Source organism: Tachypleus tridentatus, chromosome 4 (assembly GCF_004210375.1).
Source record: "Tachypleus tridentatus isolate NWPU-2018 chromosome 4, ASM421037v1, whole genome shotgun sequence".
In the NCBI taxonomy this organism is placed as follows: domain Eukaryota; kingdom Metazoa; phylum Arthropoda; class Merostomata; order Xiphosura; family Limulidae; genus Tachypleus; species Tachypleus tridentatus.
Genome location: NC_134828.1, coordinates 62,558,590 through 62,702,768, shown reverse-complemented (window position 1 = coordinate 62,702,768; position 144,179 = coordinate 62,558,590).

The window sequence follows — 144,179 nt, the reverse complement described above, 5'->3', positions numbered from 1 at the left end:
ATGACAAGTTTGTATTTCTTATAGCAAAGCCATATGGACTATATGCTGTGTCCACCGAGGTGAATCGAACCCCTGATTGTAGTTTTGTAAAGACTTATCGCTATCCCAGGGGGAGACGGTGATAACAAACTGCATTTCTCTTTTAAATTAGAGACGGTTAGCGCAAATGAACCCTTGTGTAGCTTCACGCAAAATTTAAAACAAATCAAACAAAATCAATGCAAATTAATAAGTTGAAGAACGAAAGTATAATTTGCAATGAAAATTTCTAATAAATTTTGTTGATTGTTTTTAGAGAGTAACAGGGGTAACACACACACGTGTATATACAAATAAGATAGAAATATGAGTCAGTATCATTACTCTGTTTCTGCACGTTAACCCTAAGAGTTTTGTCATCAGAAATTCTCTAAAGTTGTTCATAAAACAGTAAAAAGTGAGAACAAGAATAGTACTTTTAAACTTAACTTTATATCATAAATTACCATTAAAACAGTTAACACCATGTAAAAGAGAACCGTCGTTCAATACGTGATTACTCCATAAGAACGTTATTATTTGACATCTCTAGTTTTTAAGATTATTAATAAACATAACTTTCGTAAAGAAAGTTCGTACCTTTTTGTTCTTACTTATGGCTTAATTTTTTTCCTTCGACTTTTATTACATTACTTCTTATTAGATATTACAAAAACCTTAAAGGAATTAGAATGTGATTAATCTAAGCATTCTTTTTTATGTGATGATAATTTTATGCACAAAATGCATTAATTTAAAACTTTAAAGCAACTTAGGGATGTTATGGTGCAACAGCTGTCATGGAGGTAGTTTTGGTTGTGATCGTTGTGAGTGTTTTTAATTATTACAGCTCTTCTAATGTGCTTAAAAATATTAATATGATTGACAAAATTAGAGATATGTAGAAAGACCAATGAAATAACACTAAAATTTAAAATCAGATATGACGTTATACATAAAGCAAAGTTAGTTTATTTTAATTCTGAATACGCTATGTTTTAACATCTCTGTGCAGTATAGGTATTTCATTTTCAAATAATAGTCATCTTAAGTGATTCGGTTAAACATCTCAAAAGCCTTATCCATTCATCAATAATCTTATCTTTTCTCCAGATGATATGGCAATGATTTCATCTCTTCCTCAGATGAAATCAACGATCTTATCCCTTCCCCGGATCACATGTCAATAATTTTATTCCTTCTCTAGATGAAATATTAACGATCTTATCCCTACCCTGGATGACGTATCAACGATCTTATCCCTTCTGCACATGATATATCAATGATCTTATCATTTCCCCAAATGAAATATCAACGATTATAAAAAAATAACGATTATATCTTTTTCCTGAATGACATATCATTGATTATTTCCTTTCCCTGACTCATTCAGTGGTAAGACACTTCTTGAAGTGAACAATTTTCACATCTTGCTTATTAAACCTAACTATAATATGAATCGTTTTTAAGATGTATATTTAGTTTTGTCTACTCAAAAGAGTAATAAAAACACTAGTAAAGTACTAATTGTATTTAGGATTATATGATTGTACTTTGTATTATTATGAACAATAACAATGTTTTGTTTCGTCTCTGGAAAAGCAAGATATTTTTATTAAATGGATACTAATCCACAAGAGAAAAATTTACCAACATATTGTCTAAGAGATATTTGTTTATGTTTTAAGTCTGCAATGTAAGTATGTAAAAAAAACAACACGTGAAACAGGGTTGCAATTCTTTTTTTAAAATCAGGGTATATATCTTTTACGCGTTCAAAACTGACATCGCAGAAATATATCAAAAAAGATTAACAGAAACAAATAACATATAAAAAACGCAATTCTGCTTTCTTGTTCATGCTCCACACGTATGAAAAATCGAATTCTATGATCTTTCTCACGAACCTTTTGTATTTCAAAATTTTGCTGCTATAAAGGAAGGATTTGTATTCGACTTGCTTATCTTTTCTGAAACACGGAGTTGTTCTGAAAAACAAAAGTTTCATTTGTTGGTTTGTATCTTGTTAACAAATTCAGTAAAATAAGAAAGTGAAAAATAAGTGTTCAAGTTACTATATGTATTTTCTGGAGTTCTGCCAAGTTTGAAGTTAAATACAAGATTTTACGTTGACAAGTTTAAAGTCAGCACATTTTATTTGATAAATAAGGAATGTAGACAGGTTTAAAGCTGACACTCATGCGGTAACTAACGACCGTGAAAAGAGTTGAAGGTAACGTTTTGTATGTGACAACTAAGAAATTTAGATAAGTTTAAAATAGAAACTTTTCATATGGTAACTAAGAAACATATACAGGTTTAAAGCTTACACTTTGCATGTGGTAAATATGGAATGTATTCAAGCTTAAAGCCGACATTTTTCATGTGGTAACTAACAAACAATTACAGCTTAAAGTGTATACTTTGCATATGATAACCACTGAACAGAGAAGTTTGAAACCAGCACCTTGTATGTGATAAGTAAGGAACACAGATAAAGTTAAAGTCAGTAGTTTACATGTGGTAACTAAGGAAGATAGATAAGTTTAAAGCCGGTACTTTGCATGTGGTAGCTGAGGAAGATAAAAAAGTTTAAAGTTAGTACATTACATGTGGTAAATAAGAAAGATAAATAAATTTAAGGCCAGTACTTTACATGTAGTGACTGATGGACAGCGATAAGTGATTTTTTATATTTTTAATAACCTAATAAATTATATTAATATCATTGTAAAGCCAACTGTTGACAGACTTGTGCTCACACGCTTGAAGTGGGGGTTTTCAGAGCAAAGCTGCACAACAAATTATATTCGTTTTTGTTCACTGCGTGGAACTGAAAAACTGAACCTGCGATTTTAGCGTTGTAAGTCTTGTGACTTAGAGGTGCCTCACCAGAGTACACTCAAAAGGAAAAAAATGTTTACTGTTTTTTTTTTTGCATATGAACACTTCAATTACGTTAACAGCTTTTAGACCAGTGGAAAGGTTTTAATTACGAACAATGTAATATACATAAAAATAATTTACCTTGAGAAAGAAGGTCACATGTAGCTCCATATTTAATCCAGTCATCGACCATACTAAAACAATTAGAGCTGAAACGGACTTGTACTTTTCACTTCTACGTTTTCTTTAATACCATAATTAATTTTTGTTCGTGTGAAAGAAAAAATTGATTTCGTTTTCAATCATAGGGAAACAAATACATTTTCGTAACAGAGAAACAACTTAAAATATAAAAACCTTATAACAGTTTTGAACGTTAGATATAAAGGAGAAAGTAAAGAAAGTTTTAAGGATGTAAAAATTATTTTAAATATATTTAAAAATTATAAGAAAAACAACTAAAACAAAAGTATAATAAAAATTGCAGATGAGACGATCAAGTCGTGAACAGAACAAACAATCAGATTGGATGTTAACTAGAGGAAAGAAAATTTTAAATCTAAAATAAAAGCTAAAACCTTCGAGTGGAGTGGAGTTGTTGATTATAATTAAGCACAAAGTTACACAATGGGCTATCTGTACCCTGCCCACCAAGGGTATCGAAATCATGATTCTTATGATTTAACTGTGACACGCTTAAAGCTGACATTCACGTAGTAACTAACGACTGTGAAAAGAGTTGAAGGTAACGTTTTGTATGTGACAACTAAGAAATTTAGATAAGTTTAAAATAGAAACTTTTCATATGGTAACTAAGGAAGATGGATAAGTTTAAAGCCGGTACTTTGCATGTGGTAGCTGAGGATTATATACAGTTTACCGTTGTGCCACTGGGGGGCCAAAAATGAACTGATTGATGGTTTGGTACTAAACACAAAACTACACATTGGGCTATCCGTGTTCTGCCCACCACGGGTATCGAAACCATGATTCTACCATTATAAGTCCACAGACATACCGCTGTGCTCCTGGGAAATTTGTTGAGTGTAATTCCTTTTCAATGTTTAAGAAAAACATCGTGAAAATTTAAGAAATTTAGAAATACTTGGAAAGATAAACCAAACTGTTTATAAACTTGTTTCTTCAGCCAAAGAACAAGCTTTTTATGTTTCTCTTTTTCCAACGTTTTGGCTTCACACCTCTATCATCATGTTAACTCTTGTGCTATCATCATGTTAACTCTTGTGCTATCACAGGCACAGAAGAAAACTTTGAGATGGTTTCTTCAGGGAAATGTTGTCTCAAAATATGAATGTAGTTTAAGTTAGCAGAATAACCAGTGAATCCGCTGTCTTAGAATTTTATTCTAGAAATCATTATGCTACCTGTAAGTGTGAGGTAAAAGCTTTGTTTTTCCATTATATATGTTATAACGAAAAACAACATCGAAGAACGCATAAAAGTCAAATGACCATATGAAAGACTTAAAAGTTATTTCAATTTTATTATATAGCGATGAAATATTTTAAGTTTAAAAACGTTTTTCAGCTCAACAAGCTTTTGTTTCAACGCCCCTTTCCCGTTATGGGTGAGCGGTACAATAAAAAATGTTGTGCTTTCACACTTTTAGGGGAGTGAATTATTGATGTAAAACCTACATCCAAAAAAAGTGTGAACTCACGCTCTACATTAGATTATATGCCTAAAAATCTCTTATTACGAACTATTAAATAGCAATATTTTCAAGAAGTAGTACTCCGTACAAATAAGTTTAATTGTAAAAAATATGCATTTTAAAGTTTACTGTCTTCTAAAATATATTCATAAAATTTCATGACAATAATAAACTATCTAAAAGAAGAGATTTTATTAAAAGTTGTTTTTAATATTATTTTCATTTACCTTTGACATTACCTTCCATTTGTTTATAAATTTACACAGTTACATATGGCAATAGTGTGAACTATTATTTGGTCTAAATTTATGCCTTTAACAATATAAGTTCCAATCTTGTCAGCAAATAGGAGCATATTTGTTATAATCAAAACCAATAACATCTTTTTTTTTTGTTGGAGTGTAAGTTTAAAAGCTAATAACACAAACTCGAGGGGCTCTATCCATGCACCGGGCGCAACTTATTGTGCAGATTTGCGTTTAAGCACAAATTAACAAAACATGTATTCTATTGTATGTTTGATTAATTGCTGTTTAATGTCATACTGACCCGGCATGGCCAAGCGTGTTAAGGCGTTCGACTTGTAATCTGAGGGTCGCGAGTTCGCATCCCCGTCGCGCCAAACATGCTCGCTCTTTCAGCCGTGGGGGTGATATATTGTGCGGTTAATCCCACTATTCATTGGTAAAAGAGTAGCTCAAGAGTTGGTGGTGTTGATGACTGACTACCTTCTCTCTAGTCTTACACTTCTAAATTAGGAATGGCTAGCGCAGATAGCCCTTGAGTAGCTTTGCGCGAAATTCAGAAACAAACAAACAAACAAACAACTCTCATATATAATTGTAAAAAAAACGCTCATAAAGCTGCAAATCATAAAATGTATAACCGCAAATTTGCGAGTATCTTGGCGCATACCCAATGAACCCTCCAAGCGATTTTGGTGAAGATCCATTCAGAAAAGGTGAGGTAGTGGTAAAAAACACCCATACAAGCTGCAAAATGTAAACCTTTAAATTTGTATGTATCCAATAAATCTTCTTATCAAACTTAGTGAAGAAGTTAACGTGGACATACAGCAGATAGTACTATTATAGTTATACAGATACAGAAAAATATAGAGCTTAACGTTGACCCATAACATTATGTATTCGAAATAATTGTTGAAATTTATATTTACTTTGAACAAACATGATAAAAAAGTTGCACATGACGTAATAAACAGTTTTTCCAGTATCATATAAGCAAGAGTTCCATTATAGTATGATGTATTTCTTATTTGCTGAGCTCACCGAGGGGAATCGCACCCCTGATTTTAGCGTTGTAAATCCGTAGACTTACCGCTGTACTAGTGGGAGACTACTGACAAAATAGTAGAATTGATCTTCCAAAAAATAACTTTTAAACTAAGTAGGTAAATCTAAAAACATCATTACGATTACTTGAAGTTTGCCGTGACAAAGAATGTGAAGGTTTTGAACCCAAAACAAACGTTATTTACTTTTATTATATAAGTAGAAATATGGTAACCTTCTTATACATGCAACATAATAAGAACCTAGAGTCGTAATTTTCAGCAATTCTGTAAGCATATCATAAAACAATCATCACCATGCGTGATAAATAGTTTTAACTATAAATTGTAACCTTAGTAGAATACAATAAGAACCCAGACTATTAAACAATCTTCATGTAAGCGTGAAACCTTCGTACAATACAGTAAAAACCTAGACTAATAAAACTTCATCACAGCCTGTAAGTTTAGTACGACACAATGAAAGGAACTTTCACGATATTAAAAATATACACGGTCTCAAACTTAGTGTTCGAAGGATATGTGCGTGTTTTCTTATAGCAAAGCCATATCAGGCTATCTGCTGTGTCCACCAAGTGGACTCGAACTCCTAATTTTTGCGTTGTAAGTCCTTAGACTTACCGCTGCCCCTGTTAGAGAGACAACAATCCCTATATAGTTATTTTTTTGTTGTGTATAGTTGTATAAACATATACCCGCTGATACAAGTGAAAAATGGAAAGTCAAAATAAGTTGGAACTTCAATCCTAGATTTTGGAAAAAAAAATCTCATTTGTTTATTTGTCTTTAGAAGTTTAGCACAAAGTTATGTGTGCATCGCTAATTGTAACTTTGAGCTGAGGGACAAGAGGTATGGAAGCTGCAGGTAGTCGCTAAAATCCGAACAATTTTATCATAAGATTTAACCGTCTCTCTTATAGTGCGTTTAAGATCACAAGGTGCGAAACGCTTGACTTCGGCAAGGGAACGAGAACCGGATACTCACGGACTTACAATGTTGACACACTAGTGACTTGTCCGGCCTTAAGCATTTTCCTCTTAGAATTTATTCTTTCATGAAATTAAGTTACCGATTCCTATTATTAGCAACTAATCTCAAAGCTATAAAAATAGCTGTAAGAGAGGACTAGCGAAAAGTGAATATTTTCGCTATTTCGTGTTTACTGAAAACAGACAACGATTACCTTAAAATACAAACCTCCAGAACCATTTTTTGAGCGTACTAAAGTTTGATTGCTTATTTTAAAAAATTCGTTTTAATATTGCTGTTATTTAATTTATATTTATTCGTTTGTTGTTTGGTTTGTTCTGAATTTCGCGCAAAGCTGCACGAGGGGTATCTGCTCTAGCTGTTCTTAATTTTGCAGTGTAAGACTAGAAGGAAAGCAGCTAGTCATCACCACTCACCGCCAACTCTTAGGCTACTCTTCTACCAACGAATAGTGGTATTGACCGTAACATTATCACGCTCCCAGGACTGAAAGGGCGAGAATGTTTGGTGCAACGGGAATTCGAACCCCAAACCCTCAGACTACGAGTCAAGTGCTTTAACCACCTGGTGATGCCGGGATTCTTTTGTTGTTAATCACAAAGCTACACAAGGAGATATCTGTGTTGTGTCGACCACATGTATCGAAACCCAATTTTGTGAAGTTATACTTTACCAAAATAGAGTTATAAAATTAAGTCGATTTTTATGAGGTCATATCTTATGGTCTTATGTAACACATGTCTCTTGTATTCAATAATGTTTATAACATTTTTGAAATTATGTTGAATAGCAGCTGGAGTATCTGTGCGTTTGACGGATAAAATAAAATCTAGTTTGTGAGAAAGGAAAGGAAACTGTTTTACTGCTTTTTTCTTAACATAATAAACAATTAAAACACATAAACATACCAATGCTGCAAAGAACTCTAATAATAGTGGTTGCATAGTTCATTCTAATGCTGAGGCGTATACAACATTGATTGTTTTCAGAAATTAAGCATGAAATTAGTGTGGGGTCATCTCCCTTGATCTTCCTCATTCTATGATGTATCTGTGTCAAGTTCGGTGCTGATTGAACACGAAACATGAAAACGTATAATGAGTAGATGTGCACACACATCTATTGATGTTAGTTTATATAGATACAAACCTTGTTAGAATAAATCATACTGTAAAAAAATGAAAGTGAACAAATTGATACACATAAATTAATTAAATAGAATCTTTATAAACCTTTATAAAGTATTACATAAAATACGTTATTATGGTAACATTTATCATCGAACGAACGAAACTAATCGGACTGGTATTTTTTTGATTTTAGGGATACTCCATACCTTCAGAATTTTTCAATTTTTTTTACGAGTAAACATAAACCTTAATTAACTCAAATCCTCAAGAAAAGTGAAAATCTGCTATTCATGCACACATCTTAAGCTGAAGAATTTTAAGCTCACAATATATATTCGTTCTCCAGGTCATCAATTATCATCTATACAAAACATGGCAATTTCAAATTCATCAATAGATATTATTACCATAATTTCAGCGTTTGCCAAAATGATGTCGGGTGAAACTACCGAATAAGATTACATGATAATTTATTAAACTATTTTGTAATATTCTACCAAGAAGAAACTTTAGGAGTTGAGAAGAAATATAGAATGCCTGGGTTATGATGGGCAAGAGAACAGTTACGAAAGTATTTTATGAATGTTTATAATTCTTCTAGCTGGATATCATATAGTAAATACCTAGCGTGGTCTATGTATATTTATTTAAGTAAACTATTTTATCTTACACTAAGTGGCATCTGGAAAGAGGAGTTTTAGAGTCTTCACGTGGTTGGTAGTAGACATAAACAATTTCTAAGATCTATAAAAAACATTTCAGGAATTTTATCTCTAGACTTTACATGACTCAGTTACCAAACAGTAAGCTTGAAGGATTTTAACAATTACATTTAGGGTTCAGTCACTGTACAATGTATATAGCTTTGTGTTTAATAACAAAAAAGCCTAAACTTGATAATACGAATTTTACAAGCTTATAATTTACATGGAAGAATTCTGATAGTACGTAGAATAAATACATGACCAAGACAGCAATAAAGTTACTAACGTGAACAAAAATCCAAAACGGCCTGATCTAATGATTTAGGCGTTCGACTCGCATACTGAGGATCGTGGGTTCGAATCCCTGTACCACCAAAGTGCTCTCTCTTTCAACCATGGAGAGTTACAATGTGACGGCAAATTCAATTATTCGTTCGTAAAAGAGTTAGAGGTGAGTGGTGATGACTAGCTGCTTTCCCTCTCGTCTTTCACTGTTAAATTAAGGACGGCTATCATAGATAGTCCTCGTGTTGCTTTACGGGAAATTCAAACCTTAGTCAAAGATACAAGCCAGACATCACAAGTAAACGTAAGGAGGGACTTCTTACTCTGCAAAAAATACAAAGTCCTATAAAAGTATTTATTTTTGTTGTTGTGCATCAAGTCTCACAATAAGCTATTTGTGCTGCATATTTATAAATAATGTGTGTCCGGTTTCAAATATGGTATCTTTAAGAAAGCCCCACCAGGTAACGCTGTGATATGTCTGCGGACTCACACTGCTAGAAACCGCGTTTTGATACGTGTGGTTGGCAAAGCACAGGTAGCCCATTGTGTAGCTTTGTGCTTAATTCCAAACAAAAGTAAAAACGTTCTTGAGAACAAATGATTAATTGCCAGTTTAGAATTTCTTTTTCACGAAAGAACATGAACGTTAATTATCTAATTACATAAAAGATATATAGGTTAATTATTTAATTGTATGATAATGCTCCCATAACACCTGGAAATGCTTCTATTAATAGAAAATAATGTTGCTGTTAACTTACTTTTACAGACACGCTTATGTTTATTTGTTTAGCACCAAGTTACACAAAGAGCTATCTGTGTTCTGTCCACCACGTTTATCGAAACCCAATTTTTATCGTTATAAGTCCGCAGACATGTCGCTGTTCTAATGGGGAGCAGACCCTAATAGTTTTCCTATATAGGCTCAAGTTTCTAAACACACCTTACTTAATCTCCTTGTGTCACTGTCCCTATTCTAAACCCTTTTGGCTTTTCCAAATAAACTCCTATACTCTTTTCACTAAGTCCTCCATATTCTTCTGGAAATGCTCAAATTCCACGAACCTTTCTGCTCTCTTTAAACAGGATCAACTTCCTAAACCATCATTGTTTTCCAATATAAGATGTAGTTCATAAATCCTTCTCTCTTTCTACCATTAAATTCGATGCTGAAACCATGAGGTTTTATACATCAGTGACTTTGTTTTCAGGCACAGGAAAATAATAGTTTTTAGATAAGGAATTTTCCATCGTGATTGGAAACGACAGTCTTTCAATATAACACATTTTTGGCGGGTAACTATAAAAATTAAATATTCTTAATCGAATTTCAAAGTATTTAGGAAGAATGTTTGTTATTTTCAGTCTGAACAGCACCCTATATAGATGGGCTAAAAGACCACGTTAGAGACACCGAAATTCAACCATAATTTTTTGCAATTGGAACCTGATTACCAGAATAAGTACAGCCATTCAATATTCTCCACCAGTTACTGTTTAAAGGAAACATTAATTCAGCAGTTTATTCCACAACATTTAGACATTAAGAACAAAAATTTTCTTCAGATTTAATTTTCAAAAATTTGTATAACAAATTAGATTATTTCCAGGAAGAAAAACATTAATGTTTTAAATACATCAACGAATTTTGCGCAAAGCAACTCAATATCTAGCGCAGATAGCCCTCGTGTAGCTTTGCGCGAAATTAAAAAAACAAACAAACAAACAATACTTGAGGTCCAACTACACTGACCATTCCTGATTTAGATGTAGACCAAAGTTAAGGCGGCTGTTCAATACCACCCATCTCCAATCCATCGACTGTCACATTTTTTTCAACAAAAGGAAGTGGGACAGCGGTAAGTTTACGAAGGTAAAATGCTACAATCCATGGTTCTATTCTTTCGATGAACACAGTAGATAACTCAATGTGTCTTTGCTCTAAAACAAACAAAAATTAAATTATAACACTATTCCATAACTACAAAGGCAACCAGAAGTTACGTGCCAAGCGTCCTAACTACCAGCTCTAACTTGTTTATTCGATTGCAGCTAGTAAACTATTGTCGGATGAAGCTATATTATAAATATTTTATATCGATGTACTTAAGAAAATGTATACTATAGACAATTGCAAACTCGAATAAATATCTGATTAGTAAAGAAGAAAAAACAGCACAGAAATGATTTTTTTTAATTCGAAATTTGTAACAAGTATTAACTTTTTTACTTACAGTATTTCTGTAAAACATTTTAAAAACCTGTGGGATCCATTTGCAGTCCAATTTCTTTGTGCACTATTCCCATGTTAAATTATGTTTAACTAAACTTGTAATCAGTGAGGGAGAAGATGTTGCTAAACTGTCTTTAACCAACAGTTATATTTCCTATTCAACATGAGCTATGGGATATTAAATAAAATCAAGTGTCAAAATGTCACCAATCTACTGTTGTTGTTTCTATTGTTTAACTTCGTCTAATATTTGATTGTTTTTTAATTTCGCCCAGAGCTACACGAGAGATATCTGCGCATGGGATAATGAATGAAAATAAATTGTCAAAATGTCTTTATTCACTTTTTATGGTCCATCGTGATCAGATGCTTAAAGTGCTCGACTCGCAACTTGAGGGTCACGAGTTCGAATCTCCGTTCCACCAAATACACTCACTTTACCAACTGTCTGAGCGTTATGTGACAGTCAATCCCACTGTTCGTTGATAAAAGAGTAATCCAAGAGTTGGTGATGACTAGATGCCTCTCATGTAGTCATACTGCTAAATTAGAAACGGCTAGCGCAGATAACCTTTGTATTGCTTTGCGCGAAATTCAAAACAAACCAATTATTCACTATTTCTTCTGTCATTTAAAACAAAATACGAAACGAAACAATAAATGAAAATAAACTGTTAAAATGTATTTATACACACTTTCTTTTGTTATTTAACATAAAATGTTATATAACGAATAAAAACAAGCTGTTGAAATATCTTCATCCACTACTTTTCTCAGTTGTACTTAACATGGGCTGTAGCGTACCGAATAAAATTACCTTGTTAAAATGTATGTACTACTAATGTATTTTTTGTATTATGCTAGGGGGAAAACGCAGCTGAAAAGCAAATGAGTTACAGTTAAATAATTCCAATTAACTGAGCGAATTGAACTCAAATATTTTCCTTCATCAAACTTTCCGATTTACCTAAAGATTTCTTTCATATTTCTTTAAAATTCTATCTTTTCATATTTTTTCTCTGGTATTGAACAGAAGTTTTAAGTTCGGATGTAGAAAAAATATGGGAAAAATGTTGATATTAATATCTATCCCTGCTCAACGCTGGGAGTATTCATTGTTTTAACTCTGCTCATGTTATCCCTGCTCAACGCTGGGAGTATTCATTGTTTTAACTCTGCTCATGTTATCCCTGCTCAACGCTGAGAGTATTCATTGTTTTAACTCTGCTCATGTTAACCTGCTCAACGCTGGGAGTATTCATTGTTTTAACTCTACTCATGTTATCTCTGCTCAACGCTGGGAGTGTTCATTGTTTTAACTCTGCTCATGTTTGTGTGTGTGATGAACAATGCAACTCAAAAAATTGATGAAAAGGTTGGGAGTCCCCAAAGAATTAGTTGATTAAACTTTGATGGACATGGTTCACACTGAAGTAAACCATATTGCTCGAAACTGTTTATCTGATTTCAATCACACTCCTGAGGAAGGTTAAGTGTTTCCCAAGAACTAATTGATTCAACGTTGGAAATTTAGCATACAAGTAAGGGTCACACTGAAGACTGACCACTTTTATAATAATAGTAGCAAAAAAGAACTTTTCATCTATATCTACATTTATGAGGGTGTGAAATGTTTTCGCAAATATATTTAGTTGACTATTGCAAATCCAAAGGTTTTAAAGATACATGAGCATATTTTATAACTTTATAGTTTTAAAGGTTAAATAATGAAGTAAAATTACAAAACGTTTTTTAATATTTGTTTTTTACTTCCTTGTAATTTTAATGACACATTCAATAAAAACTGGAGATAAACAACATTAAGAAATCTGATAATGGTGTTCGGAATGTATAAAGTTGTCTTGTATCCCTTGACTGTGATGTTTATAATTTTGCGTTATATGATAAATACATTTTACAACCTATTTTCATTAGTACTTAAACTTTGTATTGAATAACAAAAAATTAACAAAAAGAGATAAAACTGCGCAGATGAAACGCATCTAGTTTTTCTTTGTTTAAAAAAATTAATCATAGAACGTATTATTATTAGTCTGACACTAAAAATGTCATTAAAGAACATTTTAAAATTACGATTTATCATGGATTTTATAAGCATTACAATGAATATTTAAAAGAAATAAAGGTATTTTACTTTAACTGTATCCCAAATTGGAGATTTCAAGCCGACTGATCGTAAATACGTCGCATTTGGTTTTATCTTTCAGCCTTCACTTTTACGTTTCATGACGTATTTTCTCTTTGGGAGTTCCTTTGATCAAAGCCTAAAGGTAACAAACCAGCTACATTATGATATACTACAAAACTTCTGATTTCCCATGAGCATACCTAGCTCTTCTCAAGATGAGGACCTTACGCCGTGAAGTAAGAAAATAAATCTTCACACGGTCTGTACATTTATTTCTAAAGTTATGTTCTACATTTTAAGTCTTACGTAATCATTGAGTATTTGACTCTAAAATTTTAAATGCAATATGTATAATACATAATAAGCAGATTATTTCCTGAAATGAAATACAATCAAATGATGGATCGTAATTCGTCTTTCCTTAAACAGTGATAAAATAGTTTGTATACAGTAATTCTAACCAAGTTGTACTGTTTGGAGTTATTAACGTAACATCATGTTTTGATATTATTTTGGTTCCACTTCATGAATTTGAAACGATTAATGCACGACATCTACCGTCAAATATTTGATACGATTGAAAACACAACTTTAATTTTAAGATACTTTCTATTGATGTGGATATAAAAAACGAACGGATCTTCTTGACATTGTAATAACCAAATATAAGACTAGAACATAAATATCCACGAATTATTGAAAATTCCCATGATGATTGTATGTATAAAACATGTATAAAGATAACAAATTCTTTAGAATATTCGAACTTTATAAATAATTCGCAACCAATTTTGGTGATGTGTCCTTGTTCAACAGTGTAGAATAGTATTTAATATAGAAAATTTTCGAAACTGTACTGTCTCTAATATAGTACATAGATAAATTCTGGAAAATAAAACAATAAAACTTTCTTTCAAGATAATATTGGATATTTCACAGCAAACTGCGCTGAAATTTTAAAAAAATCAAATCAGTGATGTCGAGAAAACCCACTTGTAGAGAAAAATATATATGTAAAAACGGCTGGTTTGGGTTGAGAAAATTCTTTTACGTAGAGGAGTGAACATCGTTTTGACCTTCTTCAGTCATCGTCAGGTTCACAAAGAAAGAAAGAGGTAACTGACCGAAAGCTGACCACATGTTTGAAAGGGATTGTGGAACTGAGTGTCGGAATGTAGAGGGCGTGAAAGAAGTTTGAATATATAATTTTATATTATTTATTTTATTATTTTTAATATAGGTATCAAGATGTTCCTTTGTATTGGTTTATTTTGGGCTTGTGTTGTTGTATAAGTAAGAATTCTTTAATTTTGCGTTTGTTTATGTTTGTTTCTTTATTTAGTATTTGAGTGTTTTCTATGGTTATGTTGTGTTTATTCGACTTGCAGTGTTCGAAAACGTGTGATGGTGACTTTTTATGTTCTTTGAATCTGGTTTCCATTTTTCTACTTGTTTCTCCAACATAGAATTCGTGGCAGTTATCACATTGTATTTTATAAATAATGTTGGTGTGGTGTTTGTCAGTGTAGTTTTTACATCGTATAGACCTCAGTTTCGTGCCTGGTTTTTGAATAAATTTGGTATTAACTGGAATGTCATATTTTGTTACTAGTTTTTACCAAATGTTGGATATTTTGCTGCTGATGTCGGGAATATATGATATGCAGCAGTATATGATTTCGTGATTTTTTGATTCGTGAGATATATTTACTTTTGTTGGTTAATTTATCTTTCTGTTTAGGTGTGTGCGTATAACTCTTCTACGGTTTGTGGAGGAAACTTATTGATGTTGATGAAGTATTGTTTTATTTTGTCTAATTCATCATTAATTTTAGCTGGTGAGCATAGTTTTATGGCTGTGTTTATTCGGTTTCTTAGTATGTTGAGTTTTTGTTTTGTTTCATGTGCTGAGTCCCAAGAAATGTGTAGTCCAGTATGGGTGATGTTTTGGTGGATTTCTGTTTTAAATTGTGTGTCGGTTCTTGTAATTTTGAGGTTAAGAAATGATATTTGATTGCTTTCCTTTTGGTCACATGTGAAATTAATGTTGAGATGCATAGAGTTAATGTGATTAAAAAATTTAAGTGTGTGTTCTGTAGATGTGAATCCAGCAACCGTGTCATGTACATATCTGTACCAGTTTAGTGGTGGGTGTAATGCTGAGTTAATTGCTTGTGTTTCAACTTGTGTCATAAAAATATTGGATACAACTGGTGATACTGGGTTGCCCATGCTTAGGCCATTTGTTTGTATATAGTTGTGGTTGTTGAACATGAAGTTTGTCTTTATCGTGGTGAATTCTATGAGGGTTGCTAATTAGTTGCTGGGAATATCTATAGATGGGTTAGGGTCTCGGATATAGAGTTCCAAGGCTATCTTGCAGGCTTCAGCGGTTGGAACTTCTGTAAAGAGGTATACAACGTCAAAACTGGCCATTAAGGCTTTATGATTTAGTTGATTAAGATTAGACTTGAAATTAAAAGAGTCTTTAATGAATGAGCTGGCTGATGTTACATATTTGGAGAATGCCCATGCTAAGTATTTACCAAGATTGTAATTAAACGATTCATATGTGGAAATCACATCTACAGAACACACACTCAATCTTTTCAATCACATTAACGCTATACATCCCAACATTAACTTCACATGTGAACAGGAAGAAAGCAATCAAATATCATTTCTTAACCTCAAAATTACAAGAACCGACACACAATTTAAAACAGAAATCCACCGAAAAATCACCCATACTGGACTACACATTTCTTGCGACTCAGCACATGAAACAAAACAAAAACTCAACATAATAAGAAACCAAATAAACACAGCCATAACACTATGCTCACCAGATAAAATTAATGATGAATTAGACAAAATAAAACAATACTTCATCAACATCAATAAGTTTCCTCCACAAACCGTAGAAAAATTATTTGCACACACCTAAACAGAAAGCAAAATTAACCAACAAAAGTAAATATATCTCACGAATAAAAAAATCACGAAATCATATACTGCTGCATACCATATATTCCCGACATCAGCAGCAAAATATCCAACATTTGGTAAAAACTAGTAACAAAATATGACATTCCAGTTAATACCAAATTTATTGAAAAACCAGGCACAAAACTGAGGTCTATACGATGTAAAAACTATACTGACAAACACCACACCAACATTATTTATAAAATACAATGTGATAACTGCCACGAATTCTATGTTGAAGAAACAAGTAGAAAAATGGAAACCAGATTCAAAGAACATAAAAAGTCACCATCACACGTTTTCGAACACTGCAAGTCGAATAAACACAACATAACCATAGAAAACACTCAAATACTAAATAAAGAAACAAACATAAACAAACGCAAAATTAAAGAATTCTTACTTATACAACAACACAAGCCCAAAATAAACCAATACAAAGGAACATCTTGATACCTATATTAAAAATAATAAAATAAATAATATAAAATTATATATTCAAACTTTTTACACGCCCTCTACATTCTGACACTCAGAGCCACGACCCCTTACAAATTTTGTAAACCTGACGAAGACCGAGGAAGATCGAAACGTTGTTCGCTCCTCTACGTAAAAGAATTTTCTCAACCCAAACGAGTCGTTTTTACACATATAAAAAAATCAAATATTTTAAATCGATTATGAGTTTTAGGAAAAATCAAAAGTTTATGAGATTTCTTTAACGCTATCTGAGGGAGGTTATTTCTACCTCCATAAAAGTACCAAAACAGGGTTTGCAGTAGCACCGGCAGTACCATGTCGTGAGTACTTGTACTTGAACAACTCCAATAACGTGACTTGAGCAGTTAGAAATTCAGTTATTCTTTCTAGTGTATTCTCGTGGAAATTTTTTCACATCAAATCAAATTGTCGATTATTTGTAAGCTCATGTAGCATGACAGCTGCAACAATGAATCAGTTGAAATTTAGGCTTTCTATTGGTTATGAATTTAATGTGAAACAGCTTCAGAAAAATCTATTAAGAAATTGTAAATTACAGTTTGTTAGAGGTAGGCATAGAAATTAATTTCTGAGTTTTCATTTGTATTGCTCTTTAACCTCATATGATTGAACAATATAAAAATAAACTTCATAATATTGATTACGAAATTTTAGAAAATATTTTACATTGCATTTCGTAGTTTTCAAAGGAGTGAACAAAAATCCAGAAAAGAAGAAGGCCTCAAGAATAAATAATCAAATTTTCACGCTATAGGAATTTGAGATTTTCAAAGATTTTTTATACAATTAAACCTTATATGATATTAAAATTAGACTTAGTTCTGACCAAGAACATTTTTTTAAAATGTTTCCTTACACAATTAAAACTTATATAATATTAACATTGGATTTATTATCTTTAGTTTGATGCCAAATTCAAAATGTATTCTAGAAACGGCTACTATAGGTATTAAAAGTTTAACTAAAATAAAGTACAGAAGCGCGTTTCGACCTTTTCAGGTCAGTTTCGGGTTAACAATGAGAGTTTGCAACTAACCATTGCCGGACAAATGATGTCATGCATATTAAGGGTTAATTATGCACGCACCTACCTAACCTGCGATCAGTCACATAGGCACATTCACGTTTTCTTCCAGAGCGTGAGAGTCACTAGTTCACAACATTTCTTGTTATTGTTGATTTTTACTGTGAAATTTGCTTATCGACTAGTGAAATGCCAAACGAGGCATTCGGTCGAAATTCCGAAGATGTGGTAACATATTTACAACATATTACATACTATAAGCCAACATCAGTATTGGTATTGGTACCGACTGCAAACGCTGAACAAAACAGATTATTATTATCGTTATTTTTAGCGGAAAGTTACACAATGGTTTACCGTCACTCTGTTCACACAGAAGAATTAAACTCTGGATTTTAACGTTCTAACTGTGTAAACTTACTGCTAACCGACTATGATGAATTGTTTACAATAGCTTGTTTATAATAAAACTATAAACAAGAAAATAGTTTCTAATGAATACGAGTTATAAAAGAAAAGTTAAAAAATACAAAAATTCTTAAAGTACTATTCTAACGTTTATGCAGATTCTTGTACAGTTTCTTTACTGTCTCTACTTTGGGATAGCTAATGTCAAAAGTGAAGTTGATTGGTTTGTTTTGAATTTCGCGCAAAGCTACACGAGGGCTACCTGCGCAAGCCATCCCTAATTTAGCAGTGTAAGACTGAAGGAAAGGCAACTAGTCATCACTAGTTACCGCTAATTCTGGGGATACTCTTTTACCAACGAATAGCAAGACTGACCATCGCATTATAATGCTCCCACGGCTGAAAGGGCGAAAATGTTTTGTGCAATAGGGATTCGAACGCGCGACCTTCGGATTACGAGTCTAGTGCCTTAACCACTTAGCCATACCAGGCCAATTGACATTAGCTCTATGTGAAAGAATGTCATCTGTAGCAATACAAGACAATATCTGGTGAAATCTTAAATAACTTGTTTGTATGCTGTAAGTTAGGTACAAAGCTACACAATGAACTATGTGTGCTCTGCCCACCACGGGTATAGAAATCCTGTTTCTAGCCTTGTAAGTCTGCAATCATACCGTTATGCCACTGGGGAGGGGGAGCTTATATAACAAATATTATTTACCTTTTCATGATTATCATGGGAAGAACTGTATTTTATAAAGGCTTACATGGCGATAACTGATGTTATCTTTGCACGAAGCAGAATCAAACTTCCAAAACTGTTCAATATATATATGCGCAGAAAGTGTGTGCTAGTATAATAAGATGTGATGTCATATGTTACGTATTACATCACCGTGTAAGATACGTAGCATTTACTGAAATGAGCAACTTCTGGACGAAACTGATCGGCCGAGACTGGCCGACACCTTTTATCAGTTAACACAGGAACAATATGACCAATAGTACACCCCCAGCTAGTTATCATAGAAACATGTATGAAAAGCACTGTCACTCATAAAGAAAGAAATATCAGCGGCGTTTCTAGTGAATACCAATCGAGAGAAAGGGAAACACAAAACATATTTGTTTTTCGCATACAAAAGTCAGCAGAAAAAATATACGAATATAAACTAAATTCAGGTTTGTTTGTTTCGAATTTCGTGCACATCTATACAAGGGCTATCCGCGCTAGCCGTTCCTAATTTAGTAGTGTAAGACTAGAGGGAAGGCAACTAGTCGTCACCACCCACAGCCAACTCTTGCGCTATCTTTTTTCCCAACGAATAGTATGATTGACCGTCACATAATAAAGCCCCCACGGCTGAAAGGACGAGCATGTTTGGCATGATGGAGATTCGAACCCGCTAATCCGCAGATAACGGGTTGAGCGCCCTAACCACCTTGCTATGCCAGGTCCTGAATTTAGGGCTACAACTGACGAGCGTTGTAGAAAGAACCATATTTTCGTCGCATGAAAAGATTAACAGGAAATAATTTGGCGGTAAGAGAAATACAACTTTTTTATTCGATCTGACTGGAAGGTCAAAATATAGATACATAGAAGTAATATATTTATAGAGAATCTAAAAAGAAAACCTATGTGATTCATTTTCCGAATCTCTAATTTATTTTAGATAAAATTAGACATAGAACAAGTAGTTTTGCATCAATTCATATCCCGGGCGTGGTCTAGACAATCACTTGTAAACGAATATAATCGTACAAGAAATATGATTTTTTTATTATCCCTCTGATGTTATGTGAATAATGAACCTGATGACGATTTTGAAGGTATTTCGTAATATAATCGAATTGAGTTAAGTTAAATTTCTCTGAGGAAATGTGTTGAAAAGAGTGATTTCTATTGGAGATGCTATTGCAAATGAATTGTCGCTCAGACTGTCAAGAGTTAACCATTCTTTTGGTCTACATGTCAAGTTTAGCAAGATGTTTGATGTGAAACACCTCATCTGGGATTTTAATTAAAGCTGAAGACTGTGATATACATTTATTACAGATAGTTCCATTCTGTTAGGTTTCAGGGACGGGTTGCAACCTTCAGTTCAAGGCGCCGACTTTCATGGTGTCTTTAGTGTCACAAGTGGAGTGAAAACCAGTTTAAAAGCTAATTCAGAATTTTACCTGGGCCTCGGGCCCCAATAGCCCTTAATCCAGCCGTGATTGTAATAATCTAATTTAATAGCATTTATTCTTGTTGAAGTAAAAATCAGAATATTCTGTAGGTAAGTTCAAAGGATATTGATACAGAATTTATACATATTTTTGTACGGTAATTTTTAGTTCTTACTCGCAAATAAAGCGGTAATACGAAATATTGTAGAAGGTTAAGTTAAAACTAAGGAGTTAATAAAATAAAAGTTGTCGTCGGTTAATACAAAATATAACGACTAAGAGTTTGAAATTATACAAGGTGTTCGGAAAATCACTGTGCCGTTTTGTCTGTTAATAAATATATAAGTGCACAATGACTTTCCGAACACCCTGTAGAATATTAAAAAGTAAAGCTCTGATATGTGATTAAAGTATTAAAATATTGGAGCAGGATGAGAAACTATATCAAAACATCGAGTTTAACAAAAATTTGTTTAACCCACAAGAATACAAATGCATAGAAATCTCTCAAATAAAACAATCAAGCCGGCAATTAAATTAATTAATTAGATTTTAGTTAAATCACGAATGAACATTAGAGAATCAATTGTCACTGATACACCTTGGTGACTAAAGTCATATCGTGTATTTTGTACTTTATAGAGAAGTGTTGTGTTTGTTTTTGTTTGGTTTCTTTATAAATCTGGACAAATTCAATACCTTTATATATCTTGAATTATTCCAGTATTTAATCAAAAACGTTTTGTGAAAGTCATGAAAACAAAACGAAAAGAAAACTAGTTAACAGATATAATATATAATTCGAATATTATTATTATAACTAAATTAAAATTGAATGAAAATATCAAGCGATTTTCTTAAGAAAACACTTCATATTTACTCCATATAGGACATGGGATAAAATGGTTTATCATAAACTTTGGAAACATTGTTTTAATCAAACAAGGTGACTCGATTGACCTTACTCTTGTTTAGTTAATGATATTGGATTTTTACTTGTTGTGCAAATAAGATTAAAACATAAATGATTTATTTATGAAAAGAAAAAATTGGCACGAGCGAAACCATAATATTCCTCTGTTAGATGCTAGTTAGATGTTATTAAAGGTTTTGCACATTCATTGGTTTATTTAGCTGAACTGAACAATGCGCAAAGCCAGGACATTCTGCAGACGATACACAGGATCAGGAATTAAGTTTCGTAAAATAAACAAGTGTTTTATAGAGTCACACGGTGCGCTTTATTCTAGCACCCCTAAATCTAACAACTACTGGAATTGGGAGTAGAAGAGAATTTTACGCTTTTTGATTTCCGATAAAGTTGTTCAAATGCATGATCACAAGCTTTCTAGGAAATGATGACAAAAGTGTATTTCTAAACAGAGTGGAGAACATGCGATTACGAAAACCAAAAACAAAACGCACAAAGCCTCATGTTGAGGTTTGTTTTGCTGCTGTTCGTCTTGAGCGACCAAATCAGTCACTATGGTTAAAATAATTGCAGTTCATACGTATATATACTCAGTTAACTAAAGATGGAAGTTAATATTTACTTTTTTCAATACAAATAAGCAGCCATATAAAAATAATTTTGTTTTTGATTCACTATATTTACGTATATATATATATGAATAATCTACACCATACACAATGTATTCAAGCGTATAAATTGCATAAATACGTCTGAAAAACAATACACACAGAAGTTCTTTGGAAACAAATGTTAATATCAGCATAGCTATAGATAAATAATTTTCGTTAACCGCAATACGCTCTTTACCAAACTATCAGGACCTGTTTCACACCTTCACACCAGCTGTTTATTTCCTGAAAAGGTTATTTTCAGTGTTGGCGCTGCTGATCTGCAGTCGTTTGTTTGTTTTGAATTTCGCGCAAAGCTACTCAAAGGCTATCTGCGCTAGCCGTCCCTAATTTAGCAGTTTAAGACTAGAGGGAAGGCAGCTAGTCATCACCACCCACCGCCAATTATTGGGCTACTCTTTTACTAACAAATAGTGAATTGATTGTAACATTATAACACCCCTACGGCTGAAAGAGCGAGCATGTTTGATGTGACGGGAATTCGAACCCACGACCCTCGGATTACGAGTCGAGTGCCTTGACCACCTGACTCAATAAAAAAAAGTATTGATAAACGTAACATTATTTGAAATAAATAACGCAATATCACACACTGATGTCAAAATATATTTACTAATGTAAATATACTAATATTCTTAGCTGCACATTAATATTCATAAAATAAAGTAAAAATTTACGTTGGGCTATTGGTATTGTGCCCGCTGTAGGGATAGAACCTCGAATTTCAGTTTTATCAGCTTTTATAATTGTAGTGTTGAATAATTATTCAAATAAGGAAAAAAGAATTATCAAGTTAACACGAGACTTTTCAATTACTTTTTATAAGAACAATTGGAAAAAGATAAAGTTTCTGTAACCAAGTCAATTTCAAACTAAATTGAGGTGTAGAACGAGGAACAAGTATTAGTTTAACTTTCCGTACAATTATAATTTATAAGCTTCAAGCTCAATTTTAGAGTTGAATACCATTTTAGAAACAAAAATCACCATTATTATTTATTTTATTCTTATATTAACCCAGGTGGGTTTAGGCGTTAGACTTGTAATATGAGAGTCGCGGATTCGAATCCCCGTCGCACCAAACATGATTGCCCTTTCAGTCGTCGTGCGTTATAATGTAACGGTCGATCCCACTATTCGTTGCTAAGAGAGAAGCCCAAGAGTTGGCGGTGAGTGGTGATGACTAGCTGCCTTCCCTCTAGTCTTACACTGCAAAATTAAAGACGGCTGGCACAAATAATCCTCGTTTTGCTTCGCGCGAAATTCAAAGCAAACTATATATATATATTCTCTTTCTTATTGCGTTATTCTCTGCTCAGTACAAAAGAAACACGAATATAAAATTGTAAAGTATTAAAGACATAAAAATATGTAAGAACATATTAAACGAGATTCGAAACTTAAGATGACCGTGTAACTGATAGACTGATTGAAGTGTTGGGAATATTTACTGAATATTTACGGTTGTTAAAACCTCCTATGCTGGCGTTCAGGTTTGTCTAACATACCGTTATTCTTCTGAAAGAAAATAACAGATATTACGGAGAAAAACTGTTTTAAATATCATGAAATTGACAAAAGCGGATTTTATTTTTAGAATACGTGAATAGCTTAGGAGTCTCGGATGATGCATGGTGCCTGTTTATGGATGATTTCTTTTGAGTGTTGTTGGCTTTTTCAATTTGAGTCTTTATAGCCTCATTATATTATTGTTTATCTTGTCATTTCTTATGTGTTTTTGTAAATGTTTCTATACAAATGTTATCGATTCATAGAGCTTGACTGTAGAGCATATTTCGTTTAATGTGAGATAGTTAGGAACTCTGATAATGAATATATTTTAGGCTTTCTGTTGGTTTTCTTTATGTAATAAGTTAGTGTGTAGGAGACCGTCTTTCATGGAGTCAGGAACATCAAGACAGCTTGTAAGTGTGTGTGTGTGTGTTAGAGCAGGGAGTAATTAAACCAAAATGCAATTGTTGTGTAGAAGAAAAATTAGCATTTGGACAGATTCGCTGTCGGCGATCTGAATGAAAATGTAGTCAATACACTCCTCAAAGTGCACGTGTTTTATGGCGCTTTTCTCTAAGACATGCTTTTTAATATCACCTATAAATATATTAGCAAAATTATAAGATGTTTTGGTACTTCTCTAGATAACCACAGCCAGAAACATATGAATAGGATTTAAAACTTGAAACGATTTAAAATATTGTATGATTACAAACAAATGAAATTAGCTGAAAAAACTGAATAAAAACGCGAAAATTACTGGAAATACAAGCTCCATCACAGAATGTCTGAGAATAAAATGAAAGTTATTATATATTTTGCAATGTAATACAAAATCAGTTTTTTTTACACAATTTGTTCATTTAGCGTTTGGATTAAAATTCTTTATGATAGATTAACTTGGCTAATCCTACATATTACATGTAGATTTGTTTATATAGAAACACTCATTGCCAGGCGCGCAACTTGTTTGTTTTCGTACGAAACTTTATCACTATCCTATAGTTTGCACCTTACTTCATGTGCACCAAAAGAGATCCTACAAAGTTCTCGTTGTAATGCCATTATAATATGTATTGTTGTTCATAAAACGTTTCTCTGTGTGGTAAATCTAGTATTAATTTAATCTTATAAAACGATAATCTGTAAGGTAAATCTAGTATTAATTTAGTTTCATAAAACGTCTGAGGTAAATCTAGTATTAATTTAGTCTTATAAAACATTAATCTGTAAGGTATATCTAGTATTAATTTAGATTCATAAAACGTTAATCTGTAAGGTAAATCTAGTATTAATTTAGTTTTTTAAACATTTAGTCTGTAATTAGTACTAATTTAGCTTTAGCTTAGGTTTGTTTTGAAATTAAAAATAATTTTATTTCTTTTTAGTGCAGCGGTTGAATATCAGTGATAAAAATTAATGTAAAATCTGTATGGAAGCGTATTCCAGCTATTATTTTGTTTGTTTGGAATTAAGTCCACTACAAGTATTAAAACCTTGTTTCTAGCGTTATAAGTCTGGACGTGCCACTGTGCTAGTGAAGGGGAGCCTTCAAATTAGGAAGAATTTTTGTTAAATATTTTAAGGGGAAGCAACTGATCATTTTGTTCTCACACGCTGTTCTAAAGTAACGGCCATTTACTAGCTTGGAGTAAATGAACTCGTGTTTTAAGTACCAGTTGACCTGTTGAATAACTCTTCACCGGTCAGTAGAATATTTCTTTGCTTAAATTCTTTACTTATGTCGTATTTTAAAATAATCTAACGTTTGCAGTAGAGAAACAGAGTTATGATTGTTTTATGATCGGTTTCTGAAGAGATGGAATTAACACTCAAATTGTTTTAAATATCTACCTGTATTATCACTTCATCCTTGTTTTCCAAACACTTAGTCTTGTGGGTGTTACTAGCACACTAGAATTAACACTCAAAATGATTTAACTATCTACCTGTATTATCACTTCAACCTTGTTCTCCAAACACTTAGTCTTGTGGGTGTTACTAGCACACTAGATTTAAAACTATGTTTTAAATATCTACCTGTATTGTTACTTGTGAGCTCTACTAGACTAACTTCTAATATAGTAAAGTGTTCAATGTTTCTTCATTTCTGCTTTAAAATATTAAAAGGTGAATTCTTATTAACAAATACACAGTGTCTCGTTTGCGTATGCTAGAAGTTTTAGCTTTTAAGTCGACATTTGAAGAGATCAGCCTAATATTTTATATATAGGTATATATTATGTAATCTAAACATTTTGCTTACGAAGGATTTATGCAATGTAACTTTCAAACTTTTACAAAATACATTAACTCAATTTTCGAAACAACCAAGTTGCTAAGGCAACCAGGGTAATACTGCACGTCACTGCGTTATTTGAATGTTATCGGGAGGTCGAATCAAATGTAATACATGTTTTATTTAATATTAAACAATGCCAAGGAACGTAAGTATCGTCAAGACAGATGTACATAACTGAAAACCGTTTAATAATCGTGTTGCCTGCGTTTGGGGCTGTAATACTAACGACGCAACAAATTTAATATAAATTGTTTTTTTTTCAACCAAACAGACAACTTATGCACACATAGGCTAAACGACCATGTTTACAAAAAGTAGAATCCAGGTAAAGCCGTCCTTAACTTTGAAATTTTGAAGGGAAGGACGTCAGCCACCATTACTTGCCACAAAATAACTTTGTACAGTTCTTTGAACTGAATATAATGTGGTTGATTGTATGTACTTTTATATGACGTACGCAGCATTATGTCTCGAATCCGGGCCCTTTGATAAGAGATTCGATGCGTTGACAACTAAATCATGCCTGACCCTTAATATACCCATTCAAATAGTAGTCTTGAATGCATTCAGGCCTTTACTATTGCCGTGAAAGAATAAATTTCAAAGTTTGTATTTTGGCTCTGTTTTAAGAAGAGCAATTTCACTTTACTTTCTCCGTTTAAACAAATATTTTTTTTGAAACAAACAAAACGATAGTACAGACTTTCGTAATAGTGAGAGCCCCCTAGTATCACGGACTCACACTGGTCGAAACCAGGTTTCGATAACCCATTGTATAAATTCGTGCTTAATTCCAAACAAGCAAACATTAGTAGAGTGAAGATATTTCCATACATGTTTTACATGAATTTTTATCATTGATATTCAAAACTACACTGAAAAGAAATAAGATTATTTTCAAAATCAATTATTCTTGTACTATAGTTTTGTAATGGAATATTCCAAACCGCCTTAAACCAGATTTTACCATTTATTGTATTGCACACGTTATTATCCTTTATCAGATATATAAAAAGAAAGTTTCCTGGTGAAATATTAGTATATGTACAATATTATATGTTAATAAGTTCAAAGCAGCTTCGTAATTAGAACATGACTTGCTTACATCGTGGACAGCCACAATTTGTAACATTTTAGAACTCTACATCTACAACTAATCGTTACATAGTAATTGCTATTTTGACACCGAAATCATTTCACATACTTTGGTATAAGAACTATTTATAGAAGGGTCAAAAAATAGATAAATCACGATGCAAGCAATCGGTGTATTCGACACTTTCTAAAATAGTAAAGAAAAGGTTTACCTTTCGAAAGCACTTACGATACTTGGTTTCTTGAATTTTGGTTTAATTCCTTCACAATACCAAATTTCTCCATACCGAAGCAAAAAAATACTGAAACTTGGACACCATTGAAACGCATGACGTTATAATTCCACTTTATTATTATAGTTTATATTTTATTCAAATAGATTACAAAGCGTACGTTCATTCACGGTTTAACAGACTGACTGCCTGTTGAAAGGGCCTCAACATAGAAACCGAAATGTTATTCTCTTTTAATTTCCAGGTGGTTAGAGTGCTTGACACACAATCGTAGTGTCACGGGTTCGAATTCCCATCCCACTATACTGGCAAGAGTAACACCTAAAACCAATGAAAATGCTACCAGACCGAGAATATTGGTTGACGATACGAATTCTCCGCTGATGTCCCACTCATCTTCGGAAACTTTTTAAAGATCAAAACTCATAAATGAAGGAAGGCATATATATATGTAAAAGTAAAATCAACAACAACAAACAATCCTGGAGAGTTAATAACTGGTAACTAGCTACCTTCCCTCTAGTCATACACTGCTAAATTAGGGACGGCTAGCACAGAGAGCTACATTACACCAACACCATGTCAACAACTACATAAATACAAACCAAGCTTCATTCTCACCAGGATTTCCCGGAGAGACACTAGAAGCATACTCAAATTCAATCAATAAAAAAATAACCATATCCGAACTAAAGATTAATATCAAAAACTTGAAGAACACTTCCCCCGGACATGACCAAATACCAAATATTATTCTCAAAAAAAGTTCCACTCTCCTACTACAACACCTCACAAACATCATGAACATTTCACTAGCGACCGGATATTACCCTGACACGTGGAAAAAAGCCATCATAACAACAATCCCCAAAAAACAAACTAACAGAACAAATCCAGATAATTTTCGCCCCATCAGTCTGTTAAGCTGCCTTGGCAAACTGATGGAGAGAATTATCTCCAACCGTCTCCTCCATTTTTGCGAATCAAACAACATCCTTCCAGAATCTCAAAATGCCTCCAGAAAAAATAGACAAACAACAGATCACCTCACACGACTCACCGAATCAATCTACAAAGCTTACAACAACAATCAAGTAACCATCGGGGTATTCCTAGATGTCAAAAAAGCATTCGACAGCGTTTGGCACAACGCCATCGTATACAAACTAAATCACCTACAAATAAATCCTACGATAGTCAAATGGATTTCAAATTTTTTAACCAATAGAACAGCACAAGTAAAAGTCAATAAAACCATATCCAAATTATTTAATATAACGGCAGGAGTGCCCCAAGGATCAGTCCTCTCTCCACTTCTATACATAATTTTCGTCAGTGACATACCTTTTCCAAATCTAACACACACACACAATTCACAATACGCAGACGACATCGCAATCTGGAGCACCTCCAGAAACCCAGTAATGGCCACGTCTCGCGTACAAGAATCACTAAACAACGTCTCAACATGGAGCAACAAGTGGAGGGTCGTGTTAAATCCGACAAAAACACAAGCAATCACCTTCTATAGAAAACTAAAGAAGCAAAGAAAAAATCTAGAAAAAATAAAACTATCACTTGGAAACACAACCACTAACATGAGCAAAACATCACATTCCTTGGCGTCACTTTCGACACAAAACTAACATGGAAAAACACATAAACAATATACACTCATCAATCAGAAAAGGATTTCATATCTAAAGACTATAACTGGTAAACAATCGAAATGCGCACCGAACACCATTATACAAATGTACAAGGCTTACATCCGTCCACTAATAGAGTACGGATGTCAAGTAACATACAATATGTCAAACAACACACTCCAAAAAATCCAAGTGCAACAAAACAAAATATTAAAATCCGCATTCAGTTTACCATCTTTTACGCCAACAAATTATCTACACCAAATTAGTAATTTACCAACCATAAGAGATAGAATAACAGAACTTTCTCTCAAATATTATCTAAAAGCAGAAAATAGAAACAAACTAACGGCATCACTACACAAATTATCAAGTGCACCAACAAAATACATATCACCTTACAACATATTTCAAGAATCACAATCCACTCAACAAAGAATCTAAATAAATAAAATCTATGTTATTAACATGAATTCCTTTTTTTTCAGGTACAGGGCACACAACAGGCAAAACTTTCGGCGCCTGTTGTGTGAAAGTGGGTTTTCTCGGGGCACTCCCGTTTCCCCCCACATCAAAATCTTCAGGCATTGGATTTCTAGATCCCAGCCTAGGCAACCTTTTTGCCAGACCCAGAATCGGGCCGTTTGATTTGATCTGAATTTGAATGAATTACATTCATGTTCACATCTGCCCAACTTTTTCCTTTCGGGACAGGTCCCGGCCTTTCTTTCCACTGCTGCCTTTGCCTCCACCCAAAAGAACATTTAGTGAGATATTCTCCACCCAAAAAGTCAAGAATAATAACGATAATTAATTTATTAAAATAATAATAAAAAAAACAACCACTTAATCTTAATAACAATCCAGGAAAGGGGACGAAGAGGAACTACAAAGTTCCTGAACACCCCAGTTGGAGAGAGAACTCTTCTGATTTCTCTCTCTCTAAACTGAACCCCTGCCACGTTAGTTTAGTTTTAGTTAGCAGAGAGCCCTCGTGTAGCTTTGCGCGAAATTCAACCCTGACCAAACCCATTTTCATTGAACAGGTAGTCGAATACCATTAAAATCCTCAAACCTACTATGTTTACCATACCTAAAGTTACACTGAAACAACACTAACATGGTTAATTACAGAATATTAAACTTATCTAATACTGTTTTAATCAAAGTGTCTTACAAAGTAAAACTGTCTCACTTATAACGTTAGTAAATATATTAGAATCAATGACTGCCGGTTTTATTGTAATTCACCCCTAATATTCACCGAAACATAACATCCTGAACATAGCGCCGTATTATCTGGACAAAATACCGAAAGAAGCCTGTACAATCAATCATCCCTTCTCCTTATCAATGACGACCACGGATTTTCCTAGTGACATAAGACTCTCTTTCGGTCACTACTGGTACGAGATTAAGTGTGTGAGCAAATAGTCAAAGAACCTATTTTTAACAGTGCACTCACTATTAGGTGCACATCATTTTCATGTCCTTTTGAGGTATTTAAACAGTATCATTTTACAGTCTTCCTGCATTTCAGAGCTCAAGTCATTACAAGGTGCATCATATGATCAGTATTTTTTGCATATGTAAATAAATGGAATGTTCTACCTCAGTATGAAATACAGCTAAGGATGTTGTATATAAACGTTACCAATTAAATTGCTAAATTTAAAATAAGGCTGCAGTGCAAAGAACAACAAAATAAGGCATTCATACGTTATTAGGATCAAATGTTCAGAGTGGAACAGCACTGATTGATGATTTACAATGAATCAAAGATGTAGATTTTCAATTATTTAACAGATAAATATCCATTTTGTGACAGTAACGTAACTGTATCTTATAGCAACATTCCATTTATTGCAAGCAGCTCCTGAGACAAAAAACAAATTTATAACTATATAAATGACTCTTTGCGAGGTAGGATGAAGACTTTGATAACTGAATTTCTAGGTTTAGAAGCCTCGAAGAAATTATTGACTTAAGAGAAATAATTAATGTTTAATATATATGTGCTGTGGTTCAATCAAATCCTGTTTTCTTGAAATAATTGGTGTCTAGTATTACATGTGTTCTGGAGGAACAAATGCCTGTTTTCTTGAATTATTAGCTGTTAGAATTATTACTGGTATTAGTTTTCTGTGTAAAAAATTCCCATAGTTTTCAGGAAGTTCTTAATATTCTACCGCATTAAAATCTGTTACGTTTAAAGACCACTGATAATTCGATTTTTTCAACTTTGCATTAAGAAAATGTTTTCTTCTACGGTGTCATTTACTCTTGCAAAACAGATAACATTTTTCATTTTCATTTTAAGGGAATTTTTAGTAACGTTCAGGAAGAAATATCTAAAGTTAATGACAAACACGAGAGTAAATTCACTAGATTTTGTTTGAGTTCAATATCTACACGATTAATTTAATTTGAAATTGGATACCCGTGGCTTCTTTCAAGACAATTAAATTAAAATTTCGCAGCATTTTAAAGAGCTTACACAGACTAGTAATTAATATACTTCAAACTTTAGTAACGAAGATTATCTTTTGCATAAAAGAACGACATAAAGGATACACAAATTTAGTGTCTTCCTTTCTTCCTTGTTTACAAAGACTCAGTGTCTTCCTTTTTTCCTTGTTTACACAGACTCAGTGTCTTTTTTTTTTCCTTGTTTGCACAGACTCAGTGTCTTCCTTTCTTTCTTGTTTACACAAACTCGGTGTTTTCCTTTCTTTCTTGTTTACACAAACTCAGTGTTTTCCTTTCTACCTTGTAAACATTGTTTACACAGACTCAGTGTCTCTCTATCTTGTAAGTACCCCGCTGGAATAGCGGTAAGACTTCAAATTTACAATTCTAAAATCAGGGATTTGATTCCCCTCGGTGAACAGAGCAGGTACCCATATGTGGCTTTGCTATAAGAAAAACACACATACACTCTTCCTTGTAAGTATTCTTTACACAGACTCAGTATCTTCCTTTTTAGTAAACATTGTTTTCTTTAACCTTAACCTTATTTTAAATAACGATACTTGTTATGGTAATTACATGTCATAGGAACATGGTTTAAATGTGAATTCATCATTATAAAAAAAATTCACGCCTCTAAATACAATACATTCTATTGTTTCTTATACTACATTTTTATTTTGCACAGTTCAGCGAATTACAAATTAGCAGTTTTCTTGTCTTTAGAACTATCAATAACTTTTGAATAAAACTTTTATTAATTATCATTATTTAGCGTTTAAAAACATCAAACATAAACATCCTATGTATAGTAGTTCTAAATACTCCAAAATTTACTAACTTATTATTAATAGCAACACTAATGTGGTTAAAATGACGTTGTAAAAGTAACAGAAGTTAAACGCCAAAAGTTAACTTATAAAAAATGGTAGCAGGTGTTTTTTGAAAACAAATACCATAAGCAGCCTATGTAGTCGAAACAAAAACAGTTTCCATGTGAGCTATAAAATATATCAAAATAAAAGTAATCGCAGACTACGAGACAGATTAATACGTCATTAGTCTAAAGGTTTACGTCATTTGATGACATATTCGTGTGCACTATTAAACCAGGTTTTAAAGTGGGAGTAATGATGTTAATGTTCGGACTTTTCTGTAAATACGATGTGTTAATTTATGAATAAAAGAAGAAAATTGAGGAATCCATATGACTTCTGTTAAGAAGATAAATATATCAAGGGTTAGAAATTTAACACTGTTAAATATCTTTTCATACAGACTGCCCCACCCCTCTACAAAAAATTAAACAGAAGTTACAATCTTGTCAAACATCAAAGACAAATGGAACTGAAAACGTAGTGATCTATTTTAATTAGTATCAGAATTTAGTTACGTATAAATGTTGAGGTGTCTTTTAAGTTGAAAGTATAACACAATACCATAAAAACGGTACAGAAAAAGAAAGGTGTCTAGAGCTGATACTTAGATGCTCCCTCAATATCACACTTTATACTTTTTCTAAGCAAAATGCCGATAAAATAAATTTTGTTATTTCATTAAAAGTGATGTGATAAATGCTATTTGCTGAACAAATATTCTGAGCAAAGTCTTCATTAAGTTGAAAACCATGTTCTGAAAATGACATCTCATGTTAATATATTGCGTTAAAACACTACACTGTACGCAAAACATTTTTTTAAAGGATAGGGGAATAAAACGATCTTGGCTTTTCAGCCTGCTTACGAAGTTGATCTCTTGGTTAGATCTGCAGTTAATGTTTCATTTGCACATAGCTCTCGTCATATCCACGTACTAAACAAAAATGTTCCTCTAAATTGCTAGAGCAGTATTCAAAGGTGGAAATGACATCAAGAATTAATTGCAATAAAAAGCATGAATTGTGACAAACGTGTTGTGTAATTTTACGATTGAAAAAATTGTTTAATTTTTAATGTTTTTTTTCAACAATCAATATTAAACATTTTTTCCGATCGCAAAAGTCATGTAAATGACACCTCTGTCTTAATTCATGCTTTTTATTGCAATTAATTCTTGATGTCATTTCCAACTATAATTAAGCGATTATTGCAAGTATTTTGCCGTGGTTTGAAAGCTGTAAAATGTGCAGTGTTATCATCTCTTCTCTTGCATGTCTCACATAAGCCTAATAAATATGTATTGGCGTTTAAGTAAATTATTTTGAACTGTTAATATGTAAATTATTCAAATCTTTCTCAAAACGTGATATCCTAGTTTTTATTTTTGTTTTCTACACAGCAGGCTGACTCAACAATAAATGGAATAATAAAGTGTTTAATCCTTAATTCAGTTACAAAATATATCAGATCATTCGAATTTATAAGATTTGAGTAATCAGTAGTACAGCCTGGTTTAGGTTTTGACATCCGAAAAATGTGAAAAGAAACATATAAGTAAAGAAATCTCAGAGCTTTTTTTTTTAATAAATTGTCTAGCAATAACTAAAACTTACCCACGCTGTTATTTTGAACGATTCTCGTTTATTATGTAAATTACATTTCTGATTGAAACGGGTATTTTTCTTTATTTCATTTTGTCTATTTATTTTTATATTTGGCTCGAGAAACTAAATAGATTCCAGGTAATAGCTCACAGAAATTCATTGTAATACATGCAGCTTGGTATCATGGTTTAAACGCTATTTTATTCAAATTGTTTATTTTGTAAGAGCATACAGTTGCTTACTATTTACCTTTTTTTACTATAAGGCCCGGTATGATCAAGTGGTCAAGGCACTCGACTCGTAATCCGAGAGTCGCGGGTTCGAATCCCCTTTCACGCCCAAACATGCTCGCCCTTGCAGCCGTGGGGTGTTATAATGTTACAGCCAATCACATTATTCGGTGCTAAAAGAGTAGCCCAAGTGTTGGCGGTGGGTAGTGATGACTAGCTGCTTTTCCTCTAGCCTTACACTGCTAAATCAGGGACAGCTATCGCGGATAGCTTTTGTGTAGGTTTGCGAAAAACAAACGAACCTTTCTTTACTCTAGATAGCATATCTTTATTTAAATACTAACTTAATTTATAACAACATTTTATTGGTTCCTGCGTGTGTGTGTGAAGCTCGGAATTTTCTCAGTCCTTGCATTACATAAACAAGGTCGTAAAATCTTCCTAGACAGAAAACAAATCATGTTATTTTAAAAGGTGTTTTCACTTGAGAGAAGTAATTTATTCTTGAAATGTTGTAGTATTATTTCCAAGTGATCTAAAAAGGAAGTGAATGAGGACATTTAGGAGGTTTTCTTTTTTTATCTCGTAGTATGAGATTTCAGTATCAAAGTAATCATCTAAGTTGAGTATATATGAACACAAGTCTAACTTCATTTGATTAGTAAGAGAAAGGTCACGTATCAAAGCTTTTCAATTATTCTGCACAAAAGACATTGTAATAAACTATTGAAAACAGGTTGATTTCCAAAGTTATTTTTAATATGTATCAAGCTACATTGGTAGCTAGATAGATAAGTTCACTGTGAGTCGCTACATGTGATTCTTCCTATGGTTCAATCAACTCAGTCTCAGTACAATCAAGCAACGAGTAACCAGGTGGCCAACGCTGAAGTGAACATATGATTTTCTCATAAAAAATCATGTATCAGAGCTTATTCAGCTGGAGTCAAGTATTAAATTTTGTTTTCACATTCATAAAAAAATCAAAACAACTAGAAAAAAAAGAGTAATTTCTCAAGACGGAATAATTTATAGAAGTCGGTTTTATTATGTTCTTGATTTCTAATGAACATCCTTTTAGGCTATTTCTTTTAAAGTCCTCAGCGGGGACCAAAGTATGTATGCTTGTTTAGAATTTCTGCACAAATCTACAAAAAAGCCCTATCTCTCCCTGTGATTTGGAACTGACAGACTAAAAGGACGCAGCTAGTCAACACTGTTATTTCTAAAGTTACTCTCATCTGGCCGAACAAGAAACACAAATTCTGGAAAAATTTTTTCTGACACAAAGGAATGTGAACCATGAGTCTTTGGATTCACAGTCTAGGACCGCTAACCAGTAGGTCACTACCTGTACTGGGGCCAAGGTAATTCAACGATTCTCAAACCTGGTTAAGTCGGGAATTTATATAATTCACAGTTTGAAGTGCTTGTCAGATATAAGGTTGTGTTATGTTCGCCAATTGTCAATTAAAGGGTCCTTCTACGTAGTATAAATATATACTGAGTTGTTGGGCTTAGGATTCTTCTACAGTAGGTAGATGTCAGTGACTTGTTGGTGATAAATATATAGCATGCTTTTCACATGTTTTCAAAATAATATATATATATTCAAACTAGTTAAACGTATGCACAACAAATTCTTTACACTACAGAGATCACAGGGATATCATAAACACTATATGATTCTCTTCTTGTTGTGAAAAGTGCAATTAGGCCTATTTAATTACTTTAAAATATCAGTTGACAAGCCATACTAATTTTCGCTATTTCTATCATACTGGTATTCTGTCTAAAATTCACTTACAATGTGACGTAAATTATCGTAGTCATATACTGCTCTTCCACAAATAATTTGATCTTCTTTCTTCAAAACTCGTCATGGCCTGGTGGTTAGAGCGTTCTGAGGGTCGTGGGTTCGAATCCCCGTCACACCATATATGCTCGCCCTTTCAGCCGTGGGCGCGTTATAATATAATGGGCAATTTCACTATTCATTGGTAAAAGAGTAGCCCAAGAATGGGCGGTGGATGGTGGTGACTAGCCCTTCCCTTGAGTCTTTCACTGCTAAATTAGGGACAGCTAGCGCAGATGGTCCTCGTGCAGCTTTGCGCAAAATTCAAAACAAGAAGAAATAATCTTTCTTCAGAATATCCTCTGTTTATTTTGTCAAAGTAAACTCAGACTGATTCAGTTACTTTAGAACCACGTTTTAGCAGAAGAAATGATATGTCTTCTCCCCTCTTTAACTGTTAGTCTTACTCTAACATATTAATCGTTAGGCCTATGTTAATCGTTACGCCTATCTCTTCTACGGTATTTAACTTCATTCCGAACTTTTCTTTGACCATGACTTTACGCTCTTTTGCTATTGTCTTTGTCTGTCTGTTGTTTCCCCCTCATTTCATACTATTTATATGTTTGTTACTAAATCATTTGTTTGCTATATTATCGACATCAATGTGTTACAAACACAACTTCCTATAATCGTCTGCTTTTAACTTCTTTAAAAAAACAACAAATATTCATTCACAAAATAAACTAATGAATAACATCTACACCCAAACGTTTTTTTTATATCATGACAGCTGAATTTCTCTTATATATTTTAAGCTTAGGGCATACGACCCATTCAGCTTTGGAAGCGCTATAAAATATAGGTAAATAGGAGTCTAAGATTGGCAGTGGGTGATGTTGACTAGCTGCCCTTCCTCTAGTCTATCACTTAAAAATTAGGAATGGATAGCGCAGGTAGCCCTCGATTAGTTTTGCTCAATATTTAACAACCAAACTTATATGGTTTAACAAATAATTCCTGCAAATGAAAATTTTCTTTAAAAACAAAATTATTATAGATAATATGAACTTGTTACTGAAGATGCTGGCTATATTATAATTTGTTTCTAAAGCCTTTAAAATATTACAAATGTTCCTAATTATTTATTATAAAGTCAAATAGATTCTAGACATATAAATATTCTTGCAAGCTATAATGTTTGTTGTTCATCATAAACCTACATAATGAATTATCTGCGTTGCGACCACCTCGGGTATCGAAACTCAGTTCTTAGTGTCACAAGTTCTCAAATTTACTGCTTATCCACTGAGAAACGCTTAAATATGTAATTTAATTCCAACTCAATAAAGCTTTGACACATGTTCCTTTCATGAAAGAACTACCTCTGAAAAATAATGGATCGAAACATGTTTATTTACAACACCAAAATAAGTCAATCATTTTAATCTGAAAATAGAAAAAATCAAAATCTCACGGTTGATTTAAAATTCAGAATATAAACTGACACAAATTTGAAACATTTAACACATTTATGCTCAAGCAAATAGTCACAACATCAAATATATATATCTAAAATCACAAAACTCTGATAACATGTAATGGCGTCAATTTGTTTATAAAACTTTTTACAAGCATGAATGTCGACTTACTTTACAAAAACAAACAAATGGATGTAGGTCTATTTATTTATAAAATAAGGTAAGATAAACGTGACCCTACGGACATTACTTCAAAATTTCCAGCTTTTCTACAAATAACTCTTTTTAGTATCTTTGACATTCATCGAGCTTTTATTGAACTATGTAATCCTTTTCATCTGCCTAAACCTCTTTAACTTATCACAAACAAAGAAAACGTTTCGTTTTCTGGTCCAGAAAATCAGGATGGATAAGGTATGTATACTGGAAATATTGTTCACTGAAGGTTCAGAAACCACATATTAATATTTGTAAAGGGAAAAAAATATTTTGCACAAAATAGTATTATTTTTTTGGTTATTCAGAAACTACATGTCAAATGCAAAAGAACAAACATTTTGGCCAAAATAACATTATTTCTTGATATCTCTAGAGAGCAAACAGCTAAGAAATAAATAATAGAAAACTGTAGTAATACAAATATTTTACCGTAGAGCTAAAACACTGTGTTCACATTCCCAAGTGTCCATTGAATTACATGTAAAAAAATACCATCACTCTATGAGTAAGAGAAGGTAACAAAATGTAGTAGCGATATGTTCGTGTACAATTCGCAAGTGCTTTATTTTATGTTTAGTTTATAGTTAACTTGGGACATCAGAGCAAAACTATATAGAATGTTTTTTTCAAAACATTTTCTTGTTCACTTTCTTTCTGCTCAACGCTAGTGTCTTACATTCCCAAGGCAATTTCAGGGAAGATTTGAAAGATGCTACTACATTCAAAGCATCTGGCCACATTCTTGCGAAATTTCATAGCCGAAGGAGTAGATACTATAAACATTACTATTATTATTATTGCAAATAAATAACAAGAATATAGAATTTCTTGGAATTTATATACATCTATCGACAGTTGTCAAACAACACTAGGATGCTTCACTTTTAGGAATTCGATTTTAAAAGAACATTTTAAGCGTATATACCACAGCAGGTGTTACCTTCACGAACTGAAAATACAAGTGTATACTTGTATAATCGCAAATACATAAAACATAATCCATATTCAGATAAACAAAACGCTAGTTCATTATAATAAGTGGTGAGAAAGGGTCATTGTAATTGAAATAGTTCCTACCAAATTAAAATTCTTTTCATTTTATCATGAAATAAAATACAAAAACTCATGTTATTACAATGTACTAAAGGCACGTTGATAAGCTGTAACTATAAAAGGTAACATTAAATGTTTATTATGATTAAAAGCCAAAGAATAAATATTATCGCAATTCGTATTCCTGGTTTCAATTTCGCTCAAAGCTACACAAGGGATATCTTCGCTAGCCGTCCCTCATTTAGCAGTGTAAGATTAGAGGGAAGGCAGCTAGTCATCATCACTCACTTGGGCTACTCTTTTACCAACGAATAGTGGGATTGCCCGTCACATATAACGCCCCCATGGCTGAAAGGGCGAGCATGTTTGGTGCAACGGGAATGCGAACCCGCACCCTCAGACTACGAGTCGCACGCCTTAACGAGCTTGGCCATGCCGGTCTCCAATTTAGAAATTTTGTTTGTTTGTTTGTTTGTTTTGAATTTCGCACAAAGCTACTCGAGGGCTATCTGTGCTAGCCGTCCCTAATTTAGCAGTGTAAGACTAGAGGGAAGGCAGCTAGTCATCACCACCCACCGCCAACTCTTGGGCTACTCTTTTACCAACGAATAGTGGGATTGACCGTCACATATAACGCCCCCATGGCTGAAAGGGCGAGCATGTTTGGCCCTTTCATCTAGTCATCACTAGAAATAAACCTCGAGTAGCATCGCGCGAAATTCCAAGTATTAAACACATATTGTTTCTGTTAATACAGCTTTTACTGGAGAGGTAGTAAGTTATTCAGAGTGCTGATTTTTTCTTCTTCTCCTTGTCTTTTTTATTATTTCGGTTGAACTTAGCACTGGCTTAAAAAGTTGCTGGTTCAGTGCATCATTCGATTAGTAGGCCTTGTTAAGACTTGGATTTATAATGTTTTGTTTCTACTGCTACAATTTATAATATTCATTGTCATTGTTATCATACAAGAATTTAATTTTCTCTTTACGAATTACATATCTTTTAGTGCCAATCAATCATGGGGTAATACCTAGCAATCTTTCGGAATTGCACAAACAATTGCGCTTTAGTAATGATGGCACCCACCCTAAACACGAAGCATTGCGGCAGATGGAATTGCGGCATTAAAAAGAAAAGAATTATCTATCTATCTATATATATATATATATATCTGTATAAATTATCAATTTCAATCAGTTTAGAAGTTGCAATACACCACTGGAAGCTCATCAAATAAGATATTTTGCTGAAAAATTCTGCTGTCATAAGATGTCTTCTAAAGTGAAAATTATGCCCCATGAAAAAAATTATTTTTTCTTAAAGTCCACTTTAAACGAAATAACTTTTATTTGAGTAAAACTTCTGCTAGATACTAAATTTGTTACTTTTTTTGTTACCAGTCTGCAGACTTGTTATATGGTTTATTCTAAGGTTTACATACGTCACTTTAAAATATTCATCGGGTAAAATAAACATCTTGATTCGATCAGTGTTCTACATAGTTTCCCATAGAAATTGTAGATTTTATCCTTTATCTGTTCAGGTGAATGCTTCGAGTAACATATATTAGAATATTGTTAATTTTGTATGAAAGAGAGATAAAGAAATCTGAGTGCAGACAGTATGTGATGGCAAGGATATTGTGTATATTTTCAGGAAAGTTTAGAGGCTCCTGCTATCCGGAAATTTCATATTATTAGTGGTTATAACAGTTTTCAAATTGCTGGCCAATAAATGTTCTATACATCTTATTCTAAAATCATTTTATGCAGATAATAGTAAACTGGAACTTGCAGTATTATGAACTATACCAACCTGGATTACAAGCGTGAACTGTTTACAGTCTTTATGCTGTTGAGGTTTTCAAAAGGGGAATAATCAGTTACTTTTCAACTGTTTAGCAAAAATTTGTGCCTGTAATAAAGTACAACGACAAATAGACCAAATATTTCAGGTCAATAGTTATTAATGTAATTTCTGTCAGATGGCTTTGATAGGTCGAAATACTACTTCTGTCATGTGTTGAAATTAAACAAGAGAGTTATGAGTTCTCTCATAAAATTTAAGTTTAAAATTTTCTTAAAATTTAGAATTGAAAAAACTAATAATATAGGTGCGTGTTTTTTTTATAGCAAAGTCACATCAGGTTATGTGCTGTGTCCACTGACGGGAGACGGGAATCGAGCCCTTGATTTTAGCGTTGTAAATCCGTAGACTTACTGTTGTCCTAGCGGGGGTGGTCTAATATAGGTACAATGTCTCCGAAGGAAATTAATATATTGGAGAAATTGGAAAACCAAAAGTACAAAAAATAAAATAACAAAAAGACACTACAAGATAATTATATCCTAAAAATGTCGGCATATCTAAAAATAACTATTACCTCGACAATGTCCTCACCTTAAACCAAATAAAAATACTTAGAAGATGCAGAACGCATCTTAACAGATGCAATTAACCAAAGATTTTTTGCTTTACCAGTTCACTCCAATTAGAACATTTCAGTTTCAACACCATATCACATTTCCTCTAATCATATATAACACAACAAAACTGATGATGCAAGACTTCAGATCTAAGTAGACAAAGCTCACCAGAAGAATCCTGTTCTTCTTTCATTCTTTTTGTTTATATTTTAAAGGTTATGTGTTCTTTCGATCACAGCTTAAAGTTTAAGCTTATTCCAGTACGATATAAAGCTTAATAAATTAGAAATAACTCAACATACAATTCCGAGTTATTCTTATGGACCACCAGAGATCCAGGAAAGAGCAAGGACTACATTAATTAGGTAGCATCTACTAACAGATCTGTAGAACCAAACTGTTATATAAAATGAATGGTATAAAGTTTTCTAAGATGATTGTGTTAATTAATTTACGTACGCGTTATTCCAGGTCCAGCATGGTCTGGTGGTTAGGGCGCTCAACTCATAATATGAAGGTCTTGGGATCGAATCCCTATCCCACCAAGCATGTGTACTTTCTTAGCTGTGGGTGCGTTATAAAATGGCACTCAATCTCTCTATTCGTTGGTGAAAATGTAGCCCAACAGTTGACGGTGGGTGGTGATGACTAGTTACCTTCTCCTTAGTCTTACACTGCTAAATTGGAGACAGCTAGTGCAGATAGCCATAGTGTAGCTTTGCGCGAAATTCAAAACAAACAAAAATCGTCATTCCTGTGGTATGGACGCATCTAATAAGAACATGTATCACGGCATGATTAAAATAAAAAATTATACTTACAAAATCTTATATGTATATGATTCTGTGTGAAAGTTTTATGGTATGTTGGTTTGAAGCAGTGAAAAAGGGTGTGATTTTGTGTGTCGTAAAAATGAGCCTAAAAAAAAGAATTATTTATGAATAGTTTTTATTTCCATGAGATTAATTATCTATGAATAATGTTTTGTATCCAAGGTGATTGCATAAAAAAATGTAGTTTTCTATAATAAACTAACCAGTGAGTAAACATTTCATCTGGCATATTTCACTCTTATTGCATTTCCTTTGTTCATAACGATCTCTCTGAGAAGCAAAAACTTTAGCTTTAGTTGAATGACAATAAATTTATAAATATTATTTCGAAAGAAAGCCCAAGTAATGCTCGTAAAAATGTTTTGCATAAGAAATTCTTCCAGCTACGTCATCTGAAAGCCTGGTGTGATTTAGTGGTTAACTTTCTTCGACTGTAAATTCTAGGGTTAACGGTTTGCGGCTCCGTTGTTGTAAAAATACAATCTGCACTTTGGGGTTGCGTGTGTGCTAAGAATAACGGTCAAATCCTACCTATGGATAGTTACCATTGGGTGGTGTTGACTAGCTGTCCGCCCTATAGTCTATCCACTGAAAATCAGAGGCGGAAATACGCAGATAGTCTTTTGTGTAGTTTTGCGCGAAAATTATAAATCTAGAGCATACCAGTAAAATAGTTCTCTATAGCTGCGTATTAAGAGGATTATGAAATGCTGATACGTTATTACATGCACATTTGGGAAACCAAACATAACTTTAGTTAATACCAGATCAAACAAACTGTTATTGTTAGAATACGGTTGTTCAAATCCTGTTATCTATTTCTTTTATTTTATAATGTCTGCAGATGTGTGTAAGTTAAGCTTACAAGAATAACAACAGCAATAACAGGATAAATTTCAGACCTTTATGGCTCATTAAACTTTAATTACAATAGTTAAATATACGGTTGATTTTTCTTCCTTCGTTTCGTTTAGAGTACTGTCGCATTGAGCTAATTGCTATGTTCTGAATCTCGGATTTTAGTTTTACTGCTCTCCCACCAGGGAACGGTTGATTTCTGACTTCGTAACATGCGTCAGCATAATGCTTTGTCAATCCTCTTATTAAATGAAGTAAACACAAATATAAGTTGTTTTCTACTGCTTGTTTGTTTATTTAGAATTAAGCACAAAGCTATACAATGGGTTATCTGTGCTCTGCCCACCAAGGGTATCAAAACCTGGTTTTTAGCGGAGGGAGTCCGCAGACATGCCGCCTTGCCACTGGGGAGCTTTTTTCTTTTTTTTTTACTGATATTAAATCCTTATTTAAATCGATAGTCATTTAAATAACAAATTATTGTATGGGCGTCTTTAATTATTTCAAATATTTGAATAATAAAGTAAGAGTTCAAGTGATTTTATTTACATTTATTTCCATACTTTGTTATAAATCTATTATATAGTTAGTAAAGAACAGTCATCTGGTTACAATATGGAGTATGCTAGATCATATGACTCAACCATGACCTGTCATAACCATCTGGAAACTATGTAATTTCGAGCAATATCAAGCCTCACTTATCCTTTAGGTCGATAGTAAAGAAGTTTACTCGTTAATGTTGCAATCTATAAAGACATTTTCGCTATACATGCTACACACTATGCCACATTCTACCACAACAGCAAAAAACTGCACATTTCTGTGTTGTAAAAAGATGTGCTACTTAACATAACGATCCTAATCTTCATACGTTTTCTTTATCCTTGATAAAGGAAAATCTAGTGAGTTCATATTATTGTATTTCGTTAACTGTTTTAAGCACTCTTTGTGATTCTACGCGTTCTCCAAGCATCATTAAAGTAGAGCTGAATCATTTTCTCTTTTCACATATTTTAGTGCAATGCTTATCAAGTAGTGTGAAAACCAGCTGAAAATAGCATTAACTTCTATAATTAACTTTGTTTACAAGTACGTTTCAGCTACTGACTTCTTTAGCCGTAATTAAAATTCTCGACGTTCAGTGAAATAAGAAATTCCGAAATGTGTCTGAATAAGGCTGTCTAAAACATGTGTGAATAAATAGCTTAAAATGTGTTAAAAGAGATTTGTATGCGTCATATTAAACGATTTTGAATACACCAATCGGCAAGCCATGTGACAGTTATAGCCAAAATGATGTTCTGGTTGAATATTATGTATCGGAACTACATTTAAACTCGTATGTAGTGTGATGCTGCCGAAAACTGATCACTTTTGTGAATATTATCTGACAACGATTTCCGACATAAAGTATTTATATACCTCGATGATAAAAGTATTTTCAAATCGGGAGTTTAGAGTAACAGAGACTGTTATCCTCTGTACTTAATTGCAATGGAAAACAAGTGAATATGGATTAACTTAGGACACCGGGAACATTCAGAAAGAGACATCAACAATTAATACCGCAGACATGGTAAGCAAAATGCAGTCAGTATATTGCAAGAAGTGAAAATCCACCAACACAAAAAGTCAGTAACAAAAGTCGTTCATGTGTACCAAATACAACTATGTAATATAACTAAGGAAGACCTTCATTCGGAAAAATACAAAGATCAGGTGTACACAAATCGCTTCCACAAACCCATTCAGCAGTGGAAGATCTACATACTAATGAAGGTGTTTGAGGCAAGGCCTGTGGAAGTTTATGTGATTAGACTATTGAAATGGATGACGGATAACAATCGTCTTCGTACAATAAATGAATTACATATTGCAAACAGGGAGAACAGGCGTGCTTTAGATATGAAACTTTACAACGGAGACTTATGCAACTAAAAATATGCTGCAGGACTATTACATAAATGCATGATTGTCATGAACTGTGACGATGTGGTGAACCTTTAAAATCATTTTAATATAACGTATTCAAACTAATTAAATAAAAATAATGTAAAATATCTGTAAAGACTATGGAGTGTATAAAAATATGATATTTGAGTTAATTAGTGTCCTTATCTATTCAATATTGCTTTCGTTGTGTGAATCTGTCTGATTTCTAATGCACTTGAATAATTAACTTGATATTGTTTTCAGAGGGCCCGGCATGGCCAAACGTGTTAAGGCGTGCGACTCGTAATCTGAGGGTGACGGGTTCGCATCCCCGTCGCGCCAAACATGCTCGCCCATTCAGCCTTGGAGGCGTTATAATGTTCGGCCAATCACACTATTCGTTGATAAAAGAGTAGCCCAAGAGTTGGCGGTGGGTGGTGATGACTAACTGCCTTTCCTCTAGTCTTACACTGCTAAATTAGAGACGACTAGCGCAGAGTAGCTTTGTACGAAGTTCAAAAACAAACAAACTTTTTTCAGTTTTCTTTATTTTATTTATGTTTATTTTCCAGAATACATTTAAACATTTAGATGTTAGTATTAGACATATAAATAAATGTCATGAACCGCCATAGTAGTTCATAATAAGTTTCGCCCAGATATTTTACAAATATTCTAATAGATTGTTTTTTTTAGGTTAAGCATAAAGCTACTCAATGGACTATTCGTGCTTTGCTCACCACAGGTATCAAAACCGGTTTTTTAGCGTTAAGTTCGTAGAAATACAGCTGTGCTACTGAAGAGCAAATCCTAAAAAAACATAATGACAAAAAACATCATAAAAAGTAGACTTGTTCTTGAAACAGCACTTAAGATCTTCAATGGTTAAGGCTGGTAAAATATTGATAATATCAAAAAAGTTGATTTTCCGATTGTTAGACAAAATTCAAGATCCATCTATTTGTTCTTCATATTACTGTTGTTTCACAAACCCACAGAAAAAAAACAGCTATGATTATTTTATTTAAATCTGGACAAACCTACTAAAAACGCTTGTGCATAATTTATGGCTATTTTTATGTAGATTCTTGAGAGAAAAGGATAAACTTTATTAGTTTTTTTCTTTACTTACCAAGTTTCTCTTTCACGCCATTCAAACATCAAAACCTACAGCAAAAACGGCTAGGTATACTGCGTCAACATCTCCGCACAGCTACTGAGAAAACTCCTGCGAAGGTTGCAAAGCTATTTTTAAGGTGATTCTTGAAAAATCGAGATTTTCTTTATTCTTCTTCGCTATCAGCATAAGCTCTTAAAAGCCATTCAGGCATCGCAGAGATACAGAAGCTATTAAAGCGCTCTTATATCAGTCGAAAATGCTTCATTTATTAGAGTAAACTATGTGTATATTTATAACAATGTCTCCAAAGTTATTACTATTTATTATAGTTTTGAAACCGCTACAACAAAACAGGGGCTACGAATATTGTACTGAAACCTGGACAGTAGTGACGAAAGCAGTGACGTAGAGCAGTTTAGAAAATCAATTCAAGCGCCTCCATTTTTCGCCCTAAAGAATTTTTATCAAGTCCTTCACTTTCCGCCACTGAAAAAACTCGGCGTTTTGCTAATGCATATTAATTAAAAAATAATACGGTGCATTAACTGGAAATTGTCATGTTGAGAATTCAGTTCTCTGTTATGCTTTGTCTCTACATTGTTTTCTATTACTATTTCGGTAAATTATTCTAACAGTAGTTTATTACCATAGTATATTTCTATACTTGTGAGTTATTTATTGTACTGATTACTGTATTGGCTTTGTAGATTATGGTTGAGTGGAAAAATAGCCAATGCAGTAGTAAACTGTTGAGCATCACACGTAACATTCAAATGAAAGCATATACACATACGTAGCTTAAAATTTATTCTTCATAAATGGACATACAAACTTAGTAAACAAGATAATTAAAATTATCAACTTGAAAATAGAATAGCAAATCTCAGAAAAGTACAAAAACAAACTGAATCAAAATATAAATGTTATATATTCAAGTCTATAACAAGGAACTTTTAAAAAAGTAAACAAACTAGGCTGGAGACAGTGTCTACTTTATTTTATCACGTTACAGGTTTCTATATTGACTCCACTTACACGGATAGGTACTGCAAACATGCATGAAGTTCAAATAGTGTCTACATTATTTTCTCAACCGACAAATCCCTATATTTTTTCACTAAAATTGATAAATACTGTAGATATGGAGTCTAACTAGAGATTTCCCCCAAAATACCTTCCATGTAATTCCTATTGAATTTTCTTACGAAAATGCGAGGAAATTTGTTTAATGTATTCTGCATTTTAAGCTCCATCATAACAAAATGTACAAGCAAGTAAAAGCTGATATAAAACCATTACTTCTAACTGTACCCTTCAGAATCTTGTATTGACACGTGTTTCTGTTTAAATTCAAACAACGACAGCTTTACAAACATAAAATTTGATCTATCGCTGAAGCGATGTAAATCTTTTTAACACAGAACAAATCATTCAGGGCCGTGAGCTGATCGATTACTAAGGGCATTTTGAGTTACATGATATTTGTCAGTTCAGATCATCTAAGTGGATCAAAATGAAAAAAAAAAAAAGATTGACTGGTCTTAGATTTATCGTGTTTGAAAACTTCACTTTAGCCTACTATTCATGCTTTCTAGCAATAATATCATGAAATGTGAGGTAAAATGTATTGCAACATTCCATATGCATTGTGAATATAATATCATGAAGTGTGAGGTAAAATGTACTGCAACATTCCATATGCATTGTGAATATAATATCATGAAATGTGAGGTAAAATGTAATGCAACATTCCATATGCATTGTGAATATAATATAATGAAATGTGAGGTAAACTGTACTGCAACACCAACGAAATTGGCCATCACGTTTACATTTGAAAAGGCGAGCATCTTTATAGCGATGGGGATTCGAACCCGCGACCCTCAGATTACGAGTCTAGCGGCTTATCCCAGCTGGTCATGTCGGGTCTCCTTTTCACTTAAGTATATATATATGTGGATATTTTATACAATATTATGTAACGCTAGTGTTTAACAGTTAGTATTAACGCAACGTAATAAAAATATTTGTGGAATATGAAGAGTATTATATTCATTAAAGATACATTAAGTAACGACAACGACATTAAATAAACTGTTATGAATACCAAAGCACATGTATCAATTTAACTATACATTTGTTGAAGATCCTTAGTTTGATCATAATTTTGATTCTATTGTTGAACATTTTTTTAGTTGATATAAATGAATGTCTTTTTCAAAATGGATTAGGAATAGTTTAGTGCTTAGCGAATTGGAAAGCTCGAACTGCGTGCATAGTTGAAAAATGTCAACTATATTTGGTGACACTGTGATTTGACTATACCTGAATTCTAGGGTCTTTGAACTGGCGATTTGACTAATGTGTGCAACAGGCAGCGTTCTGGTTGAAAATACCAGTTCCTGTATTTCTATCAGATTGCTTAATAATCATACTTTTTCAAAAATTTATTTTTACTTTTATTAGACTACAAAATAACAATTCTTGCTAAGGAGCAAACCAAATATTACATATCTTGAAGTTTTTAAATAAAATACATAAACATCGAATGGACAGTTTATAAGAACTTTTATGTAATATCGGATTCAGCCAACTTTTACTCAAACTCAGACTGTTCAAAATGCCGAAAGCTGTGTTGTATGATTATAGCCCAAATATTAAAGATTATGGTCTGTAGTGTGTTCATAAATGCTGGTAAAGGATTATATAATGAATGTGACTGTCAAGTCTAAGCCAAAGTTACTCAAAAGGATTGACAAATGATAAGTGTGCTGTCCGATCAAGATAATATGACACATTTTCGTGTTCTTAGAACTTAATTCGAAAATTCCAAGTGGGGTGCATTGTTGCGCTATCATCTCTGAAAAGCTCATAACAATCAGGATGAAAATGAAGCATTGTTGGAAAGACATAGTCGTCAACATTCATGTAAAATTTCTATATGTCAAAAGTGTCCCACACTATTATTCCATCTCTAGCACATTACAATATCGGGACAAAAAAAGAAGTGTCAGTTTTTTCATTGGGTATTTTTCCCGCACGGTGTTGTTTTTTCCTTTACCACAGTGCCAGAGAGAATAAAACCGCAACTCATTGGGTAACATCACATGTTTCCAGTTCTCCAAAGCTTACAGTTTGAGCTCTCAGTCCCACTAAAATCCTACTTTCTTATTTGCATTCGGTAAGCGATGTTTGAAATTGTTGCCAGCTACCTTATAACGTTTTTAATATATTTCGATAATATAGGTGTATGTGATCAAAAAACGACTACTGTTGAAAAAACTTACGCAAATGAAACATTGTATAACATTTTTTGCATCTTACATACTTATCTAAACATTTTTAAATTGGTCTGCTATCACCACATTTTCTAAGTAACAGATGCATTCTTTTTTATTTTGCTGCTGATAGCGCCTTCAATATTAAAAATAAAGTTTTAGCAGTCGGTTATAAAAGTTTCACTTGGTAAAGAACTTTCTGTTAAACATGGCAGCAATATGGTACCCTTTTCAAAAAAGGAAAAATACATTTGCTTTTACCCATAGTCAAGCAACTAACCGTGATATGCATGTATATCTGAAATTACGAGTTTCAAACAGTCACATCACATGATTAGGCACATTTGAATCAAAAATAAACTGACTTCCGTAAATGTGAGTATTTGAGACTTAAAGTGATCAATGGATGTGTAAAGATTATTTTGGAACCTCGAACAATCCTGCCTGTTTTATCAGTTTGTTGAGAAGTTTTTTATTTGAATGTACACCGCAAAAAAGTGACACTGTCGTCACACACGAAATATCTAGAAGTAAAATTTTTACATTTGTGTGTATTTTTTTTATTGCAAAGCCACATCGGGCTATCTGCTGAGCCCACCGAAGGGAATCAAACCCCTGATTTTAGCGTTGTAAATCCGTGTATATACCCCTGTACTAGCGGGGGGTACCTTTACATTTAAAAATATCTCATGGTTTGACCTTTATTACGCGCTAAGGTCATGTTTAATAGACCACAGTCAATGAGTAAAATTGTTGCTGTTAGACTAATAACACTTTTTCCGTTACGATGAATTGAATAAAAACATTGAGTGGTAAACTTTCATTTAATTCAGGACCTAATGATGCATACAATTATTTTTATCTGAAATAACAACACATAACATAAATTACATAATTATCATGTCTTATGTTCTTTAAATTACATAAATAAGATTCCTTAAATCCGATTATTTTTCGACAGTTACTATACTATTATATCATATTTTGACAATGAATACTATCGATTCAATGATGTAGTGATGTTAGAGTTGTGTATTGCTTCCAAAATTGACAACTTGCATCAGAAACAACATAAGTGAGACATGATCCCGTTGCACAGATTACTCAGGGTTACAAAATAGAACTTTCTTTTCACTTCTGCTCTACAGATCAAACCAAACGATGATTTTGAAATTAATTTTATTGAAAACGTTCTTGGATTGTGGTTCTTCTGTTGTAGTAATGATCGCAATATATCGTTGAATATCCAAGTTACTCATGAAAACTGTGTTGAGATTTAAGCTAACCAGAATATCTGATTTGTTAGCTGTGGCATAGCGGCTCTTAGAAGAACTCTTAAGTTTTTCAAGTACAAACCTTTAGCTTATAGCTCCGTCATCTCATACCCAATATGAGATATAATTACAGTTTTGGACTCAGAAGGTCAAACCCTTTCGATTGATGAGTTTGGCCACGCTCAAGTTCTGTTAGATTAACTAACTCTAATACTACCTAATGATGGCTATTGAGAATTCCTCTTGTTTTCATATGAGTAACTATGAAAACTACTTGTTGAAGAGAAATACATTTATGTTCAAATAGATTTGCTTATAATTCCAAACATATATTGTAAATTTATGAAAATCTGTAAGTAACATGTAAACAGACTCATATATAAAGCACACTTGAACATAATAAATCCACTCATGCATACATTTATATATAAGACATGTTTGAACTCCTATATAAAGGAAAGTCATACGCAAACAGACTCAAATATAAAACACGCATAAAAATATGTAATCCACACATATATACACGAATATAAATTCGGTTGAATATGTAAGTAACATATAAACATATATATATGTAGGTTTTTGTTCAGCTAAAAACTTCTAGCTTAAACTTCTAGAAATAAACACATATGTTACAAACATACTCAAGGAGATAAACCAAGTCCGCCTACATGTGCATTCACTCAGACACCCATAAATGCATATAAGAAACTTGAGTTCGTTATATTAAAACAATTTTGGGCCCTCACCACGTCGATGCAGTAAGACTGTCATGCCGAAATTACACAATTATTTTCTGTGTACTTTCTATAATCATTGTGTATAGTATGCGAGGATAGCAGTTCTCTAGACTAGTTTCAACAGTCCGATCGCATATAAATAAATAGGCACTGTTTAACATGTTGCTTGTTTGGCATACCATCGTATTGAGTAGTAGGAATACACGTTTCATTCTCTATCAACTTTAGACATGCCGCTGTTGAACGGCACATGGACAGCTTTTGCCACTGCTCTTTGCTTCCATGGATTCTGACCTGTTACAAATGCAGCAAGTTGCTTTCCACGACTAGATACGACCTTCAGTTGATTAATATTCTTTTGTTTTCAAATGACATTCAGTACATGAGGTATCCCAGTCTTGGACATTTTAAAGCTTAAATCTGAACATATATTTATGGTCTGACTGTGTAATCATTTTACATAAGTAGGGATTGTTGCATTCCTTTCCCAAATACCATCAATTTTCGAAAAACAATGTAGTTCTGATACATTTCGTTCCTCTCAAACTTTATATTGGCTGCGATTATCACGTGACATGTTCATGTGAATATTCAAAATCGTTTTCTTATAACTAACTCGATCGTGTATTAATATAAACATTAAAACACATTCACGAAAGTACATACATAGCTTAGAAAGGCCTTCTTTAATATCAACAGTCTTCATACGCACGTGTTTAGATAGATAGTCAAGTAGGCAGGCACGCAAAGAAACAAAACAAAAATGCAACAATTTTGTAAAAAAACAAACAAAAACTAAATTCAACCCCAATGCACAATTATCTATAAGCCTTTTAAGTATTGAGGATTGTTGAAGGAGGAACATTAACCAAACTGCTGAGATCTTCAGAAAGGGAATAAGAATTCCTTTTTATCCGGAACACAAATATTAAAAACTATAGAATAGAACACGAGATAACATTAAAGTATGGAATGTTTTCAGAAACGAAGTTCTGCTTTGAAAGTGTCAATAAAGATTACGTTTCATTTATTACTATTATTATTATTCATGAAATACAGCACTAAATATTTAAACTTTTTACACGTTCTTTCTCCCTTAAACTTCAAGGTATCAGGACATCGTTCCCAACGGCCTACTTCTCCAACGTATTTAATCTTTCTTTTCCGCCATATTTGGTATTCGTTCAATGTTTTCGCGTGAAATTAATTTAAGTCTCATATATATGCATATACACAAATGTGATTATGAATATTAAATCAATAAGCAAACAAACAGGGATAGCGAAACTAACATTTTGTTGCTGAGCCTGAAAATATTTATTCTTTAGGCCTAAAAACAGACATTAAACTAACAAAAAACTAGAACAGTATATTTTAAAACTGATAATTCTGTGTGAATTTGTCATTTAATAAAATAATGTTAACGAAAACGAATACTTTTACCTTTAAGGAATTAACCAGTTTAACTTAAATAAGTAAATCATATTTAATATTTTATAACAATAAATGAAGAATGACCAGCTACACATCCTTTTAAAACTCCTTCATGACAAAAAGTTATTTTATCTCAACAAAAATTGTCAAACTGGTATAACTAATTTAGGTATCACAAATAACGAAAATTTGTGAAAAGACACTAATTCCTTGGACGTAATGGAACCACCATTGACAAAGTACCTGCAACATTATCTTCTCACACCAGATGCTTGATCATAACAATAAACTTTCGATTATCGATTTTTTGAATTATGCCTCAGTTGTAACACTGATAGCCTTTTGATATAAAAAAAAACACGGCAGATTGAAAATGATATATTTATAATGACCTTTCATGCACGGCAATTCTCTCTTTATCTCTGACTAAATATTCAAAACAAGTTATTTGTTGAAGGGATGGATTTAATATGACATGTTTAAACATAGAAACATTTGTCGTTTCATAGGATGGGTGGCATGACCGAGTGATTACAGTGTTCCAAATGTGAATCTGATATTTCCCAGTATGTGTCTCGTGAAAAATTGTGCTTTAGAGTCATTAGTGCAATATGATTGAAATTGTCAAGTTTGTTTGGTTGTGTTTTCTTATAGCAAAGATACATCGGGTATATTTGCTGAGTTCACCAAGGGGAATCGAACTCCTGATTTTAGCATTGTAAATCCGTAGACTTACCGCTGTACCAGCGGACTTAAATAGATGGCATCATGCCTTCGAGACGTATGTGTGTGTGTTTTCTTAATGCAAAGCCTCATCGGGCTGTCTGCTGTGTTAACGAAGGGGAATTGAACCCCTAATTTTAGCGTTGTAAATCCATAGACTTAATGCTTAAATGTCATCATCACCCGGTATTTCCAGAAATGGTCAAACCTCACTATTCGGCCAGAGGAAAGCAGCCCAGAACTTGACGGTGGGTACTGTTGAATATACGCTTTCCCTTTAGTTTATCAATGCAAAATGAAAGACGGCTGTGTGAGAAAGTCATTTATGTAACTATGCCTGAAAATTCTAAAATTTATCTTGAACAAATAAGAATTTCAGGATCGCACTTTTTTAAGACTTGGTGTAATAAACTTAAAATATTGATATGCAAAGAGTAAAAATTAGTTTTTACGTAGTTAAATCACATTTACATGTGATGAGAATATGGTAGAAGTTTATAATGTTTTTTTTAATAATCTAATTAAAAAGGACAGTTTATTATTTTGAATTTTATGAGGTACTAGTAAGATTAAAATAAAACACTGTAATCGGATATATTTAAATCCCACAATGTATTTTATTCACTAACTTAAAAAACATAACTACTTTAGTATATATATATCATTATAACTGCCACAATGAGGTTTGACGTATTGTTTTATTTTTCAAGATTGATTGTAATTAGTACGTTAAGACTTTCTCATGGAGTCTAATGACGAGATTTCAGAGGTGTTTTATATTCTATTATGCATTTCTGTATAGTTACACCAACTTCACTGAGGGCTCAAAATGCTTACAACACTAAAAATTGAATTTCATTACCCGTCGTGGGTAAAGCAGAGATAGCTAATTTTGTAGTTTTATGCCTATCAACAATTAGGTGGTTACACAGTGTGTACCTTTTGGTATTTATATTACATTTTAATAAAAGTATCGGAAGATTTCCATTGTCGAAACAAGTTAATAAACAATATACATGTCAATAGCTACTCAATAGCTACTGTGAGAAACTTACCGGATGAACGTTCTCAGGTCGTTCACAGGTTATCAAAGAAACTGTTCATATTACAAATATTTTCCAAATGAATTTCGAACCCTAAATATAAATATTTATTTAGATAAACGATCTTTAAATAAATTAAAAAGCTTTTGGTTTTCCTCTCCTATCTTGTGACTATAATATATGACACACTAAAGTCACATAAACATAAACATAATCAAACAAGAGTAAAAATAAACAGTTGATATATATGTATATATATATATATATATTTAATTATGTAAAACAATAATTTTGATTAACGTATTTTAAAGTATTTCAAACTAAATATATTAACCTGATATAAATTTCATTATAAATCAACAAGGGGCTCGGTATGGCCAGGTTGTTAAGGCACTCGACTTGTAATCCGAAAGTCACGGGTTCGAATCCCCGTTACACTAACCATGCTTGCCCTTTCGGCCTTATAATGTGTCGGGCAATCCCACTTTCGTTGGTAAAATTGTAGCCCAAGAGTTGCCGGTGGGTGGTGATGACTAGCTGCCTTTTCTCTAGACTTACACCGCAAAATTAGGGACGTCTAGCGCAGATAGCCCTCATGTAGCTTTGCGCGACTTTCAAAAACAAAAAACAAATCAACAAGGAAAGTAACAGCATTAGAAATAAAATAAGAGCAGAAGTTAAACAGCTAAAACAAGACAAATGTGACAACTTCTGCTCTCAACTAAACGAACAAACCAACCCTAGAAAGTTCTGGCTACATTTAAAAAGATTCACAAATGAACCCACGACAAGAAAATACCCAACACTGGAATATAGCAACACCTTAGCACAAACCAACAAAGAAAAAGCAGAAGCCTTCAAGCATCAGTTACAAAACATATTTAAAACATATAATGACACGGACATGAACAACTATTACCACAATAAAATAAACAACCACGTAACAAATAACATAGAATTATATAAACCACACTTTCCAGTCAACATTATGAACAGCAACACTAATGTTACAAATGGCTACAATACACAACTACTCACCAGAAAAATCAAACTTAATGAACTTGAACAAGCAATCAAAAAATCAAAAAACAAAGCGCCTGGAAATAATGGAATACAAACAACACTTCTCAAAAAAGACACTCCAAAATTATTTGATCACCTATTAGCAATATTTAATTTATCTCTTTAATCTGGAAACATCCCAGTTTCTTGGAAGCAAGCTGATATTTTAATGTTCCACAAAGAAGGAAAACCAGCCAATAGACCAAACAGTTATCCACCGATCAGCCTGACCAGCTGTGTAGGCAAAATTCTTGAAAGAATAAAAAGCAATAGACCCTCCACATTTTTGGAGATTAATTCAAAATTACCAAAAGAACAAAACGGATTTAGAAAATATAGACAAACAACAGATCACTTAATTAAGTTAACTGAAACAATAATAAACAGCTTTAATAAAAAAGAATGCACTGTAGCCTGCTTCCTCGATATCGAGAAAGCATTCGACACTGTATGGCACAATGGTCTTCGGTTCCGTATGTATGAAATGGGACTACCGCGAAGAATTATTCGCTGGTTATCAAACTTTTTGGAAAATAGAAAATGTAGAATAAACGTAGAGGGAACTTTCTCGGAGTTCTTCACTCCAGAAGCTGGCGTCCCTCAAGGAGAGGTGGTAAGTTCTATTCTCTTCATCATGTATGTAAATAATATGCCACTCAAAGACCCAAACCATGGATAGACGTCACAGTTCACTGATGGTGTAGCAATTTGGAAAAATGCTCCCACACCAGAAATAGCAGCCACTAACTTACAACCACAACTAAATAGATTATGTGAATATTGTGAAAAATATAAATAAAAATAAATACATAAAGACACAATTAGTAATATTTTCAAAATCAACGAAACATCAAAAAGTTCAACCTCAGATCTACATGAACGGAAAGCTTCTCCAAACTGCTACATGTGCAAAATTTTTAGGGTTAAGATATGATTCGAAACTTACATGGATAAAACATGTAAATAGCATAAAAACAAAAATTTGGCGAAGAATAAACTATGCTAGGAGAGTAACTAGTAAAAACTACGGAACAACACCAGAAAACATCATTAAAATATACAAGTCATACATTAGACCTGTAATAGACTATGCAGATCCTGCATGGATCAATGTAAGTGTAAAACAAATACAAACCAAACTCCAAACATTACAGAATACACTAATAACATCAGCATACAGAGTACCTAAAACCACTTCATCAAAGTTCATGCAAAATTACTCAAATACACAAACAATACCAGATAGACTTCTACAGAGTACAATAAAATATTTTGATAAAAATTGGCGAAAAATTTGTTGTTATGCGAACTAGACAGATATTTCATATATGATGAAGATAGACCTAAACACTTCTCCCCGTTAAATTTGTGTTACACATCATTAAGTTAAAATTATTTAAAATAATAATAATAATAGTAATAATTAAATAGAACTAAAATAAAACAAGCCACCTACGTTCTAGACTTATTAAAAATAATAATAATAAAAAAATTAAAGAACAATATAAATGGACATTGCCCTGAAAAGGACCAGACTAAAGTTATTTTATTCCACCCATTCAGTATTTACTCGTAATATATTAATCCGGCCACTCCAACAAAGTTATGGAAGGAGGAAGAGGTCTAGTGTACCTGACCCTCCTGGGTATACAAATAAATATACCCAAACACCAGAGAAAGAGAAAAGGAAAGTACATTCTTTGAAGTTTGGTTAACAGATTAATCAAAATACTTCTCTGTTTGTTTTAAGTGTAAATCTAAGCAATGAAACTACTTGCGATGTATTCTCGCGAGGAACCGAATATTGAATTTTAGCGTTATAAGCCAATAAACTTACCAATGTGCCAACTGGTAGGCATAATGAAGTCAGCTTATTTTGTTAACTAAACACAAATTTATAGAAACGAAAACGATTTATGAAGGAAATTATATAAATAAACCATAATCACGTCGCTGTTGGTGTAATGGGATCATTTAATAAACACATGCCCCCCACTGGCACAGCGGAATATCTACAGACTTACACCACTAGAAACCAGGTTTCGATATTCGTGGTGTGTAAGGCACAAATAACCCATTTTGTGGATTCATGCTTAACTCCAAAAAAATAAACAAATAATAAAACACAAGTCAAGTAGAGTGTTTTTTAGCGCAACACAACACAATGGACTACTACGAGGAATCGAGTCCTGGATTTTAGTGCTGAAAGTTCGTAAACGTACCATTGATCCATTGAAGGACATGTCAAGTAGAGTTCATAGACAAAAGAGTGAAGCAGTGCCTCTTAAGGTCTCAGCGGGAATATAGAAATAATTTGAAATTAAAGTTGGAAATATAAAATTAATAACACTTTAACCGATAAAAACAATTTACTTTCTTACAAACGTTTTAAATTGTTCGTCACATAATCAGTACGAAATATCGAATAATAACAATTCAAAGCTTTAAACAGTTTCAAATTTTTTAAAAAATGCAGTAAAAATCGAAAACATTATTTAATACAAAACAAAATTCCCTTCTTTTCAGCAACTCATTATTTTTTTGCTGTTGTTGTTCATTTGTTTGTTGTTAAGCGCATTTCTATGCAATGGGCTTTCTTTTACCGTGTCATCGCGATTATCAAAACCTAATTTTAACGTTATAAGACCTCAGAGTTACTCACCACTGAGCCACCGAAAGAAACGTAGGAGCAAATATAACTGATAAAACTTATATATCGTTTCACATATAAAAGTACCATTCACTGTCTACAGCCAGTAATGGACAGAAAGTTGCTTCTAATGAAACAGAAAGGTAATGATAAAGTTAAAAAAATAAAAACGGGTTACTAAAAACAAACCACTGTGTATAGAAAATAAAGTTATTTCGTGAACAGCAGAGTGAAATTTGAAACGTATCCCTTCAAATTCTGATAACGTTTCACACTAATTGCCCTGTTTCTGATTAATATTCTGATATAGGTGGTCTTTAGTCTTACAAATGATTTAAATGACCATGAAGACTACCTAACTCGTATGCAATAGTATTGAACGGTGAAAGTCAATAGATTTACTATAATTAAAGTAACCTAAAATAGGAAAACCAAAAAAATTACGTTTAAACGCCCAAATCGGGTAAACTATTGTAAATCAATAGATCTAAAAATTGTTACGAAATCAAATTAACTGCAGTTGTTTCTTGTCCCTCACCGTCCAGTTCAATCGATGAACTAAGTATAAAGATACACAAAACACTATTTGTGTTCTGCCCCCACAGCTATCAAATACTGTAACATTGAACGGGTTGATGTTTTGTAGCTATGTATAAAGATACACAAAACACAATTTGTGTTCTGCCCCCCACAGCTATCAAATACTGTGACATTGAACGGGTTGATGTTTTGAAGCTATGTATAAAGATACACAAAACATTATTTGTGCTCTGCTCCCCACAGCTATCAAATCCTGCGATATTAAAAGGGTTGATGTTTTGTAGTTATGTATAAAGATACACAAAACATTATTTGTGTTCTGTCACCAACTGCTGTCAAATACTGTGATACTGAATGGGAAGTTTTTTGGGCAGCAACTTGTGGGAGAGAAAAGATAGAAATCATTTTTGTCACAACTATGATTTTGAGCTGTAATGAATAGATTGAAAGAGATGTCAAAAAGGTGTGTAGCTAACTTATGATAAGAAACATGTGTAAGAGACTAAACAGTGTATAACATCTACAATGGAAAAATGTCTTAAACGTTGGTAACCTAAAATGTTTTGTATTTAATTATGGTTAATCAGTAGACTTTCTCTTATCTAGTTTCTATTCAGTATTTCACTAGGACACTCGATACGCGTGCTGGATCCTCGTTACCAAACACGCTCGCCCTCTAGGCCGTTAGGACGTTGTTATGTTACAGTCAATTTCATTATTTGTTGGTAAAAGAGTAGCCCAAGAGCTGGCGGTGCAATGTTGACTAGCTATTTTTCCTTTGGTCTATCACTGCTAAATTAGGGAAGTTAGCGCAGATAGTACTCGAGCAATTATACGCGAAATTCAAAACAAACCAAATTCCTCAATATTTATTTTGCGAGAATCCCAAATTGTTTTTCTTATTTATAAGTTAGCTAGGTACTTAGCGCATGGTTCTTAGTGTTCAAAAATAACATTAAATCCAAAGGTACACGTTCTTAATATGAAGTTGGAGCCACCTAGTAATGGATTCAATATAACTTGTAACATTTTTCCACTCATACAGAACATTCAAAGTCTTGAACGTAGATATTCTACGTATGGATATTATACTTCTGGAGAAATCTTAAAGCTGTCTTTATTAGTATATTCATTAATATTTAAACGTATCTAAAACACCATTTTGATATATATGCCAATATCTAAGATGATCTGTCTGACCTGACAATATTTTTTATAAAACACAGAAACTGCACACATGATGACTGAATACGAATGATATTTACATACAACCAACTAGTCTTATTTTTTAATGTTAATATATATGTTTGTAATTTACCATCTATATAATTTTAGTTGGACCTACGTCCAGTTTTACAAACTAAATTTCGTTATTTAGTTTCATTTTATCATATGAGTGCAGTCAGTGTTATCCAAAATGATTATATTATCTCATTTATCTTGTTTTATTATCGCTATAAAGCATAAAGAAATATCAAAATATACAGTAATAACAAACTGATCATGTCCATTGTTAGCAGAAATACTCATAAACTTCCTGACTGTCTGGTCCAGTGTTTGTAAAAGTAATGAATGTATTATTAAAGATAGCTTTGAATACAACATTAGAATTCTGGTATGAAGCTCAGTTTGTCACATTTGTCGTAAGGTGTCTCAAAACTAACATTCTATTACGCGAGGCTATAAATGCACTGAGCTATCGTATGAAGAATGTGATGAGCTTTCTCAGGTACGTGTTTCAAAAACTTATGAAGTTTACCACAAAGAAATCTCGTTTTCAGTTGGAGATCAATTTATACGGTCAAGTAGGTAACGTAACTATGGGAACAAGATTAACCCTAACACTCACTAACTTGTTTCTTTGCTACTCCATCCTTGAACCAAGATTTTCTTTTACATTCTTAACATCGTCAGGGCTATGTCGACAAGGAACCTTCCTCTCAAGGTAAACAGGCATGGGGAATTTTTCAGACAAACAGTGGCTCAAACACTTTTCCAAGTCTTCAACGGCTGATAAGGCAGAAAAAAAAAAAAAACGATATAGGATTTCAATTCTTATGAAGACGGAAGAAGACTGCATCAAGAATAGAGGTCCGATCCAAGTTGTCTTGGTCTATTTTTGACACAGAATTCAGACCTCCGACCTGCCAAGATTGTGTGACTGCTGTATGCATGCTAGCTCCCCCACGTGAAAAAGAAATAACGTGAAGGCTTCTACCATAGAAAAGTGATATTTCTTTCTAACCTAAAACTCTTATGGCGATGGAAGGATTGGTTACTCTAGCCACGAGTTTGCAAGCAGGAGGTGTTTGTTAGTCATGTAACCATTTTGCACCTAGAATGAGACAGGAGTGCTTTTGGTGGTCAATATCGCAAAAAACAATCATACTCAGGATTTTCTCTGCTCATCTTACATGAACAAGGAGCTAGAAATAGGAGCTAGATTCATAAGAAAAATAGTAAAACTGAATGTGAGATATTTTGTACAAAGTTTTTGCAAGTGTATATTCTACCTTTGCTAGTTTTATACCAGTTATATTCAAGTATTTCAGAAAAAATACTATTTCATCAAACGAGAAAAACAATAGTATATATGCATTGTTTTGTTTGTATGAATAAACATAAAATCATAAACATGAATAAACATAAAAAATCTCTTAACTAAAATATATTTTATTAAGGACCACCAGTGGTACAAGGGTATGTCTGCAGACTCCCCTCGCTAGAAATCGGGTTTCGATACCAGTGGTGGGCAGAGCACAGATAACCCATTTTGTAGCTTTTGCTTAATTCCAAATAATCAATCAATCAAATTTCAATAAATATAGTCAACAATATTATTCATGACTACTGAAATGGTATACACACCCCAGACACCCCAAATCGAGTGTTACTAAATATAAAATTGCTTAATTATTATCATATAAATATAAATTTAAAAGGTTTCAATTGACTAATTTAAATGCATTACAGAATAAAAACTTCTTCCCAGTCAATTTTACCACTGTTTGTTTCTTTTCGTTCTTTATTACTGCGCTTTCATAAATGTTTAAAGCTTAAATTTCCACCTTATCTTGGTCTTCGTAGAATTCCCTGGATTGTCTTTTCTTTATCCTGTCTAGCTCTATTTTTGTCTTTTAACAGTTAGTGAGATGTCGCTAAACTTAATCATCTTTCTGATCCAGTAATGTCTTTTTCTTATCTGTTCTGGTAATAACAGGAAAACTTCTTTTCACGTCCCTATGTGTCGCGACATTATTTTGCTCAAAGACCATGTTTTACTACCATATCTAATTGCTGGTGATTACACATTAGTTGTAAACTTGCTATATTAAACATATAAGAAAGTTGCTACTATGTATGTTATTAAACTTTCAAAATGTTTTCCGTACAGATATTTTTACTTCTTAAAAATAGTCCTAATCCATTCTAAATCCGATCTTATAAATTTCGAGATATGGTTCAGTCGTTAGAGTCTTCAGTTCTTCAGTCTCATATGAGGTTAACACAACATCACATGCAAATATAAGATGAATCATGTTCAGAAGTTTGGTTTACTCCTCACGTTGACTTTTGCTAGTTGGCAAAGGTAAAGTCTTGATCAGGTAAACAAGCAACTTCTATGAGAAATCAACAACGTTAAGTCCTGCTATCTAGTTACTTGAATTAAGATATATCATTAAAATTGGACGTACAGCATTGAAACAATTATAGAAACGATAAGATAAAAGAAACGGCATATAAAAAATGCAAATACTAAGACAATGGTACACCTTTATCGTGTGAAAAGAGCTACATCAAAATAGAGACATATGTCAATATCTTATTCTATGATTGGTGCCACACCAGTATAAAACCCATAAAGCTACAAACGTTCATACTATACCAGGTAGTAACACTATGATCCCTTCCACAGTGTCCAAGATTGAAATATAATATGACAATCGTGCAAAAATAAAAGCTATGGCTGATAAAGGTATCCCAAAAAAAAATTTGCGGGAAGACTGCAATAGAAGTTGTATTCAAGACTCCGAAGAAAGTGTATGAAGCTGTTTTGTTTTTTCAGTAATAGACATTTTTAAACAGAAAGTCGAAATTCTCCAAACGTAACTTTATTTACCTCAAGGTATGTTCTACGCCAGATATACTAATGTTGAATGTGATTTTGCTAATTAGATGGTAGGTCACTGTGATTAAAGTGTTATAGAAAAATGTCTAGTAGCATTCCGTATTAAAAGACTCACCATGGCCAAGTGGTTAAGGCACTCGACTCGTAATCTGAAGGTCACGGGTTCAAAATCCCTTTCACATCAAACATGCTCGCTCTTTCAGCCGTGGGAGCGTTATAATGCTACGCTCAATCCCACTATTCGTTGGTAAAAGAGTAGCCCAAGAATTGGCGGTGGGTGGTGATGACTAGCTGCCTTTTTTTCAGTCTTACACTACTAAATTAAGGACAGCTAGAAAAGATAGCCCTGGAATAGCTTTGCGCAAAATTCAAAACAAACCAAACAGTTTTAGAAGTAGTCAAGCATGTTGAATTTGCCCTAAGTGTTAGACAGTTAAGACTACGATGAATAACATTTCCTTTTTGGCCTTTAAGACAATTTCCAAAGTATTAAAGCTCACCTAGGATCAAGTAAGTGTAATTTGACTTTTTTGAGGATATGATATCTTTAACTGAGCATAAGCCGTATATAGTTACATGAAACGCAGAATAACTCGCAATGAAGCCGTAAATACAATAAACAGTTTAATCAATGAAAATATTCTATTGAAATACTGAAAACATAAAACAACTACGTTAACCTTCCATCTTTTTGAAATGATAGACAAAGGTAGTTAGCCAACGCTTCCCGTCCTCCACTGGCACAACGGTATGTCTGCGGTCTCACACCGCTAGAGAGAGGGTTTCGATACCAGTGGTGGGCAGAGCACAGATATCACGCTGTGTAGCTTTGTGCTTAATTCCAAACAATCAAACAACGGCTTCCATCAGCATTTTTTGAACTACTCTTATCAACTAATTGGATTTAACTTCACTCTTACAGCGTTCTCGCCGACCTAAAGTGTGGAGTGCGATTCTTTTATGGTAGTAATAGGGCGCGAACCGGCCCAACAAATAACTCACGTGTCACGTACTAACAGGAAGTGAACCGGTCTAGCAAATAACTCGCGTGTTACTAATAGTTTTAAGTACGAGAAACTGGAGAAGGTAAATTATATTACACATGTATATTTGTCATTTCAGGCAGAATATATATCTGCCACTCTTGATTATTTTAAACAGGAGACACTGAACAACTTGATAGTTTTAAATAGATAATGTTAAATGTATTTAGAGGTTTTAAGAAATTATATTACCCATGTTATAAGCATCAATGGCATTTATCAATATTAACCGAGTTAATTTAATTTGCTAATCAGTTTAATTACATGATATTTCACATACTAAATATCTCATTTACTCATGACTAAAGTCAACTGTGTTCCTTGCATGCACAAATTTAAATACATTAACATCACTTACAATAAATTTTCTGTGAACACAATGTATCAATACTGTAATGTAAATTGAGTCATAGGGTGCAAAAGCTAGAGAAGTGCATGTTTTTGTTCAAATCTTTTTAAACCTGTCAATCAAAACATGTGTTAGAAGTAATGTTAGAAAGGTTACATGAGATTTTGCTATCAATATTTTATCAAGAAAACATGTATAATACATACATTTTAGGGACAAAATTGTCGTATTTCATGACTTAGTAACTTAACTTGTTGATATGTTGTTCAGCTGCTCAACGATCTATTTGTTTTGTCAGGGTAAAAAAATATTTAAAGATGTTATAGCCAAAAGATTTTATTACGTCCTTTTTCAGATCACATAACTGTTGCACAAGCAACAACAGAAAAACAAAAACATGGCGTTTTGAAAACAGCTCTTTCAGATGTTTTTGCTGCCCCATATTTTGTTTGTTTGCAATTAAGAACAAAGCTACACGTACATCTTCATTTTATTCTATTAAGAGTTGATTTAACGTGGATTGCGTGTTTAATGAGAAACTGTAACAAAACTTTTCATCCATGATGTTGCTGGCTCACCGAACGGTTTTGTAAATAATGGTGTGAATTCCACTTAGAGAGCAGTGGCCTCAGTGGAAGTATAGCTGCTCTAAAATCGCTGCTGAAAAAAGGTAAAAAAAATAAAAGGTCGAAATGCCCAGTGGACCACAAATAGTAAAACAAACAAAGCTGGAGACATGTGCTCTTTATTTGTTAATTCAAGTTCGAATTGTTCAGGGACAATCGATGACGAGTTCTTTGGCAGTAGAGAGGAGAAAGGTACCACTTTCAATGTAAAATATTTATAATGAAGTATGGTGGGAGATCAGTACGAGTTTGGGGCTGCAACTCAACCGTATCGTTTGTGACCTACCCTGATGACACCCTAACAGGCGACAAGTTCAGGCAGATTCTGATATATAACACTTTCTCTTAGAAAAACGACTCATTGGGAGAAAATTGATTTTATAACAACATAACGATTACAGAGAAAACATCAAATATAGGAAAACGCCATCTTCAAGGCAAAATATCAATAGAACCCTTACAGCCTAGTCTTGGACAGTATGAATTCCAATATGAATATTCTTGAAATTTTTCAACATTAGACCATAGTCTATATATTGGACAGATATGGCCGTGCCGGCACCAAAGCAGACGGAATTAGCTGCGGTGTAGGTGAACATGTTCCCGTGAATACTGACATGGCCAGGTATCCAGAAAAAAAAAACTGGATGGAAACAGAACATAAAGGAAAAATGGTCAATCGTTTTTAAACATCCACCAGAACAGCTTGAGAATTAACGTTAAGCGATTCCAGGGGCAGTAGAGAGATAAGAGAGTCAGTGTAAATAATACAGTCGGTGTACCGTACAGCTTCTACATGATCCAGAGCAAGAGAAATGACATACAACTCGGCAGTGAGTACAGAAAGTGTAGAGCGGATCCTGTGAGTATTGTTTGTTTGTTTGTTTTGAATTTCGCACAAAGCTACTCGAGGGCTATCTGTGCTAGCCGTCCCTAATTTAGCAGTGTAAGACTAGAGGGAAGGCAGCTAGTCATCACCACCCACCGCCAACTCTTGGGCTACTCTTTTACCAACGAATAGTGGGATTGACGGTCACATTATAACGCCCCCACGGCTGAAAGGGCGAGTATGTTTGGCGCGACGGGGATGAAAACCCGCGACCCTCAGATTACGAGTCGTACGTCTTAACACGCTTGGCCATCCAGGGCCAGTTCCTGTTAGTAAACACAGAGCCACAGGAAACCACAGCAAAACCCACAGAATCCTCTGGTTTCAAACTACCTATATAAACAGGAATAGAAGAATGGTTTGAATGATGATCAGCAAAAATAAGACAGCACTTCCATTCGGGAGTATCCATCTTCTTAAAATGACTCAAACAAAGGTCACAAGCGAAGATAATAATTAGCCATGGTATGATGGTATCAGTGGATACAGCAACGTCGTCCAATAACACATCCAATTCAGCCAGCTTAATCTGGATACGAAAGTCAAAAGGAAACATTGCAGACCATATATTCCATAAAAGCACAGTCCATTGAGGAAAGAAGACAATCCCAGGCAGGAAGATGTGGTAGTTTAATAGTAACATACTGTAAAAAATTACAAACAGCAAAGGTTAAGAGAAATTTCATGGGATTCAGTGTACAAACTCTGGACTGGAGAAGCGAAGAAAGATCCTGTACAGATACAAAGCCAAAGAATGGGGGAATAATCATAAACCTGAGACCCATAGTTCATTTTGGATCAAATGAGGTCACAATAGATCTTGAGCAGAGAACATGGAATTGCTTCCCAATAGGTGGAGAAAATATCATCGAGGATGTTTAGTGCCATTGCACATTTAACATGCAGCTAATTTATGTGGAGAATGAAAGTAAGCTTACAATCAAAGATAAGCCTCAAGAATATTGCCTTATGGACCATCCCCGAGATGGAGCTATGAATCAGGTAGCAAGAAATGCATGGAAAGTTTTGCAAAAACAAAAGGTAAATCATTTTCTGTGGCCCACTTCAACAAGCGATTGAAAGCAGTCTGAAGCTGCCATTCATAAATCTAATGTTTTATAAGTGACACGAGATGTGGAAGTTGTTGACATAGAACCCAATTGCAACAGTAGTTGGAAACTGTGTAGTGATAGCACTGATCTTGATACTGAAAAATGTGATGCTCAAGACATACTCTGAAGGATTTCAAGTTCCTGGGGAAAGAACGGAAAAGTGTCAAGACTAAATGGACTCAGAATCGTCTGTCCAGTAAAAAGTTTAGAATAAAAATTGGTAGATGTCCATAAAATCCCCACAAGTGGAGGTCCACTTCTTCTCAAGACTGGAGAGAACAAATATAAAATATTCCTGCTTGAGGTCTCAAGTTGAATCAGATGATTCATGGCCAACCGAACCCACACTGGGTAGACAAGAGGAAATTATTTGATTTAAAGGAACAAACAAAATGAGCATTAACTATCCTTTCTACTACCTTACAGAGGCAGCTAGTCAAAGCAACTGGACGATAATTATAAAAACATTCTCCTGCCAGATCCAGTTAAAGATAACCATAAGAAGAGCAAGAGAAGCAGGAGATAAATAGTGGAGCATCTCATATTGAATCTCATCAGATCTAACTAATGTACAGCCAGACCAATAAAGAGCAAGCTTGAGATTCACCAGTGTAAAAGAACAATTACAGTCGTAGAGATGATCGGCCCAAAAGAAAGAAGGCGATCACTCTACCCAAGATTTGATGACCAAGAAAATAGGGGAAAAAGCATAAGTGTTGGAGAGGTTAGAAACTCTGTACATAAGCAGCTTTCTGGCCATTAAGAGTAAGATGGAAAGGGGATGGGCATAATCCCCATTTGCCTTCCAAACTATGTCCCATACCACTTTGGAACTGGTGGTAGAAAAGAACGAGGATATCTTGGGAAACGTGTCGAGGTTTTAGGTATAAAGCAAACAGATGTGGGAATGATGCAATCAGTTACTGTTTCTATGAACAGCAGAATCGAGTTCTGAGAGAAATGTGAAAGAGAGCCATTCAGCTTGGTTCATCTTCTACCATGTTACTTGGGTCACGTGGCATTGACCTCCTTCGAAACAAATGGAAAATTGTTACTGCTTCATAAGTCACCGTCATCCCTCCTAGAGAGAGGAGATAAGAGTAAAGAAGAAAAAATAGACAGATCAATAACAGTAAAGGTTTGATTCGGTGTATGAAGAGAGACAGGCATATGCTCCATAGAACGAACTCTTCCATTAATATTGGTTCTATCCAGAGAGGATTGTGTCCATTAAAGTTTCCCAAGATGAAGAAGAGACATCAACTGTTCTGCGAGAGCATCAAGGTCTAACTGGTTATAATTATCTCCAAGAAACAGGTAAAAAGATGAACCAGTAATGATTCAACTCCAGGAGATATGGATGGCTATGGCATCCATAGGTATATCGAGTGGCACGGACAAGGTGGACATGTATTGGTCAACCAATAGTGCCATCTCACCATGAACTTGTTTATCAATGAACCTGCAATTCTGAGAAAAGAAAACTGCCAAAATATGATAGTATTAGCAGGTTTCAGGAAAGTTTCCTTTCAGGAGAGACACATGGGATGATAGGAATCAACCAAAGCCTTATTGTCATCTAAATTATAGCAAAATCTCAACAGTTCCACTGTATAAGAGTGACCATTTTTACTTAGGTGGAGATATGAGCAGAGAACCATTTTGTTGATGACCAAAGAAGATGGATCTGGGCTGTCACTGAAAACAACAGTAGTGACAGAGACAGGAATAAATATTGACTTGTCAAGTTGTTTATTCACTAATTGCAAGAAATTCTTCATGTGGTGTGAAAAAGACTTTGGCAGAGGCACGAAAGGATCTGCCTGCACATTCACAGTAGCAGTGGAGTGGAATGTAGCAGAATACCTCTGAGATGCAGCAGGAGACAATAACCTTCAAGTATTGGGATATAAAATGTAATTGATAGTTTTCACTTAGGACAGGAATAAAAATAAGAGGATGGGAACCATTACAGTAAAGTTCTATCTGGCAATTGTAGGCATCCTGATTTTGCCACTACAATGAGAACACGTCACACTATCACAAGATCCCCTCACATGACCAAACCTCTGACACTAAAATCACCAGAGAAGATTAAGAATATGGACCATATCTTCCAATGAAGATAATTTGACTTGACAGACGTGGATATGTAAAGGATATAATAAGAACACTGGAAGCAGCATAATTCCATCATTACAAGTTGAGATACATCAAACTGCAGAAACTCCTTATGTAGAGAATCTAGCAAGAATCCCTAACTCATTGATGTTTTATAAAATCCTTCTCAATAATAAGTCCTCGTGAGGAATTCATAGTAGCATGGGGAGTAACCTTAATGGGTATATCCCCATGGCCTTTGAATTCTGGAGTAGTTTGGTGTGTGTTGGTGTGGATGATTCCCCAGAACATAACTTCTTGACTGACTTTGGAGAGCCAGCAAGCCACTCGAATCCATTCGAGTTCAAATAAAGTGATATCTGTAATAAAGATTTGTCTGTCTGACATTGAATTCAAAATCAAAAAACGAAATACCAGATCAAGATGAGTTGAAGATTGCTGGTCAGAGTCCATAAGACATGAGCTGTATTTATTTTTACTATTTTATTTATTCATTTTTGGATAAAATGATCCATAATAAAAATGTAATGATTCAGTATACACTGGCCTCACCCACTATAGAGTTATACGAGGGGACACACTACAATGCCAAACAAGGACGTTGCAGCACTACACCAAAACACCAAAATCAGATACCATGTCCACAACACCCGTTGAGAACCCCGAACACTGGTACTCAGTTGATTCCAGCTCAACTGGACCAGTTGACTGACCCTAATGGGGCCCTTCAATGCCACCTGTTTACAGGAATTCAAAGCCAATGTGGTGTGTTGCGGTGCCCCAAACACTACTCAAACACCAGGATCCTCTCCTCCCATTCATGGCAAATACGTGGGGTGTATTCAGATTCCAGCGGAGGTAAATTGAAAATACAAAACTTTCTCTGAGAGGTCTTCTCACTACGTACAATAATCCACCTCGAGGGGTTGTATATGAGTAAAAACGTCTTAAACCTTTTTTTGTTTGTTTGCTTTATTGAATCTATTATAACGTTGACTAACATGCAAGTTTGAAATCACTGACATTTTCTAGGTTCCCCTCCCTGGTAGCTGATCAGTAAGTTGTTGGGACGCGAAACATAGAATAAGAGATCCACATTAAGGCACGTTAACCACTGGGTTATGATCGGTCCAGCGTAAATTTCGAAGTGGGGTGTATCACAACCATCGTGAGCATTCCTCATCTTTGGATGTCTCTTTCACTAGAATATAGACTACCATTTTTTTTACTGTAGCTTATTTTGTGGCTTACATTTTCTGTCTTATATGCCTTGGGCTATTTTATTTTGGCATAACTATTTGGATTGTTTGTTAGTGATAGATTATTTTATAATACTATATATTCATTGCTGCGTATACTATAGAATAGTAGAAATCGAAAAGAACTAAGAAACATAAAATCTAGTTAAATACCGTGAAGAAAAAATGGATTAATACAAAATAGAATAAAAATGTCTTAGAATAATAAAATGCTGTCGCTGAAATTTTTAAACAAATATAGACATAAAATACAGTTTTATGTGTTTTAGGAGTCAGAAAAATGTAAGAAATATAAAGAAAAGAAACATAATAAAATACCGAAGCCTTACACTTTCATTCAAAAAAATTAACAAGCTATTACATCCACTTGTTTGTGCAAAAGACCTTATTCTGTAATGCCTTAGAGATTTTTAATTAACTTCTCCCAATCAAAGGTTTTAACCATTATATCAAAAGGCTTCAAGATGGTAACTAATATAATTGTCATAAAATAATAAGTTTGACACAAACATGAACATAAAATACATCCATGGTACGCGCATAAATTAAAAGAAATTTATTGTCTTTATAGCTACATCACTGTTTAAACAACCTGATAGGCTCGGCATGGCTAGGTGGTTAAGGCGCTCCACTCATAATCTGAGGGTTGTGGATTCCAATCCCCGTCATACTAAACATGCTGGCCCTTACAGCTGTGGTGGTATTATAATGTTACGATCAATCCAATTATTCGTTGATAAAAGAGTAGCCCAAGAAATGGTGTTGGATGGTGTTGACTGGCTGCCTTCCCTGTAGTCTTACACTGCTAAATTAGGGACGGCTAGCGCAGATATCCCTCTTATAGCTTTGCGCAAATTTGAAAAAAAAACTAGCAAAAACAACAGTATAAATTTTATCCTTCGCTTATTTTGGTGAAAAACTTATCAAGAAAGGGGCATATGATTTAATATAGAAAAATGTTTACTTCTAGCGTCTTTGAAACAAAAAAATTTGTATAACTATGAAATCTGCATTTGAAATAGACTAATCGTTTCAAACACCCAAACAGAGTGCATAAAAAATATGCCATAAATTCTATGTATAAAATACTTTATTTTAAATCTGGTTATAGTAACACTTTTACTAATTTTTGTTGAAAGTTATTTCCACAAATGCTTTTATGATACTGGATAAACGTTTTTATTACGCGATGTGCAATCCCAACTTCGTGAAGTTTTTATCCCGTGTGCAAGTAAAATTGAAATAGCGGTCAGGATTTTTCCGTTTCGCGTCCGTTTCTCGTCACCAAGAACTTTATTTTTCTTCCTTTCTCAGGGTGCAGATATGGCGTCATGAATACGTCACACGCGGATCTAATGCACTGGCGCTACAGGTAATCGGCTAGTATGTATAATTATTAAACACATTATTATATACAATCAACATGAAAATACTTTTTATACTAAAGTATTATTAATACTACATAAAAGCTTCTAATATTAAAATAATTATGATATAAGAAAGATTTTCCCCATTATGTCCTTCGATGTCTTCCTAGGTTTACAAAAGATGTTGATGGCTACTTTACAGCACATCAATAATCTATAAACTTAGTTTCAATTTTCACTTACTTGTCCCATCTGAATGAAATTATATAGAATGAGAGTGAACCGAGTTCGCGAGGCATTATCTTACAAATATAATTATTATATTTTTTCATCTTATTATCTTTATTTTAGATTCGTGTATATCACTAGACTTCTACAATTCAAAATTCGTGCCTAATTAAAATTACAAAATTTTGATAGCTATCTATTACAGTTCTAGTCATTTTTGCTTCTTCCATTGGCACTAAGAAAATATGACAAATATTAGATCCATAAAGTTATGAGCAGGTCTAAGCCTACATTTACTGCTATAGTCAATTATTTAACAAATTACAACAACTTTGTAAACAAATTACAATACTTCAATGTTTGTCTTAAGTGCATGTTCTGTTTTGTTCCAAAGCAGCAGGTCTATGACTCTTATATTAATAACAAAACCCGGTTTTCAGCTTTATAAGCCTTGAGACCTGTTGCTGGGCCACTGGGGGTAGGGGAAGCTATCAAGACCAAGAATCGGCTAGGAATTTTTTTAAAGTTCTCCCAGCCACAAGAACAAAGAAAATTATAAGTTCAAAATGTTCACAAAGTGTTGTCTACAAGTGTAAGGAAATTTTATCATGAAATAGAATTTTTAGTTATCTCCACATTGTAGAGAATACGATTGGTACAGTCTTCCGTGCTTGTCTACAGATGTCAAATACGTTACATGTGTACTAAAACGATTTTAAATATGCAATTCGACACGTTACGTGACAGCCACGGCAAACTTAAAATGGTCCATATCATATAAAAACTACATTTTGGCATTGTTTGGCTTTTCGTGTGATGCCAGAGAAAATATATTGCTTCGAAGAAGAATGTGTAACAATACCTTCCAGTACAAAATATTCACAGAATCAGGCAGTATAGATGTAAACAGATCATATACTTTAATTTCCAAGACACAGGTATCCATGGTACGTAAAGGAGTTGGGGAACACTGGAATATGGATAAGCTTTGGACACCAAGGACCATCTACAAAGCAACCTGCATCAAATCATACACTAATCAAAGTTCAGCACCTTCTAATGCATAAAAATTTGCGAACACAAAAATCGGTATCAAAATCTGTCATCTTCTAAGCAACAGTATGCAGCATAAACAAAGACAAACTCAGTCTAGAAAGGATTGTAACAAAAAACTCTCGCAAATTAATAACGTATTTATTCTTCTTTATAAGTACAATCAACTTATGTATGAGTAACTTAGATGTCTTGCTGTACTGGCAAACACGTGCTCACAGCTGTTTATACTACGAATTTATCCATATCCATTGAAGAATGTAGTCTTATTATGTTACTGCTTGTACAGATAATATAAACTCACTGCCTCTTGTATTTAACTACATTGAAATGAAGCATGTATAAAAACAATTGTAATTTTTCCTGGCATTTGTTTCTCAATTTTGTATTTGTAGGGTTTGCGTAATTGGTTATGTTGTGGTATATTTTCACTTAGTAACTAAATATAAAAGTGTGAAGCAAGCTCAAGCCTGGCATAAACTATTTTAGGGTACTCGACATGCAGTCTACGAATCGCGGGATCAAAGCCCACCACCGAACATGCCTGCACTTTCCACCATTGAAATGTTACGATCTAATATATCCAATAATATAAAAACTACTTCATTACGCTCATAAATCATTGTTTCACTTGTTGTACAAAAGTATGACAAAGAGTACTGTATAACAGAGTCGCTAGTATAAGGTAACTTGTAAGTTTTATAGATATAATTATGGTACATCAGTATACATGCGGGTATTTAAATTAATATATAATCTATACAACATAGCATAAATGTCAGATTTATCATTCCAACAGAGGGTTATACTTCTTTCTTTATGAAGTACTTGTTGACGAAATAGTACATTTTATCATGTCTTTCTCGATGTTTAAATTTTCGATTTCTTAAGAATTACCTACTGAATATAAATATTTTATCAGTGCGAATACAGGCACGTTCTAAAATGACATGACAGAATATATTCAGCTTGTTTTGCACAAGAGAAAGAATAGCACATCAACATGCCGCAGCTATCAAAGTAAATTCTGTGCAAACTGATACTGTCTTCTTTATTATAGATATTTATTATAAGGAAAAGGAACTCCACTTTCTCAGTCAGCACTATTTTACAATTTTCATCAAAAGGCCCAAACTATCAGCGTTCTATCTGCTTTTATTCCACTTATGTATATGAAACCTAGCCACAAGTCAGATACTTAAAATTATGAGAAAAGTAATCATATTTCATCAGGTAAAAAATATTGCTTTATTTTTACTTTTCACATGGTTATCTACATTTATACACATTTAAAACAACTATAACTGATTACACATATCCCCCCCAAAGAAAAACTCTTCGTATTGAGATTCAAAACTTATTTTTCCAGTTTGTGGTAACTAATTCTGTTAAAAATCTTTACAGATTATTCTGAAAGATTAAGGATTATCCAGAATGATTGGATTGCTAACATTAAAACTATTTACGTATTAAACACGCACTACTTTGAAATTAACCTTTATTAAATGAGTATACTTCATTATCAAGGATTTTGTTTCTAGATTTGACATTATTTACTTACCAAATTTTTTATTTGCCTTTAAATTTTGTAGCTTGTATTTTTATATTTTATGAATTTGAGATGGCCTAATGGTTAACCAATCTAACTACAGATAGAGAGTCCGAGGTTCTACAACTTGATGCCATTGAATGAACTCCGTAACTTCAGATGCAGGCGGGTTATAAATGTGACAGTCAATCCTTTGAATTGGTTCAAGGATCTGGACAAAGCCTCTATAGTGGCAGATACTGCTGGTAAGTAGATTAAGAATGAATACGCCTGTACTGAATCATAGGGGTCTCTCACCCGGCCATTTTGATCTATACTCTTCTTGTTGAAAATTCCACTTTATTCTATTTGATAAAGTAATGTATATAAAGCTACGTATGAACCTAGCTTTCAAACATTGTTCATGCAGAATAAAAACAGCTCATTAACGAAATTTAAAAGTATTTAAAAAAGACGTGTTTACACCACATTAATGTAATATTGCATCCGTATTTACTACAGCATCATACTGTCCTTAGATGCAACGATACATTAAGAAAAATAAGATAGTTGATACAAATTTACCAAAAAACTACATATGCATAGTAATAACTGGTTTCCGTCCTTCATTGTTTAAATCATAAGCTAAAAAGTGTCTGATATTAAGAACCAAATATTTAGGTGACCAGTGTCACTTTTAGACTGAATGTAAAACGCTATACTCCATCTTCAAAATTAAATACAATGACTCTCATTTAAAAATCTATAAAACAGAATAAGTTAACATCCAAACAACAAAACGGTCTTTGAGCTCCGTCACCATTTAGTTACCAAATGTACAAGAAGTTACCGAGAAGTTCTGATGTGTTTTAAACTACTATGTTAAGATCTTTTCACATTAACGTTAGAATAAGAATAAAACCAACATTTATAGCCTGTAAAGCGACCGTAGGTGTAATAAAGTATATGCAAATGAAACATAATTACACTTACGTTATAAGAAATACACCAAAGCCATCTTAGCATTATCTAGAACGTCTCAAACACTCACCAACAAAATAAATAACCAATAAAGAATACTTCTCGAAACACAAAAGAAAGTTATTTACATAGATAGAGCTCACAATAGGACGGTTAAAGGACTTAACAAAGACTGGCTCAGATATACACCATTTATAATAACTTTTTCAGTTTTTAGGTGTTTAATCAGATGTAATATATCAATATTGCATAAATCCTTTTGCTTTACACTATTTTATTTTTATTTACAACTCGTTTATACTAAAACTTTTTGTTTCTTATATGTGTAAAAACGGCTGGTATTTTTTATGTAGAAAATGAACAACGTTTCCACTTTCTTCGGTCGTCGTCAGGTTTACAAAGAAAGAAAGAGGTAACTGACCGATAGCTGACCACGTGTTTGAAGGGGGTTGTGTACCTGAGTGTAGGAATGTAGAAGGCGTGCTTAGATGTTTGATTATATTTATTAATATAGGTGTAAAGGTATTCCTTTGTATTGGTTTATTTTGGGCTTGTGTTGTTGTATAAGTAAGGCTTCTTCAATTTTGCGTTTGTTTCTTTATTTAGTATTTGGGTGTTTTTTATGGTTATGTTGTGTTTATTTGATTTGCAGTGTTCGAAAACGTGTGAAGGTGACTTTTTGTGTTCTTTGAATCTGGTTTCCATTTTTTTATTTGTTTCTCCAATATAGAAGTCGTGGCAGTTATCACATTGTATTTTATAAATAACGTTGGTGTGGCGTTTGTCAGTGTAGTGTTTACATTGTATAAACCTTAGTTTTTTGTCTGTTTTTTGAATAAATTTGGTATTAACTGGAATGTCATATTTTTATTAGTTTTTACCAAATGCTGATTATTTTTTCGGGAACATATGGTATGCACTAGCATATGGTTTCGTGATTTTTTAAGTCGTGTGGTATATTTACTTTTGTTGGTTGATTTTGCTTCTTGTCAAGATGTGTGCGTCTAATGTTTTCTATGGTTTGTGGAGGAAACTTACTGATGTTGATAAAGTATTGTTTTATTTTGTCTAATTCGTCGTTAATTTTATCGGTGAGCATAGTTTTATGGTTGTATTTATTTGGTTTCTTAGTATATTGAGTTTTTGTTTTGTTTTATGTGCTGAGTTCCAAGGAATGTATAGTCCAGTATGGGAAATTTTTCGGTGGATTTATGTTTTAAATTGTGTGTCGGTTCTTGTAATTTTGAGGTTAAGAAATGATATTTGATTGCTTTTTTCCTCTTCACATGTAAAGTTTATGTTTATACCTATATTAATAAATATAATCAGACATCTAAGCACGCCCTCTACATTCTTACACTCAATTACGCAATTCCCTTCAAACATGTGGTCAGCTATCTGTCTGCTACCTCTTTCTTTCTTTGTGAACCTGACGATGACCGAAAAAGGTCGAAACATTGTTCTCTTCTCTCCATAAACATTTTCTCAATTCATATATTTTTGGGCCCGGCATGGCCAAGTGTGATAAGGCGCCCGACTTGTAATCCGAGGGTCGTGGGTTTGAATCCCGGTTACACCATACATATCGCCCTTTCAGCCGTGGAGGCGTTATAGTGTGACGATCAATCTTACTATTCGTTGGTAAAAGAGTAGTCCAAGAGTAGGTGGTGGGCGGTGATGACCAGCTGCCTTTCTTCTTGTCTTACACTGCTAAATTAAGGAGAGCTAGCGCAGATAGTTCTCGAGTAGCTTTGCGCGAAATTCACAAAACAAACATACCTATTTTTCTCTACAAGTAGGTTTTCTCGTCATCACGGACTTTTTATTTTTTATTTAACACTTGTTTCTCTTGAACTATTTTTTATTTAATGCTCGTTTATATTAAAATATTTTTCACTTAATACTTCTTTTCACTGAAATAAGTTTTATATTTCATCACATTACATTAAACAAGTTTTTTGTTCGCTTCTGAATTTCGTACAAAGCTGCTCGAGCATTATCTGCACTCACCGTCCCTAATTTAGCAGTGTAAAATTAGAGGGAAGTGCCACCACACATCGCCAACACTTGAGCTACTCTTTTACCAACGAATTGTGGTGGGATTAACCGTCTCATTATAATACGACCAAGGTTGAAATGGCAAACATTTTTGGTGCGTCGATGATTCGAACGCGCGACCCTCGGTTTACAAGTCTAGTTCCTTAACGGCCTAGCCATGCCGGGCGTTAAACAAGAATGACTCTTCAAGATTATATAATCCTTTGCTAGGATAACGGTTTGTTTCCAGATTTACAAAACTAAAATCAGGGGCTTGATTCCCCTTTGTTGACACAGCAGACAGCCCGATATGGCTTTGCTATAAGCAAGCACATACAATATTATATGTATTATACGAATCGTGTCCACGAGAGAGCAATTTCTACCTAAAAAACTGAGCTGTGTTTCAATATATATATATATATATAATTCTTTGAAGTACACTTTAAAACAACGAATACTTTTTTCAAGTTGAGAAATTTTGAAAAATATCAACTCTTAGAACGCTGAGAAGGGTTAAGAGTTCATGCAAACGTAGGTTTCTCGAACTTTACAAGTAAGTGTAAGTAGCCCACCGTCAAAGCAAATAATTATAAGAAAGCAAGGATAGTCAATTATTCTGGTAAGTCACTGTCCGATGTTCAAACCAGTGTTCCTCAGAAAATATTACATCTTAAGATACAGTTTGTCAAGTAATCCGTCATGCACTCATTCAAACATAATACCTTTCGTTCAGAAGTTTCACGTCGTATGATTGATAGAACATTAGCTCAAGCAGTCTAATGTACGATAAAAAAAAAGATTCTGAATAAAAACCCAAAACCTCTCTGTCGACACTGAGAAAAACTGATATCAAAGCTACAGTGTGTTTTAGATCTCATTGTCTCAGTAGTTTTCGACTCGCCAACTCTGTGGCGGTTCTTTCTTATATTCACTGTTGGCACATCTTTTAACAATGACGACCAGCAGTGGTTGAAACGCCGGACAGTTTTAACTTTTAAATGACGTATATTTTAAATTGCTGACTTAGTTTTACAGTCCCAGTGTTTTATATTTTTAACATGTGAACAAATTTACAAGTGCAACATCAAAAATGGTAAGAAACTTTTAAAGATCTATTACAGTTTAAGGGTTTGAGAACATAAACCATAAAACGCTTTCCATTCTATGTACAAGTACAAAGATATGTACGGTATTCCTTTTTAATACACTTACTTTTAGCGTTATTGCCTTCTAAGCTTCGTATGTTTCGATAGATGCATAGTAAATGTGAGTATATTGCTATAGTGAATTTAGAGAAGTGATAAATATACAGTCATGTGAAAAAGTTAGGACACCCAATCAAAACCTGTGTATTTTTGCAACAAGAATTAAAACTGAAGAAAATACTTTTTAAGATCTTCTGTAAATGTAATTCTACAAAAATAGATATTCTAACTGAAGAAAACGTTAGGATACCCCCATATTTATTCTCACTTAAAATGGCTCAACTCACACACAGGTGTATCACACCAAGTGCACGTGATTAGAAGATCGTTACTCAGCATTTTGAATGAAGCTTGCTCTATTTAAACCTCAGACATTTAGTTTGGTGTGCTCCTGACTGTTGAAGTGAGAGTGAGCACCATGGTGAGAGCAAAAGAGCTGTCTGAGGCCTTCAGAAAGAAAATTGTAGCAGTTTATGAGTCTGGTAAGAGATTTAAAAAGATCTTTAAAAATTTTGAAATCAGCCATTCCACTGTCCGGAAAATAGTCAACAAGTGGAGGGCTTTCAAAACAACTGCTAACATGCCCAGGTCTGGTCGTTCAAGCAAGTTCACCCCGAGAGCAGACCGCAAGATGCTAAAAGAGGTCTCCAAATACCCTAACATGTCATCACGGGACCTACAGCAGGCTCTGGTTGCTGTTGATGTGAAAGTGCATGCCTTTAGAATCAGAAAGAGACTGCACAAGTGTAACTTGCATGGGAGGTGTGCAAGGAGGAAACCTTTGCTCTCTAAGAGAAGCATCAAGGCCAGACTAAAGTTTGCCAGAGAGAATCTAGACAAAGACCAGGACCTCTGGAATAATGTTCTTTGGACAGATGAGTCCAAAATTGAATTATTTGGATACCAAAACAAAGGACATGTTTGGCGTAAATCAAATACAGCATTCCAGGAAAAGAACTTCATACCAACTGTGAAGCATGGAGGTGGAAGTGTTATGGTTTGGGGCTGCTTTGCTGCAGCAGGACCTAGATAGCTCAAAATCATAGAATCCACCATCAATTCTACCGTGTATCAGAGGGTGGTTAAGGATCATGTGAGACCATCTGTACGAAAAATAAAGCTGAAGCGGAACTAGACCCTGCAACACGACAATGACCCAAAACATCACCAATCCACCAAAAACTGACTGAAAACTAAGAAATGGAGAGTCCTGGAATGGCCGAGTCAAAGCCCAGATCTTAATCCCATTGAGATGTTGTGGGTGATTTGAAACGGGCTGTACATGCAAGAAACCCCTCAAACATCTCATAGCTGAAAGAATTCTGCATTGAGGAGTGGGGCAAACTTTCTTCAGACCGATGTCAGAGACTGGTAGATGGCTACAAGAAGCGTCTCAGTGCATTTATTTCAGCCAAAGAGGGTAACACTAGCTATTAGGGAAGTGGGTGTCCTAACTTTTTCCTCAGTTAGAATATGCATTTTTGTAGAACTCCTTTTACAGAAGATCTTGAAAAGTCTTTTCTTCAGTTTTAATTGTTCAGTTATATTCCTATAATCTTTCAGTATTGTTAAAATTCAGATTAAATATCTATATATCCAAAAATGTTACAAAAATACACAGGCTTTCATAGGGTGTCCTAACTTTTTCACATGACTGTACTTTTACCTTATTTATTAGTCCTCCATAACTTTAAGGAATCAGTTTGAAACTCTTAATATGTTTGGTTCGATTTGTTTTGAATTTCGCGCAAAGCTACACGAGGGCTATCTGCGCTAGCCGTCTCTAATTTAGTAGTGTAAGACTATCGGGAGGGCAGCTAGTCATCATCACCAACTCTTGGGCTTCTCTTTTACTAAAGAATAGCGGGATTGACCATCACGTTATAACGCCGCCACGGCTGAATGGGCAAGTATGTTTGGTGTGTCGGGGTTTTGAACCCGCGACCCTCAGATTACCAGTCGAGTCCGTTAACCACCTGGCCAGTTTATTTTGGTGAGCAGCCAGTGATTATCACTACAATTCTTTTAGTAGAAAAAATAGCACTAATTGAACACTTTCATTAACAGCCCTAAACACTTTCAGTCATGTTATATAGGTAATTACAGAATGTAGATGAAACAAACTGATATAGGTTTAACATCACAATATATATATGAAAAACTTACAAGACTAATCATGCTATAAAATTTTTTATGTAAGTTAAAACCTGTATGACCTTTGACACTTGACATTTTGAGTTAACATAGTGACAAATGAGAAAATTTTTAAAATGCTCTCTCTCTTCTGATAATTTCTGCTTAAATTATGCGATCAATATTAATTTGCTTAATTATGTATCTACAGCTTTCTATGGAATTATACTGGTCGTTTTCAAATCATCCGATATTTCTTTAATATCCTTGGGAATAATACAAACATGACACATTTTTTTCAGTTAGTTCGATACAATTTTAGGACTATTCAAGATAAGAGTTATTAAGTCATGTCATATTAAAGAAACTAAAGAGAATCGTTTGATACAGTACTGAATGTGCTTAGCAAAGTTAGTTTTCAGTCAGAAAGCACTAATATCTGCTTACCAACCACCAAATGCTTGTTTACTAGTGAAGGGAATGGAATACTAGATCATATATGGTCTTGGACAAAATGTTTGCACAATGTTCTATATTAATGTTATTGTTTACATGCATGATGTAGTTAATGAGTAAATGCCCGAGTAGTAACAAAGAGGGTAAAATATGATCGGACAAAAGGAAAAATGTACAAAATGTTATTTTGGTCTGAGTTGTTTTGAGCATTTATTTGTCAAAACACACATACACACCTATTTTATTTAACAGTGTGTGCTTTTGGTACAACGTTTTTGAAACATTATGTTCAGGCTATTTCTCTGTACTTGGCATAGAGTCATGCCTCGTCACGTGCCAGAAGTTTAGGGCGTTCGAATGTCCAGAAACGATACAAAGAAAACTGACATTACCAGAACAGTAGAGCACACCCAGTGTACTGTATCTATAATCCTAAAAGTTCATTTGACTGCAGAAAACGTTGTTCCAAGATAGCCTACAAGTAGATGCAGAAAAAATGCGCAGATAGTTGTCGTGTAGCTTTGCACAAAAATTCATAAACAAACAAACAAAATATAAACTGAAAAACTATCACTCAAGATAACCGTGTTTTGATCAGGTTAACACTTCAAAGTCAAAAGAAGTCTTGTAACACTTTGTGACAGGAATGGTATGAACACATTCATTCTAGGTTATCCAGAAGAATAGTGAATAGGAAACTAACCAAATAAGGCTACTTGCAAGAAAGGCTATCTCGAAACCGATATTAGCCGAAACTCACAGCCTTCATTTGGGCAAGACAGTCAATTTAGAGGTACGACACTGGCGACATGTCATCTTTTTTTATGAGCCCTGTTTCCGACTTGTTAAAGCTGATGGTAGAATTCGAATTCGTCGTTAGCCTGGAGAAGAGATGAGGAAAAGCTGTCTTTCCCACAGGAGGTAGTACAGTTCATGTTGGCATCTATTCGTCATGGTGGAAAAAGTGCTCTTTATACCCTCCAGGGAAAAGTCAAAGTCTGTTCTTACAGGCAACGCATGGAGAATGTATTTCTGTCATAATTCACGATATAAAAGACTATTTATTTCGATATTATTAATTTTGTTTATTTTATGAATGAATATTTTATTATTATTTAGTTGTTTTATTTTCCTTTTTATTATGAGAGAGTTAAAAACAGACGAGTATTGGAAGTTGTGTCTGTAACTCATTGATGTAGAGAATATAGTGAGCTGACGATTAGGTCATAAATATATGAATAGAATGAGATGAGCGTGAAACAGCAAAGAGACAATAGCAGAAGACGAGAAAGTAAAATTACAAAAGAGTTCGGCCAAAGTAAAAGGAAAGGCCTAACAGTTAATACAGGTCTAAAAATTAACATGCTAGAGAAAAAAAAAAACAGTAGAAGAAAAAATATTAAAAAATAGTTTACTTTATCAAACAGAGTTCCAAAGTAATTGAACTAACCTTAGTGAACTTTAACAAATAGACAGACGATTCTCGGAAATACAAAGAAAAAAGGGCAGACCAGTTTAAAAGTATAGGATACACACGTGGTAGTTTGAAATAAAATAAGTGAACTACATCTGGATGGTTTGGCGATAGTGATAGAGAAGACAGTTCGGCTTGTCAACTGAAATTCTAAAATAATTTAATTGGCCTAAGTAAACTTTTGGAAAGTGTTAGAGAACTATATGTATAGCGAATTTGATACGCCTATAATCTCTGTAGTGTGAAAAATTAGCTGTACATACGTTTAACTTGTTCCGAATGCATATATTATTTTGAAAACAAGTGAAATGAGCGTTGTTCATTTATCGTTTAATTTATCAACAACAAGTCACAGACATTTCCTGTAGAAGAATCCTAAGCCCAACAACAACACAGCCTACAATTTCTTATGTTTCGTATTATGATTTCAAATAACCTAAAACTGAGTTAAATTTGAATTTAGAAGTTATTTAAATATTGAGCTGTATCAAATTTATGACACACACAGTTTTCTTTCTTAGTACAAATATATTTTTACATACAAAGAATAATACAATTTAAAATAAAGATTATTATAAAGAGCTGATATAAATAATGATTTACATACAAAACTTTTACAAACTTACAAAAAATCTTAACTCTTATTTCCGGTATGAAAGTTTCTTTATATGTTATTGAAGGTTCACAACTAGCGAATTAATTTCGAGTTAACGTAGATACAATTCACTTAAAGAGGTGCTAACTAACTACGTATTCTTTGATGATCACACGCCATTTACAAGCTAATTTTTCAACGTTGAATTATGTAATGTTTTCGTAAAAATATCAATGTCTAATGTGAACTCACTGAACTTGAATGTTTTGTAACGGTCGAAACCTATAAAGGTTTTTGGTCAAATATCTATAGTTTTCTGACTAATAACCGTTTATCAGAGTTACAGCTTCCGAGGTTTATGGTATAGCAACCGCAGCAAGTCAAAAATGCATACTGTCCCAGCGTGTTCCGATGTTAGGCGAGATTCTCGAAATTTCAGTTGCCAATAGCACTATCAACCAGTAGTATTTACATACACACAAAACACATTGTTAATTCTTACACTCGAGAATCTTCTACAACTTTAATGAATGGCCGGGAATTTCGAAATACACATTGAACAGTATAAGTTACATGCATTTTAATGTATATATTTAACTTAAACAAACAGATATTAAAATAATACATAATAATAAATCTGTTATATTGATATTAAAAAGTATAAGTAAAAGCCTTTTCATGCTGATATTTGGGAAAAAATAATTAAATCTTAAAATCCAACACATATGTTAGGGCACGGTTTGACAATAACTTTTTTTTGTACCAGGATGGCAATGACAGTGTGCATATTGTACAGGATTACCTTGACCAGGAGGACGTTATGAAAGTGACATTGTGCATATTGTACAGGATTACCTCGACCAGCAGAACTTTACGAAATTGACAGTATACATATTGTACAGGATTACCTTGACCAGGAGGACGTTACGAAATTGCCATGACCAGTAAAGTCTCTATATTGTGGCCTCATTAACAACTGTTGGGTATCGCTGTTCCCGGCCCGGCATGGCCAGGTGTTTAAGGCACTCGACTCGTAATCTGAGGGTCGCGGGTTCCAATCCTCGTTACACCAAACATGTTTGCCTTTTCAGTCGTGGGGGCGTTATAATGTCACGACCAATCTCACTATTCGTTAGTAAAAGAGTAGCCCAAGAGTTGGCTGTGGGTGATGATGACTAATTCCCTTCCCTCTAGTCTTACATTTTAAAATTAGGGACGGCTTTGTGCGAAATTCAAAAAACAAACAAACAATCCACCAGTTACTTTTTTGCATTTTAATGATCTATCGTAAGCTCTGAAGTACAAATGATTAACTATTTAGTGAATGAACATTTGGTAGAAGTAGTTATAATGTTCGTGATACTTACGTTGTGTTATTAAGAATCAGTGTCCTGTTGTAGTTTGTTTGTTTGTTTTTTTATTTATGACATTGTAGATCATTTTGAGCTATGAATCAAAAGGAGGACAGCCAATCACTCTTCATTACCCTACTAATCATGGTTAAGAAATTGACTGTCACTCTTGTAACTCATTTTCAGATTATATTTAATGAATATTTTGTAGTATCGCACTAGTTTGAACCCGACTCACCGGCTCCAACATCCAGAGTTCTATCACAGGGCCAACCCACGGACATCTTATAACCAGATTCTTCTGAGGTAACCCGGATAGTACTGTTTATAGGGCATTTTTTGTGTCTGGAATCACTTGAGGAAGTGTGGCGTGTCTACCATAAATATCTGATGGGGTTGAAATTCAGACAGCATAAAGACCATTTCCTTCCGACAGCTTCTTCAGTGATTGCTTAAACGAGGTTAACACTGTCGAGGAGACTAGTATTATCACACATTAACTTGAAGAGGGGATCAGTGTTATCAGCTTATGTCTTGAGTTCTGTTCCTCTACTTGTGACATTAAGGATACTATTTATATTATAGAGAAATACCACCTTCGTTGCTTATTCTTGTCTATTTTGTACTACCACCCGATCATATTCTTCAAGACCGCGTAAAAAACTTTTCAGAATTGAGCTGAGAGTGGAAAAAACAAAATAATTGTGCTATATTTTCCAAAAATATTCTTTCATTTTTAGTATTTTAAAGCTAATTCACTCATCATTTGCTGTTTTTGAGAAGAAGTGTTATAGGAGGCCTACCTTTTTATATTTTTTATTGTTATTATTGTAATTTGCAATATAATAATATATTAGCCCAAACTGTGTAAAAAAATCATGATGCCTAATTCAACTTTTTTCTTTATTTCTCTGTTACATTCGAAATTAGCGTTAGTGATTTATTCAAATTCATCTTAGTTACCACTGACATATTTGACGATCTAGCAAAAACTCAAATCGACTATTGAAGACAGTTTTACATATCTTACATTTGTATTAAATACAGTTTGTTAGTAGTATATACAATTATTAGATTTTAAGGCATCATGCTACCAGGATTTGAGAAAGCGTAAGCAAAGTATATATTGTTTAACTATTGGTTTCCTTATTATTGTCGTAACTGAATGAATAAAATTTGAATTTTAAATTTTACTTCAATCAGTCGTTATTTGAAATATTTTATTTACTTGATATTCAAATTAATTTTGTGGAAACAATTAATTATGAAATCAAAATACAGAGGGTTGCGTTCTGCATATTAAACCGAGTTTCGAGCCTCGTAGTGTCGTTACACGCCATGTCATTACGTTCCGTCACGCTCTGTCTGACAATTGTGCATCCTGACAGTATAGCTTTCATTACAACGACTTCGACATAAGATTATAATGTTAAGAGCACATAAGTTTGTTTGTTTTTTCTGGACGTTTTCCATAGCCCATCTAATTCAGGAGGACGACAGTTTTCCATCAGTTAGATCGCATATATTAATCTATATGACTTCGTATGGAATAATATGACCACTGGTTTCTTTCTCTAGTTGCATAAGGTATGCAAAAGTTGAATGGGATGTGTTGTTGGAAGTTTTCTTTTAATGACCCGTTTCAGTAGGAAGATCCTCCCTGATCATGTTATTAAATGTTGCCTGGGGCATGGGGAATAGTTTTTGTGCTTAGATTTTATGCCCATGGATTCTTGCATATTACACGACACTGCAATTAAATTAGGATGGCTGAGGTATGATTTATTGATGTTCTTTCTTCGGTTCTCCAAGTGGACTCATGTTACTTTGTTTTTATCTAAAAAGAATATCCCTATCTTTGAAATTTTAAATTCCACGATATGAACATATAATTTATTATCTAAATGTATAATTATTTTGTGTTGGAAAAACCTATTACACACCTTACTAGAAACAACCATTCTTCGGGGCAAAGAACTATTTTCATAATAGCAAAGAATGTTAAAAAGTATTTTTAACACATTCTGTCACACATTTTATACGTTGTTCCGTGACTTGCTGAAATACAAAGTTATTTTAATATATCAAACTAAACCTTTTGCTTTTCGTATACCTATATTATTACGAAATTACGTCACTAAATGGATTTTCCGAAACAAAATAAAGATTTAAAATAACGTATAACCATCTACCAATCAAATCTGGATTTCAACATATAACTAACGATATTAACAAAGACTTATGTTTTTTCATAGGAAAGGGTAATCCATTTGTGTATATCCACCATTACATTTTCAAAGATTTCTTGAACGATTTATTGTTGAGAAAATAAAATACGTAATTCAGTATCAAGTTCAAATCTAAATCGCGGTATTTTTCAATGCATTTACATATTTTTTTAGCAACGAATATATTATTATTTTTAATGACCGATAGTGTCAGAAATACATGCATGTAAATGCAATTAACTACCTTGGTTACATTCAATGAAATAAATGCGTAATTAATATAATTCCTAAAAAACAAATTACTTATGACATATGTGTTTTACCATGTCTGGTTATCACCTTCACTGTAAATTGTCTGAATAAATGTAGTTACTGTTTACTTAACTTTACTTAACTGAATAAAATCAACTTCAATATAGTGAATATTTATTTTCTTTTGACAGTGCAGAAAACAAAGTAAATCATTGAAGTATTTCGTTTCCATTTATCGCAAGACTTTTAGCTATATAGTTAGTAATTGAGGACACAGTTTTGTACCCGGTTTGACTGCGTGTTACTTTTAATCAATTTGCCACAGATTACTCATGTTATGTGCTAAACAAACATGCGTTATTAAGTTCAAAACACAATCTCAGCACATTCCTCAAACAATGGCAATAAAATTATTTGGACTTTATAAACCATTTGATTTTCTATAAGTTCATCAATCTTTCTTCTTGACAAACAATTTAGGGGTAGAGTACAACTAATGATCTTTGATCTTCTTGCTTTACTTGGTTGAAACATATACGACAAGGTACAGCTTGTTAAACTACAGTTACTTAAACGCATTTATATTCTAATAATAGTTTTAGTTCACTTTAATTTCTCCATTAAAAAATAACGTATATGATTTTCAATTTAACGATTTCTCTAGCGTAGAGTCCATTCTATTTAAACATTAAAACTCAGAAATAATGTATGATGCTTGTTTATTCGTTAATTAGAGCAAAATCACATGAAGGACTGTCAACGCTCTGCTTTCCGTGAGTGTCAAAACCCGATTTTGAGCGCTACAAATCCTCAGAGTTAGCGCTGAACCATCAAATAAATGGCCGACATATATGGCTAATGCACTATAAATTGTTTCAAAATTTACGTTGAAATCTGAGAAACTCCGGAAGTTTTATTTTTTTTATCATTAAGTTCCAAGATAAACTGTATTTGTATACATTGTTCATGAATGTTCCTTTAATTATAGCTGTCGTCTTATATCCAAATAATTAAGAATAAGTCCAGCTAACTTACAGTTTTTTCTGTAATTTGTCAGAAACTTAGAGATTTATTCTTATTTAATGAGCCACAAAGATTGAGTTGACAACTGCATTCTCATAAGTTATGATAAACACCAGCATAAAAATAGCTTTATCAACTTGTTGTTAAACTGAAACTATATAGAGCCTGGCAACAAATACTGATGGTAATACTGAACTTGTGTGCAAACTACAAATTTATTTTCCTCATCTTCTTAAAATGCGCATCTTCTTTTGGGATGTTTTTTTTTTAGATTTAGAGAAGCTGAATAATGCATTATTCTAATCAGATAGCTTATAAATCATCTCGCATTTAATAATAAGAGATCATTTCTTTTCAGGTATCATTAATCATTTCTCAGGAACATAATCTAAAGTACATTTATCGTATTTAGCAAAAAGAAGAAAATACTGTGCTTTTTCCCAAATTTTGTAGATGCATTTAAGCTTTGAAAATCGCTTTATGTTGTATTTGTATCGGTTTTTTTTCAAGCATTTCTCGAGCACATATATTGCAGCGACAAAATTGCTGTCGCTTTGAAGATTAAAAACATTTACATGTTAGTTCACGAAGTCTAGCTACCGTAGTTCCTAATTTTGCGATGTTGACCACAGCAAAGACTACCGGTCAGTAGTATCCCTTGCTAACTCTTGGGCTACTCTAATCCAACAAATACTGGGATTGACCGCCACTTCATAATCGTTAAAAGTTAGTATGTTAAATGTTCAATTTTTTATCCTGTTACCCGTACAGTGCGAGTCAATTGCCTTAACACAACACCGTTCTAGTTACCCGTACAGTGCGAGTCAATTGCCTTAACACAACACCGTTCTAGTTACCCGTACAGTGCGAGTCAATTGCCTTAACACAACACCGTTCTAGTTACCCGTACAGTGCGAGTCAATTGCCTTAACACAACACCGTTCTAGTTACCCGTACAGTGCGAGTCAATTGCCTTAACACAACACCGTTCTAGTTACCCGTACAGTGCGAGTCAATTGCCTTAACACAACACCGTTCTAGTTACCCGTACAGTGCGAGTCAATTGCCTTAACACAACGCCGTTCTAGTTACCCGTACAGTGCGAGTCAATTCCCTTAACACAACACCGTTCTAGTTACCCGTACAATGCGAGTCAATTTCCCTCATGGTAAGACCTCAAAATATAACTAATAGAGTTGATTCTATAAACCTTCCGTTAGTATTCTCATGACGCTAGTTATAAACAAAAGTATAAATTATAACACAATAGTAACAACAATGTACTTTACAAAAGTAGTAATTCTAATTTTAACAATAAATCTTAAGATTTTATGTCAGAAGATTGTGTTTATAAAGCTATTATACCATAATTATTCAATGAATGTGTATTAGGCTCGAGAAACAACCTCATAAGAAACCATTGCTTAAATAGTGACACATAGGAACTTATCATTCTGTTGCAATTACAGAAAACATGTTAGAGAATGATGTATATTTACTAACAGTTGAAATATTTATTGCAATCACTCATTTGTTGGAAAAAGTGAGGCAACACGGTTCCCTTCTTTAACACGGCCATTCCTGTATATCATCAGTTATGATGCGCTGCCATCTATACTAAATTAAATATTCCCATTATTCAAGTGATCCTGTTTTTAAACACAAGGACGGATAAGTGTGAATGATTAAACAGCAACTTCTACTTTGTTTTTGAACAACTTTGATTTGAGGTACGAACTTTGAATCTTTTTTGTTCAGACACTAAATATTTAGAAATAAAAATATTCATTTTTGTTTTCAAACGTTAATGAAGTATAAATAGTTTTTTTTTTTAATTTCGCACAAAGCTACTCGAGGGCTATCTGTGCTAGTCGTCCCTAATTTAGCAGTGTAAGACTAGAGGGAAGGCAGCTAGTCATCACCACCCACCGCCAACTCTTGGGCTACTCTTTTACTAATGAATAGTGAGATTGACCGTCACATTATAACGCCCCCACGGCTGGGAGGGCGAGCATGTTTGGCGCGACTCGGACGCGAACCCGCGACCCTCGGATTACGAGTCGCACGCCTTACGCGCTTGGCCATGCCAGGCCAGTATAAATAGTCAAATATGTCATAAAAAAACACAGTTCCAGTTTGGTGATTTTTTTTATAATGTGTAATAGTTTCATGACGTCACAGACTTCGGCCGCAATGTACGCCATTACATCAAACTAGTAGGCCCGCCATGGCCAGGTGGTTAAGGCACTCGACTCGTAATATGAGGGTCGCGAGTTCGAATCCCCGTCACACCAAACATGCTCATACTTTTAGCCGTGGGGGCGTTATAATGTTACAATTAATCCCATTATTCGTTAGTATCCCTCGTATAACTTTGCGCGAAATTCAGAACAAACCAAGTCAAACCGTACTAGGACCCTAATTAATTTACTTTGTTTTCCTAGATAATTACAAATTTCGTATAACGCCCGGCTTATCAAGCCACTGATAGAAGCATTTAAATCCAGTTGCATTTCTTGTTAATTCCAGTTATTTTGAGTTAGCTGAGGATAATTTTATCCCATTTTGAGGGTCTGTTTTATCCAGCTGAGAGTAAACCCCCTTATCAACTACAAGACTTATTTTAAAACTTTTAAAGTTTTCACAACATGATACTTAACTAATGAAACCCTCACTTAATGTTTAGGTGGTCGTCTTACCTTCTTTTTCCTTTATCACATTTCTCCGAGTTATATACAATGAATCGTCTTTTATATTGCTGTAAATACAGTGTTTGCTCGTTGGTTTTGGAATTTCTGCGAAACCCCTACAAGAGTTATACGTGATATTTAATTCTAAATTTGAGCTTATAGCTAGACTACAGAGAAATCAGCTATTCAACAGCATCTATCTCCAACTTCTATTATATATTAATCGAATAGTTTGTTTGTTTGGTTTTGGAACTCGTGCAAAAAGCTATTATCTGCGCTAGCCGTCCCAAATATAGCAGTGCAAGACTAGAGGGAAAACACTTAGTCATCACCACCCACCGCCAATTCTTGGGCTACTTTTTTACCAACGAATAGTGCAATTGACCGACACTTAATAACGCTCTCACGGCTGAAAGGGCAAGCATATTTGGTGTGAAAGGAATTCGAACGTGCGACCATCAGATTACGAGTCGAGTGTCTTAACTGCTTGGCCGTGCTGGGCCTAATATATCTTTATAGTATATTAATTGAAGTTTTAGTTATAGTTCATACCGCTTTGAATCCTTCAAAAAAGGTCCCTCTAACTTCATAACAACATATTGTCAGTTAATTTTTAATTCGTGTTACGTATTATAATTTATCTGGAACGGGTTCCCGATTTGTTATGTTATGTAAGTTAGATATTACGATTTCTAATATCCAGAAATCTTAATTTGAATTTAGAAGTTAATTAAATGTTAATATGTATAAAATTTATGATATTTTCCAACAAGATTGATACACATAATTTTCTTTTTTAACACAAATAGATTTAAAAAATACAATTTATATTAACGGTCATTACTAATAGTTATTACAAATATTGGTTTATATACAAGAGTTTTACGAACTTACATATGATACTGAGTCTTCTATCTGGTCTAGAACTGAATATCTTATCGACGATCTAGGTCGACGAAAGCAAATTAATTCTGAGATGAACTTGAGCTAGCGCTGTCTTTTCTTGGCTGGCCTCACACTCTTACAAGGTGATTTTTTATCTACGAAGATATGTTTTAATGTTTTCGTAGAAATATTAACGTTCGATGTTATTTCACGGAAGTTATGCGGCTCGTAATGTCCGAAATATGTAAACGTTCCTGGTCAAATTCTGCAGTTTCCGATTAGTAAGTGTTAAACATCATTATAGCTTCCGAGGCTTACATTATACTGACTGTAGCTGACCAATAATAATTAAAACTGTCTCTTGGCAAGAGAGTCTCGAACGTTCAACAATATTCGAAGACACGCTAATATTTTCGCAAAACTTATATTGTTGATTCTTGCTCTCGAGAATCTTCTACAAATTAATAGAACAGGCGGGAGTTGCGCGAAACATATCCAACAATATACGTCACATGCATCAGACTGAAACAAATGTAAACATTCAAATAAATGCAGACCAATAAATTCGTTACACTCGGTGTAAATTTTAAAAAGGTAAATCCGACAGCTTATAACGCTAAAAACGCCCAATATTAGCTTTGTACTTAAGAACAAACAAAATTTTAAAATGCATAACTAGTAGTTCAAAGCATTTTCAGTAAACATTCGTTTGGGATACTGGACATCTTCTACGCGTTTAGATCTAACACGAATCAACTGACTTAATCTTATTTCCTGTTAATGTAATTAGACCCTTTGCACGCTGGTCCATCAGATTAGACTTGACCTGTAATAAGCGAATAATTTGAGCATGCGCCATATTGCACTTGAAGACGAATTACAGATAAATAATAATAATTCGCTATTTTATTTATCCATGTTAAGATAATAGAATTTTGATAACATATAAATGTTATTACAAGTGCGTTAGAAATTTTCGTACTAATACGAAAATATTGTTGTATTTTTTTAATTTTGGCAAAGCTACATGAGAGCTATCTACGCTAGCCGTCTCTAGTTTAGCATTGAAAGACTGGAGCGAAGGCAACTAGTGGAATAATTTGCCCATTACGTTATGAGCCCCCACGACTGAAAGTGTGAGCATGTTTGATGGAACCGTGATTCAAACCCGCGACCCTCATATTAAGAGTAAAGCGCCCTAACAAGCTGGTCATGCTGAGCCAAATATTATAAGATTGATTTCAATCGAGAATACTGACTTTTCATAGGCAAATTATCTTAGTACTTTTTCTTACAATTTGCAGAACAAAGATAAGACTGTTCTATAATAAATTGTCAACTAGTAGCTTATATTTTTATTTATTTTAGAATTTTTGCTCACAACTACATATCCGCATATTCGTTCTTAGTTTTAAACTGATGAACTTTAGACAAGGTAAGTAACTAGTGAACACTGCTACCAACTTTTGGGCTAATCTTTTTAGAGTGAATAATTGGATTTGACCGTCAAACTTGTAGTTCTCCCATATCTCAAAGTATGAAGTAAACTTTTGCTGCAACGGGACGCGAACTTCGAATTCATCGCCTGAGCAGGCTAGGGTTAACTATTAAATCACACATGAGACTGGCGGTAATTACTTTCTTCAGTGTTGTTAAGAGCGAAGCATTTTACTATTATTTAATTACAATAGTAGTTATATATAGACACCATGTATGGCAACGTGCTCGAGATATAGCTTATTTAGCTATGCATTATTACAATATTTGGCTACCAATAAATCAACGTTGTCCGCTTAATCGCACTTATAATATTGTAGATATATACAGTTTTAATAAAGTAAATTTACCTATTTAATGTATCCTTGACTTATTCTGGAAACCAGTAATAACATATGACATGATCTGATTCAGGACCTAATTAAGGTTTGTTTTCCTTAGATAAAATCTCAGGCTTAGAAGAGTTATAGTCAGCTTCTTTTCGTAGTTGACAAGTGAGCTTAACTAACGATCAGTGTTAGTAAAAATATAAGGAAGCTTTAATAAAAGAACTCTAATCGACATGGCTATAAAATTGAAAGAACCTCTAAAGAGGCGAAGAAAAGATAGCTTGTGACGTTTGTTCGTGATAGATAATACAATGGATGTTGATACTAGTATCACTATATGAAGCTGCAAAAATATTAATGCGAAGAAGACCAGGTGGTATGGATGAAATGGATTACTGATACAACAACAAAGAGGAGGTTCGAAAAGGAAAAGTAGGAAAGCTTATGGCCTTAATAGTAGTGCATGAAGTGTGTTGCGAACAGGATAAAATGTGGCTGAATGAAGATTATAAGAAAAATGAAATATTGGTATCAAACCTACACATTTGAAAAGACGAGGAAAGAATATTAGTGACATGGAAGACTATAATAATCATTCAGAAACAAAGAAACTGTATTTAGAAATAATTTGTGATAATTTTTAAAGCAGTACTGCAAAATGAAATACAGAGAGAAAAATTCTAGATATGCAAAGGATAAAACAACAATGGTAAACGATAAACCTAAAATATTAAAAATTTCACGCAAGCCTACATGAAGGTTATCACCTCTAATCATCTCTAATTTTGAACCGGTAGATTAGACCAAAGATGGCTAGTCATAAACACTCATCAACCACTTTTGGGCTACACTAACCTAACAGTATGACTTTACTATCACCCTTATAAGGCAAACATGGCTACAAAGCATGGAACATTATTTTACAACAACGGTACTCCAGCCCTCAAACTTACAAACCGGTGTGCTAATCGCTTGGCCCCACGCTACCCCTCCCATATAATATACGGTAAACATCGATATTATGTAGTAGTTTCCACGGGTGAAACAGATTTTTATTTTATTAGAAATCTACTTTTATAACTCTGCGTGTAACTAGCATTAGTCCCTTGGAAATAAAACAAAATGTAATCAGCTCATGAAACTCTGCATTTTTGTACTTCGTGTTAAAGTTTAGTTATTGAAGAAATGAAACAATGAAGAGCGACCGTTTATGAACCTTTCTTTACAGAACATCTGGCCCAGTATGATAACACAATATATATATACATTGCGTAATACGTGTAGATTTAGTGTGTTTTTCAGCGAACAACTGCATTTCATTTGAAATATTTTATATATATATAAAAAAATTCTACGATCGTATTCCTTTGTGTATACTAAACTGAAAATGGAATAAAGTTTAGGGTTTTAAAGATACATAGATCCATCCTCACTTATTCTTCGAACTTATATTACATATTTCTTGTGACCAATAAAACATCTGCAAAATTAAGTACAACGTCTTAGAAGATAAAAAATTCAGTGTTTTGCTCCGTTATTTTTGTATTTTCTTGGAGAATGGGGAAGCTAGAATTAAATTCTGAAGGATTCATATCGTGACGTTGCTATATAAAACTGATATACTGATAATGTAACAAACCTTGGAAAACAAATAAATTTGCAAAATTATTCTCATCCAAAGTAAAGCCCGGCATGGCCAGGTGGTTAAGGCACTCGACTCGTAATGTGAAGGTCGCGGGTTCGAATCCCCCTCACACCAAACATGCTCGCCCTTTCAGTCGTGGAGACGTTATAACGTGACGGTCAATCTCCCTATTCATTTTTAAAAGAGTAGCCCAAAAGTTGGCGGTGGGTGGTGATGACCAGCTACCTTCCCTCTAGTCTTACACTGCTAAATTAGAGACAGCTGGCGCAACTAGTATACCATGTATACCATACCCTGGAATAGCTTTGTGCGATATTCAAAACAAACCAAACAAAATCATCCAAAATTATTGACCGTCAGCAGATATGAATGTTAACAGAAAGGTATTGTCAGAGCTTTATAATTTCACTTGACCCAAGATTGCGATTGACGGTTTTAAAACGATTACGTTAGTTTTAGCGTTAGAAATGCCAGCAAGTATGAAGTGGCCTCATTTACAGCGATTTGGATAATAACAAGTATGAACTGTGAACTTAAACTATATATATATATGATAAAATAATATGTAACTCAGAGCAATATATCTAGGGAACTGATAAAAACCAGAAACTTGCGTCATTGCTAGAAGTTATTTCTCCTAGTAACATTAATATGGTAAGAATCCGCCTTGCGTAATTGTGCGTTCTAGTACTTATAACTTGAAATAGATAGTAGCGCTTGGTCTTCACTGAAATTCAATTTAGCAAGTCTGGCGTTTACCTACGTATATTTGTATTGTTGAAAATAAGAGAATCTAATTACATTTGTTTAGCTTTTAGAAACAATAAAAGTAGCATACAATCTCGTGTGAATTATTAAATGTTTTTAGTCATATAAGGACTTAAGTGAGATTTTTCGTACCGGAGATTCTTTTTGTTTTGTAGCAAATAGGATCGTGGGTTTAAATTCCCTAAGGTATTCTTTTTTGTTTGCGTATTATTTTCATTTTTAGAAAGTATTGTGTTTCAATAGTGGACTGGTTACTTTCATTCTAAAAATATACTGACTTCACTGAAAATATACTGACTTCACTAAAAAATATACTGACGTCACTAAAACAAGAACAAGTTTACAGCAAAAAAAGTTTAAAGAATAAATAATTAGAATAAAAATGAGTAATGTGGTGACGAGCCAGTCCCTCGCGGGTGATAATATTACATAAACGTGTTTAATAACCCATAATAAAAAACGATCAACCCAGCAGAAAGTCTGACAGGTGTGGTCAACTGAACACGTCCTTGGTTGGCATTTGTTTGTCACTTGCAACGCTTGAGCGAATCACTTTTTTTGATAAATCATGCCCAAACCACTCATTTTTATAGAATATGTCAGCATTAGATCTAAACTAGGGTAGAATTATGAGCTAAGCTTTTATTTATTATCATGGGAATAAATAATGGAGTGTACATGTGCAAGACTAATGAAAATAGGTTATGAATGCGCACGTCAATACCTTAAAACCGAAAGATAAAACTGTAGGACATAAAAAGGTTTTCCTAAAAAAAAAGAAGAAAACAGTTCAAGCACACATGCAGGGTGGGCAAACAAAAACACCTTTGAACAGTTCTATTACCAGTGATGTCGAGAAAACCCACTTGTAGAGAAATATATATGCAAAAACGGCTCGTTTGGGTTGAGAAAATATTTTACATAGAAGAGCGAACAACGTCATGTTCACAAAGAAAGAGGTAACTGACCGGAAGCTGACCACATCTTTGAAAGGAGTTGTGTAACTGAGTGTCGGAATGTAGAGGGCGGCGTTAGATGTTTGAATATATAATTTTCTTTATTTTATTATATTAATAAAGGTATAAAGGCGTTCCTTTATATTGGTTTATTTTGGGTTTATGTTGTTGTATAAGTAAGGCTTCTTTAATTTTGCGTTTGTTTATGTTTGTTTCTTTATTTAGTATTTGAGTGTTTTCTGTGGTTATGTTGTGTTTCAGTTGAGACCCTAACCCATCTATAGACATTCCCAGCAACCAATAAGCAACCCCCATAGAATTCACCACGATAAAGACAAACTTCATGTTCAACATCCAAAACTATATACGAACAAATGGTCTAAGCATGGGCAACCCAGTATCACCAGTTCAAGCCAATATTTTTATGACACGAGTTGAAACACAAGCAATTAACACAGCATTACATCCACCACTATACTGGTACAGATATGTAGATGACACGGTTGCGGGATTCAAATCTACAGAACACATACTTAATTTTTTCAATCACATAAACTCTATACATCTCAACATTAACTTCACATGTGAACAGGAAGAAAGCAATCAAATATCATTTCTTAACCTCAAAATTACAAGAACCGACACACAATTTAAAACAGAAATCCACCGAAAAATCACCCATATTATACATTCCCTGGGACTCAGCACATGAAACAAAACAAAAACTCAGCATACTAAGAAACCAAATAAACACAGCCATAAAACTATGCTCACCAGATAAAATTAACGATGAATTAGACAAAATAAAACAATACTTCATCAACATCAGTAAGTTTCCTCCACAAACCGTAGAAAACATTATACGCACACACCTAAACAGAAATCAAAATCAACCAACAAAAGTAAATATATCTCACGAATCAAAAAATCACGAAACCATATACTGCTGTATACCATATATTCCTGACATCAGCAGACAAATAACCAACATTTGGCAAAAAGTAGTAACAAAATATGCAATTCCAGTTAATACCAAATTTATTCAAAAACCAGGCACAAAACTGAGGTCTATACAATGTAAAAACTACACTGACAAACACCACACCAACATTATTTATAAAATACAATGTGATAACTGCCACGACTTCGATATTAGAGAAACAAGTAGAAAAATGGAAACCAGATTCAAAGAACATAAAAAGTCACCTTCACACGTTTCCGAACACTGCAAGTCAAATAAACACAACATAACCACAGAAAACACTCAAATACTAAATAAAGAAACAAACATAAACAAACGCAAAATTAAAGAAGCCTTACTTACACAACAACATAAACCCAAAATAAACCAATATAAAGGAACGCCTTTATACCTATATTAATATAATAAAATAAATAAAATTATATATTCAAACATCTAACACCACCCTCTACATTTCGACACTCAGTTACACAACCCCTTTCAAACATGTGGTCAGCTTCCGGTCAGTTACCTCTTTCTTTGTGAACATGACGATGACCGAAGAAGGTCGAAACGTTGTTCGCTCTTCTATGTAAAATATTTTCTCAACCCAAACGAGCCGTTTTTTGCATATATAGTTCTGTTACCCTTCTGGATCCGAGGGTCGCGGGTTCGATTCCCCAGCACACCACACATGCTCACCCTTTCAGCCGTGGCGATGTTATAATGTGACCGTCATTCCACTATTCGTTGGTAAAATAGTAGCCTAAGAGTTAACGATGGGTGATGATAACTAGCTACTTTTCCTCCAGTCTTACACTACTAAATTAGGGACGACTAGTGCAGATAGACCTCGTGTAGCTGTGCGAAATTCAGACCAAACCCTTCTGGATGTGGATACACGGATACTCTACATATAATGTCACGCACAGAAATCTTCTCACCGAAGGCAGTGTTCTGCTTCTCTGTAGTCTCCTTCTGTAGCTTATCTTATCTCTTAAGAGAGACAATCTAACGTTTGTATTTGTTGTTCCTTTAGGTTATAGTACTCAAGAAATCCTATTCATGTACGTAGCTCTGTACAAAAACCCCCTAAACGGACATCACAGTAATACCATCTTGAACTGGTTAGACTTAACATTATTCAGTGCAACTGTAAAATTTAAGTTGGAGTAAACTATCTTATTCTACTGCAGTTAAAACAATCTAACACCGAATAAAATATAAAGTGTACGCAGCAGAGTTCAGAATAGTTCTCCTTGTTTCTAAAGTTTTAATTAGTTCTTAATGTCACAGCTTAAGTTTTTTTTAAAGGTAGGAACATTATATTTTAAAATAATCTCTGACCAAATATTATTTGTTGCTAAAAAGACTTCTATAACATTGTTTGTTGATAAAAATAGTATAATATGTAATTTTTCATTTGGTTTCTAACTGGTGATGAGAGACACAAGGAAATGATTAACTCCGAAATGCGTACAACTAATTAGCTATAACTAGTGATGAACTACTACCCTAATAATTGTTAAGCTTCATAATATACATATACATGTCATCACCTTAGGGCCATTGAGCTCTTGCTAACTTCAATCTTCAAGTTAATTCATTCTTGTAGCTTTTTACATAAGACATAATAATGATAAGTTTACTGTTTTGAAATAATGTAAAATATTTTTTAAATGTAGCAGTATTGATAATATTGTATATATAAGTTAAATAATACGCATGAATAATGGTAATATTGTGTAGAGAAGTTATATAATACAGCGGTTTTGTAACTTTAATAACCAGAGGGCCCCTTTCAATTTAAATTCTTTTTGCGGAAAAAATATGGAATTAATTTTACGAAAGATATTTTTAATCTATAAATCATGTTTTACTTTTTAAAATAAAATTTAAAACACGACTTGCAAACCATTGTTTGAGAAACGCTGATATAATTTGTAGGAATAGTAATAATACTGTGTATAAAAGATAGATATTGTATATTAATAACATTAATATTGTGTCTAAAAGTTACATTATACCTAGTAACAGTAGTTATAGTGTGTTTAGAAGCTATGTAATGTGTAAAAATAATGATACTAATGTTGCTAATATTAATAAAATTGTGTCTCAAATGTCATCTAATCTGTAATAACAGTGACAATATAGTGAATACAACTTGTAATATTGGTAATATTGTATCTATGTATTACACGTTGTGCAGCAATAATAGTAACATTCGTCTCGAAGTTGTATAATGTGTAAAGTGCTACACTGCATACATAACTATTGCTTTTATAAAAGTTTGCCTAAATTATGAGTTATAGTGTGTAATGAACAGCTTATTTGTTTTTATAACAGTTTTTTAGGCCTATTGGTTTTCAAATATTTAGTAGGCTTTCGATGATTAAACTGTAACTTTTGTAGTCATTAGTCATATTTTTCTTTTTCTAACTTATTCAATAAAGTTTTTCGTGGGTTCATTTCACAATCGTACACTAGTTATAGTTGTGTAGAGCTTTTAAGCCCTAAGACAGGCATAGAATGTTATGTGAATATGCTTAGTATGACTCGTTGAAGGGGAATACGTTTCTAGCTTTGTGAACTGATTTTGTGAAAATTATAAACACGTGTTTTCGGGCTTAAAAAATTTGTGCCTAAACTTTTTAAATATCTGGCTACATGTGTGTTTCGCGCACTTATAGTATTAGAAGAACCAATAGTACAATAGTACAACCAAAAACAACCAACAGAAAGAAGACAACTTAGATAATTTTATTGACATCCAACAGCCAACCTTCCCAGGTAAAATTACAAATTTATATTTTCCAGAAACACCTAAAAACAACATCTTAAACGATTTTTTCAAAGAATTTTCTCACAAAACCATCAACATAATTTCACAAAACAGAAAACTGAAAAACAACCTTACAAAAAGAGACATTAATTGCATAAAAAACCTAAAACAAGACAAAAACATAAAAATTCTAAAAGCAGATAAAGGTAACGCTATAGTCATAATGAACACGAATGAATACATCCAAAAAAATGAATAACATCCTATCAGACACGAACAAATTTAAACCAATACACACAAATCCAACAAAGACACACGAGACGCAACTGAACAAATTACTACTACAAATGAAAAAAGCCAACACCATTTCACAAACACTTTATTCCTACCTACGTAAAACCGACTCACGCACACCGCAAATATACGGCATCCCCAAACCTCATAAACCAGATTGTCCATTACGACCAATAATGTCCACATATGAATCGTTTAATTACAACCTTGGTAAATACATAGCATGGGCATTCTCCAAATATGTAACATCAGCCAGCTCATTTATCAAAGACTCTTTTAATTTCAAGTCTAATCTAAATCAACTTAATCATAAAGCCTTAATGGCCAGTTTCGATGTTATATCCTTCTTTACAGAAGTTCCAACCACTGAAGCCTGCAAGATAGCCTTAGAACTCTATATCCGAGACCCTAACCCAACTATAGAAATTCCCAGTAACCAGTTAGCAACCCTCATAGAATTCACCACGATAAAGACAAACTTCATGTTCAACAACCAAAACTATATACAAACAAACGGCCTAAGCATGGGCAACCCAGTATCACCAGTTCTAGCCAATATTTTTATGACACAAGTTGAAACACAAGCAATTAACACAGCATTACATCCACCACTATACTGGTATAGATATGTAGATGACACGGTTGCGGGATTCAAATCTACAGAACACATACTTAATTTTTCAATCACATTAACTCTATACATCCCAACATCAACTTCACATGTGAACAGGAAGAAAACAATCAAATATCATTTCTTAACCTCAAAATTACAAGAACTGATACACAATTTCAAACAGAAATCCACCGAAAAATCACCCATACTGGACTATACATTCCTTGGGACTCAGCACATGAAACAACACAAAAACTCAACATACTAAGAAACCAAATAAACACAGCCATAAAACTATGCTCACCAGATAAAATTAACGATGAATTAGACAAAATAAAACAATACTTCACCAACATCAATAAGTTTCCTCCACAAACCGTAGAAAACATTATACGCACACACCTAGACAGAAAGCAAAATCAACCAACTAAAGTAAATACAGCTCACGAATCAAAAACCACGAAACCATATACTGCTGTATACCATATATTCCCGACATCAGCAAACAAATAACCAACATTTGGCAAAATTAGTAACAAAATATGACATTCCAATTAATACCAAATTTATTCAAAACCCGGCACAAAACTGAGGTCTATACTATGTAAAACTACACTGACAAACACCACACCAACATTATTTATAAAATACAATGTGATAACTGCCACGACTTCTATATTGGAGAAACAAGTAGAAAAATGGAAACCAGATTCAAAGAACATAAAAAGTCACCTTCACACGTTTTCGAACACTGCAAGTCAAATAAACACAACATAACCATAGAAAACACTCAAATATTAAATAAAGAAACAAACATAAACAAACGTAAAATTATAGAAGCCTTACTTATACAACAACTTAAACCCAAAATAAACCAATATAAAGGAACGCCTTTATACCTATATTAATATAATAAATTATATATTCAAACATCTAATACCGCCCTCTACATTTCGACACACAGTTACACAACCCCTTTCAAACATGTGGTCAGCTTCCGGTCAGTTACCTCTTTCTTTGTGAACCTGACGATGACCGAAGAAGGTCGAAACGTTGTTCGCTCTTCTATGTAAAGTGTTTTCTCAGCCCAAACGAGCCGTTTTTGCATATAGAAGAACCAATGATCAAAAATAGATATTAATATGTAAAGAATTTTGTAACCGCGGCTTCATTATTTGTATTATAAAATGAAAACCTATTTTTAACGAAGTAATAAGTACATCTACAGTTCTAACAATCACCTAGTAAGGTGGGCACTTTACTTATTATGATATTAAACACATTTCGTTTTACACAATTCTCATCATTCTGCTTTGCACGTTTATTACTTATATGTTTCTCAGTGAGTGTTTAACCCTAAGTGCACATAGTTTTATGACTACGATGAACCGAGTGTTTAACCTGGCATGCATCTTGTTTGACTGATGCAACGAACTGAGTCTGTCATTCCTGTTCAGTTATTTCTTGAAAATCATTATGTTTTAATAAATCATACATCGCATATTGGATGAAGTGAATTTCTGTTTATTTAATTGTTCTACCAATATAAACTGTACCTGTAGTTAGTTATAGCTTAAATATACGAGGAATACCGTTTACCACTCATAAAGCACACTTACGTCATCAAAGTGTGGAACGAGATTCTGTGGTGACGACACACGAGCCATAAACCCTCGAAGTTCCAATATAGGTACGCTAATCACTCGACCACAGTTGGCCCACAATTAAATAAAGCCATTGATAAAGCGGTAAATGGAACTGAAGATAAGATTAGCTGACAAACCAGTGCTACATACTATTAGGGTGATACCTGAAAAGTTGTGCAATAAATCATGTAAAACTCAGTTCACTTGTGCATTCAAAACTACGATGGTTATTTTAAACTGAACAATAAAACATTATTGTGTCGCTCTTTATCAATGTGTATTACTTTATTTCTCATACGAACTGCATATTTTGCGTCATAGTAAATTCTTAATTTTAGACATCCGTGGAAATAATTTCTTTTTATGTGTTATTTGATCCTCAGAATAACATAAGTAGAGACAAAATGGAGATAAGCTCCTTTATACTTTAGGTATCATTCAATATACTTGTCGGGTAGGGCTAGAATAGTAAAATACTCGAATCTAAATCGTAAAATAGTCTCTTCGAATATTAAATTTAAAAATACTATCAGTGTTTTTTTAGTTTTTAAACTATTGTCATAGTTTACTTCAATGGCAATAAATCATACAGTTATCCTCTTCATGTTTTAAATGTATACTCAATATTACATGGCCCGGCATGGCCAGGTGGGTTAAAGCGTTCGACTCGTAATCTGAGGTCGCCGGTTCGAATTCCGGTCGCACCAAACATGGTCGCCCTTTCAACCGTAGGGGCGTTATAATGTTACGATCAATCCCACTATTCGTTGGTAAAAGAGCAGCTCAAGAGTTGGCGGTGAGTGGTGATGACTAGCTGCCTTCCCTCTCGTCTTTGCTAAATTAAGGACGGCTAGCAAAGATAGTCTTCGAGTAGCTTTGTGCGAAATTCAAAAACAAACAAACAGTATTACATATATAGTAATTTAAAACTACGTTTTTCTCTATTTTTTCCGGCGGATTAAAATGTTTCTTAAATAAGTCGCCAATTACAAATACTTCTTACTATGAAGCTGGAATCAGCAGATAGCCTGATGTTGCTTTGTTATAAGAAAACACACACATACCATGAGGTCACTTTCGCATTTTTACCTTCGCAATTGTACATAGACAAACAGACTTAAAAATATCAATAAAATATTCGTCGTTTTTGCAGATAGTTTGTCTAAATGTAATAAAAGGTTTGTTCAATGAAACAAAAAACGCCAGAACTGTACTGACAAAGGAATGGAAATCAAAGGTTCGGTTTTTCACTGAACTAGACTTCCCAGGAAATTATTAAAACTTTGTACTTTTAACTAAGAGTTACATATTTGACATCATTACTTATTTGGTTTTCTATGAAAATATTTTAAAGAAGTTTAATGCTGGCAAAAAGCAACATTTGATCATTAATATTTGAGAAAGACAACAACTGAAGTTTATCCTCTCCAGAAAATGATTAGTACTACACAGAATTGATCATAAAGACGAATTTGGTTTAGAAAACATTATAAATGTTCAAAATCTATCCATATGGATGGTTCTCTTAATGGAACATGTTGTCCAAATTTCACTGTTATGTGCTATGAGTTAGTCTAAAACTTTTAAAAGGTGTTCAAAAATAACTAAACGAGTATATCCAAAATAGTTTATGACTAATTACAAACTTATATTTTGTTAACATAACTTGCTGGTTCCTTAATAAAAGATCTTCGACTACTTGAAATATATGTCAGAAGTAATCATAAGAATATGTCATAAAAGTAGAGGTAAGAATATGAAGGCTAGTCGTAAATTGCACTTCAAATTGATCATTTATAATACGCATTCTTTCCATTGCTCAGTGCAATAGCCACAAAAAAACAAAGAGTTAAGTAGAGTCTTTAGACAAAAACAAAATAAAGGACAGTTCTATCAACGTATACTTATAACTATTATGTTCATAAGTCAAACACATCGTCTACAATAGCCTGACATCCTTTAAAATGATTTTTATTGGTAAATATTGCTATGCACATTTTCACACACATTAGAATGTTTATCAAAAGATTGACGGCATTTTAATGATAGAGTGACTCGCATACTAATCGAAAATAAACATTTCAGAATTTAGATACAAGTATTCAATGGTAAAATAAATTATCTTTTGTTGTTTGAGACGTATTTCCAGCCTGACACCCAATGCCGTTTGATGTGTAAAATAAACGTCCCTTAGTTAGCAGCGCACTCTATGTTCTTGAAGTTACTTATACTCTTTCGCGAAATATTTTTTTTTTTTTATAAATCATATTGTAATTGAAATACCTGCAGGCAGCAGAAAAAGCCTTTTTAACCGAAAGGAGATTTCAATCTCAACAGTCAGCAAGATTTTCCATGTCTTATGAAACCACTTCAACTATAGACGTCTTACCCACTTTACAGTAGCATTGATTTTTCACTAGAGAACTACTTCTCCACGTTGTTTGATACTGAATTTCCTGAAAAATCCAAGACTGTCCGATTTGGATTTCCGCTTTGTCTTACTTCTTCACAATAATAGTATTAGTCAAGTTCTCTATTTTACTAATGTTTCATTTTGTTGGCAACTTTCCTGATAACAACGAACACTAAGAATGTCTTTGTGAGACTAATACATTCATATTTTTTCAAAGCTTTTAATTTCCGTTAAAGAAACGCTAAAACTTAATAATAATTAGCACACTAAAAACATGTGTAAAAATCATTTTACTAAATCATTGCTGTTTTATAAGCTTTTAGTGTGCCATATGTAAATATAAAAATTCTATATCTGCTTCATTGCACTCACAGTCTCTCATTACTTGGTCACTGAATAACTTCACTTAGATTATCTGAGGAGCTTTGTGCCACAATTAACATGGAAATATAAGTTTATGTATGGACAACACAAAATAATCTACATGTAACGAAGGAAACGTGATTACTAAAACCTAATTACGAATAAAAAAATTATAAATTAATCATAGCTAAAGGGATTTACTATACAAGGCATCACAATCCCTTTCCAATTTGTTGTCTTCTTTATTAACAGTGTTACTTCAATATTTCATAAACCATACTTTGCTTTATTAATGTTTGAAACAAATAATTAATTGAAAAGTTTCAGCTCTTACGAGGCATGATAAGAATTACAAAATAAATATATCACAATCCTTTTCCAATTTGTCATCTTCATTCTTAGCAGTGTTACCTTAATATTTCACAGAGAATACTTTGCTTTATTAATGCTTGAAATAAATAACTGATTAAAAGTTTCAGCTCTTACTTGAACATTATGTTTTATCAAAACATTAAATATATAAAGTTAATTAATAGTAAATAATTTTATTTATCGTGTATAATAAGCTCTGTAAAAGTGGAATATTTATTCAGCGTACAGTTTCTCAGGGGAAAATATTCGCGGTTCCTAACCGAATGGATAGTAATTTGAATCTTTGTATTCAAATGTTTAATTTCTCTCTGATCTGTTTGAAAAAGATGTAAGAATTTCAATTTATCATTGGCAACTTCATAATCCTTCTGGAAAATTGTTGGCCTTTAATATTACGATAATTAATCAAGGAACTATTCGATAAAGGGAAAATTTTCAACCAAATACTATAATTTTTGCGTGTTCTAGGTAAATACAATTTTAAAAACAAACAAAAACATTTCGAAAACATAAATGACCACCAGTGATTTAACATGGCTAGTTTATAGGCGAAATTGTATTATGGTACATAAAATATATTATTACGAAAAACTAATTTCGATTGATCAACATAATACTCTTCCAAATCACGTGAATCACACGCGCGCACGCACACACACACATACCATAGCTTTAGGCCCATCTGTAGTACTTCCGAATAAAATATTTTTCTGTTTTGATATAACTCTCTACGTTTCAATTTTTCATATTAAGATGTCCTTATTATTACTACAATTTAAATTCAAGTATTTTTTTATTTTAATTATAAGAATTAAATAAGATGCATATATAATTAAAATTAAAAACTCCATATGTTTTACTTTTTCATTTAGAGGACAATATGTTTCCCTTAAAGGCACATGATCAAACAACACATTTACAAAATCTAGGATTTAATCAAAATATTAAAAAGTAACGTATTTTATTTCATATTAAAGTAGTACTGGTTATTGCTTGGATTTTGTCTGACAGTTCTAATTTAATTAAAAAATAATAATATTTTCCAAAAACGTTCATATTTTTATTGAATCTAAATATATTAATAAGTTATCTATTTTTTCTGAAACTGAAGTCCTACATTGTCTAATTTTTAAATATATTTAAGTATACCTTTGAATGCTGTTTTCACAAATTAAAATGAATGTCATAAAAAGTAAAATGTTTTCAAAACGAGTCTCATTTTAAAATTAATGCCATTTCTAATTAAAACAAAGTTTTATCAAGAATATTTTTCTTGAGATTGAAGAAAAAGCAATTCTCTTTGTTGGTGGTCACATTACTTATAAGGTTGTTTGTAAACGACACCTGAGAATATGGTAAAATGGCTACCATTTAACTCATAACATCTGAAATTTAAAATAAATGCTGCAATTAACATCTGCATTTACATCATTATTTAAGTGTTCCAGACAGGGATTGGAAAGGTCGTGCATCATGCACATTTTACGCATTATTTAAGACAATAGGATGAAAAAAACAACATAAGTAGTGGTGTGGGCAATGACGAACTAAACTACCGAAACTATTGCGACGATATACATCACTTGTATGGATAAAGACGCCCCTTAGGAGGGAGGGTGTCTTACCCTAAGCCATTCATCTATAATAACCGCTCGTTATAAAAAAAAATCAGTTAACTTGAAATGTGTTTCTCTTACGGTACATTGGCAAACTTATAATTTCTTATCATTTGAAGTAAAAAAGTTGTGGTTTGTAATTAACCACAAAGGGCTATCTGTGCCTTACCTACTACAGGTATCGAAACCCGATTTTTAGTATTGTAAGTCAACAGACATATTGCTCTGCCAAAATATCTATTTGTACTCTGCCAATCACAGGTATCGAAACACGTTTTTTTAGAGTTGTAAGTCCGTAGAACTGCCGCTGTGTCACTAGGGAGCAAATCCAAAGTAAAATTTCCTGGAAATAGTTACTTCGTAAGTTTAAAAAAAACCAATGTACTTATTTAGGATTAAGCAGTTCAGAAAAAAAAAAGACTCGCTTTAATTATTCAAATTCACGCTCGTCCGCCACAGTGTTTATACACGAACTCAGCATAACATTAGTTACATATAATTCACTCTACATGGCAGAAGGTTCTAACTGATAAAGCCTTTTTATCTCACGTTCCATACCATTTTATAATGTTTCTAAAATTATATTTACCAACACGTTTAGTCTACTTTCATCATTATTACCTGGTAGACAGATAGGCGCATGTATTGTACTTTTTATCATAAGAAGTTGAAAGCGCTTTAGAAACTAGCAGCTGAGAAATGAATTTAGCTAGACCTATCATGTTAGTATGATCACTTATTTTGGTTTCGTTTGTAAATTCTCACCTGTGGCTCAGCGGTATATCTGCGGACTTATACTGCTAAAAAGTGGTTTTCGATACCTGTAGTGGGCAGAGCACATATAGCTCTTTGTGTAGGTTTGTGTTTAATAACAAACAACAAAAATTATTTGTGAAATATCAAACAAGTTCAATTCTTATCATATGAAAATGAATTTTAACACCATTATAATTTATCTTTCAGTTCAATTAATTACAACTTTACTGCAGTTTCACTTATACTATTCTATAGTCCATAATATTTAGTTATCTTTCAAGCCTTATGAACTTGTGGTAGAGATGGCGAATGAGTCTGTTGGTGCTCGAAATCCCGAATTCAGAAGCTTCTCCAGAAACAGCTGCTGGTGTAAATTCATCTTGGTGTGATAAAGAAAATCAGTTTGTATACTTTCTAAAATAATTTGTCCGACATTCCAAGTTTTTGAAAGACCGTATTGTACTTCTGTTAGTGGACAATCATAACTGCCATCTTTCGGTCAAGGATCTTGATTATAGTAAAACCATTGGTTTAACGGTACATATTTTTCCAGCTCACTGTTAATTTGATAGAAGAGTTTTGTGGCCACTAAAAAATTATATGAATACTATATGAGATGCCTAAATGATAATTAAGTTTGGTTCAACAATGGTAAACTTCGACATACCAGCGTTGTCAGCACAACTCTTTCAATCGATGCTACTCCCAATAAAGTTGTACTTAGATTTGGAGTGACAGAGATTTTCTCTTTTAAAAGGAATATATTCCCAGACAGTGAGTATGTCTGGACTTGTAACAGATAGGCTTGCTTCACAACTTAATTCAAAAATACCAGACAGTAATACCACTGTGAATAACGAAGAAAGTACAGAAGAGTACACAGGCGACGATACAGGTTGGTGGTGATAGTTTTAGTTTCCATCTAGAAAAATCGTCTAAGGCTATTGCAGGATCGTCTTGTAGCGAACGTAAGCAACAGGAGTTTGATCAAAATTTTGAACTATGGGCAATAATTACAACAACACCTGAATCCGTAAGGACTCTTCCTGAAGCGGAGCCACGTAATTTGAACTCTACATCTAAATAAAAACGCTTTTTAGCTATTTTTACAGTTACATTTGTAAAATAATATTAACAAAATTGATAAATATAGCAAGAAACAGAAAATACTAGAAGAAAGCAGAAAGAAATAAAATTCCTGAAAATGAGTCTCACGAAAATGGAAACATTTTGTTTGATCTGCTTTAATTAATATTGTAAAAGTTAACATGAGGAAACAGGCATTCAATGCTGTTTTTTCTGGTGTAAGCGGAGAAAGACTGCACAGATCTATGTCAAAAAGGTTTGTTTTATACATTTTAGACTTGTGATTTATGTAACGACATGTAAAGTATTTTTTTAGTATATTTTGCTTGATTGTGGATTATATATTTTTTGTATTTTTTATTGCTTAATTTATTTATATAACCACTGTTACATCAAACTTTATATTGAATGTTTTGTTTAAAAATTACTCTGGTTTGTTTTGAATTTCGCGCAAAACTACACGAGGGTTATATGCTCTCGCCGTTTATAATTTTGCAGTGTAAGACTAGAGGGAAGGCACTTAGATATCTCTACCCACCGCCAACGCTTGAGCTACTCTTTTAGCGACGAATAGTGGGATTGGCTGTCACATTTTAATGCCCTCATGGGTGAAAGGGCAAGCATGTTTGGTGCGACTAGGATTCAAACCCGCGACCCTCAAATTACGAACCGAGTGCCTTAACCACGTGGCAATGCAGGGCCTAAAAATATAATTTAGTAAAAAATAACAAAGACTAAAGAGCATTTTAAGTAATGAAGAAAAAGTTTCATTTGTTTGAAGCTAATTTCAAAACAAATGGAGTACACAATTGGACTGTACTCTTAAAATGCATTAAAAAAAGCAGCGTCTACTAGACATATTGATGTGCCACTGGGGAACAGGATCTACTCTTAAAATGCATTAAAAAAAGCAGCGTCTACTAATCCCAATCACTGCCAGCCAGTCTCTATGATTGACGCAGTTAGATGAATTGTCGGTAACTGTCACAACTTACAAGTAAGTAACGTCAAAAACACAGAACCAGGATGAAACAATTTTTCAAATTGTATTAGACACTAAACCTATAAAGCGCTTAAACGAACTTTTGATATCAGACACTAAGAACTGTAAACAGTAAAGGTTCACCAACTAGACTTGGTTTTCCTTATAATCCGAAACCCTAACATTTGGTAATCGTTTGTTCTTCAACTTTAATCGCTCGCTATTTGATATCAAAATATTAATCTGTTCTTCCTGTTTACCAATGTAAATTCTCTTCTCAACAGATTATTGACTACTTTCTACTATTATCAACAGACTCAGAATGGCAAGGTGGGTTAAGGCGTTCGACTCATAATCGTTACACCAAACATGCTCCCCCCTTTCAACTGTGGAAACGTTATAACTAAACGCTCAATCCCACTATTCGTTGGTGAAAGACAAGCCTGAGAGTTGGTGGTGGGTGGTGATGACTAGCTGCCTTCCCTCTTGTCTTACAGTGCTAAATTAGGGACGACTAGCGCAGATAGCCCTCGTGTAACTTTGCGCGAAATTCAAAAACAAACAAACTTAGTGTTTAATATTTTATGTTGTTTTTATTATACGTACTTAACTAATTTTTCTTCGTTTCCTGTTATATTATTTACTGAATGTGTTATTTTATGTACCCTTTATATTGTCCATTATTGGATGTTGTATTCTATAAGAGTTGTTGTTTTTGAATTAAGCACAAAGCTACACAATGGGCTATCTGTGCTGTGCCCACCACGGGTATCGAAAACCGGTTTTTAGAGGTGTAAGTCCGCAGACATACCGCTGAGCCACTGGGAAGCTCATTTAAGAGATGTTGATACATATATATACAGATGTTGAATATATTGTATTAGAACAAAACTGAAAGTTATGTGATAACTGCAGCTGATACAAATTCTTAGTGAAACAACATCTATCGGAATTACGTTTTAACACTGTTCGGTGTTCGAAGATAATCTGATGACACTGTAAACTAAGCGCTTTTGTGAAGGGTATGTTACAACACTTTCTGACGCAAAATATGGATACACCCATATCGGAAAGCTTATTTAGAGGATTTGGTTTTTTTCCAAGATGTGGATATTCCTTGTAGGTGATGACATTGGAAAACAAATAATATGGATTAACGTGTAAGATATCTGTATCAAGTTATACCCCAGCCTTGGTAAATAAATCACGATATTTGTAACATATGAAAATCTACAAAACCACGTCTCATAGCGACAGCACGTAATAAAAAAAGGTCTCCTTCTGGAAAAGCGGCACAAGTCATGTATACACAAATTGCTTCCAGTAAGTTATCAAATCATTCGTTGCATACTGCAAGCAGCTGTAGAACAAAATACCCGTTCTGTTATTTCTGTTAATGTGCCTATAAATTTATGTATGATTGCATTGTCATAATTGGACTGTTCGGAAAGTGCTCCTTGATTACTTAGGTAAATTAAGAAAAGCACGCACGGAAGTAAGAGTTTGCTTGGAACATGACAGTTTTACGACGACTTGTTTTGTTTTTAAATTCGCGTAAAGCTGCACAAGGGATATCTGCGCTAGCCGTCCTTAAGTTAGCAGTGTAAGACTAGAGGGAAGGCAGCTAGTCATCACCACCTGCCGCCACGTTCTAGATCCCTTTTTTTAACCAACGAATAGTGAAATTGACCGTCACCTTATAACGCCCCCACGACTGAAAGGGCGAACATGTTTGGTGTAACGGGGATTCGAACCCGCGGCCCTCAGATTACGAGTGCTTTAATCACCTAGCTATTCCGGACCTATATACAGCCTAACAGTAAGTAGATAATTATTATTACGAATACAAATAGATAATATCCATGACATTAGATTACGAATTAAGTGCCTTAACCACCACCTGGCCCTGCAGGGCACCTTACGACTAAGTCTTTTGTAACAGAAACTACGCTGCATGACAAGAGTCAATATTCACAGACCTCAGATAAAGCAAGAACGGATGTGGAACGTGGAATGTTACGACGTGGTGAAGCTCCGAAACCATTTTAACAGAACGAGGTTTAGGAGATGAAACTAAAAGACAGAAATATTTATTTTATTTTTCCTACACCAGTATTATAAATATCTTATTATCCCCTTTTCTATATCTACGAAATATATCTAAATACTTATTACTCATAAATAAAAGTAAACACGAACTAAAAGATCTATTAGCGTTTCTTTCCTTCTATCATTATTACCTAATTCAAAAACAGCACTGCACCGTAGGCGGTTCTATAGCCTGTTACTCCTTATATGAAATAGGATTTTACCTAATTTGTTTTCAGGTTTAACGTAATTATCTGAGCTTTCGAACTGACAATTTGTAACGAAATGAAAGGGCCTTGCAAAACCAGGCCAAGCTTCTATTAGGTTAGTTTTGATAAATACTAAAAAAGGAATATTAGGAAGGAAGGAAAAGTATATTGTTTCCTTCTATTATTCCAAACTGGGGGATTCCTGCTAACGTTTTATTAGGAATTATTGCTTTTATGCACACACGGTGAATAAAGTCTCTCTGACTAATTCATCACCGATTGCCTTACTTGCTTATTCATACAATTGCATTTTTTAACATGATGGTATGTTAATGTTACGTTTTATAATTTCTCTATATTTCCTTCGTTTATAACTCTCTTGGCTTCAAACTACCTCACATACACTGCTGGTCAAAATCTTAAGGCCAATAAACATAAAGAAAAAATATTCATTTTGCGTTGTCAGACTCAACCACTTATTTGAGTAGAGCTTCGAAAGATGACAATAAGAAAAGGGAAAATAAAAAAACTTTCTTTAATAGAGAAAATGTGAACACTATGAAATTAATCTACATACTAGTTGGCCAAAAGTTTCGAACCCGCGACCTTTAGATTACGAGTCGAACGCCTTAACACGCTTGGCCTTGAACATTAAAAAATGCATTTTGCGTTGTTAGACTCAACCACTTATTTGAGTAGAGCTTCGAAGATGATAATACGAAAAAGAAAATAAAAATAAAACACTTTTATAGCATTTAATAGGGAAAATGTGAACACGATGAAATTACCCTAAATACTAGCTGGTCAAAAGTTTAAGACCATACTGAAACGAAGCGTTAATCGGTAAATACGTAACGAAATTTATTCATTTGTGTTCAAGCATTAGCGTTGTCAACATCTCCCACAGACATCTCCTGTGTTACATTGGGTAAAAACATGGCAAAAGCTAAAAAGTTGACAGCGTTTGAACGTGGCAGAATTGTCGAGCTGCAAAAGCAAGGTCTCTCTCAACGTGTCATCGCTGGTGAGATTGGGCGTAGTAAAACCGCTGTTGCAAATTGCTTAAAAGACCCTGAAGGATACGAAACGAGTATTTCAAGTGGTCGGCCCAAGAAAATTTCTCCGGCGTTCAGCAGAAGGATTCGACGGGTTTTCCGGCAAGACACCAACCGATAGTCGAACCATATTAAGGACCTTACGGACGCAAAATGCAGCTCAAGAACAATAAGACGGCATCTGCGAGAGAAAGGCTTTAAAAACCGTAAACGTCTTCAAAGGCCACGCCTCCTTCCACATTACGAAACAGCTTGGATAAACTTTGCTGAAAAGCACCAAATATGGGACGTAGAAGAGTGGACGAAGCTTTTGTTCTTTGATGAGAAAAAATTTAACCTGGATGGTCTAGATGGCTTCCAACATTACTGGCGCGATAAGGATATCCCACCGGAGACATTTTCTACACGATACAGTAGAGGAGGTTCCATCGTGATCTGAGGTGCTTTATCCTTCCATGGAACAATGGAGCTTTAGGTTATACAAGGGCGTCAAACAGCATCTGGCTACATTGGTATGTTGAAGAGAGCATCCTTAATGACTGAAGGCCCTCGCTTGTGTGGGACTGACTGGATCTTTCAGCAGAACAACGCTGCAATTCACAATGTCCGTAAGACAAAGGACTTTTTCATGGCGAATAACGTGATTCGTTTGGACCATCCAGCGTGTTCGCCCGAACTGAACCCCATTGAAAATGTTTGAGGGTGGATGGCAAAGAAAGTCTATAGAAATGGACGTCAATTCCAAACAGTGCATGATCTTCGTGAAGCCATCTTCACCACTTAGAATAACATTGCAGCCAGCCTTCTGCAAACGCTTATATCGACCATGCCAATGCGAATGTTTGGAGTTATTCGCAATGACGGCCGTGAAACTCACTACTGAGACCTCTTGTTGGGCATTTCCTACCCTGTTTAGGATTTCTTTTTGGTATGGTTTTAAACTTTTGACCAACAAGTATTTAGGCTAATTTCATAGTATTTACGTTTTCCCTATTAAATGCTAAAAAAGTTTTTTTTATTTTCCCTTTACTGATTTTCATCTTTTGAAGTGCTACTTAAGTACTTGGTTGAGTCTGACAACGCAAAATGCATATTTTTTCTTTGTGTTCATTGGCCTTAAGATTTTGGCCAGCAGTGTATATGACAACCCACCAAAAACAAACAAAAAAAAACGGTAAAGAGAAAAACTGCTTGTTTTAGTTACGATCGTTGCATATTTTACTTTAATTTCTACTATTAAATTCATAACTATTAGCTAGAGCTAAATTAATGTAGTGAGTTCCTATTATGCTAATTCACACTGTCCTGAGAATAGATGTCTAAGGACAAGTAATTAAAAATCGTTTAAGACAAAAACTTAAGAGACTTGAATTAAATTATGTTTTCAAGAAATGGACAGATCTGTTGGTACGTTTATGAAACCGTGAATGTTTAGAAATATTTGGGATTACAATTATCTTTACCATTACAACATAATTCAAACTAGAAATCAGTCTTTGTTGTCACTCCTTTATCGTATCACATGATATTTAAGTCATTTAATAACAGAAGATATTTGTGTAGAAGACATTAATATCAACAAGAAATGACCTCACAAAACACCCAAATGTTTATTTTATTGTATTTATACATCCTCTTTAGAGTTTCTTCAGAAGCGTTCACTAAAACACAAACTGAAACTGACAGCACAAAGCTTCAATATGAACAATCTGTAAGGCGATACGTTTAATGTCTAATTTAATAAAAACAACATTTTAACGTTATAAGGGCGTTTATTTCCAGTGTGAATGATAGAAGAATGTTCCTAGCTTTGTACTTATCACAGTTAACTTAGTGATTGTCATAGAAGTTTAGTACCAGATGATAAGTTCGAATGAATCTATCCATGTCGGTTATAATTATACACATCCTGTTTGTTTGTTTTTAGAATTTTGCGCAAAGCTACACCAGGGCTATCTGCGCTAGCCGTCCCTAACTTAGCAGTGTACGACTAGAGGGAAGGCAGCAAGTCATTACCACCCACCGCAAAATCTTGGGCTACTTTTTAAAAAACGAATAGTGGGGTTGACCTCACATTATAACGCCCCCACGGCTGAAAGGACGAGCATGTTTGGTGTAAAGGGGATTCGTCCTGCAATCTTCAGATTATGAGTCGAGTGCCTTAACCACCTAGCCATGCCGGGCTTATTAGCAGTAAGTAGATAATTATTATTACGAATACAAATAGATCACATCCATGACATTAGAAGCGAATAAACCTGGTATATAAATACATGTATAACTCGGGAACAATCATATATATATATATATATATACCAAAACAGACATACCACGAATGAAAGAATCCAAATAGTTAACCATAGCCTCCCAGTCGTACAGTGGTAAGTCTGCGAACTCACACTACGAGAAATCTGGTTTCAATGCCCGTGGGGGGCAGGGCTCAAATAGTCCACTGTATAGCTTTGTGCTTAATTCCAAAGAAAGAAACAAACAAAATGTAACCGTATTTTACAAAGTCACATAACTGGCTGATGGGCAGGCAGTTAAATGGCAATAAGATATCATTAGGTAATTTGAAATATCACTTCACACTGAAGAGAAGAGAATAACACTGTGTTTTAGTCATGTCGAAAAACAACATTTTAAGTAGAACTTAGCGGAGTCACACAGAAGTTGATAAACGCAAGATCCACCGACTTGACCGTCACGGCTTTGCGTGGAATAACATGTTGCATTCTCTTGCTGAACTGATATAACATGGAAACAACTTGTGTGCACGGGATCTGTGACCATTTTTCCATACCAAGATCTTTCTCGACTGTACTATCTACTGTTGAGTGTGGGATGGACGGCTTTTGCCACTAATATTTGTGTTGATGGAGTCTCACTTGTTATAAGACGACGTCCTTTGTTTACCACGCCTTTTTTTGGGTGGTCTTGATATCCCAAACTGAACCATATTTATTTGTTTTCCAGTGCCATTACATATAAAAGTTACGTCCGTCCTGAAAAATCTAAATTTCTAATCTGAAAATATCTTTATGATCTGAATACATGATTTTTTGTTACAAGCTCTTATAAAAAACGATCAACTTACGGCGGCACGATAACTACTTACGAAACACCACACAACGTTAGAATACAGTTCTGATAAGTTACATTCCACCACGACTTTATATCAGCCACCTGTAACTGTCACGAAACAAGTCAATTTAACAGAATTTATTCAACAATTCCTAATTTGGATTGGCGTATAAATTGTTATAAGAAACCCTAATTACCTCGTAAAAAGAGGCACTGCATAGCCTGGTGGTTAAGATACTAGACTTGTAATCTGCGGGTCATGGGTGTGGTCACCATCAATAAACATGCTTGTCCTTTCAGCTTTGGGGGCGTTATAAAGTGACGGTCAATCCCATTATACATTGGTTAAAAAGTAACTTAAGAGCTGGCTGTGGGTGGTGTTGACTAGCTGCGTTCCCTCTAGTCTATCACTTCTAAGTTAGAGACGGCTAGTGCAGATGTCCCTCGAGTAGTTTTTAGCGAAATTCAAAACTAACAAAAGGTTATACAATTTTTTATGTTGCGTCCTCATTAACTCGGACGGGGTTCTTGTTTAAGATAATTTCATAAAGACTTTGCATATCTAATTTCTTATATATTTAATATCTTTATGATTAAATTTTAATATTGTTTTGTTTTAATCTGGTTTGGTTTAGTATGAATTTCGTATAATGCTACACGAGGACTATCTGCACTAGCCTATCTTAATTTCGCAATGATAAATTAAATAGAAGGCAGCTAGTGAACACGACCCACAGCTAACTCTTGGACTACGTGTTTACCGACGAATAATAGGACTGACCTTCATTATAACGCCTTTACGGCTAAAAAAGCGAGAACGTTTAGTGACAAAGGTTCGAAACCGCGACACACAAAATTTCAGTCTTTTGTTCTAACCACTAGATCATGCCAGGCCTTGTTTTAATGTCTTCTATCCACAACACTCACACTTGTTGAAATGATGCTTTATTTTCTTAGTACATTATTTAGATTGCCTTATTAAGCGCTTCATGTTTTTATTTTCACACAACACTTCAAAAGTGTATTTACAAGTACTTTATTTCATCATTAGCAAAAAGTTTGCTATTAGTGTTTCCTCTTCCAATTACTCAGTTCTGGGCTTCCAGATATGTTTAAAAAATATGGTCATAATTCATTGTGAAAGAGAAAAAAATACTAAATCTGACGAAACGAAAGTTACTAAGGGCCTATATGTTCATTGAAACAAATTCAGCTTAAATGATGATGTACCCCATTGGTACAGCGGCAAGTTTACGGATTTACAACGCTAAAACCAGAGATTCAAATGAGATAAGATATGGCACATATATTTTATTATTAATGTGGTTTAAGTACCACGTTAATAACGAAATACTGTTTTGGCCCCCCCAGTGGCTCAGCGGTATGTCTGCGGACTTACAACGCTAAAATCCGGGTTTCGATACCCGTGGTGGGCAGAGCACAGATAGCCCATTGTGTAGTTTTGTGTTTAACTCATAAACAACCAAATGACGAATTCTGGTATTAAACCAGTGAATCGTTGGTAAAGACTTGGGCAAACAAAATATATATTTGAAGCGCTATATTACTGGACATTTGTGGTTCGTTGAGTCTAGAGATTGTAATAAACAACACAAACGTTTTGCATTATTATATAAATATTTGAAATTGCTTGTACAACTTGAATCTTTTAGATAATATTTTGAATTAACTATTCCATCCTCTTATTCTTTATTCGATTTTATTATAAAGTTTCATACTTGTGATTCAAAAATCATGAATTACACGTTTAATTGACTTTTCCATGTATTTATGTTTTGAGTATAATATTTATACTGTAAATTTAACAGTTACAACAAATTATGATCGTTTATTCTAGTTCTCGTATCCTCATAAACAAAACATAAGATATTATTAAGGGAAGATTTCTGTTTAGTGAATCAATGTTAACCTGCTTTTATTGATAATACTTCGATAAATTATTTTTCAAAGCTTTTATATCCAAATTTCTTGCAATTTTTCCGCAGCATAAGTAAGACTATTTGGTCTATTATCTGCAATTTGTAACGAAAAAGAGAAATGTTACTTTTTAAGTTTTCTAACCGAAATATTTTTTTTCTCAACATGAAGTCTTTTTTTAAACATATTAAATATCTGAAATCTAGCTAAACATAAAACATAACTGTACATTATAACCACTTCTAATAAGGATTTCGCTTCAACTTATTTTAAGTTGAATAAATATCTTGCTTCACACTATTCGCTTATAAATTCTATGGTTAAATATACTTTCTTCTATGAAATCGACGGATGCCTTGAATGTAAGAGTTACATAAGGTGAACAAAGCAGAATCCATTGGTGTAATTCCCCACACACACACACGCTACAAAACGGATTTCGATACACACAAAGAACAGAGTACTTCTGTGTAGTTTTGTGGTTAACTCATAAACAACCAAATGACGAATTCTGGTATTAAACCAGTGAATCGTTGGTAAAGACTTGGGCAAACAAAATATATATTTGAAGCGCTATATTACTGGACATTTGTGGTTCGTTGAGTCTAGAGATTGTAATAAACAACACAAACGTTTTGCATTATTATATAAATATTTGAAATTGCTTGTACAACTTGAATCTTTTAGATAATATTTTGAATTAACTATTCCATCCTCTTATTCTTTATTCGATTTTATTATAAAGTTTCATACTTGTGATTCAAAAATCATGAATTACACGTTTAATTGACTTTTCCATGTATTTATGTTTTGAGTATAATATTTATACTGTAAATTTAACAGTTACAACAAATTATGATCGTTTATTCTAGTTCTCGTATCCTCATAAACAAAACGTAAGATATTATTAAGGGAAGATTTCTGTTTAGTGAATCAATGTTAACCTGCTTTTATTGATAATACTTCGATAAATTATTTTTCAAAGCTTTTATATCCAAATTTCTTGCAATTTTTCCGCAGCATAAGTAAGACTATTTGGTCTATTATCTGCAATTTGTAACGAAAAAGAGAAATGTTACTTTTTAGGTTTTCTGACCGAAATATTTTTTTTCTCAATATGAAGTATTTATTTAAACATATTAAATATCAGAAATCTAGCTAAACATAAAACATAACTGTACATTATAACCACTTCTAATAAGGATTTCGCTTCAACTTATTTTAAGTTGAATAAATATCTTGCTTCACACTATTCGCTTATAAATTCTATGGTTAAATATACTTTCTTCTATGAAATCGACGGATGCCTTGAATGTAAGAGTTACATAAGGTGAACAAAGCAGAATCCATTGGTGTAATTCCCCAAACACACACACGCTACAAAACGGATTTCGATACACACAAAGAACAGAGTACTTCTGTGTAGTTTTGTGGTTAACAATTTAAACTCAAACCACTAATGAAAAATTTTAAAATAATTTGTCAAAATATTAATAAATTGGTTTCATTTGGATAAAATGCTTTTATTTTAAAATATTTAAAGTGTCACCAGCTCTTATCCTCACCTTCTTTGCTCTCTTGTTGTACTCGAATAACTTCCTTCATGTTAACTTCATAATTTTATTGGGTTACTTAGTTAATTTTACTGAACATTGAGTACAAAATGGAGTTAGGAAAAATTTCCATTTGTTCATCATAAACATGTATAGTTCAATGAGTAAATTAACAGAAATAATTTATAATTCTGGTTTTTTATTATTAACACGAATTTCAAAATTAACTCAAACAACCAACTACTGAATAATAAGTGCATTGTGATGCTTTAATTTTTTAACGAGTGTTAGCTTATAACAACAACTTTTGCTATATTATAAAGTGTGAACAAATACTGTATCTATTAGATTTTCTACCGGAGTGCATTTTGACAAATCATTATATTGGGATTTCTCTCTAAGCCATTTTGTTTATTTTAATATTACACCTAAAGTCAAATCTAAAGCATTTTGTTACACATCGAAATGCTTACTGTTTTGTCATGTTATTTAAAACCCATATTATGAAATATATTACAAACATTTCATAATACAATAAAGAATACGTTTACGTAAGTTGGTTGAATTTTCATGTGCTCAAACTACAAACAAATGAGTTAAAACTATACCTCTGTGAGCAGTTTATCCGAAATCCACGACAACGTGCGTTATTTAATTTGCATAATTGTATTACTGTCTCATAATTGTGATGTACATATGACAACCTTCATTTCATGTTTAAAAAGGGCGCATTATTTCTTTAAAAATAATCACATTAAATCAAGTACGCGTTTCATGTAAATTATAACTGTGACTTTAATTACCAAGCTATCTTTCCACAAAATATGCAAACTGGACTACACTGAAATTTTGTACTTAGAACATTTGGTTTTGTTTTCATCAAAAATCGAAGGTTAATAAAACAATTAAGATAAGCACTCATAATATAACTAAAAGGTAGGTTAAACTGCTCCCATACTGCAAAACCAATTACGAAAATCAATTAAGAATTCCTCATCAAAACGTATTGAAGTTTTGTAGGTAAAATGGCTTATGTTTTATTGACTCGTCAATAACTGTGTTGTAGTGAGCCTGTATTCGGGTAATAAAGCAATTATAAGCTATAAACATAGACACATACAGAACGACTTAAACCAAGATAACGTCTCTCTAGAAACTAATTTATTTTGCTGTAATGTTAAATAACAACCAAAACTTTAAAAATAAAAGCTCTTTATTTCAGATTTTGTTAAAGCAGCAACCGTAAAGATTTGGTTTGGTTTGTTTTGAATTTCGCGCAAAGCTACACGAAGGCTATCTGCGCTAGCCGTCCCTAATTTAGCAGTGTAAGACTAGAGGTAGCTAGTCATCACTACCCACCGCCAACTCTTGGGCTACTCTTTTACCAACAAATAGTGGGATTGACCGTCACATTATAACGTCCCCACAGCTGAAAAGGCGAGCATGTTTGGTGCGACGGGAATTCGAACCCGCGACTTTCATATTACGAGTTGAACGCCTTAACCCACCTGGCAATGCCGAACCTAACCGTAAAGAAATAACAACATACAAATTTACAAGAAATAAAAGGTAAGAAACTAATATATATAACATTATGAAGTCAAGTTGAATTTAAGTATTTTCAATTGTTAAAAATGTCGTTTTTTTAGTGCAATGCTATAAAAGAGACAATCGGAACTTTGTCCAATGCAGGAATCGAACCTAGTATCTTAGTATTGTAAGTCTGTAAATTGACGCTGACTCACGTATAGATGCTTTAATGAATCATAAGTACGGTAGTATACTTATAATCGAAATCATTGTGTGTGCGCACACACAATACGAACTATTTATTCATATACACCATAACAACCAAATATCAAATCTTCAAAAGTATATGAGAGACACCTTTAGGTGATAAACAAACAGCGTATAAAATTACAAGTCATAGAATCACTTGAGCAGGTCAACAGAGCAGAAACATAAAAATCACAAAAGTAGTTAATTAAGTTATAATTTTTCAACCCTTAATGTATGCACAGAATTACAACTCGCACATCATCCAGTTAACATTGCACACCATATTAAGTGTGCCATTACAAGTACAAGATACATGCACATTCACAATGTTTACATATGCTGTAAGTGAAGAGAATGCACCCCTCACACCCATACACCATTATATATGATGCAAACCTACACTGGTACGACACAAACAGGATATCAATACAAATGAACGAAAGGTGGGTGCATAAGATCGTAGCACCTTGTATGGAAAAGGCACATGAACAAGTGGGAAAATATTTTAAAATAAATTAAAAGTGTAGCAATGAGTGCCTCTAAATATGAAGAAACTAGGTAGGAATGTGCATGGTGTAATAAAACTTACTTTGTACAATGTCCAACACTGTATATATATAACATACAACTATGTTAATAACTTGTTTTCGATTACGGTTCGAACGCCTGAACACACTTGGCCATGCCGGGCTCTATGGCTTTGAATGAGTAAGATTAGTGAATATCACATTTCTAATTTTTCTTTGTAATGCGTTAAGGTTAATAAAACACCTTTTATTGGTATATATGTATATTACGTTGATTCATTTCAATTTTCTAATGTATTTATAATTAATCCCTGTTACACCAAACATGCTCCTTGTTCCAGCTGTGGAGGAATTGTAATGGTACTGTTAATCCTACTATTCGTTGATAAAAGGGTAGGCGGTGGGTGGTGATGACTAGCTGCTTTCCCTCTAGTCTCACACTGCTAAATTAGGGACGGCTAGCGTAGATAGCCCTCGTGTAGCTTTGCTCGAAATTCATGGAAACAAACAAACAATTATAATTAATTATCTGAATTAACCGTACACAGTACTAAGACATAGTTTTAAAAATTTGTACAGCTTCAGCATCGCCGATACTTTAGGTGAAAGCTACTGCCGGGTATCTAGCACTTCCGCTTCTTCCTCCACCTTCTTAGCCATCAAGACTAGGGCAGAGCTATCACCTCTTTCCTTTCGAGCTGATTGTCTCTATGACTATAATCGTCCCCTTACACTGGTGGAACTCAAATTGGCCCTTCATCGGTCTGGCAGTACATCGGTTGGACCTGATGATGTACACTATGAAATGCTGCGTCATCTATCTCCTGCTTCTCTTGCTATTTTTCTGATTGTTTTCAACCGGATCTGTCAGAATAATGTTTTTTTATGCCTGGCGCCAGGATATTGTCCTACCTTTCTCTAAGCCTGGGAAGGATCCCAAGATTCCTTCAAACTACAGTCCAATTGCTTTGAGGAGCTGTCTCTGTAAGACCTTAGAAAGGATAGTTAATGCTCGTCTTGTTTGGTTTCTCGAATCAGACAACCTCCTCTCGCCCACCCAGTGTGGATTTCGACAACAGAGCTCCACCGTGGACCACCTGATTTGACTTGAAACATCAATTAGAGAAGCCTTTCTCAAATGGCAACGTCTTGTGTTAATATTCTTTAAGATTGAGAAGGTTTATGATACAACATGGAGGTATGGCATTTTGCGAGACCTCCATGTATATGAGCTACGTTGCCATTTGCCCATTTTTAATAAAAAAAATTTAATGGACAGGAGATTCCAAGTTTGTGTGGATTCGACACTTCCCCGTTTTTTTCTACAGGAACTTGGAGTCCCTCAGGGCTGTGTTTTGAGTGTCACACTTTTCAGTATAAAAATTAATGTCATTACTGAACAACTCCCTCTCACTGTTGCAAAGGGCTCTTTGTTTGTCGACGACTTTTACATCTCATGTCAGTAGTCAAACATGAGGTATATTGAGCGGCAGCTACAGACTGCCCTCAGTTGTTTACTGAAATAGACCACAGCAAACGGCTTTAACTTCTCTCTAAAACTATTTACATGCATTCTTGCCGCCAACGGGGTATTCACCTTAATCCTGAACTCCGTACCGATGAAGTTGTGCTGCCTGTGGTCCCTGAGACAAAGTTCTAGGGGCTTATCTTTGACCTAAGCTGACCTTTATACCACACATTAAGCAGCTATTGGTCAAATGTACAAGAGCACTGAACATCCTCCTTGTCCTCTCTTCCACCACCTTGGGAGCGGATCGATGTTCTATGCTAAAGATATATCGTGCTCTTATTCGATCGAAACTCGACTATGGATCACCGGTCTATAGCTCTGCCAAGAAACTCGGCATTAAAGATGCTGTACCTTATTCATCAAATAGGACTTCGATTCTGCACTGGGGTTTTCTGCACTTCCCAAGTTTAGGGTTTATACGTAGAAACTCATGAACCTTCTTTGCACCTCTGCCGTTTGCAGCTTTCTTTACTGTATGCTTCGAAACTTCTTTCCTTACCAAAGCATCCCATTTGTGGTTGTGTTTTCCTCCCTCGGTGGGCCATACTTTTTCAGAACAGATGATCTACCATTGCTCTTTTTGGCCTTCGTATACAGGTGCAGTTGGATGAATTGGGTTTATACTTGGATAGCATTCCTGTATCCACTGCTCAGCCCATCCCACCATGGCTTCTTACAGTCCCCAAATGTGACCTGTCTTTAAGTAATCTCCCGATTTGAAACACTGTCTGTTATTTGCTGAACATCTTTCGAACCATCCTTCCATTCCTATTTATACAGATAATTCGAAATTAGGTGACTGTGTGGGCTCTGCCATGGTTTGTTGTGGTTCGGTGGTTGCACCCAGAATCCCCTCTACAGCTTTTTGCTCACTACTGAACTGTACGCCATTTCTTTTACTCTGGATCACATGGAATCTAAGCAGTACTCAAACTGCACTATTTATACTGATTAGCTTAGTTCTCTACTGGCCCTGGAATCGTTTCACGTTAGTTCACACCCTGTTCTCGCCGATATTTAAAACCGACCGGTCCTTTTCTCTTTAACATCTACTTCTATCCAGTTTTCTGGATACCGGGCCACGATGTATTCGCGGGAACGAGCTCGCCGATAACGCAGCTATATCTATCTGCTCTAGCACTATCACAGCTGTGCCTGTTCCATACATGGACTATGGCTCTGTATTCAAGGCTCGGCTCCGTGACAGTTGGCAGTCGACTTGGAGTGAGCAACGTGAAAACAAGCTTTTCCAAATAAAACCCTATATTGGACTTTGGCCGTCTTGCTTCCGTAATGATCAGAAACAGGAAGTTGTTGTAACTAAACTACACATTGGTCACAGTTTTTTAAGTCATCGTTTTCTTTTACCTGGGACTGATGCACCAATGTGTTGTCTGTATAACACTCAGGTCACGATAAGCCACATTTTACTGTCTTTCCGTCGTTATGATTCTCAACGACATTTTAAACATGTTCTGTCCCAAGGTTTGTCCACAACGTCAGACAGTGTTATTGGTGATGATGACACTTGGAAATGTTTTTAGTTTTCTAAAGGCCATTAATCTTTTTAATGATATTTAAGTTATTTAATTTATACATTAAACCTTTTTAATGTTATTCCATTTAAGGAGTCAAAGTCCATCTCGTTCAATTTGAAATTAGAAAATGGCCGTAACGTCAAATAACTCGAAACCAAGACAGGAAAGGTCAAATTCAGGGAACTGACGGTGTTTTTGAATTTACCTGTTAGCCTTCCTGGCGAGTTATGATAATTACAATTATGCTACAGAAAGTCCTTTACAACTTGTATTACTGTAGTTTTTCGCTTATGTCTGTTGACATACAACGCTAAAACCCGGGTATCGATACCCGTGGTGGGCAGAGCACAAATTGCCCGTTGTGTAGCTTTGTGCTTAATTCAAAACAACAAAAACTCTTACCACTGTAGAATGGATGTAAACATTGGTTTTAATGCTATTTATGTTTTTTAAAACTTTGTTATGTTTTATCTTAATTTCTTTTTATGAATTTTACTAAATTTACTTTCATTATAACTTGTTATAGGATGTTTGGCGCAGATAGCCTAGCTGCTTTGTGCCATAAAACACCAAACCAATCAACCAACCAACTACAACTTCAGATACAACAAAAATCCTGGTAATCACCCGATATCCAGTTTTAAAATCGTGATCATAAGATGGACAGTGTGCAAATTTATGATGACAAATGAAATGTAACTTTTTGATTAATGTACTAGGCATTTAATCTATAGACAATATTACACATATGTATAAATATACAATAAATTCAATGTCATTTAACAGTAACAATAGTTAATAGCTTAATTGCAATAATTAAGAGCCAATACATAAGGAACAAATTAGATCTTTTAAGTATTGTCAAACAGTAGCTCTGAATACATAAATTTAAAACAAAACGTCCTCTACGTTATTTCCGTGTTTTTCATTCTTTCTAGAACATTATTTGAATATTAAGTAGTATCTTTGATTTCAGTTTGTAATATTAGTATAATGTAATAAAAACTAACTTCGATTGATAATATTTCATCACCTATTATTAGTTTTTGAAATATATAATCCGCATACAAAATAATCTCATTGCTTTCAATACGAGTTTTAATCTTTCATATTAAATCAAATTGTCGTGCAAAGAGAACATCAATAATACTGATGTTAAATGTTAATCTAGGGACAGTAGAATCTGATTTTATTTCGTTTCAACAGCAAAACGAATTTAATATCCAGAACAATGCTAGACAATCGTAGATAATCCGTACATGCACCAGTTGAAACGCAAACATCATAGAATCTCTATTAACAATATAAAAACATATAACCACGTAGAATCTATCTCTAAGGCATTACATTAAACATTAGATTATAAAGATCTGCTTTCCAGTTTCTTGTATTTCAAAACTAGCCATAACATACTAGTGGTCCAGAGTACAAACACGTGTGTATGTATGTGAGGGGGGAGGGATATTAAAGTAATGTACCAAGCTAGCGAAAGTAAGAGGGGTATCTTAAGCAAATAATAAAAAAACTCCTTAAATTATTTATCTTATCACGTGACCGCGTGTTGCAAACCATCTTGGACTTACCTATTTTATATCATATCAGATTTGTTAAGATTAATAAAACACTATTTATTGGCATATATTACGCTGATTCATTTTAATTTCCAAATGTATGTATAGTTTATTATTTCAATCAACGATTCACAGTACGACGACATAGTCTTTAACTTTTCTATAACTTCAAGTACAACAAAAATCACTCAATCTTCAATTTTGAAATCTTGATCATAAGATAAACAGTTTTCGAATTTATAATGAAAAATGAAATGTAACCTTTTTATTAACGTATTAGGCATTTAATCTATAGACAGTATTATATATATAATTAGACAATAAATTCAATGCCGTTTAACAGTAACAGCAGTTAATGGCTTAATTGCAATTATTAAGAACAAATACATAAGGAACAAACTAAATCAATTTAAATCCCTCTACATTATTTCAGTGTTTTTCATACTTCAAAATGACTGTATTGGGAGTTTTTATGGCCTTTTCTTCATGTTATTATTACTTCAACACTTAAAACACATAATGGTAATGCTGAATAGAAGGTGTTAAATGCTAAAATATGTGTCAGGAAGGTGTTCAATGCGTTAATACTGTCGTACAATATACGATGTCACTATAACATCATGAATATATTAATATTTATAATAGTGTATTGAATGTATTAGGCAGGTTTTATAAAATGTTTGTGAAGGTTTTGATTGTTAAAGTACATCATGGAGGTATTTGAAATAGTCTCGTGAAGGTAATAGATTTATAGTGATGCTATTCAGATGATCCATATAATAATGGGGAGGTTTAGCTGTTACATTTTTATCGTAAATATATTGTTGTCAAAACGGTATTCTGAAACACTTGTTGTTATATTAGCGTCTTGGAAGTGTTCAATGTAGTACTAGAATTATGAAAGAACTGGGTGTCATAATCGTATTTTAAAACATAAATATTTCGAAAAAAGTGTTTGATTCCAGAAGGGTATAGTAAAAATAAGTGCTACAAAAAGTGGTGTTTGTTAAATTAGTCTTATGAAGGGAATGGATATTGTACAGGAAAGTGGTGTTTGCTGAATTAGTCTTAGGAAATGGATATTGTACAGGTATCCTAAACACACCATTTGGAATTTTGTAAAAATTGTTAACCATCAGGAAAGCTCAAAATAGAGTGAACAGCATTTACCTGCATACACAGTTCACTACAGTAACGTTACTAACAAAATCATACTTTTTTCCTTTAAAATATATAAGGATTGTAAAAAGATTTCACGTTTTCAAAATTTCTATGATATTGTACTACATCTGAAGAACTGTGAAAGGTCAGATGAAGAAGCTAAGCGAGCGTGTCTTAAAATAGTTTAGAAACGTTTTTGTTTTCAACCTGTAACTTCAATTAATGGAAAACACTCCTAAAAAAATAACTTCACAAATATGGAGAAACCAGTTAAGTTAATTTAAATTGCTTAAGTGTGTGATTAAGATAAAAAAGATCCGAGCAACACGCTGGCAGACCTGAAATTAATGTTAAGAAAATATATGCTTAATATTCGTGGGTGATGCCTTTTTAAACAATAATGGAGATTTTTTCATTATTTCGATTTAAATCTCACATTATATTTATTTATACTATCTAAATATAAAAATACGTATTGTGTTATAAAAGTCTTTCCACTTTTGCTTATAATTTCACCCTAGCGGGTGACAGAATAATTAAACATATTGTAGTTATTACAAGTGGGAAAATATTTTTTTAAACTCGTCTGATTTGCCCTATATTGTTTTTTAAAAATTAAAAAATATCAGAATTACCGACATTCTCTGAATACAATTTTAAAAATTATTTCAAAATAATAAGTTCAATTTTCCATTACCATTCTTTCATGTAATTATTGTAAAGTTATTGTAAATTATGTAAAGTTTTCTTTAAACTTTTCTCCCATGTAACTATCCTAGAAGGAGTGGTAAATCTGATGCAAGGATTAGATAGTTTTGTCTTTAATTTTGCAGTATATTTTGATCTTAATATATAAACTCTTGCACAAGTTATGAATTGATCATGACATAGGAGTGTTTTGCTTATATCGACTACATGTCATGTTAAAATGTTTGTCAAGTAAAAAATTTTATGATATATATATATATATATAGAGAGAGTTTTGTTCCAGATGAAAGGTATGATTCTAATCAGCAAACCCAAGCGTGTAGCAAGACAGAAGTCACTTCCAATCTACACGTTTGTTAGAACCTTTACTAACCGCACTTTTAATACATCAAACGTAGTTTGGTTTTTGACTGTTATGAACACAAATAGCAATCCTTTGCGTGAATGCTTTTTAAATGTCTAACCTAAAGAGGTCAGTGATAAATGAATATAATATAATTAGTATTTAAATTCTGATTTCACTTGGGTTACACGTCTTTCCTCATAGAATATAACGAAACTGAGACAGCTTTAAATTCATAAGTTTTTGATCATTTGAAAACGATTATGTGTAACAAATTTCCCAGTCAAAATGTAAATATTATATATCTTAATTATCCGGGGAGAATGTAAAGGAGATATACCTATATTTCGTTAAGCAATGTTTTTCCTGCAGTTACGAGTGAAATATTCTCCTGTTATGTTTCACACCTAACATTCGCTGCAAATTTATAATCTTTCTTATTCTATTCTGTTATTACTCTAGAAACATTAACAAACGCAAATGATAATATGTCAACTATAATATCTATGGTCTCTTTTAGTTTGTAAATAATAGTATATTTTAACGTATGTCAAACATATCACAGAAGTTCATAAATTTGTGATTTTGTATATTTACATGTTCGACTATGGTGAAAAACGTATTTTAAAATCGTTCCTCGTTCCCTTAACTTCATATTCTGGATTCACTCCTGATTACTTAGACACATTAACATTAAATTAATAACCTTGAAAGCTTGTCAAAAGCATCTTGTCTAGTGTCTTATACATGAAGATCACTGGTTGTACACTGAGCCACTTAATTGTTACTAATCTTTGGTCAAAATAAGTTACCTAAATTAAATCTAGAAAATAACTCACAAATTAATTTCTTGTTTGGCACTGGTCTATTTATGATTGTGCAATGTTATCTAACAAATACTTATAATGGTACTGCATTCATTCGTTAAATGGTGCTGTTCGATTGTATTCTTTATAATATCACACCGAGGTTCGGCCAGCTCAGGAGATTTAGGTTAGGTAGCAAGTGCTATACATGTATATATGTGTGTGTATGCGCATGTATATAGAGAGTTATTTTTTTCACAATGAAATATACTTTCTACGTCTGTCCAGCCATTATCAATAGAATCAGTTAATTTTAATAAAATCATCGGGTGTCATAAAACATTGCTTTTTCTTCAACGTTTGTTGCTTTCCTGTTGTTCAATAGTAAACGTAAGGGATTAAAAGATAAACGAAAGTTACCTGCTATTTCTAACTCCCACCTTCTTTCATTGTGACTTAAAGTGTCACCCTAACACTAAACAACTCAAGTGAGTAAATAAATCATTTTTAACAGAACATATAAGTTAAATTTCAAATTACATACTGTAAGACAAGTATATTATAGCAATATATGTTTAGTATTTAATACTTTGTGTAAAATCATTCTTTGTCTATCAATTGATGAGACATTTTACGTAGTGAAAATGCAGAAGTGATAGCCATAATTTCAACCATTTTTATATACTGTTGACTGAAACCACTCGTATGATTGCTAGCCATTTTCTTCCAAATCTTTAAACGTAAACGTATGATAAGTAATAAGCAGATTTTTAATCTATAAGTTTAAACCTAAGTTTCCTTGAGAATAACACGTTTTGAAATCCAGCAGTGCGACGTGTAATCTATGAATATAAAGAAAACTTTGTGGCGAATGTACGTTATTGAAATCAGTCTGTGTTCTTCGTTTAACTTTAGCCTCCTATTTAGAGAGTTAAAGTTACTTAAAATAATTTTCTTACGCTTTTACATGTAACAATTAGCATGTATTGTTTCAACAGTTGGGTATCCTCGCTTACGATATTTTTAGCATTAATACCAATAATATCTCGCGAATTTCGGCCGATTTAGGTTAGTCCTAAATACGCGTTAAACTACAATGCTAAACAATCTCTATAATGAAAATACGTAATAAAAACTTAAATTACAAAGTAATAAAAATAGGCATAGTTTACTTTATAAGCGATAATGTAAATGAAAGTAACAACAAAGAAACAATTGGATAAACCTAGCTGTTGGCTTTGAATTTTGTCATAGATTTAATGTTCGTTGAACAATGTAACATTATTATCACTGTTTATAAACAGGACTTTACATAATTCTTCCTAAAAATATCTTGTGACGAACAAGTGCCCGTTAAACAGCTTCGACAGTGTACCTTTACAGGATGCCGACATCTGGGTTGAATTACTAGTGCATATGCTAATGTTAAGATGTGGAGTAATTAGCAGAACATTACTACGAATACAGCCAAAAAAAATGTTCATGAAAATACAAAGTAATAAATTAAACGTCTACCAGAATGATGCAATAAATAGCTAGAATATTGGCTTTGCAATAAAAAATATAACTTAAATATAATTAATGCAATACGTTAAACATGTTATGAGGTATGTCTAAGGTAACTATCGCTTAATAAATCACGTGGAGCTAAATAAATATTTTGTGAAAGATGAAATGTAAACTCTTTGAGCTTCGAGAAAATGCAATAAGAAATGAAAGTTACAACAGTCGTAATGATGCTAAAAAAGCAATTAGCAGGAATTATGTAACTCAGATAATGACATAATGCCATAATATATGTGGAATTGTTATATTATTAGAGAGCTTAAATTAACGGAAAGTAAAACCAATGGTAATTAATAAATTAAAGCAATTCACTATTGCCCTAAACAACTTGTAAAATAATTAAAGTGTAAACGTGGAAGTTATTTAAAAATCTTAATATTCTGTAAAACTTCTAATTCATAATATATAGCAAGAATATTGTTAAATTTTAAACATTCTAACGCGTATTATATAGCAAGAATATTGTTAAATTTTACACATTCTAACGCGTAATATATAGTGAATATTGTTAAATTTTACACATTCTAACGCGTAATATATAGTGAATATTATTAAATTTTACACATTCTAACGCGTAATATATAGCAAGAATATTGTTAAATTTTACACGTTCTAACGCGTAATATATAGTGAGAATATTATTAAATTTTACACATTCTAACGCGTAATATATAGCAAGAATATTGTTAAATTTCACAGAAATGAATGAATCGTATGCTTAGAATGCGATAGTAAAAAGTTCTTTGTGAAACATGAAAGTGAGTTTACGAGCTCTATCTATTTAAGGAGTACTGTAATGTTAAACAGGGTTTATTGTATTTAATAAACTGTAAATAGTAAAAACTGTAATATAACTTATGTGGAATATTCATATTTGGAATTTTAACGTTTATAAGTTCAAAACTGAACTTGTCCGTTTTATTTAAAACAATTAACTGGAATGTTGGATTAATAATGCTGATATCAAAATCCAGGTAATTTTCTTTGTTTTCAGAGAATGAAAGTGTTTCCCATAGTGAGATACGATTGTTCGGTTGTAATCAGAAAGCCTTGATAATTATTTATAATCATCGAACCGTAAAGAAAACTCAAGCATGCTGCAGTTATTGATATCTATATAATGAATAAAGATTATATGACTTTAAGAAATGTATATATCTTAATAATGAAATGAAATTCATAGAAACGAATTCGAATATTTTGAATTTAATTTTGTAGTGGATGAAATTTTGGAGGTTTCGTGAATTACAGGATTTTGTATGAATGAAAATTTTATCTATTTAAGATTAAACATAATGTCTACAGTGCTTAAATACTTCTGTGTTTTTAACGCACTTTTGTGAATCACATGTAAACGTAGCATTAGATATGTTAATAAATAACTATCATACATCCAAAATGTTTTCAAGTTAAATTATTACATTTTCAAAGTACCTACTTTGAATTTTGTACAGTTTGTGCCTACTTAAAATCGTTACAGTGCTTTTCAGCGACGAGATTGTTACAAGTTCGAGTTTCAACGTGTGGGTATTAGGGTATCGATGTTAAATACCCAGGAGGGTCAGGTACATCAGACCTCTTCCTCCCTCCCGAACATTGACAGCGTCTGATGTAAGGATTTTTTTTTTAAGCTTAGCACCTGAGCAAAAGTATAATATCGTACTCAGGCCCATTTCAGGGCCATGCATGTAGGGCACCATCCATGCATGTAGGGCACAAGAAAAGTCTTTTTTTTTGTTTTTTCACATATATGTTTTTTGTGTAATTTTTCTCCATAAAGAAATGCTACTACTACTTGTAGTAACAATAATGGCCTGGCATGGCCTAGCGCGTTAAGGCGTGCGCTTCGTAATCTGAGGGTCGTGGGTTCGCGCCCGAGTCGCGCCAAACATGCTCGCCCTCCCAGCCGTGGGGGCGTTATAATGTGACGGTCAATCCCACTATTCGTTGGTAAAAAAGTAGCCCAAGAGTTGGCGGTGGGTGGTGATGATTAGCTGCCTTCCCTCTAGTCTTACACTGCTAAATTAGGGACGGCTAGCACAGATAGCCCTCGAGTAGCTTTGTGCGAAATTTCAAAACAAAAAAAGTAACAATAATAGTAATAATAAAATAAAAATAATAAATAAATAGATTTAAAAAAAATTAATTGTCTAGTGCAAGGTGGCCAGCTTGAGTAACATTTCTTAAATACATATTAAAAGGGGAGAGGTATTTAGGGCTATTTACATCATGTACGTGCTGTCTGTCGAGATCACACATTAAGTTATTCTTATGCCAATTCTTATTGTAATATTTTAGAGAATTATGCAAGAGTCTTTCAGATATTGTGTCTATGTTTGCATATTTGTGCATAAATGTGGATGAAGTGCTTCGTGGTACTTTATATGACGAAGTTAGAACTGAATTTTGTATTCGTTGAAGATTCTGTAAATGTGTGGGTGCTATGTTAATCCAGGCAGGTGATGCATATTCTATTACGGGTCTAATGTACGTTTTCTAGATTTTGAGTATATTACCTGGAGATGTTCCTTGGTTTTTACCTGAAAGACTTCTTGCATAGTTTGCTCTTTTCCAGATTCGTTTCATTATATTTTTAGTGTGCGGTAACCACGTTAATTTTGAGTCGTATGTTAGACCTAGAAATTTAGCAGATGTGGCAGTCAGTAAAAGTGATCCATGATTGTTACGAGCTTGGTTATTGTTTGTGTTTGAATTTCGCGCGAAGATACACGAGGGCTATATCTGCGCTAGCCTTCCCTCTAGTCTTATACAGGGTGTTCTGCAAAGTCACTGTGCAGATTTGTCTGTTGATAAATATATAAGTGCACAGTGACTTTCCAAACACCCTGTATAAAACTAGAGGGAAGGCAGCTACTTAAAACCACCCACTGACATCTCTTGGGTTTCTCTTTTACAAACAAATAGTGATAATGCCCAAACGACTAAAATGGTAAGCATGTTTTGATGTGACGGGGATTCGAAACCGTAATCCTCAGATTACGAGTTGAGCACCTTAACCACCTGGCCGTGCTGGGCCAGCTCGTGGTTAAAATAATGGATAAGAATTGGAAATCAGCATTCGGATGACTTTAAAGTAAGACTATTTGTCTAGGTCACACGATTAGCAAATGTTAGCAAGTCGCCAACGTCCCTATAACAACGTATCCTGAGAGTTTCTTCATAATTAGGTGATATCTTCTTTTTATAATAATCCTGTTATGAGTTGGCATCAGACGTGTTAATTATGGCGGGATTTCTTCAGACTAGAAACGAAAACAAACCTTAAGCTCATCAATCTCTGTTTACTAAGCCTCCATCTTCTGCCTTTCACATGAAAATAATCTATCCCTTTCGGTGCAGGGTTTCTATTATTTCGGCTCATATTTGATTACACGGTTATTAAAGGCTGGAAACAAGAAAATAAAAGAGGACTTTCAGGTTTGTCTCACTATCCAAGACAAAACATTTCTGCTAGCTTAACTTCCAGAGCAGTGTTCGTAAACTTAGGTAATCTTCTCACGCACGAGCAAGTCTTCCAGGCAGATAAGGCTAAAAACAAGAAATACCAAATTTTCCCCGTATTTTCTTATATATCTTTATATACACTCCTTGGGTTATAATAATCTCTGTATCTCTCAGTTTAACAACCAGAAACATTGATATTGAGGAACAGTTTAAAAACATAATCAGACATAGTATTTTGTAGTATGAAAACTTGTTTCCTGGAAAACTGCAAAATAATCTCCATCTACCGATTATTTAATGTAATTTATTTAACTCCTACTCAACTGAGCTTAGGTTATTGACTATTATGCCTGACTGTAGAAGAATAATGTTCAATCAGAACCACGTTAATTTTTTTCTTCAATTGTAGAGCTTGAATATCTTTAAATAAGTATTGGTACTACTTGAGAAAGATAACAGACAGTATATTCGTCAAATATTTATAGTATTTGTATATCCTATTAATATATTCCAGTATAGTCTCACTCTCGTAAACACATTTATTATTTTAAGACATTTTATGTCAGAGACATTTATATTTTAAAAGTATACTTTTCTTCTGTGCAGTCTCCTTTACGTTTGAACAAGCTTTCATAAACTATAATATTTAAGGTAAAAATATGAGGTAAAAAATTGAACTTAGGAGTATTATTACTATAAAAGTATGTACGTATAAACTGAACACCCCACTGCAGTCGGTGTTCAACAATAAAAAACAACGTATTCAATAATAACCTCACTTAGAAATAAATTCAGCACTTACCAAAACACAATTAATAAATAAGTGCTTGGCCAGGATTTCACACCAACTTAGGAGTATTATTACTATACTAGATGACACCGTAATTCTGGTATAAAACACTTAAGCGCGTTTTCTAAAATTAATTTTAACATCAGTAAAGTTGTAGTATTATATATGAAAACGGCTTTATTTGGTGATTACTAAAATAGGCTTCAGAAAATGTTGTGCAACTGTTTAGTTACTATCGTTAGTTTTCAAAATCAACTATAGCTATTGGTAAAATTTCAGTATTTACTTTATTGTTGTATATAGAAGAAAAATCTTCAGACATCTCTAGAAATTTCATGTTATTATTCAAGTATCACGCGAGTGTTTTTGAAACTAATTTAATTAAAAGTGTGAAGAACTCATTCATACATTAATGTACTTGAGTTTGAGTATCTTGCTACAAGCAAGTAACTACATATAAAACAATTTTTGTCGGTATATGTATTACCTTTTGAAACATTTAACTTAAAATGAAAATAACAATGAATGTTTAAAATAAAATATTAAAGTGAAACAAATGGAAAACTAGCATGTTAACATAACATGACATCTTAAAACATAGTATTCTAGACGAGTTCAGATTGTAGTAAAACAAAACATTTCCTAGTTCATCTCAAACATAGCTCTTGTTTTCAACTTTGGGAAATGTAACAATGTGTTGTTAGTGTGAAACATTTTTATAAACACTTTTTAAACGTTCTTTATCATATAATTACTTAATCGTAATTAGTAATAAGTTATTAATTTTGCTATTAGAAACTAGTTATCCAGTAGTCCGTGTTCTCTCTCACAGAGCACACTTGTCTTTCTAATAAGACGACCCAGGATCGAAATCCAACACGTGTCACCACATATATTTCTTCTCAGGTCTTCCCTGAAAACTGAATTAGATGAGCAGCTGACATCTAGAGTATAAGCTACTTAATAATTAGTATTTGTTTGGTTTAAAAATTAAGCACAAAGCTACACAATGGGGTATCTGTGCTCTGCCCACCACGGGTATTGAAACCCGGTTTTTAGTGTAAAAATCCGCAGACATACCACTGTGCCACTGGGTGGTAATTAGTACTTAATAAACACAAAAAGTAACTAGTTGTTGATGACACTTATGTAACCGTATAAGTTACTATGAGAACGATCGATATTCAGTCGGTACAAACGTAACACATTTGTCAATATCACGTGTTATGCTGTTTGTAAAAGTTCAACTGGCTAATGATTTTAAGACGTTTTCGTTTAATTATATCTCGAATCCAGTTTCAGGAGACATGTTTTCTAATGGTAACTTGCAAATTTTAATAATATACTTCCGAATGATATTACGATTCTTTCATAATATTAAAAAAGATGTGTAAGCTCGAGAATAGTTTATATTTTTACCCCTTTCTTTAAACTGAATGGGAACTAACCCTCAAATGATTATTTTTTTATATCGTTGACTGAAGGTGAGGTCCATATACTGTATGCACCATTCTATGCGATTTTGTTTTTGCTTGTTTAAACACTCAGTGAACAAAATTATGAAAAAATGCATGCAATCACTAATTGGTTATGTAAGATATATAAGAAACTCCAGCAGTGATAAGTAGGAGCAGTTTTAATATTGACGGTATTGTTATTTAATATAAATTGTTAAACCCAAATAGTATTAGAGTTGACCCTTTAACTAAAACATGAATGGACTTACAAATAATTTGAAGAATAAGTAATGAAGAAAATGTAAACAGCAAAATTTTTATTTGGACAACTTTACTTCTCTACATTTAAAGGAACTGTAATTTTTTTGTTTTTTTTATTATTCGGAAAGTTCACTTTTGTGAAATGTTAACTAGCTTTTCTGTAATTATAAATGAAAATCCATAAGTATTCAGTAGCCTATAGTGATAAGATACAATCACTTATATGAATCCATTTGATTTGTAAATATATCTCAGAACGGCTGGTATGGATATTAACACTTTTATTGATAAGCAGAGAACAACGTTTCGACCTTCCGAGATCATCTTCAGGTTAACAAAGGTTATCAATAAAGTCTTACTAATACCCATACCAGCCGTTTTGATATACATTTTTTTCAAGTGGGTTTCTTGTCATCAAGAATTAATTTGTAAAGGGATCTACCATGGTTTATGAATCTATTTGGTTTTGATCGTCCAAGATATATTACTCTCTGTAAATGATAAATTTGTGAAGCTGGTATCACAATACTTTGTTTTAAAAAATTAACTTTAATCTTATATTTTATTGTAAAACTGTTGTATGTCTTGAAGTTTTTGTTGTGCTTAGTATGTCGCGAGTGGCACGGCCTGGCATGGCCAAGCGCGTAAGGCGTGCGATTCGTAATCCGAGGGTCGCGGGTTCGCGCCCGCGTCGCGCCAAACATGCTCGCCCTCCCAGCCGTGGGAGCGTTATAATGTGACGGTCAATCCCACTATTCGTTGGTAAAAGAGTAGCCCAAGAGTTGGCGGTGGGTGGTGATGACTAGTTGCCTTCCCCCTAGTCTTACACTGCTAAATTAGGGACGGCTAGCACAGATAGCCCTCGAGTAGCTTTGTGCGAAATTCCAAAACAAACAAACAAACAAACAAACTCGCGAGTGGCACACGCACCTGGTGCCAATTCATCTGTAGAATTAGCCTTAGTTCCAGCAGATGTAGTACACGTGTTTATCTGTAAAGTAAACCTTGATTTCTTTGATACATTTTTGCGGATAGAAGTATTACATTGAAACTTGTAAGAATAGCGGAATGCGTTGTTGCGACATATTTCGTTGACCATTATCTTCCTTTATTTAGACATATCTAACAATAGACAAGATATCGATTTTTGAATGATATTAACACAGTTCTAGCCTCTTGGTTCTTCTGAAGCTTCATGATGTCTAGATACCAATGCAGGAAAATGGTATTTTCTGTAACTAAATTTGTCTATTCATAACACTGTTGGTGCATCTATCCAGTATTAATAAAATTAGTTATAAACTTTGTTGTTGTGGAAATAACGTCACGTAGTATCACACATTTTCATTCTTAATATCCCATAAATCAAGGGTTAAGTTTAATTAACGTGAAATTTGTAAAGAAGAAGAAGTACTGAGATAAAGAGCAAAGTTAGGCAGCAGATAGAATGTCGTCATAGAAGTAGATATATAATAAAGTTATGACGATAACACCAGATATACGGCTTTACAAAAATGGGTTCTTTGAAACCAAGTACTTTAACTTGATCTGGTAGTTAAACACTTACTTATAACTATGACGTTTTGAATAGAGCATGAAAATAAAGATCTGTTTTTTTCTACAGCATTCTCAGACTCAGACTAGGAAAAGTCCCCACAGTGGCACAGCGGTACGTCTGTGGACTCACATCGCCAGAAACCGGGTTTCGATACCCTTGGTGAGCATAGCACAGATAGCCCAACGTGCAGCTTTGTGCATAGTTCTGAACAAACCAAACAACACTAGAGAAACACTTTTCAATGTGCAACGTTACAAGAAAACAATAAAATTGTTTTCTTTTCAGAAAAACAAGAATATAAACAATTTAGATTTATTAAAAGTATTGGAACACTTTGTCTATATTTTGATACTTCAAGCATGGACACTATTCCTTATGGAAAGTATATTACCTATACTATATAACCTGATCTCATTATAGGTATAGTGGAAGAGTAAAATAACACATTAAACTACATTGTTATGTGGAGATCATTATTTTTAACTGGCCATTCAATTGGTTTGTAGTTATAGTTTTCCCGCAGTAAGTCAATACAATCAACTTTGCACTTCCGAACTGCGTCTCTCTCATTCGTCTAGCTGTATGAACTCTTACAGAAGTAGTTGGAGAAAATATAAGTGACTTAAATTTCAGCAGTTTCATTTGATGTTTTATCACATCATATATAATAGTAACACAAAATAATATTAATACAAAATATAATAGTTACAGTTCTTCTTAACCTCCAAGGTTTTAACTGGATAGGTTCAAATAATAATGATGTTAAGATTGTGTATATAAAATACTTTAACTGCTCTGATAAGAAAAAAAGGAATCTCATATCCAGATGCTCATAGGACTGTCAAATGACACTTAAAAAACTGGTTGTGCACGTCTCTATCCGAAAACGTGTAATGTAATAATACACTTAAAAACATTGATATAAAAGGTTCATGTTACATCATAGCCTCTAGCTAAAAATGATGTATGCTTCGTCAGCTTCAGCGTCTTCTTCTGTGTTGCTTTACACTATCAAACCATCTTAAAGTTGCATTCAACTACTATTACAATTATCATGGCTCAAGCATGGGAAAGGCTTATTAAAGTCACATCCTTATCTTTGGGTAGAAACTTTAAAGACTAGACAAAATTAATCAAGATCATTGTAAATTTCCTTCTAAAGCAAACATGATCCGTGTTTCTTACAATTTTCCATTGTGAGATTACTAGTTGTTTTCAGCAAATAATAAATATCGTAATATTTTTCATAAGAACTAGAAAAAATATCTACCAGACGTTTGTTTTTTCTGTGGCAAACACTTAATAAACATGTTTCCTTGTAGCAGCAAGTAGTAATTAAGTACAAATGTACGGAGTTCTCAGATGATAAGTGGTTAATTTATTGAAAATATCTTCTTATTTTTGTTTATATTTCGTAAGTCGTAAATGATAACAACTACCGTTTCGGTTTCAAAAAAATAACTTTTGTTTGGTTTTGAATTCCGCTCAAAGCTACCCGAGGGCTATCTGCGCTAGACGTCTCTAGTTTAGCAGTGTAAAACTAGAGGGAAGGCAGCTAGTCATCATCATCCACCACCAATTATTGAGCTACTTTTTATTAACGAATAGTGGGATTGATGGATACTTATACCGCCTATACGGCTGAAAGAGCGAGTATGTTGAGAGCTCTAACCACCTGACCATGTGTGGCAAAAAGTAAAGTTAGAATCGTCTTTCGTTAACGAATATTTTATACAAAAATAACTCAAAACGGAGATTAATGCGCTAATCATGTTCATTATACCTTAATAAAATTTTATCTGGTCGTATCGGGAAAAGAAGTACATTATTCACTGTTTCCTGACTTATGGGACATTCTGTATAATTACGTGACATTTTCAAATATTTTTAATTTCTAAAAAAAAAAAAAAAAAACCTCGCCAAGAATGTTACTTATCGACATAATTCTAGTGAAACGTGATCGTTTAGAATTCTCCGAATAATTTTAAAGTAGCATTTTTGTAAAAAACACTACAACATTCAGTGGCTATTAATATGAAATGCTACGATTAACTACCTAACATAGTTGGCTTATACCTATGTGAGTATATATTGTAGATATATTCGTAAGGAGAACGTTCACCTAAAAGTTAACAGCCCTGCACTACATTATTTATTAAATCAATTTGTCAGCTTTGCTTAAAACATCTTTAAGTTATATATTTATAAGTACCGGTTTCGTAACCCAGTATTTGCTACTCTTCAATCCTATACAGACTGCACGTATTTGAGGAAAACCTTCAGGCGTTCTAGAGACACACCCACGCATATATAACCTATAAAAGTACCATTTATCGTCAGTCTGATAGGTTTTATAGTTTCACGCAATCTGTATAACACAATTATCATGAACATGACACTTGCATGTCACGTGATGAGGATTAAAAAACAAAAATTAGTGATTCGATAAAATGTCAAAAAATGTGATAATGGTTGTTTGATTCCTTTTTAGTTGTTTCGATCGATAGGTGAAACGTAAGATAACAAGACCTTCGATTTTCATACCTATCAATCATTGTTAAATATGAACTGAAGGCTCAGCGTGTAGTAATTATGATGTATTACTAAGCAGGCATAAAGTTCCAGTGAAATTACTCAGCATATCTTAAAAAGTAAAATCGTCTTAAGTATTCTTGTGTTATCGTTGTATTAAGTTGCTCGATTGTAGTTTTACTGTATACACTGTTATGGGTAAAACACACTCCATCCACTTGCGACGTCTCTTTCGAGAAACCTCGACATCAACGTCACGTGGTTATGTAATTAACGCTGCATACAATGTTTTTCCCACCTTGTAATCACATGGTTGAAGACAAACATAAGCAAACGTACTTAAGGTTTTAGGGTAATTCAGCGCTTTGTAGGTCGAGCGACATCTATATGTAAGTTGATATTTCGTGTTTATAAACACAGATTGCCAGTCTTAACATCTGTATCATAATTGAATGAAATACCATGTCTTGTGTTCTAACAATATTGACATTTGTACCTACGTTATGATTTATATCAAACTTTTATTCATGCAATATTCACGTTCACCAGTAGATGTGTAAAAGCTTCAATGCACTTTGGAAGCTTTAACTTGGAATGAACAGAGCCTGATAGCTGGGGACTGGAGTAAGAGTTTTAACACATTCTAATTTGAATATACACGAGACGCATACCCGGGATATTTTGTACAAGAAGAAAAAAACAAAACAATTATATTATTATGTTCCTTGCAACATTTCGTTTATTGAATGGAACCGAACACAAATATATTAAGCGTGTAACAAAATTTTTGGCAAGTATAGTACATTAGTATAAATTAGAACATTATTTTAAAAACATTAATTGACACCTCTATTCTCTTACAGCTCAGTATTTAATTGGATTTACTTTATACGAAAAGAAAACATATCACGAGCTCCGAGAAGGTATTTGTCATATATAGTTTTGAATTTAATATAAGATTTTATGTTTAAGTAAACAAAACTCATTGTAAGTTCCCGTAATTAAATGAGCACTGAAGCTATCCATTTATGTGCTTAAAACGTTTAATGAAACTCAAAGAAATTTGAAAACGGAGTTTAGAGACTTCTCTATAAAATTAAAAGAAACTCATAAATATTTAAATAAGAACCGACCATCAACAGCCATAAAAAGTTATCTGTTATTATATTTTTAAAATGATTTCGACTTCGAGTATCGTTTAGCTGTGATTTGTTAATAATGACAGTCAAGCTATTTTCAGAAACGTGTTATTCAACCAAGTGATTAGGGCGCTCGACTCGTAATCTCAGGGTTGCGTGTTCGAATCCCCGTCATACCAAACTTGCTTTCAGCCATGGAGGCGTTATAAAGTAACGATTAGTCCCACTATTCGTTCATAAAGAAGTAGTCCAAGAATTGGCGGTGGGTGATGATGACTAGCTGCTATCTCTCCAGTCTTAAACTGCTAAATTAGGGACGGCTAGCACAGATATCCCTCTTGTAGCTTTGAGCGAAATTCAAAAATACGCTTACCGAAAGGCTGTGCATATCGTATTTCTTTTAAAATCGCACTTTAGACCCTGTTTTATAATTATGAACAAACAGTATATAAGAAGTGTGATTAAGCATTTGTCACGATAACTTAACGCAAGTAAAAAAATACAGCTGGCCAAAATCTTAAGGCCAATAAACATAAAGAAAAATATGCATTTTACATTGTTAGACTCAACCACTTATTTGAGTAGAGCTTCGAAAGATGAAAATAAGAAACGAGAAAATAAAAAAAAAATATTTTTAGCATTTAATAGGGAAAATGTGAACGCTATGAAATTAGCCTAAATGCTAGCTGGTCAAAAGTTTAAGACCATACTGAAACGAAGCGTTAACGGTAAACACGTAACGAAATTTAGTCACTTGTGTTCAAGCATTAGCGTTGTCAACATCTCCCACTGACATCTCCTGTGTTACATTGGGTAAAAACATGGCAAAAGCTAAAACGTTGACAGAGTTTGAACGTGGCAGAATTGTCGAGCTGCAAAAGCAAGGTCTCTCTCAACGTG